Below are 144,179 nucleotides of genomic sequence, written 5' to 3'. Positions count from 1 at the left end.
TGGCCAAATAGAGAGAGAAGGCACAAGTCAAACAGGACTCCCGGAGACCAGACCCTCACAAAAACCCCTGCCACTGTGCAGGGAACACTGCTCACTCTTGGGGGCGGCAGGCACTCTGCTGGGCCCAGCTGCTGCAGGCTGTGCAAGGAGTGGTTTAGTAGAAATACATACAAAAAAGAAGGAGCAATGAATCCTGTCTAGGGGTTTCAAATCTTTCATTTAAAGGTAAATTTTAATCTTTGTTGTAGGTATAATGAGAGAACATAAAGAAATTAAATTATTTCATATAGTGAGTCAGTGGAAGAACTAGGAAGAGAAACCAGGACTCTCGACACCAGCCTCTCATTTCATTGTTGGCTGTGTTGCTAGTGTTTTTCACAAGATTCATCAAATTATTTTCATTCCGGAAATCCTGTAGTCTTATGAGATAGTACAGTGAGCTCTCTCTATCTCATTAAGTTTCAAGTAAAACTGAAGTCACTTTAGCTTTTTAGGAAAAAAAAAAATGTTCCAAACAATTAAATATTTGTTAGACTTCAACTTTTTCAAGAGAAAGAAAATTTTCATCTTCTCACTTTAGCTACTCCAATGGCAAAATAAATAAATTAATTAATTAATAAATAAATTAATTAATTAAAAAGAAAAAAGAAAAAGACAACAGAAATCAACTTTAAGAATCAATCTATCCAGAGCAGCCTCAGTTCATGTACTTAGAAAATCTTTTTTTTTTAAACATTGGCTATTTAGAAATGATTTGTCTCTTAAAGAACTTTTTGATAATAAAATATTTTGAAGAAAAATATAGCTAAATGTCTTCAACAGTTATACTTCATTAAAAGGATATAGTGAGCACACTTTAACATTTCTTGATGTCCAGGGCTAGTAGGTAATGATGAATGATTGCACTCGGCTAAATACTCTATACTGCAATTTTACAATTGTTCAGGTTCATTGGGCTATTTGTCTTTGCTATAAATGACCCCAGACTGCTTTGCTATTTTACATTTGATATCTGATTTTTGTAATTTTTCTCATCGTTTACATGCCATTGGGCTAAGTACTCCCTGTTCTAACTCTTTTCAGTGAGCTCTTTTTTGTTACTTCTAGTTTCCAGCATTTAATCTATTTTGGATTTGTAAAAGCAAATAAACCATGCCTGTTGAGTTCATGTTGTCAAGTAAGTACAAATACCATTTGATTGGGAAATGGAGAGGTTCTGCTATGAGTAATAAGCATGAATGTCTATCTTGTAGTCAGAGGTCTTTGTTTAAATTCTTAGGGGATATTTTAAATTATTCCTGGGTTTCCCAGAAATATTTTCAGTAATTAACATTGTGGAATGGTTGAACCTTAGATACATGAGGTATTATCATGCTATATTTTTATTGGAATCATAGAATTTAAAAATGTCAACCCAGCCCTGACTAGTGTGGCTCAGTGGGTTGGGCATTCTCTTGCAAACCAAAAGGTTGCCAGTTTGATTCCTGGTCAGGGCACATGCCTGGGATGCTGGTCAGGTCCCCAGTTAGGGATGTGCGAGAGGCAAACAATTGATGTTTCTCTCTCACACTGCTATTTCTCTCCCTCTCTTACTCCTTCCCTTCCCCTTTTTAAAAATAAATAAGTAAAATCTTTTTAAAAACTAAAAATAAAAATGACATCCCAGCCCTTTGTTTTGGCTGGGTTCTGAATTAGGATTTGGAGTTTTAAACCTAGTCCCTCTTTTATGTAATCATTTAATAAAACCAAAATCATTTTACTGCCTCACATAGCATGTGGAATACATATTTAAAGTTACAAAAATAATTCAATGACCTACTGTTTGGCAGTGTTCTTATTCAATGGAAAGTCCTCTGATTCAACTGCTTCTACAGAGCCCTGGCTGGTGTGGCTTGGTGGACTGAGCACCAGCCGGCCAACCAAAGAGTCGCTAGTTCAATTCTCAGTCAGTGCGCATGCCTGGGTTGTGGGCTGGGTCCCCAGTTGGGGACATGTAAGGAGCTACTGATCGATGTTATCTCTCATACATTGATGTTTCTCTCCCTCTCTTTCTCCCTCCCTTCCCCTCTCTCTAAAAGTAAATAAATAAAATCTTAAAAAAAAATGGCTTGTACTGAAATGCATTTTGAGTGCATTTAACAGTGAGATTATAATTTTGAGATATTATAAGAAATGGCCTCACAAAACCCATCATATTCACTGTACAGATGTTTGACAGACACTTATAACACAGCATCTTCCTGAGGGGAAGTTCCTTTTAGGTATCACATGTAGGACTCTGAGCCTGTCTGAATACCTGATTCTTCTTATCTGGTGGATGCAGTGATTCATGGCATTTTCGCCCTTGCACTGAATGGCAGAAAGCTCAAGGCCCAGGTAGTTGTAATTGCACAGGACCTCATGGCATACATGCATTTTTAAGTTTTAAATTCACCCCTGATTTCATTGTAATTCCTACACTAACTTTTCTCTTTAAAAAAATTTTTTAAATGTTTATTTATTTTTAGAGACAGAGAGGAATGGAAAGAGAAAGAGAGGGAGAGAAACATCAATATGTGAGCGAATCATCGATTGGTTGCCTCTTGCATTGCCTCTCACACTGGCGACCTGGCCTGCAACCCAGGCCTGTGCACGGACTGGGAATCGAATCTCGACCTTTCGGTTCACAGGCTGATGGTTAATCCACTGAGCCACACCAGCCAGGGCTAGTTTTCCTTTTCTTATTTTCTCTTAGCCCTTATTTTCTCATTTACTTTTTAATATTACTGTATTTGAATAAGAGAATATACTTTTTGAAAATACTATCTCCATTGGATATGATCTTGAAATCATATGGATTTTAATATGGAATATGAAATAATTTAATGTGGAATATGAAATAATTTAATATGAAATAAAATGGATTTTATTTAACATCAAACATTTGAGACCTATCCCAAATCACCTACATAATATTAGAGCAGTACCTGGTGGTCTCTACAGGTAAGTATTTAATGCTATTTCGTTCTAAAGAACTTGGTTTTCTGCTCTATTTATTGGTAATGTCAAAATTTAATATGTGAGAATCACATGGGCTGCTGGTTCCAAACACTGCTGGTGACTTTGTAGGTCAGGTGGGGCCTAGGGATCTGCATGTTAAGCTCCCAGATGAGTAGAATCTAAGGTAGGGGGTTCATGGAGCCCCCTGAGAAGCAGTACTGATGTCTATGACAGTTCAAATAACCCCACACATCCCTCCAGACAAATCACTCATTCATTATATAAAAAATGTCCCTGAGACAGCAGTACAGATGTAAATTCCCAAATCTTAGACCGATATTTTGGAAAGGTAAACCTCTCTCTAACCTTTCCCATTTAAATTTTCTTAGGACTTCTACTTCAATATTAAGTGCATCAACCCTACCAACAGGCTATATGGGGTACAATCAAATTACTTCAAAAAAGACTAGAAGATGCGCTCTTTCAAACAGGCATCGCATTTCAGTTATCTTTGTATCTTCACAACCTAATGCCAGGAGTGATACTCGTGATGGGTGTTCCCTCGCTGCAGCATTGGGGCAGCGTCCTTGAGCCCCCTACCAATTTAAAGTGTTTTTCCTTTAAATTGCTGGATTGGGGGAGGTCCAGGGGCCTAGTGAGAAACTGCCAGGGTGCCCAAGGTATTAAGGGGCTTGAGGGGTGGTTACCAACTGATAGAAAAGTATTTCAGTACTTTAAGACCCAGTATGGCCACACTAGCACATGCCAACTAAACAGAAGTCCTTCCTAGACACACTATAAACGTCTTCATATTTTGAACTAAAATAGGGGAGGGGCAGTAGACCATCGCAGCCAACTCCTCAGGGATCCCCGTCACTGGAACTGAGCAGGGAGGGTCTCAGGACCCTCCAGGAACCATGGTGAGAGCTCCCTCTCCTCCCAGCCAAGAGAGTCCATTTATCTCACCTAGTACAGACCTCACATAGGGTAGATGCTCACTGCTGGAACAAGGAACAAATGGGCCCAGTGTCCCAAACTGCTTATTACTTATGTTCTTATTAAATTAGGCCGAACCTGGAACCAGACCTCTGCCACTTTCCCTCCAGCCTCTGCCCATGAATCAACGCATCTGCACTGTGTCCTGTCATGTCCCTCCTGTGGCCAAAATGTGAAAAGAGTTCTGTATCCTTTTCCTTTGAGCAAATTTCAAAGCTGAGGCACTGGACTAAATCATGAGTCCCTGGGCCTCTGCCTGGAACATTCGCTCATTACCTGTGCAGTCCTATGCTTAAACCCGTAGAAAGAGCACCCCCTCCTTATATGACCTCTGGTCTTGAAGGAAATACTCAAGATAACAGCTCAGAGCACCCTCTTGGCACTGCAGTAAATGCAAACATAGGTCGAAGGATGCAATCGGAGCGCCCAGGAGAAGAACAGGAACAGCCCCCTTCCTTCGTTTAACCCCTGTCTCAGCACTAAGTCAAGTTACCGTCCTGGACACTGGGACCAGATGGCAACAAGATAGACACGTCCTTCTGGAGGCTACAGTCACGTGGGAATGAGACACCTGACAAATGACCACACAGTCATTTGTGGTAACAGGGATGGGCGGTGGCTGCTGTGAAAGTGGACAAGTGGACGGGGTGCCAGACAGTGGCAGGGGATGGGTGGCGGTGCAGAGCTGGGCAGGTTCGGCCCCCTGTGAATAGTGATGTTCGAGCTAAATCTGATGGAGGGCAGGAAGAACATACTGGCAAAGACACAGGGTGGCTCCTTTGGGCCTGGAAACTGGTCCAGGTTTGAGCTCATTTTGTCCGAGGCCGTGGGATTCTCCCGGGCCCACTGAGGGTCCAGCATCTCTTCTGTGACAGCCTTGGGCCTCTGAACCAGCCTCCAGAAATGCCCATCTCGATCTTACACATGATTTGCACTTATTCCCTTAGCAGAGCTTTTCACTAACTTAGGTACTTTTGAAAAGACAGCAAACAAGCCACTATAAAAACCTGTAAATGTTTTTGATGTTCCTCTTCCAGAATCTGAATTTTAAATTTATATAATTCATTTGCTTCTTCAAGTGCTTTCTCCACTGCTTGTTTTTGACGTTCATCAGCCTTTGAGAGAAAGAATCCATTTATTTAGTACTATATCAGGTTTTGATGTTTACTGAAAATTAGAAACCACCACAGGGCCTCTGATTCCTTGCTCTGTTCTCATCTCAAACTTCCCCTAGCAAACTGGCTGCCTCGGCCAGGCGCCCTATCACGTCCCCACCCCTGGCCAACACCGCTGTTTCAGCAGTTGTTAGAGAGACCTGTACTGGAGACAGCAGGGATTCCTTTTTAATTTGTCCATGTATTTCTTGCTTAATTTGGCTATCAAAGCAATGTGTGCTCATTACAGAAAATCTGAAAAATACAGAGAAGTAAAAAGATACACAAAGCTAGAAATTACTGAGAAGGGAGGCTGAGTACTACCACCCCAGATCCTGTATCAGGTCTTCAGAAAGAGTTCATGATTTTTTTGGAGAGACTACCCAGAACACTATATTACCTATATTCAAACTGTAGATCACTCACAACAGCATTCTCTTGTATTAGGGTATATAATTAATGATTCACGATCGATGTAAATTTTATTGTCAATAAAGATAGATGACTGCTAAGGTTTTTATATATATTACCCGTTGTACAGGAGTATTTTGGACTTTCACAGTTTGATACCAAGCTTTTGCTGGCACTAATGCTGGACACTTCCAACACTCTCTACTACGATGACTATTTTATTAAGAAAACAAGAAATAACACTCTAGGCACTGTAGCTTGTCCTGCTCTCAAAGAGCATTGGTTCTCTTTAGGTAGTCATCTATATTATTTTATCTATGACTGGAAGAAGTAGGGGCTAGATGATTGAGATTTTGCTTCAGTTAAGGATCTGGGAACTGACTGTGAGCCCCACACACTCAAATGGCCCCCGCAGCCCTCAGAAGTAACACGGACAAGGTATCAAGGACTTTAGAGGAAGGGGAACGAGGAGGAAGGTAAAAAGGAGGGTAACTGTAATAAAGCATTTGGAAAAAACAGGTACATGTTACACACTGCGCAGGTGGATGGTCTACAAATTAGATATTAAGGAACAATACACAATTATCAACAAGGATGCCTTTATTTAAAGTTTTAATCCAATGAGAATAAAGGGAGCAAGTCATCCACACATAGGGGCAATTAGAAGGAATGAAGCTCCTGATGATGCCTGTTTCTTACTAAGCACGTACCATGTGCAGGCACATTGTTTTATTTAACTCTCTCTACCACCTTGTAGAGTGGGCATTATTGCACTTCTTTTACTTTTGAAGAAGCCAAGACTACAGAGCTGAAGAGCTTGCCCAAGGTCCTAAAGGTAGCCAGGATTCAGCGTCAGTTCTGCCTGACTATATTGTTTCACACAAATCCAAAAAAAGTGCAAAGACTGTAAGGGTACATTTAGGTTGATTTGCAACTTTTTACCTGAGCCCACACATTAGCCTCTGCTTTTGCAATTCGTTCTTTGAGTACAGCCTCTTGAAATCGTTCTTCTTTATTCAAAATATCTGCCCCGATATCTGTGTATTTGAAGAGAAATAATGACAAGTTTCCACAGATGTTTCTTGGCTTCCCTTTTTACTATGATCTAGGTATTTATTAGTCATCTAAGGTATGGATAGATCCTTTAGGAGACATTAGTCTTTTCTTTAAAGGTACTGATGAAAGGAGTGTGTTGCTTCCTAATTGACTCAGAGGGAATGCACAGCACTCTTAGGCCTGGATAGTCAGTGATGTGACACCTGGCCACACGGCGGGCGACTGGGGAGGACAGTAGTGGAAAGGAGCACATTTTTGACTCCTGAAGTAGAATAGTTAGTGACTATTCAGGATGATCCAGCTCTGCTCTCCCTGCTCCTCTCTGGGTGTTGGTGTTACCTCCACCCAGTAAACGGCAGCAGAATGCCTTCTTACGGCGCATGCCTTCCTTAGTGTGCAGTTTTTCTTGGGTTTAGCTGCTTTGGTTGTGGAGTTGGGGGAAGTAGTTTAACACTTCTCCGTCAATTACCTAATTTAATTTCCAAATAATAATATTCCCATAATAACACCCTCTCTACCCAAACAAGGAAATAAAAGCCTAGAGCGGCTAGAGGACCACACCGTATCAGCTAGCTAGGGACAGGGTTGGAGCTGGAGCCATGCCCCGAGCTCACTGAGCTGGCACAGGGGTCTCTTCGTCCTCTCCTATCAAAATGTGTTGGGTTGCCAGAGGTGACCTATGACCTGTATGGGGATGATGAGTCCTGTGAGTGTTGAAATCACACAGTGATCTTTTCTTTCCAATCCAAACTACTATAGTTTATCCTTTAGTCCCTTCATTTCTCAGATCTAAAATTTGTTGAATTACTAACTTTTCATGTGATTAGGTCTTGATGATCAACTTCCTAAAATCACAAAGCATACCTCACTACTGCAGTGTCTCTCTCATCATGCCTAGCTCGGCAACAAGCACAGATAAGACACTGCAAACTCATGTGTTTGTCTGCCCAGCATCTCCTGTCTCCCTCAGATAACAGGACCCATTTCTCCCAAGAATTGCCCTCTCTCGCTTCAGGACAGCTACATGATAAATTTCATAAAACTATATATCAAGGTCGGGGATGGGGAGTGAATGTAAGGCCTGTACCTGAGTTAATTGTATTTCTAATACCAATTTCCTTGTTTTGACAATGGACTAGTCTAGTTCTGTGAGATATCAATAAGAGAATCTGAACAAGGGTACATGGGAACTCTGTTCTATTTTTAAAACTTCTGAGTCTTTAACTATTTCCAAATAAAAAGCTATTAAAATATGTTAAAAAAAATAAAAATGACATATGCTGAGGCTTGATTCTGAAGGTTCTAATTTAGCAGGTCTATGTTGGATTAGTATGAAATCCGATGAGTCTGTATTTGGATATTTGCAGTAAAAAAAGTTTTTTAAAAGCTCTGCGTTACCCCGCAGGCTTGAGGACTGCTGCTCTCTGCGGCACTCATTAGCATTCATATAGACATTGTGACATGCCTTTGAGTTTACTTATAAAGAACAGAGAATATTGACTCTTTTGACTTAAAATAGTCCATGACAAATACAGGTCATTGAATATAAAAGATTAATTTCTAACTAGTTAATTTGTCCACTTAATGTTTGGATTCAGATATCCTGGAAGGTATAAGGAATCAATCAATAAAGGCTTATCTAAGAATGGATATCCACTGTCCTGGATGTAAAAAGTCAAATCATTTTAGGGATTATAGTTAATAAGTCATATTAGACATTTACTGTAGTTAAAACCAGTTTTGTGGTTGATATTTTTAGAGGATGATTCCAATTTTATCTCCCCCTTCATTTTAGTTCTTTTGAAACACCCTCCATTCTCTAGCTTTTTTATTTGCAAAGCTCAGGAGTGAAATTAAATCACCGCTAGTTTACCAAGTTAAAGGAAGAGAAGATCAGAGGAGCATTTGAGAGTCCTTAGGAAAATATTACTAAGGCTCAACGTCAGACTGAAAATTCTAATGAGCACAAGAAAAGGAAACCTGTTACAATTTAATTTGCTTGTTACAGGTGTGTATGTAATAAATATTCTCATGTTATCTGTATCTACTTTTATGTCTCTAGCTACTAATATAGGTTATAGTTTCTTTTACCCATTTGCTAAGGTCGTAGGGGTATATTTCCTCTCCTGTGAGTATGGAAGGTGCCCAAGGACAAAAAGAGCTCTTACTTACTATTATGGCCAGGCTTTTCAAGAGGCACAAATTCAGAGTGGGGCAAAAGTGGTTTTACAGTTGTTTGTACAATAATTAATACATAATAATACAAGAATAAACTGTTTCATGTACTCACAACTGTAAACCTACTTTTGCTCCACCCAGTATTTCTTTAAAGCCTCATAATAAACCTGCAATATTTATTAACATCCCTATTTACATGCAGGTTTACAGACGGAGAGGCCAAGTGTCCTGTTCAAAGTACACAAAGGGTAAGTGGAGAAGCTGGATTTCAACCCATATTCTCATGACCGACAGACACCCCTGTCAGTCAAGCAGCTTTGATCAGGAAAGCTGATAGAAGTCTCTATAACAGGAAGAAACACATACAATGCTATGAAACATTACAACAAAGGAAAATAGTAAAGTCACTTACCCAGTATATCCTTGTGAGTGTAAAAGCGTGTCTTAAATGGCTTGTACTGATGGATCCGTTTGAAGGTTTCCCCTAAAGGGGCTGGTGGAATAACTTTATTACAAACAGCACAGCAAACGAAGTTTGTGTAACTTGAATTTCTGATCATAATTAAATTTAAGACGTCTTTTACTATGTACAGTTAAAATACTCTTAGGAGCATAAAAAGTAGTTTTGGGAAAAGCTAGATGTTTAAGAAAGCTGGTAGAGAGGTCAAAGTTTTAGGACAATGCTAGAGGCTGGTAAGGATTAAGTGATTCACCATGACTAGGTAGTGGTTATGTGCCTAATGTTAAAGAATGTTACTGAAAGCCTCTGCCATGTAAGCTATGGGCACTGGGGGAAGATTTAAGCAGTTGCTCCCTCCTAGACACTAACATTAAATTGTTAACTTACTTAGCAACTGTTGCTAGGTAAGACAAGCTTTGCTCATAAAAGCAACTAGAAATGACAAAAGTATAGCATGGTACAGCCTTTCAGTATTAGTTTCTTATTGCTGTTGTAACAAATTACCACATATTTAGTGGTTTAAAACAACACATATTTATTCTCTTGTGGTTCTGGAGATCAGGAGTCCAAAATAAGTTTTGTGGACCTAAAATTAGGGTGTCAGCAGGGCTATAGGGCTGAATATTTCCTTGTCTTTTCCAGCTTCTATAGATTACCCACATTCCTTGGCTTAAGGCCTCTCGTCCTATAGCCTTTTCTCCCCCTGCTTGAACGTTGACATTGCTTCTTCCTCTTCCTGCCTCCCACTTGAGGCTCTGTGATTACAGCAGGCCTACTCATATAATAAAGGATAATCTCCACCTCTCAAAATTCTTAACTTAACCCTATCTGCGGAGTCCCTGCAGGAAAATGGGAGCATTATTCCGCCCACGAGACTTCCTTTTAAATGGTTTACTTAAGAGTTGAATCATTTTAGGGCAGCAAAGGTTATCTATCAATGTGGTTTCGATGCCATCGCAGTAAAACTGGGAAATATCAGAGTATTCTAAAGAAAAAAAATTACTTTTATTAAATCAGCACTCAAAATTACTAAGCCTGGGTTTTAAAGTCACGTAGTTAAATAATTTGTTGTCCTTGTTTACAATGGAAAGCCCTGCTTGCAGAGAACCCCGCCTGGTACCTGATAGAGTGGAACAGACTCGTCACCCTATAAAAGATAAGGCTATAAACCAATAAATAATTTCAATGCTTGCTTCAGGAAAGTCTTGAAAACCCATTTGTCAACGGCGTACTCCTCTTGGGAAATTGCTCCTCTAACAGAAGAGATTAATTCTCTGGGCAAAAAGGTCATTTGCTGCTTATTAACAGGTATCTTACCAAGACCTGGTTCAAGCCTAACCTGTTACTGAATTTTGCCCAGCCTCTGCCAGATTCCCACATTAAAAGACCTTCTTTTAACTACTTGGACCCACACTCCAAAATGCTGTCAATATCTTGCCCTGACCATCCCTTTCTTGGACACAGCTGACTTTGGCAAAGTGGCATTTTTCCTTAGAGAATGAATGAAAACATCAACACAGAGCCAGGTGGCCTTTGACAGTCTACACACAGGCTGTGCTATAACTTGTAACCACCCTGTAAAAAGGATCACAGGTATGTCCTTATTTCTAAAATTCAATGTGATTTTTCCCCTGTACTATTTTTCTTTCATAGTCATGTGCCTCAACGAATCTACCGTTATCCCGGTTTATTCATATAGACGGCACATGGCTTAAGGCTGGACTCTGTACAGTTCCTGCTACCCTCCTGTGCTGCAATAATCTCTCTTTTTTTAAATTCTCACCCGAGGATATGTTTACTGATCTTAGAAAGAGCGGAAGCAGATATGGAGGGAGAAGGGGGGAAAGAAGGAGGGAGTTGAGGGGGAGGGAGAGAGAGATCAATGTGAGGGAGAAACGTCAATCAGTTGCCTCTTGTATGTGCTCCAAGTGGGGACTGAACCTGCAACTTGGGTATGTGCCCTGACCGGTAATCGAACCCATAACCTTTTGATGTACAGAATGATGCTCTGGCTAACTGAGCCACCCAGCCAGGGCTGTGATAATCTTTTTTTTTTTTTTTTTGGTGATAATCTCTTGATAGTTCACCTAATATCTCCCCCACCAAATATCAACTCATTTTGTTGAATACTAGAAGAATTATAAAAGACAACAATGTGACACTAAATGTTAAAACTGAAAAAGAATTCAAGTTCATTAACCAAAGTCCACAGGGAAACCAAAACCAAAAGATAATACTTTAAATTAAAAGACATTTTATATCACCCAAGTGCATTTTCAACTATGTACTATGTAGAGAGACAAAGCAAGAAATATTTAGGGCTCAGTAATAAAGATTTAATTTACTTGTATATAGGTAACTCAATTAGCTAAGCTCCTTAATATTTACAAATCAGACATAATTGCATTTTCATGTATCTTTGCAAAATTACAATAACGTTCTAGAAAGTAAAAACTTACATTATGATGATAAACTCTGTGCAGTTATTATTACGTGGTAATAATAAATGAAACAAAATTTCAGAGATGAGATTTATTACTGAGCCCTAATTACAATGATTCAGAGATTGGGGTAAATATCTAGAAATAAAACAGGTCCAGAACCCTTGTCAGAAAGACTTAAATTATGTAAGGTAAACCCAGGACAGTAAGGAGACTTTCTTATCTATTGAGTAGTTCTACCTTTTAAATAACTGTAAGAACATTTGGTCTTGTGTTTATTATATCACTGTGGCATTAATTTACAAAAACTAAAATAGATTAACAGCTATAGTCAAATAAAAACACCATACCTCAGTATAACGTACTTTTTCTTTTTAAAGAAATACTCCAATTACATTGGATTATTCTCTCATTTAATCTTGGTCTTAGTAGATGAGTGTGAGTATCTTTTCAATTAAAATAAAATTGTGGATGAAAAATAGCTGAAATGGAAAATGGAAAACTAAAATATATGAACCATATGTGACTCTATAAACTATTTGTCTTTAACATTGACGGCAGGTTTTACAATAATTTACAGTAATTTTTTTTTCTTCACAAATATAGGTTCTATGCCCAGGTAAAAAATAAATATTTCTCCTTTGCAAATCAAAACAACTGAACCCTCACAACAATGGCAAATGCACAATTCACCTTAAAATATTAAAAATACCATGCGATTTAACAACATTGGGTACGTTTATTACATAGAATTAACAAAAATAACTTTCACTGTCATGGCACTTGTACAAGAGACCTTAATTTAAAAAAATACATTGAGAAACTTTCTGTGGAAAGAGAATGAGATAATGGCTGCAGCTCTGAAAATGCAAAGTTTACTACAGTGGTTTGGTTGCAACTGCACAAGAAACATGATACTGTGTATTCATAAAGTCTATCATTTAATGGTTCCAGAGCCCTTAACATAGCTCAATCCATAGTAACCAGCACTGTTAATCCCATTTAGATGTTTTCCTCCTCATATAGCTGTGTCCCTCACTATCAATAGCTTCATAGAGTTCCATTTTATTCTCCTGTGTTGCATGTAGATAACCAATATAAGCCACGCATAGCGAAAGGGTTATCAATCCGAAAGCCATTACAGGTTTGTTCTGTCAAAAGAAAAAAAAAATTACAAAACCTCATTAAGTAAGACTAATAATTTGAGGAGACCGAAATACCTGTTGCATTTTCCTCTTGACAAACTAATTCTTGATTACCCCACGAGCGTTCATATGATATTTTCAACTATAATTTATCTAGTTCTTTATTTATTAACTCCTGATTATTTAGAGATTCTAGAAGACTCTTGCATCTCCTCTCCAGTCTTTCTTCTCTCTGCAGCCTGGACACTCCACCTGCAGGAAGGAGACAGCTGGCAAAGGGGCAGAGGAGACAGGCGGTGTGGAAAGTGGTCCGGTGCTCAGGTTTTCAGTGTTATTTGTGTAACGTGGAGAAGTTGCTTGACTTCATTAAATTAGCTGATTTTATTAGGAAGTGAGGAATAAAGTATACACGCCCTTTTTCTCCCCTGAGTTCATGAAAAACTGGCAAAAAGTCTTTTATGTCACATGTAAGGTACAGCAAAAATAGCAATATATACACTCTTCTCTGGGAACCTATTCTATCACTTCAAGAAATTTAGTGCCTGGAACAGATATGATGCTGTTATAATAACCTTGGTTTTCTTGCTGGAAAATCCAAGACCTTGAAAGGCAAAGCAATTAGCTTTGAATTAAAAAAAAAAAAGTTTTTAAATGTAGGAAAGATGTTCACAACTCCATAGAAGTGTTTATCTTTATGACTGTAACTCAGACCCTCCTTTTTGAGTGTTCACACTCAGCTGATGGGCCTTTCTTAGGTCAGTGTGAGTGCAGAGTTGCAATAAAAGTTTCATAATAATACCTCATCAAACATTAAAAATTTCCTTCTAACTAATACAACTATAAAAATTTTAAATAGGAATTTGAGAAGTTGATCCATGAAAGTACAACCATTTTCCATTAAAGCTTAAATGCCCTTAAAATAATTTGTTTTACATGTGTATTTAGTGAAACAGCATTTAAGATTTTCCTTCCACCTGCATTTATTCAGAGATCTTAATAGTCAACATAAAATTTCCATGACAAAATTAAATGTCATAGGAAAAGAAGAACTTTCTGATAGCCTACTTAAATTAAACGTAAAGTCTTATCCTGTGTATATTTCTTACAGGTTTAATGAAGAGCTCTGGATTCACAGCTCGAAATAAAGTTGTCGTCTGGACCCCTCTGAGCCCTGGGTTTCGATAGTCTTTCTCTTTGGGTGGTTCATTTTTAAAGGCTGGAGGCTCAGGTGCTGAAGACATCTTGACTAATGATGATTTATTACCTAAAAATAAAATAAGAGATTTTTTTCCTTCGTGATTGTTTTTTTGATAATGCTCTTTTAAAAAACTAATTTTTTCTTAATTCCAGTCTAGGACATTTATAAATTTAGGGATCACCTACTACACTATACAGGGTGGGGCAAAAGTAGCTTTACAGTTGTTTGTATGGAAAACAATATAATAATTAATAAGAATAAACTGTTTTTTATGTACTCACAACAAAGAGGATTTTTCATACCTGTCTATAAAAAAAGAATTAAACTAAGCTACCTTTACTTCATCTGTCCCTCCCTGGTAAAAAGTTCTGTACTTTTTTCTCTTCTCCAGCCTATTGTGAAGGAAATATATGATGGGAAAAGGAGGCAGCAGAGATGAAGGACCTGCCTCTCTGCATAACTCCACGAGGGGCATTCATACCTCAGAATGTGAGAGAGAACGGCGCCGGCACTGGAATTAACACACAATTTGCAAGCCTGTACAAGACGGTCCATTACAGTCAGGACTGATTGTTTCTGAATGATTTTTTTCTCCTTCAGTAAAATTCTTGTTTATAGGGATGATCCGGAATGTATTTCACAACTGACATTAAACAATTCACTGGCATTAAATTGTCATGACTATCTCCATTATAGTGTACATGAAAACTGGATGATGACACAAAATATGAGTTACTTTGGGGAAAAATTTAATCTTTAGATATTCATTTTTGAAATGAGCATCTCAGTTGAAGATGTATCAAAATAAAATTATCAGAATCATAGACTGTTAGTGAGGAGAAACCTTAGTAATAACCAAAGTCTTTCTTTTAAAAGATGTAGGGAATTATAAAATGGACAAAATATTTTAATCAGATATAAATATGCTTGCTATTTTAGTTTCACATACCACACTATCTTATTATTTAAGAAAATAACTTGAAGCCTGGGGCAGAGAACCTTAAAAATAATTTAAATTAGAATAAACAAATTTGGGATAGAATCCGAGGACTTGATACCTTGAGCAGAATCTAGCATATCCTTAAATTCCAACTTGGCTATTTATAAACTGTATGTTTGAGTAAGTGACAAGCTCTCTGGACCTCAGTTTCCACCTTAATAAAAGGGCTAATATTATCTATTGCACAGAATTACTGTGTGGATTAAATGAGAAAACATTTCTAAAAGAATATGTTCAATAAATGGTAGCTATTGTTATGCTCACCATCTGGACCAACCCCCTTTTTTAAACAAAGAGAAACCTAGACCCAAAGAGAGTGTGCCTTTGGCAATGGGAGAGTGAGGGAATCCTGGTCTCTTAACCTCCTGCCCACCCTATTCCACCACTTCTCCCCACCTTACTCCTAAATCTGCATTTACAAGTTATTTCAAGATTTAAGAAACATAAACTTGTAATCACTTAAACTTTAAAAATGGATTCTGTATTGTTTTTAATGTAAAAAATACTAGTAAGAAGTATCTTCCCATCTCTTGAATTTACTGTACTTGAAGTAAGGAGGTTATGACAATGGCTGCTGCGGATGATCTGCGGGCTGTACACATTATTTGGGTCGCCTCCCCTCCCATACTGTGGTTACCTACACGCCGCTGGCTAGGACTCAAAAGACAGATGCATTCCAAGCCTCAGAAGGAGAAACTGCATTCGGTTGAGATCCTGACATTGCCTTGCAGGGGAAACACAGGACTTCCAAGTTACAAAGAGAGGAATCACAAGTGAAGACAATCACAATATCACTTTCCTTAAACTGTTTGGTGAGCTAGGACACCAAGAAACTGTCCAGGTAATTAGAGGATTCCTAAATAAAGCGAAGGTGTCCAAGGACGGGTCACTGACCGGAGTGCCAGCCTCCTGGTGTGAGAGGCAGGCAATGGGCCCTGGGTGTCAGAGACGTCCGAGGCTTGGCTCGGGGCGCCCCCAGAGTGGCGAGGATTCGGGGTGCTGCCGTGTCACATGTGCCCTGGAGTGAGGCCCGCAAAGGCCCCGAAGGTCAAGAACGAGCTCGCCGTAGACACACCGACCAGACCTCCCCACCCCGTAACTCCCACCACTCACCTGCCGAAGGGTCACCTCCTCTCCGCCTGCGGGAAAGAGGGTCCTAACGCGCCCGCGGGCTCTGCGCCACAGCGGCCCCTACCGCCCGGAGGCTGAGGCTCAGGGACGCGGGGGCTGGAGGGACGGAGCTCCGGCCACCTTCTGGGAACCTCGTGCTGGCCTCAGTGGATTGGTCGACTGGAGTTTGCAAGGGCCGTTTTTTGGTTTCTTAATTTTTTACCTTTAGTTTCCAGCCTCCCAGGTTCAATAATGTTCCAATTTTGTGTGTGTTTGTGTAAGTAAAAGAAGACACCATCTAGAATTACATTATTAATGGAAGGTGAAAGCATTGTGATTTGGGAAAGAAGGCTTAAATCCGGTCTCCTCCTACCCCCATTTTTGGGGCACAGTCACTTAACTGTACAGTTAATACTCTGCCATTCTAGTAGTGCCTTGACATGACAAGATGAAAGCTATGTGTGTAGCTATGGTTGTCATAAGAATAGATATGGCTCTCGGTTTGCAAATACTTTCCTGAGTGAAGTTTGTTGGGATATAAATTATATTAAAGCAAACAGAATAGAATAAACAGGTGCCCAGATCTGGGTATCGACTTATGTAAAGCTTTGGCAAATGGATCTTGGATTTAAAAGTTGTTCTCTCGAGCCAAATTATGTTTGATTTGAGATTTTATTTTTTTATAAATTCATTAATAATCTGGTATTACTAGGCAATCTTCTGACAAAATAAATTGAACTTGAATTAAAAACCTGTTTGTGACATGAAAAATGGCTATTATCCAAAAGTCAGGGTCATTTTTCAGAGTTAACATTTTGAACTTTGATGAAGTCCAAATTATCCATTTTTCTTTATTCTTTGGCTTGTGTTTTTGGTACCAATTCTAAAAAGTCTTTGCCTGGCCCTAGTTTGTGAAGCGTTTCTCCTATGTTCTCTTCTAAAAATGTTATAGTAATATGTTTTACATTTAGCTGTATAATACATTTGAATCAATTTTTTAATAAAGTGTGAGATTTAAGTTTGAGGCTTAATTTTTTTTGTCCAATTGCTGACCATTCATATACTTGTTTTTGCAAAAATAATTATTCATTTGCTTGTTTGGGTTTTCTAACTTGTTCTTACTGAGTTGCATGAGTTCTAAAAAAATATTGGATATGAGTCTCTTTTCAGATGTAGTGCAGATATCTTCTCCCAACCTGTGATTGCTTTTTCGCTCTCTTAATCATATCTTCTGATGAGTAACAGTTCTTAACTTTAATGAAATTAAATTACCAATTCCTTAAAAAATTGAAATTCACTTTCCTAATCCTTATGATTAATTCTCTTTGTATCATGTTAAGAAATCTTTTTCTGCATCAGGGTCATGAAAATATTCTCATCTGTCATCTTCTAGAATCCAAGAATCTTTATTTCTCTTTCCTATTTAGGTCTGTAATCCTTCTAGAGGTATATTTTGTGTAATGTGTGAATTAGGAATTAAGATTCTTTTTTTCCCCATATGGATTTCCAATTGACTATTGAAAAGACCATGCTTCCCCGCACTGTACTGCAGCACCACCACTGTAAAGAACTAAGGACTGTGTACGTGTAGGTTTGCCTCTGGCCTTCTAGGACATTGGCCTATGTAATTGTGAGAGCTGGTCACGTAGGCTCTGTGAGGCTGTCATCTCTTGGTCTGGTGCTGGAGCTTGCGGTCCAAGGCTGGCAGCCAGGAAGGGAAGATCTTGAAGTGGGCTGGAACTCACAGCCATGGGTTGGAAACCCAGAAGAGGAGGCTGAAACCTTTGTTCTTGTTGTCTCTAACCCTGGTGACAGGGGTATCCTGCCAAAGCTCTCAGTTGTAGAGTTAAACACACACCTGACCCAGGAGTCAGGGAAGATGAAGAAGGATGCTGGAGAAGGTAGAGCGATTGCACGTCCAGCTGCTACTTCCCAACCCCTCAGTGCAGCAGCATATCAGCAAAATCTGTTACAGTAGCTGCTGCTTCCCTTTTACCTTCCAAATCTCCCAAGTACCTCCCTTGTTGCCCAACCTAATCAGGAACATATAGGAAAGGAAATTCTAGGAAATGTAGTTCAGCCTAGACAAATGAACACTTTCCATGAAGTTACTTATTATGTCTTTCTTTTCTTTGAGAAAAAGGAAATGGAGCTGTGTTTCTTATAAGATTATTTTCACTGGGTATAGAATTTTACTTTTTCACTTTTTTTTTTTTAGCACTTCCATGTCATTTTATTTTTTTCTGGAGTCTACTGTTAATGTTAATTAATCAGCAACAGTCTTATTTTGTTCTTTGAAAGTAATGCATCTTTTCATCTGGTTGCTCTCATTATGGTGCTCTCTCTGTCTTTGGGTTTCAGTAGTCTGACTATGATGCATCTAAGTATTTTTATTTATATTTAATCCGGCTTGGGATTCATAAAGCTTCTTGGATTTGTCTTCATAACTTTCATATGATTTAGGAGATTCTTTAGCCAAATATTATTTCTTTCAATTTTCTCTCACCTCTCTTTTGGGTGTTCATATTCATATTCATATATTTGTATATTAAAACTTTTTTGTGTTCCAAATGTCTAATTTTTTTTCCATATTTTTCATCCTGTTTTCTCTCTGCACTTCAATCTGGATATTTTTTCCTAACTTCTTTTCCACATTGCTAAATCTCTTTTTAGCTAATGTGAGATAATAAAAAAGGCTGTCTGCAAATCCTGTTATCTCTTTAAATGATGATAGCTTTGTTAAATTTTCTGTAGAGAATAAACAAAATAATCCAATTATTTCTCTAGCATAGCTGTTCAAAATTTTCTTTATTATTAATAATTTAGAATAATTTTTTCTGATTACTTTCTGGTTATTGCATATAAATTGGAGATTATTGTTAATTCAGGGGAAGCCTCCATTAAATTTCTCCATATTTGGAAGAATTATCCAGACTCAAATATCCTTGATACATGAAACCTCATTTCTCCTCTATAATCCACATCCCTCTGGTGTTGGGATTCCTTGGACACATACAGATTGCAATGAAGCCTCAAATCTCTGCATCTTTGATTAAGGCAATGAGCAAGTGGGCACAGAGGGCAATAAGATAATTCTTGGAATCAGAATACCTTGCAATAACTTAACTCTAAACAAAAATGAAGGTAACCACACAAATATATCTCACTAAACCAAAACTAAACCTGGAACGACTTTCCCTTAGCTAGATCCTCAAAATGCCCATGGCCACTCCAACTCTATCCAACAGGAGGCGAAGTGCAATGAAGGAGAAATTGCAGTAGAGAGAGACAGCAGTCTCAATTGGTTATCTTCTCAGTTAAAATATCTTATATTTGCAAACTTTATAGAAAAAAATAACAGTGAGAACACACTGCTGGGCCCCCTCCTCCATGGTCTCGGAGAGGGGCTGTGCAGGTGGCGGGCCTTGACGTTTAAGCTTCATTAACTTTAGGGTAAATCTGCCTTTTGTTTAAATGTTAAAGACCCTCCAAAGAGTTAGCTCATCTGGGATAATCAGACCAAGAAAGGAGAGCTCAGTCCTTGCCCTTTATATAAATTCACGGATACGGTCTTGGAAAGATTCAGCACCACATCAAACCGTGTCCTATAACAGTCCCATTTCGGTAGGACTTTCTGAAGGGAGGGGTAAGAGAGCAATAATTGTTAACCAAATTCCTCCTCTCTCTCCAAATATTCAGTCAAATGTACTGTTCCCAGCTCTCCTGTTCTCACTCTCACTATTCTCAGGGGACAAAAAGTGGCGAGGGCGTTCTGAAATACATTATCCTACAAAACGCCAAAATGAATAAAACCTTACCTACCTCCACTCCCCATTCCCCCCAAAACCCACTGAAATCGTTTTTAAAAAGAAAGGCCATTACACATGCTGGATTTATGCCTCAGCTTTTGCAGCAGGCTAAAACGCTGCACAGGCCTCAAGATTCAGAGTATGGCCAGAAGATTGGCTATGAGTGCTATAATCTTAAGTCAATGTGCAGCCATATATGCAAGCTGTGTGCAGTTAACTGTGTTTATTATACCACAAAGAGCAAAATGTAAACATACCTGGCTATTAAAACGTCAAAAAATGGTTGGCTGTTTTATGTCCGTGTTTACTTTGTGGGACAGCATCTGCTGAGCTGTTAGGGCAAGATGCAGGGTGGTGCAATCCACAGGCAGTAAGCCCTGAGAGGGATCTGAGATGTGTGCTTCTCATGTGGGACACAAAAAAGATACCTGAGGTACTATTTAAATGTTTTTGTTAATTTGTTTGTTTTTTAGTTCAGTCAAGGACTGGAAGAAGCATTTTACCTAATTATTTCATCATCTATAATTATCTATGTAGGTAAGAACATTTTTGCCCATCTATCCAATTGGAATAAGCACTGACCTGAAGAAATAATGCTTCGACTTTTAACATGTTGGGATCCCTTTACAAAGGGGAATCTCAAATTGCTTTATCAAATGTTATTCATTACTTTTCCAATCTTAAATTGAACTACCATTTATCAAGTGCCTTTAATATGGCAGAAACAGTTACCCAATACTTTGGCATTACTGCCAGTTAATCAGAGCTATCCCTAAGCACATAATGAAGCTACAGTTGCAGGAAGTTTCTTCCAACCACCCTGGAGTGCAAGATCCTTGCTTCATGTATGTATTTATGTTTTATAATATTAATCTCCAGGTTACCTTGACAGACGCAGATTTTCTATATGAAATGGGATTTTGTTGCCTATACTTTTGTCTCCATCTGAAATTTATTCTCTTTCAGGGGGAGCGTGCAAGTCACTAAATTAAGAACTGATTATCAGACAAAAGTTGATGGAGAAGATTTAAATGTGTTATTTATTCTCCAAAATCTGCATTAACATCATACACAGACAAAACCATATTATTTTAAAACAAATTCAAATAAGGGGAGAGAGATTAAAAAAACCCTAGGCTTATCTGTCACAAATATGACTGTTACACGATATATACTGTGACCATACAAATTGTATCTAAATGTTTTCTGATACTGTGCATTCATTTCTTGAGTAAAGGGGCACAAAATTTTCATGAGGAAAACATGGCCTTTTATTTGTTGACTCCAACAGCAAAAATTCATTGGAGCTAGAGGCACAAGGATCTGTCTACTTCAAGCCTGGTCAATCCCTGAAAGGTTTGAGAAAGTGGAAGCTAAACTGATTCTAGGGAATATGTAAGTTCTTCCTTTTTTTGATTCTAGGTAATATGTACGTTTCTTTTTCTTAGGGAAACAAGGTATCAAACATTCCTTAGCCATGGAAAAGGCTTGGAAAAGTTGATGCTTTGAGCACAGATATTGAAAATGTGAGCCTTTTCAATGACCTGGAAGGAGACATGGTATCTGGATGGGGCCAGGAGTTGTTGCTCTGCTGACAGCCCTCTGTGGTTAGGACGCACTTTGTCACACCACTGGGTCCAGAAAGGGCTGATTTAAATAATGGTTAGGAGCAAACTGGGTACTGGGGGTCAAATATAAGACAACAAAAGGAAACTAGCCCTTGAGTGGTGAACATGCAACAGAGTACACAGGTATACACCTGAAATTTATATGTCATTAACCAATGTTACCTCAATGAACTTAATTTTTAAAAAGTGGTTAACATTAATGAGACAGTGCTTAAATTTTTATTTACTAGTGTTGAAAACTCATTTTATTTTTTAAAAAATATTTTGTTTATTTTTAGACAGAGGGGAAGGGAGGAGGAGAGAGGGAGAGAAACATCAATGTGTGGTTGCCTCTTGTGCACCCCTGCTATGTTGGGGGGTGGTGCCTGGCCCGTAACCCATATATGTGCCCTGACCAGGAACTGAACCAGCAACCCTTTGGTTCACAGGCCAGTACTCAATCCACTGAGCCATACCAGCCAGGGTTTTTGTTTGTTTGTTTTGGTTTTGGGTTTTTTAAAATTTCTTTATAAAGAGAAGGGAAGGGAAACAGAGGAGAGAAACATCAATGTGTGGTTGCCCCTCGAGTGCCCCCTACTGGGGACCTGCCCGCAACCCAGGCATGTGCCCTGATTGGGAATTGAACCGGTGACCTTTTGGATCACAGGCCAGCGCTCAATCCACTGAGCCACACAAGCCAGGTCATGACAACTCATTTTAGATATAGAAATTGTATCAGAGCGTGACCTCTCCTACATCCCTCAGATATTATGTACCCCTGGAGCATTTTTGCTTAATCCCTTCTGTCTCAGTCAGAAGATGGATGAATCACCTCTGCCACCAGAATAAGAGAAAATGTCTCAAGGCACAGAGTTTGTCATCCCATTCTTACCAGGATGTGAAACCTCAGAAGCACTTGATGTTACAAACATCAATATTATAAAAGAATATTTATTGTGCTCCTGAAGTTGTTCTAGATGCCACAAATCTCCTGCAAGCACCTGGTGTAACTGGAAACAGCTGTTATGAGGAGATGGGTTCTTCCTTCTTCATGTAGGTATCTTGTGTTCACAAGTTGTACTGAAAAGCAAATGTGTCCATCACAAACGGTAATTTTTTTTTATTGTTTTTGAATTCTATGAATATCTCCCTCATTTTTGGTGCCATTTGTTTTGACAGAAAATCTCACAACCCAAGGCCAGTGCCACTTCAATAGACAAAGGCAATGGCAGCTACCACTTAGTGAGCAGTTATACTGAGGTAGAAAATGCCTCTCCCATTTTGCAGACAAGGAAATGAAGACTAAAAGGACACAGCATCTTGGGCAAGGACATGTAAAGTGAAAAACAGGTCCAGGATTCCAACCTTGGTTTGTCTGAATTCAGAGTCTATAGGATCTCTACTACTGAAAAAAAAATCTAGAAATAAAATTAACATGAAATTCTGATAAGTAACTCCACTGAACCTTTCTTCTCCAGGATAAACATCTCCAGTTGCTCCAATCCTTTTTATGATGTTTAGAGACCCTCCCTCTATCCTGGTCACTGTCTTCTAGACCTATATCAGCTTGTCAAAGGCCCAGAACAAAGCACAGTGCTCCAACTGTAACTAAGCTGAGCAGAAAAGACCCCTGACCTCCGTTAGAAGAGGCATTATGCTGAAAAGCAACACAGGCTAGCTTCACAGCACAGTGCCATATGCACAATGGTCCCCAGTGCACGGTAGCGCTACTACTTCATCGCTGCAGCCAGCTCTGACGGTAACTTGTTGAACCTTAGTCATGTCCTTCTCATATGGCATCTGCATTCAACTCAACTCTGTGATCTTTTTTAACAGAGTGATCACCAAGACAGGTACTCCTGCAGCGCCCACCCTTGTGCAGTTTATCCAGGGGCACACGCTGGACATTTGAAGGCTCTGGCTTATACTGCCTTCGTCTGCTCTGGGCTCTGCCTCTTGCTGACATTCTACAGAGCCACATTCTCACACTGAAAAGAAATCTATCAAGATCCAAATCTTAAAGGAGCAGAGGAGAACAGGGTTCACAGTATTGGCTCCAATCTTTGTCCAGTTCTGTTTTCTCTTATTTCTGCCCATCCTTAGCTTTCTGTCTTCAAGAGGGTGTTATTTTTACTACCACATAGCACCGTTTTGTTTTGGGGTTTTTTTGCATTCTTAATTACATTTGTTTCGTCCAAACAACAACAAAAAAAGGAAAAGAATTAAACCTTTTTATCAAAAGCATAGAAATAATCGTGAATGTAATTGAGAAGATGTAGGGTTCAGCAGAGGTACTTTGTCCAGAACACACCTGCCTTTTCTTAAAGACCCAACCCATATCCTGCCTCTTCGATAGAGCCCTTCCTGATCACCCTGCCCCAGGCAACTTTTCTCTCCTCTAGTGTCTGTGCCAGATGCTGCAACACTCTTGAGGTCAGGAACAGTTGTCTAGAAACTTATGCCTCTGCCTCACTGGATCATTGAATACCACCTTTGTTTGCATTATTGCTAACATTATTGGAAAGCCTGGCCCTCGAAATCTTAGTGCTCTGGGATTCATTAAAGCCACCTTGAAGGTCGCCCTAACAACAAAGCACCTCAGTACAACTGTTCCTGGTGGAAAGTGTCTCAGTACAAACAGATAATGTTTTAAGACCATGGATAAAGTTTGGTAAGGGCTAATTGTAAACAAAGGAATGGAAGCGGAAAGAGATGATCAATTGCAGAGACAAGGCTTTGGGATCTTATCATGATAATAACCCTTTAGAAACTGGGTCACTATTCTGGGACCCTGGGATGTCTGTAAAAACACACCAGGAAAGTACAGGGGTCGGGGGCGGGGGGGGCGGGGAAGAGGAGGTTTACTTTACCGGCTATGGAGAAGTTTCATCCAGTAATAAAATTCATGTAAATTGATGATTTTTCAAAATAAATTGCATTCTTCTTTGAATTTTGGATTGAATATGTGAGTCCATGGAATAATTTTAGAGGGCATGGATGTTAAAAGTGTGAGAGACCCTGCACTGGAACTCACAGGCTCTGCGGAGGTGGCTGTCACAGTGCGAAGGAAAGAGCGCTGAGGCGGGGCCTCCGTCCGCGCTTCTCTTCTGCTTTCTGCGCTGGCGCCGGGGTTTGAGGCAGGCTGCTCGCTGTAGTTCTGTTTTCTCATCTTTATGATAAAGGCATTACATTCTGTGACATCTAATATATTTCCAACTGCAAAATTCTGTTTCTAAGATATTCTTAGCGAGACATAATTTCATTTTCATTTCTATGTATCTTTAATTTTAGGTTAACTCATGCCTAGAAGTGGGTCCATAAAAAGATAAAGTAGAAGAACTTTTTCTCTCAATCTCTCCCTCTCTCTGTTATGTACATAGAAAATGTTATCAATGCTTCCTGGGGTTGGGAGAGTGATTTTTATGATGCCTTTTTACCTCTTGGATTTGTAATAGAATATATGAAGTACAGTTAAAATAAGCTCATCAAACATACACTGAATTAAATTGTTTTTTGCCTACTGGTTTTTTGTGGGTTTTTTTTGGTAGATAGACTTTAATAAATAACCTTGGAAAATCATTTAAAGAGATGAAACACTCTCATTGTTCTAGCTTCTTTGTAATGATGACGAGGATTTATTAAAATGGATGTTCAATGAATTGTATGTGAGTGGCTTTGAATTTGTTTTCCAGGTTCAGTTCTCTTGTTATGTATATTGTAAACAGCAGAGACACAAGAATTCTCATCTAGGTTAAGAGCAAAAGCAAATGATCAGGTTACACCTGTTTGGCTTACACTACCTTGGAAACCACTGGACTCCATTTTCTTCAGTCTAAAGCACTAATTCCCTCTCAGGCAAATAATTTATTAAAATCAACTCATGATTTTTTTTTTTAATCGAGTGAGCAACCAACTGGATCTCTTCTTAATCTCCACATTTGTGTCAAGAGGTAAGCTTATTTTTCTTATGATAGGATTTATTTAATAGAAAAACGGCATTTCTTGGAATTGGGTAGTCATTACTTCTTTCTAAAAATTTCGGTGAGAGAAGTAATCTTAATTCAAACCTGGACATACTGCTGTTCAGTTTTGCGCCGCATCACAGATGTCCTTTCCGGATAAGCTGCCTCTGAGTAATGTTGCTCATTTACAATGTGTCGTTGACTTGAGGCGTTTGGAGGCTAAGGCCAAGTTAGAATGCCCGGCCTTAGCACAGGGGGAGCTGACGTGAATGAGAGGGACGATGGGGGTGAAGAGGAACAGCACGGAGGTTTTCAGTGGTCCTTTCTGTGTGACGTGAGGACAACCTTTGCACTGTTCCTAAGAGGTGAGCCTCTAAACATGACAATGCCTTTATTTGTACAGGAAATTAAAATACCAGGCAAGTGGGGTATGTGTACATGTTTTGGCCTGTACAGGTATATTCTACTCAGCATTGCTCATGGAAACCTCAGAGTTGGCAATTTACATTTTTAGCATACTGTTATTTACACACATAAAACTTAAAATTAGGTGTAAAATAATTTTACATCTCTAGCTAATCCTTAGACTTATGGAGCTTAGGCAACTATATTTACAAAAGAAAAATCAAACATCACACAACCAATAAAATTTACAGTCATTAAAATGTAGTGGACAAAAATATGTTGCTTTGCTGAAATTAAATCACTGCTTATTGAGAGAGCAAGACACTGACTGCAGAAGCCCAGGTTCTTTGAGTTGGTCCTGCCTGGCCCACCGTGGGCTGGGCAATGGCTTGTTCCTCCACCACTTGTCTCCACTCAAAGGGCTTGCGATTTCATTTACTCTGCACTCTCAGTGTGGCTGCATTTGGCTCTCTCTTGAGCACAATCAGTCACATGTTGTTTCTCATCAACCCAGATAATTAAGTTCTGCAACTTGGTCCTAATATGATTGTATTTATTTTTTAAAAAAGATTTTAGTTACTTATTTTTAGAGTGAGGAAAGGAGGGAGAAAGAGAGGGAGAGAAACATCAATGTGTGGTTGCCAATTGCGCACCCGCTACTGGGGGACCTGGCCCTCAACCCAGGCAGGTGCCCTGACTGGGAATTCAATCCACAACCCTTTGTTTTGCAGGTCGGCACTCAGTCCACTGAGCCACACCAGCCAGGGCTCCAATGTGATTTTAAATATGATGTAACTATCAGCCAACATTTTCCACAAAGGGAGAGATAGTAAATATTTTATGCTTTGAAGACTATCTGTACTATCTCTGTCGCAACTACTCAACTCTGTTATTTTAGCATAAAAGAAGCCGTAGACAATAAGAAACAAATGGGCACAGCTGTTTCCCCAACAAAAACCTTTATTTACAAAACAGGTGGTGAACGGAATTTGGCCTGAAGGCTGTGCAGTTTTCCAAATTCATTTGAGATTTTTAATAAAGTTATTAAATGGTTGAATCAGCATTGATGTCAGTAATGAAAATTGCTGCTGAAAGTTCAACATTTGAATTATTTGAGCAAATAAGAATGAATGGACATTTCCTGTCAATGTTAATGTTAGATATGACAGCCAAGTGATATGAAAGTTACTTTACCTTCTCATTTTTTCAGCTGAATCTTAAGAGATTCGCTACTAAGACCACACTAAGGTGTGGTCAATGGGAAGAGTAAAGGGCCTTGAAAGCTATATGAACAATTTATTCTATAGCAAAGACCACAGAAGTTAAGGCTGTATACTTCACCAGAGATTCATATTTGCTATTTTTTAGGTTAAAAGTAGCTAATAAATATTTACTAAACAGCTACTTTATGTTAAGCACTTTGGAGGACACAGAACACGTACAAAATATGGTCTTCAACTCCATGGTCTTCGACCCAAGTGGGTGTTGGTGAATTGGGTGGCACATTTATACTAGAATATTATTCATTGTTTATCTGATATACAAATTTAACTGCATATCCTACATAACTGCATAACTACATTTTTATTAGCTCCATCTCGGAACACTAGTCCCTACTCTCAGAAACACATAGTCTACACAGATATTGATCATATAAGTAAGTATGTGATTGTAAGTTTAAGTGGCACGAAGGAAAAAAAGGCCAATATTGTAAACAAAGAAGACCAAGTTTCTATTAGTAAGGTCAGGGAAGGCCTCTCTGATTCAGGTGAAGGAACAAGAACATCACAGGTGGCAGGAACAAAGTAGAGGTAGGGTCTGAAGGAGGAGTGAAAGAAAAGGAGCATGTGTGGAATTCAGTGCACCCTGGACATGTGCTCAGTGAGGTTGGACAGACAGGCAAGGACACCTCTATGCAGGGCTTTGTCATCCAGGGAAGTATTTGGCCTTTTACTTTCTATCTTAAATGCAATGGGAAGCCCTGCTGGGGTTTTAAGCAGAGAAATGAGACAATGCAACCTCCATTTTAAATGTTAATCTCTTTATGGGATGGAGAATGAGTTGGAAGAGGACAAGAGTGAGAAAAGGGGAGACAGATAAGAAGCTGTTATGATGCGCCAGATGGTAGATGAGGGTGGCTCGGATTAGTGTGGTGGCAGCGCAGATGAAAAACAGTGAGAAGTTTTGGGATATATGTTTTGAAGGTAGAGACTTTGGACTTGAATATAGATTGGACATGGGGCTTGAGACAGAGAGAAGGTGAAGAACAACTTTTGTTTCTGGTTTCCACACAGGCATGCAGGGTGGTGTGGCGTACTGGGGTGGGGGCATTGGAGGAGGAGCAGTGATTTAGGGGGAGGTGGAAAATGGAGTAAGTAATGGCAGGACTTCAGTTTTGGACACTTGATGTTTATGAGATGACATCCTACAGATGGGAAGGAGGCAGCTGGAGCTCAGAGATGCGAGGTTTGGACTGGAAATATAAAATTTGGGGAGTCATTGACATGCACATAGAGACAAAAAAGATTGAAAATGGTTCAGCACATGATTTTCCTACATGGTAGCCTTCCAGAAATATATTAATAGGCTTGATTTGTAAACTTTTATTCTATAAACAGTCTTGTTTGACGGTTACAAAAACATACATGCATAAAAGAGTGGTAACTGATTTCTTAGTGTTTTGTTTTTATTAAGTTTATTTTCTTCAGATCTATTTTGTATGTTCTTTTCATAAAAAAAATTATGGGCAACACAGAAAATCATGAAAAAATAAATCACATACAATCTTTTTTATTGCTAAGCATTATTAATATTTTATTATTCCTCCTTTTGTTCCTATTTTTGTTTCCTATATAAACAGTTCTCCATAAATGCTCGGATTATTTGAAGTACTATTGGTCCCTTAAATTCTAAAAAGGCTTCCTTCCACCCACTTTTTGGGGGAAATTTTTGGTAAAAATATATATAAAATATATATTGGTAAAAATATAAGATAAAATTTAGCATTTTAATCATTTTCTATTCATGTAAATGAATTACCACTATTTCTAAAACTTTTTCAACCTTAAACAGAAACTCTTTAACTATTAAACAATAGCTCCCCATTTTTTCTTCCTTCCAGTCCCTCCCTGAGAATGTCTATTTTCTACCTCCATGAATTTTCTAGATACTTCATATGTGGAATCACACAATATTTATCCGTCTTCTTTATTTCACTTACATAATGCCTTCAAAGTTCATCCTTGCTGTAGCATGTGGCAGAACTTGCTTCATTTTTCTGACTGAATACTTTAGTTTATCCATTCATCTGTTGATGTAACTTGATTATTTCCACCTTTTGGCTATTGAAAATAGTGCTGTAATGAACACTGGCATACAAATATCTCTTTGAGTCCCTGTTTCTAATTTTGGGGGGGGGGTTGTATATCCAAAAGAGGAATTGCTGGGCCATATGTTAATTTCATGTTTAGCTTTTTGAGGAAATGCCAAACCTTTTCACAGCGGGTACACCATTTTACATTCCCACTAGCTTCGTGCAAGTGTTCCAATTTCTCCAACATCCTGGTCAACACTTGTTGGTTTACTTTTTAAAACATATCCTAGTAAGTGTGAAGTGGTATTTCATTGTAGTTTTGATTTGCAGTTCCCTAATGACTAATGATGTTGAGGTCTTTCCACATGTGGGTCAGCCATTTGTACATTATCTTTGGAGAGATGTTCATTCAAGATTGTGCCCATTTTTTGAGCTGCCTTTTGATGTTTTGATGAATATATATATATATATATATATATATATATATATATATTCCTAAATCAGTTATGTGTATATATATTCTGAATATTACCCTTACCAGATATATGACTTACAAATATTTCTTCTCATTTTGTAGGTTGCTAGTTTTACTTTCCTGATAATGTTCTGTGATGAACAAAAGTCTTTACTTTTGATGAAGTCCAATTTATTATTCTCTTTTGTTGCTCATGTTTTTGGTGTCATATCTATGAATCCATTACCAAATCCAAGGTCACAAAGATTTATCGCTATTTGTTCTTTTAAAAGTTTTATGGTATTAGCTCTTATTGATTCATTTTGAGTTAATTTTTTTTAATAATATGAGGTAGAAATCCAACTTTATTCCTTTGCATGTGTAAATCTTGCTGTCCCAGCACCTTTTTCTCATTTCCACCTTTAATTTAGATCAAATGTTTGGCAGAATTTTTCAGCTTCCCAAAAGTATTCCTGTTATTGAAAGTATTGAATATTTACCTTCTACAAGTATTGACTTATGAAATTTTCCAGATGGAATTCCTGTTCAGTTAACTGCTATTTCTTAAGAGAAAGGAGAAAAATAATAGAATTGCTTCATTAGAATTAGTAAGTGGATACTCTTTAAAAATTGGGAGTAAACCTTGGAGATTTAATAAAAGGAATAAATTAAAGATCCTTATTAAAATAAGGTGACAACCCAAATTATTAACATATAAAAAAGTTTAGCAATGGCTGGTGTGGCTCAGTGGTTTGAGCACCGGCCTGCCAACTGAATGGTTACCCGTTCGATTCATGGTCAGAGCACATGCCTGGGGTGCGGGCCAGGTCCCCAGCTGGGGTGTGTGAGAGGCAACTAATTGCAGTTTCTCTCACACATCAATGTTTCTCTCCCTCTCTTTCTTCCTCCCTTCCCATGTCTAAAATTAAATAAAATCTTTAAAATATATATATATATGTATAAATTTAGCTAATGACTTCACTGCTTTCAAATGCTTAAAGGGCTATTAAATGTAGATTCCTATTTTCCACCTTCACAGGAACAATGCTAGAGAAAAAAAAATATATATATTTAACTTGCAATTAGGCTTTTCTTTGAAATCAAGAAGAGGTTTTCATGACAAATAAGAAAAATAATAATAATACTTACTGAGCACCTACCATATGTCAGACTCTGTTCTGAGCTCCATGAGATAGGTACTGTTATCACAGATAAACTTGGACCTGAACCCAAGTTCAACACTGTGACCACCCTCATCCACTATGCTAAACCAGCTCTGTTAGAAGTGAATTAACCTTAGAACACGCCCTGCCCTGAGAAAGGCCATTGCGTCTCTATCAGCAGAGAATTCAAAATAGATTGCACATTTATCAGTCAAATGAGATTCATAATCCTGACACACTGGATGGCATCAGTTTTTGGATTCTGTTCAAATACCCACCCCCCACCCCCACTTTTTTAAACTGCTTTTCTTTTAGTAAAACAGCCTGTATCTACTTTACCTTTCTCCTTTCTCTAAAATGCCCAACAGAGTACTTTAAAGTGTTTTGTAACATTACATAAATATCACTTTAGTAATATGAACAAGTGCCCAATGACACATGTCATAGGGAAACATAATACCTTTTATTCTTTTTAATCTTTGGGGCTTTGCTTTAATAATTCACAGAGACATTAACCTTTCAGGTGGATTTGAAAATCCTTTTTATTTAATACAATTCTGTTTGTGTTCTGAAACCAAGGACATTGAAGTATTTATTTTCTATTGAATAGAGAGCAGTGTGTACATGTATCTTTGTTTTCTCTAAAAATAGCTCTTAACCTTCATACATCTCCTCAGGGCTGTACTGTGTGGGCTTGAGAAGTAATGTGATGAGCTCCAACAGGTGTCCTGTTATAACAATATCCCAGTTTTCTTAACCCCCTTGTTCCCCTCACAGCCATTTCCATGATACTCTTTTGGCTGAGTCTATGAAGAAGGTAAGATGTAATTACTTCTGTAATAGGAAACAGGACCTGAAATGGCAAGGTTTGCACCTGAGACATCACAAAGTATATTAATGGCAGACTCGGAGCTCCAACCCACATCTTCTGCTTAAGCAGTTTTCTTTCAGCTGGAGAGATTTCCCCTTATTTCTCCAGGGTACATTTGAAAATGTCTAGAGTCATTGTTGGTTGTCACAAACAGGAGTGGGAGGTGATGATACAAGTGTCTATCTGGTAGTGGCTAGAGATCTGCTAAACACCCTACAATGCACAGGACAGCGGCAACAAAGAATTACCCAGCCCTAAGTGTCAATGGTGCCACTGTCAAGAAATTCTATTTTAAAATAGTGGAATTAGCCTTGGCTGGTGTGGGTCAGTGGATTGAGTGCTGGCCTTGAACCAAAGGGTTGCTGGTTCAATTCTGTCTGGGCACAGGCCTGGGTTGTGGGCCAGGTTCCCGGAAGTGGGCACACGAGAGGCAACCACATTGATGTTTCCTCTTCCCTCTTTCTCCTTCCCTTCCCCACTCCCTAAAAAGAAATAAAATCTTTAAAAAAAATAGTGGAATTCTTTGTGAGGTATGTGATTGTCTGGTCACTGTGTTGTATACCTGTGCAATAATATTGAAGGTGGATTGTGGTTAAAAAAAAAAGTCGCACAGCAGTCTGTCATTTCTACCTAGCCTTCATTTCTTCCTTCCCTGGGGTCGGACTTACATCATGGTCTGATGGTTTTCCAAGCTTCTCCTGGCTTCCTCCCTGCTTTCTTTCACAGGCATTTTTCCCTAAAAAATTTCTCGTACCTTTAACCAAAAATAAAATAATGGAACTTGGATTTGAACCTTGCTCAAAAACACTAAACAGAGAGTGCAAAGCACATACTGAGCCCAACAAACAAAAACCAGGGCCAAGCCCATGAAGTTCAGTTATAAACAAGACAGAACAGAGACTGCCAGGAAGACAATGTCATTGAAATGAAACAGAAGGTTCCCCAGCTTTTTATCGGCTTTTATAGGGGAAAAAAGCAAAAGATATGAGGAAAGTATGAGAGAATTAAGCAGCATTGAGTATGTACTAGGATAAGGGAAGAGATGTTGAGAGTGAAAATAGAAGCGGGAGGCCTGTAATAAAGATTTCAGCAGTGACTTGGAGATAAGTTTAAGAGATAATTAGGAAGAATCAGAAGAACTTGGTGAGCAATTATAGAAGGGCCATGAGAGGAGTCCAGAATGAATATGAGTTTTCTGACTTGGGTGCTTGGGTGTCGGTGATGACACTCAACTACGTAAGGAAATCAAAGGGAAGGGAAAATGGACAGAACAAGAATGGGACGTAGAGCTGAAACCATCATTCTGGGGCAAGAGGAGACTGACCTCTCCCTCTAAACTTGGTAAAAAAGGTAACGTGGGCATGGATGTAAGTAGATCTGGAGGGATGAAGGAGTATGAGTTTGAGAAAGTTTATATTGTAGAACCTCACTTTTCACTACCAAATCGTAGGCAAGCTCAGCTGCTAGCATGGGACACAGAACATGGAAGGAGGTGGGGTCAGTGAATAACCTGAAGGATTGGGGAGGAACATTGACCAATTAGAGAAAGTGAGTAGAGACTACGGCTTTAGGAAGCTGGCATGTGAGGGATACCTCAAGGTATCAGCGTAACCTTGAGATTTACAACCAATTCTTTCTAGATAAGCCATAGAACCCATTCATCCTTTCAGGGACTCAATAAACTAAAGGGTTTTGTTTGAAAGTGGGCAGTGTGTGGGGGATGACCACCAAATTCCCAATTAAACTGGGCATGAGATAAATTACATCTGTGGACTAGCTGTAGCATTCTCCTCGTATGAAAGCAAGCATGTCCAATGGGATTCTTAAAGAGCTGTTATCACCCAGACTTGTAATAATGCAGAAATTTGAGTGTATCTCTCAGAACCCCATAATCAAGTAAGGCAGTAGACACACATGATCAATGGAATAGAAATAGATGAATCATGATGAAATTGTTTTCTTTTGCAGAATCTTGCTTTGAGACTAAGCCATGAGTTGGATGTTCCTCAGAGACCTCCTAAGTGGCGTGAATAAATATTCAACTGGGATTGGGCGGATTTGGCTGGCTGTTGTGCTCATCTTCCGTTTGCTGGTCTACATGGTGGCAGCAGAATATGTATGGAAAGATGAGAAGGAAGAGTTTGAATGCAACATTAGGCACCCCGGTTGTGAAAATATGTGTTTTGACTACTACTTCCCCATTTCCCAGGTCAGACTTTGGGCCTTACAGCTGATCATGGTCTCCATGCCTTCGCTTCTGGTTGCTCTACAGGTAGCCTTTCGTGAGGGCAGAGCAAAAAGGCACAGAAAGAAACTAGATGTTAGCCTGGGAACAATGGGCCTGTGGTACACCTACCTTACCAGCCTCATTGTTAAAATTGGTTTTGAAATTGGCTTCCTGGTTTTATTTTACAAGCTGTATGACGGCTTCAGTGTGCCTCACCTTGTGAAGTGTGAGCTGAAGCCTTGTCCCAACACTACAGACTGCTTCACGTCCAAACCCACCGAGAAAACCATCTTCATCCTCTTCATGGTGATTATCTCCTGCCTGTCCATTGTGTTGAATTTCATTGAAGTGAGCTTTTTGGTTCTCAAGTGCCTTATGGAGTGCTCTCTCCAAAAATACAAGACTCAAGTCGTCAGTGTGTGAGCGCCCCGACCTTAGATTGGTTGAAGGTGGTGAGACAGGGGCCCCTGCACTCCAGATTCGCCATTTGGCCTCTGCCATGAGCACACCCCAGCCAAGAGAAACAAAGCTTCCTTGCGACACACAAGAATGTTAACCTGCATCCCTTCTAAGCCAAAACTTACTAGGCTGGGTTGGAAGACCGAGGGTGTCAGCCTTAATGTAATTTGGGAGGAACTTAAAAAAACTTTCAGGATGTGCTCAGTCATGTACACCAGAGGTCTCATTGTTTTATTGCAGGGTTCATGTGGGTACATGAACTGTGTGTGAATAGTTGATTGCAAATTAGTCTGAAGAAATCCAACTAACAGCATCCTTCTAAGTGCTTAGATCTGTCAAGTGGGAAACATAAAAAGTGACATTTCTGACAAATGTGATGGCCTCCCAGCTGCAACTGAGGTACTGACAATCTTTCCAGAGTGGCAGCCAAGGCTCCACTCACTCAGCGCTACCCAATCTTTGCAGAGACAGACTCTGGTGAGGGTGGGGTGGCAGCTAATCAGGGGCACACAGAACTGTATCCAGTGAGAAGGCCGAGTCCGGGGAAAAGACCACAGAGTCCATGACTCTGCAGTTCATGTGTCATGTGTCCTGGGATGTAAGTGGGTGGGGAAGAGGGAAAAAAGAGCCATCATTTAGTGGCCTCCAAGTTAAATACACATATTATTGGTGGATATCCCACTTAAGCCTGAACTAACAGACATCTGACAAGATCACCCTAGAGCCATGATAGAAGGCAGGTTCTACAGATTTTTATCTGTAGGGGAGTGAGGGAGGACCCAGAGAAAGAACATGCCCATTTAACACTTTTCTTTAACCATAGAACTTTAAAACACTTTGTAAACTTCCATATTATTGGACCATTTTGTAATCAGGAATTCATGTTTCATACAATATGCCAAAGCTTCCTTCAATTTACTAGTGTATCTCCCCTCCCTCTAGAGTATATAACTGTGTACTGTACTGTTACTTTCTTTTTTTAAAAAAATTTCTTTAGATTTAATATTCTAACCTATGTACACTTCTCTAGAGTAAAAATGTGGTAGTTCTGCAGTGTCATTTGGCTGTTATTGATAGCTTTACTTGGCTGCACTGAGTATCATGCTTCTGTGAAAGAAACTTGTTCTGACAAGTTTAGAACAGGATTTGCAATCCTGCTTGGTGAAGATAGCTCAGAAATCATTTTTAAACAAAAACTCAGGGCATAAAAGTGTAATTTTAACTAAAACCAATGATGTCATGTGTTCCATGGCCTGTCCTCTTTAGCGCGTCTCACTCCAACTCATGCATAATGGTCATTTGTGTTATGTAGTCTGCAGATCGTGTCACCAACAGTTCTCATAATCTGTCCTAAAGACTGTGTTCCTTGACCACAGGGAGGAAGGTGAACTGTAACTTTTTCCCTTCCTTCAGCGGGCTGGATCACTGCTAGACTCAGAAGCTTACATCTGCACACTTTACCATTTTACATGAAAACACCTTGCCTTCACAAACGCAGGTGACCATTGAAGGGCTTAAAGGAATGTAATGCACCATATATCCTGTTTGAAACCAAAGTTAATTAGTTGTGGATGTTAACCAAATAGGTCAACATTCCTGTCTACTTAGAGGTGAAGTATCAGATCCGTCTCCTCTCTGGAGATTTAATTTTCCATTAAGAAGGAAAAGAAAAAATGTTGTTCAGGGAAAATATATGTAATTTGTTCATTTTTTAATCTTGAACTTTTTCTCAGAAATTGATGCCTCCCATCAGAGTATATACACACAGAATGACATAGAAATGGTGATGAACCTACTTGTGTACACAGAATAATAGAAAGTTGAAGCAGTGGACTCTAGATTCCTATCTTTCAGTAAAAAAGTCACTGTGCAGCATTTTGGGTCCAGAGGAGAAAAATATTAAGCAATACAATTTCCATGTTTTTGCTATAAAAATGTCTTTCACTAATCATTGATCCCATTACTGAAAGGCATATTAATCATTAGGTCAGCGGGTGCTTTCATTTTTAAAGCATGTATTTCAAAGGAAAGTAACTGCAGTAACCTGAGACTTGACTTTCTGTGAAAGGTGAGCAAATGTGAAAAACCAATCGTTTTAGAGAAGGTTGCCCCTAATTACATTAATTTGATGATGACATTACTACTGATTGTGGCTAAGGTCAAATATCTTGTCTCATTCATCTCTTTGTATCCTTGTATCCCCACAACTTATTGTTTCAGTACTTAGTTCCACCTTTCTTGGAAAAAAAACTTGTGCCCCTCTTGCCTCGTTCATCTTTTGTGTATTAATTTCTCTTCACCTAATAGAATTCTGATTTTGTTGGGGCAGCAATGGGCACAGCTAAAAAGCACATTTCTGAGTCCCCTTTGCATGTTCACGTAATAGTGTAACTACCTTCATATCGAAGCCACCAGATTGATTCATGCTTTGAGAAATGCATGAATCTTTTCACTCCTCCATTCCTTCTGGCCCAAGACCACAGCTACAGCTGCAGTGAACATCTACCAGGAAGGGATTTTGAGGATGAAGATAGACCTTATGGATGACGCAGCAGAAAGCCCCTGGGGCACTGATGCTATTATGAAATTGTATCAGCCCTGAACCACTGAGCTCCATGGTTTTGTTTCGGTTGTTACTTTAGAGAAAAGTTAATTCTAACATGATATAAGTCATTTCCTTGTTAGTCTTTTACTTGTAGCCAAAAACAGTTCCTGACTACATTCATGTTAGTGATTTGTAAGACACAGAAGGCATATCTACTAGAGACAAAAGAAATGACCAGGCTGTTGGAGGACAGAAACAAAACAATGATTAAAAATCTCAGTAGAATTTTGTTCAGATCAAGTCTGGCAAAATGGAACAAGTCATCATTCTACATCGATTTAAAATCAACATAAGACTAGGATTATTAGTTCATGACATAAAACCTTTGAGTTTTAGTTATCCATCATCATAACATGAACAAAATATGAAACTGATAAAAAAAATAATTTAATCCCGTGTTAGTGGACACTTTTGTGTAGACCATAAAGAATGATTCTCACAACGCTTGAAACACAAATAGCTTTCTGTTCTCCAGGTTTCAGACCTAAAACCAATGGCTGAAAAGTCAAAGAGATGATAATTCTTACCTAATATAGAAATGGCCTATGAAACTGAACTGCTCCACAATAAAGTAATTGCTCAATAAAGTACTGAGATCCCTAACACTGAAAGAGATAATCAAGGATACTCTTAGCTGACAGAGGAAAGGGGGTGGGGGAACTGTATGAAAGGTGAAGAGATTAATTAAAGACCATACATATATGCATAACGCAGACACAGACTAGTGTGGTGATGGCCAGAGGGAAGGGGGGTCAGGGCAGGCTGGAGGGGGGCAAAGGGAGAGGAAATGGGGATGTCCCTGACAGTATAAACAATAAAAGGAAAAAATAAAAGAATATTCCTGGAATATATGGGAGGCAGAGCTAGAAGACCTCCAAATTTCCTTTTAACTCTTCAAGGACCTATGGTTTTCACACCTAGAACATATATTGGGTAATAGCAAAATGACACTTTGTATTGGCTATATCACTATATAAAACTGATACCACAGAAAGACCTCTGATTAATAGAGAACCACCTTTAGAAAAAGAAAGTTCATGTACAATAAGCAACAAGACATCTCATTACAACGAACAATTAGGGAAGATCCACAGAACTGGTTATAGTAGGATTTATCTTAAAATTATGACATTATAGTAATACGTAAGGTACTTATTTTGTATGACTTCATTCTCCTTTTCTACACCTTAAGAAATTCTAATTTCATTTCAAGGCTCGGATCAAATGTTTCTACTAGAGAGCAAACTTTTGATGTAAAATAGGCATAAATAATACCTATCTCATTGGTTTGTTGGAGATTAAATGAGATGATCCATGCAAAGCACTGGCATATATAAAGGTTATTTAAAAATGTTGGCTACTGCCCTGGCTGGGCTGGTTAGAGCTCAGTTGGTTGGAGCGTCATCTTGATACACCAAGGTTGCGGGTTTCATCCCCGGTCGCGGATCATACAATTGTCAACCAATGAATGCACAAATAAGTGGAACAACAAATCAGTGTTTCTCTCTCCCTCTCACTCTCTAAAATCAATAAATAAGACAAAAAGAGATATCACATAGTTAAAAAATGTTAGATTTGTAATTCATAATACATGGCTTCATTGTATCACTTATCCCTGTATTGTTTGCTTATACATTTGTATCCCCCTCTAAATTATGAGCACCTTGAATACAGGGAAGAGCCACATCGTTATCATACCTTCAGGGCTCAGCCCACAATAGTTGTTCAGTAACAGTGTATTCATATTCTTACAGCAAAACTATGCTGTACTAACTACAAAGTCATAGTATTCTGAAATTGGAAAAAAATCTTTAACATACTTTCAAATCAGAAGACTACAACTCAGGATGATAAAATGACTTTTTTTAAAAATTCCAAACCTAATCTTCCAGAGATTTCCTATACAAAATTGTTTCAAAGATCTTTGGAATACTGGTATCATGTAACAAATAACTGTGCTACACCTATTTTTTTTTTCTTTAACCTTATTAGACAATTAACTATTAGCTGATTTTGTTGGGGGTGGCAATACGTCCAGCTAAAAATAACCAAGTGTCTTTTGCATGTAGAGGTAGCAGTGTGATTACCTTCTTGTCAAGACAAGATTTTTGACTGGTGCTTTGGAAAAAGCTGAAAGTGTGTGTAAGTCATACAAAGTGGCTCTAGGCTGTTTCCATTATAAACAGTTGTTCAGTCATCCTAACCATGTATCACAGTCATCTCCCAACTTTTAAAACTGTACTTCAGTAACCATTCAGGTAGATTACAAGTATTCATAAATATAAATGACCACCACATATCAACCCACACCCACTGTAAATAAAGTAATTTCTCATTCAATTTCCAGACCTTAGCTATACACGTATTTTTAGTGCTAAGCTTGCCATCTTGTGGCCTTACTCCGGTGCAGCTCATTGTCTGAGCACAACGTATGTGAAGGCCTATGAAACTGATGAGCTTTACACACACTCACACATCCACTTTTACACTTATATTATATGCAGCATGTGAGTTAATGGCATCTCCAATTTCACTCCCAGACCAACTGTCTTCCAACAGAGGCTGACAAACTGTAAGACAGACAGTTGCTGGCTAGCTACAAGTGAATGACCTTTTTATCCTTTATTTTTTGCTTTAAAAATAAGCTCTGTGAGACAAGTGCTCAAAAAACCATCGGAATATTTAATAAAATATTCATACATGCTTCCTGAAAAGGAGTGTACTTTTCTGATGAAGCCCATGTAAACACAGCCTCTTATAAAGATGGGAAAGCAAGGTAATAACAGGACTGAAATGTGGATTTTACTAAGTCCAAATGGTGACATGATCTTTCTCCCCACTCTGGCAATGTTATGTGCTCTGGAACAACGTCTGCTTACTCTGCGGGAGGTAGACACGCACACAATATTGCGGCTATATTCAAGCAGTATTCTGAAGATTGTTAACCCAAGAACACATGGATTTCTTAAGATGAGTCAGGTATATAAATAAAAGCTCTGTGATAATAAACTTCAATGCCAGCTATTTCTGATTGCGAATGAACGAGCTGACATGTAAGGAGCTCAAAACAGTGTCTGACACATAATTATTTATTAAACGTTATATTGTCCTTACTAGAGAAAACCAGAATTCCGTCTTGGGCTTCCCAAGCCTCCCTTCCAGGATCTGGGAGCTTAAACCTTTTGTAACTGCTGCTCCACTGAGCTCCGAATTTTGAAGGCTTTGCTGGGTCATGTCTGCTCTTCATTTCAATGTTGTACTTATGAGAAAAGCTGGCTAAAATGTTATAGCTTAGTGAAATGGAAAAAAGGATATAAAAACCCCACATAACCAGGCATTCCAGCCTATAGTTTTAAAATAAAAATTTCAGATTTTCTGTCATTGTAGAGCTAGAGGAAGTGAGAGAGAAAATATACAGTGAAAAGGTCAAGGGTTACACACAAACATGACTTTGTGCTGGAAAGGCCCACACCATTATCAAGCAGAACGTTCTGGATATTTCACTGTGGCAAAGCAGCTGTTTGTTGCCTTTCATACTTCCAGCTCATCTACTTTGGCTGGGAGCTGGTGTGGAATCAAGATTTTATTGGAACAAGCTTGAATTGCTTCAGTTTCTAATTTTACACTGATAAACTACATTCCAAAAAAAACTTTGACATCAAAATGTCTTTATGACACGAAATGTGATAGAACTTAGAATTTCACCCTAGTTACTGAAATAAGTATATTGCACTGCTTCTCATATTTGCAATGGAAACTATATAATCCTGACACCCCCCACTCTAATCCTTCTGCTTTGAAATGGCAATACCTTCAACCAGCAGGGCAGCAAAGGGACTTTTTGTAGGTTTGGTGGTGCCAACCCAGTTTCTTCACATCAGTAATTATCTATAAAACGGGGTCCTTAATTTTCCTGTTCTCATGGTGCGTAGTTTGAGAATTACATTTTAAATTGCAACATCCACTGCCATCATGAGATTATAAAATTTCCTTTGAGGGCATATATACTTCAGTGAAAACTTTGTAGTTCTCCAGTTTTAAGTAGCCTTAAGCAGATTTAGTAAATACACCAAGGTTGGTTTTAAAATGTTGAAGTTACATGTGATGAGTTTATCTAGCTAAGTAGGTTTTTTTGGGTTAGAGGTAGCAAACAAAAACTATTAAATTACTTAGTTGTTTGAACATTTGGATTGTTTCAACTGCAAGTGTACTGGAAGTAAGTGACTGATTCCTGGTACATGCCATCCCCTTTTCTGTCCTTAGTGTCTAGGTGTTGGTTAACACCTTAAGCACTTCCATAAAAGGGGCTACTCTGGCTTGGCAGAGGGTGAGGGGCACTCATTTTAAGAGGACTCATAGGTACCCATTTCCAATGAATTTCCTGGTGTGATCTGTTCCTGAATAGTTTAAACCCATCTGCGTCCTCAAAAGCCTAATGAGCTCCTGAATGCCTCACTTTTATACAGGAACTTGGCACACAAGGGCTATTGTTATCATGGATGCCCCATTCTTTCCCAACTTACTTGGGGAAATCGGGGCATTTAGGGGACCCAGGTGTGGTAGCACTAAAGCCTGTTTATGTGCATCTTCCTATGAACATTCTTTGGCCTGCTCACAGCTGTTTGGGGGAACACAAGAACATGGTAGCTAAGATGGCAGCAAACCAACCTGTGACTATAGGTTTCAATGATAGTGCTCCCACTATAACCAACTAGAGTACGTAGAGAGCTGGTCAGAATTCATTCACTCTCTCCACAATTGCTTCTCAGTTCCGTTGCCCTTAGCTTCTTTGCTTTAGGAGCACACAACTGCCATGAATATTTGTAGTAGTGAGCCCTTTGTTCTTCTGTGCTCCTTCCTTCATCAACAGACATCTCTTTCATGGCTCCAGTAGTTCACATTTTTTCCCCTTTGAAATCAAATTTAATTAAACTGTTAACAAAAAGTATAGATGTGGGTCTTAAAAGTCATCTATAAATTATCTCCTAATACTGTTTTTTAATTACCTGGGGAGAATTTTCTTCAGTAACCAGTATAATTTTTACAGCATCATTCCAGCTAAAGGCAATGAGCCCCCGACACCTCACTCGGCTGCCGAGGCTCTCCGAATCAAGGCGTGCACAAGTGCTCGTTCGGTTGCCTGGTTCTAGCTCTCAGCTGTCACATACCTTTCCCCATCTTACACAATTTCCTCAGCTTAAAACGTAGGTAAGAGTACTTAAGTCTTAGGGTTGGTTTAAGACTATATAGACACATGAGAAACTCTTAGCACAGTGCCTATCACATAGTAGTGATAGCCAGCAAATATTAAATGTTACTATCATTTGCATATTTGATACATGGGACCTAGGCCAGGGAAAGCTAGATAGAGCAGATTTCTGTTAGACTGTAGCTCTGGGGTTGAAAAGCATTCAAAGCTGATCTTTCCTCTTGGCCACTAAAAATGACCTTCTAATACCTGTAATTACATTCTATTCTAATCTCTTTCCAATTTAATTTGTGTAAACCTTCCAATCCTGCTCATTATGCTCCTTAAAAGGGTTCCCGTTGCTGTCCCACAAATTTATATTCTGCAGCTTTATCTGAACTTAACCTGTTGCCGCCCAAGCCTTTCAGGCCAAGCAATACACTTGAAGCTTTCCCAAATTCCGTACCTGTGCCACACAGCCTGCAGGCACTCTTACATTTGGTCTTCTTCACCCAAGTTCTATTGAACCCATCTTCTGTGTACAGCCCTATAAATTAAGACAAAAGTTCTTTCTCAACTCCAACCACCTCCATTTACACTCTAATTCAACAATCCACGTCTATGGTTATTTCCAGACACCACAAATTGCATTACTCCTAAAATCTTAAATTTCAATGCCTTAGTCTTTCATACCTATTTCTTGGCCCTATTCCCATTATACCCTCCTTTTGACACCAGAAGACGGGCAGTCCCTTGGTCACTCCCTCTTCTTGTTGGCTTTGTTTCCTAATCCTAACCAGACTCAATTCACTGATCTATGGCCCATACCAGGAGTATCCAAGCTCTTCCTCCTCCATTCAAGCTGAGGAACACAACTGGATGCTGTATAATCATGCGGTGCCACAAGATTATGCTCTCACATGTCAACTCTACCTTGACTACTTATCAGTAATTCCTGTGTATCTCCTACTTAGCTCCCTCTCCCATTCATCTCATGCCTTCACTACTTACAGTCTGATTTCCTACTCTTCCAAGGCTTGCTGTTGGGTAGGATTTTTTTTTTTTTTTTTTTTTAAATTTCATCACAAGGAGCTTAACATTTCAAGTTTGTAACAGACTTCGTCTGAGAGAAATGTCCCTATTTTGTAATGCTCAAACTTCCACCTACCTATGTTCTTGGGGCCGGGTTCTACCTACCAGTCTACTTAAACTTTGAGTTCTTTAATGGGTACCTACCTGTCTAGAGACCACAAACATTCAAGACTAGTCTTAAAAGCCTCCAAATAAGGCCAGGTACTAAACAAATTTCCTTTTCTTTAGAGCAGGACACTTAAATAATTCATTGCCTTCACTTCCCTGGTTAGCTCATTCACCATTCAATTGAACATAATTGGACAATAAACATTATTTAACATCCACTAAAACTTCTTGAAAGTGGCCAAAAATGGTTAATTCTACTAGCCTTTTTGTTCTTAGCCTTACCTCATCTCCCAGGGGCATCTTCATTATTCTTTTCCAGCTTCCATACACTCCATACCTGTACCTTTCCTCTCACCTAACTCTTCCTTCCCAAGTCCTCTTTGCTAATTTTCCCCCTGCCCACTAAGTGCCGGTGTTCCCTGGGGTTCTCTTCTTGCAATCTATATTTCCATACATGCTTGCTTCTTCTTTCAATTCCAGCAAATATATTAAGCTTTTACTATACCTCAGATCCTGGGCTAAATGCTCATGGGATAGAAGACAGAATGCTTGTCCTCAAGCGGTTTAAACGCCAGAACCGTAGCTTCAGACCCCTATAAAGAAACTGATTACCATACCTGTCTGCCTTGATGACCTACAAGTACCTCAAACTGAACATTAACCTTTACTTCACCCCGTTCCTTCTGTACTACCTTGGTAAACAGCATCACCATTTGCAATTATCAAAACTTTATTCCATAATATGCTATTTTTCTCACCTTACCTCCTACCAAGTCCTTCTCAATGGCACTTGAATATGATGTCTAAAATTTTAAAAATTAGTTGTGATACCCCCCAGAATCTATCTTCTCTCCTTCACAACCCAATTATTTCAAAAATAGGTGTTTACACTTGCTCGCTACACTCCCTAAAACTGGCTTCCATTCAACATAACTGCAAAGGTCACTGATCACTTTCCTACCACTAAATCCAAAGGATGCTTTACAATCCTTATTTTGTTTCAGCAGAATGTGACAGAACTCAAAACACTTCCTTAAAATATTTCCTCCCCCCTTCTTCTAATGTACTTTAAAAGTTACCTGAGTGCTTCCTTTGTGTTTTTGAACCCCCACTGGAATGCACCCTCACCACGGTGAGTTTTTAAATTCCAAATGTTAAGAATCTCATTCTTTTGCTTAGAATTCAAATGTGAACTCTAGATCTAAAATAATGTGACCTGGCCCTTGCTTAGGTACCTTTCCTTGTTCACATTAAATTCTTTACCAGCTTTTAGCCATTTCCTCAAAAGCTATTCCTATCAGAGCTTACCTTGCCCGGAAGTTTCCTCTGCCTTCCCAGCCTCTCCTTCTTCAGCGAAATCATTGCTTTCCTTCACCAGACTACAGAGCATCATAGTCTCAACTCATTACATATTCTTATAATACTCATATTGATTGTGTAGACTGAGCTCCAAGAATCAGAATGTTTACTTCATCTCCCATGTACGTATTAAATGAATTTTTAAAACTGGTAAGTACTTATGTATCCAAGGTACTGGACTAGGTGCTTGGCAAAGAATGGTAGGTGACCTAACCAGAAAGGACTTTGCCCTTGTGCAAACTATAGTTCAATAATTGGGGGAGGGGTGGGGTAAAAAAAATAAAGGAGGATAAAAAGGCAATTATACTTGTGATAAATGCTATCAAGTTCAATTCAGTGCTGTAATGTAATGATGGAGTAATCAGTCATGGAGCTAGAAGCTTAAGACCTGAAAAATGGGTAAGAAAATGGCACTCCTAAGTAGAAAAGAGCAGCTAGTACAAGGGCCTGAGAAGTGAAAGAGCTGGGCTAGTTTGAGGAAGTCAAAGAAACCAATACGGCTAGAACACAATGGACAAGTGAGAGGAACAGAGTATGCTTAGAAAGGCAGGAATCAGAGTAAAAAAACCAAAGAACCGTATTTTATTCAAAGGCAGTGTGAGCGTAATAAATGAGTTCCTAAGCCCTGCAACTTCAGCCACAAAGATTAAAAAGGAATCAACCTAGCTGCCTGATGGGAAGTATTCTGGAATAAAGCTTGTAAGGAGAATGCTACAGTGGTCCTGACAACAAATAACAGATTTGGATGAGACATGAAGAGAATTGAAAGGGCTCTTTTTACTTAGGATGTACACATAATTATAATTGTGACCAAACATAGGTAAGTGCAGTGATTACTATGACATTAAAGAACCTAGCTTGAGAAACTTGGGCAATGATTTCAATTATCCAGATAAAGAATATTGAGAGAGAAAACAGACTGAAGGCAGGGTGGGAACAAAGTAACGATTTGGATGTGGTATGTTCACCTGTAAGACAGTTGTGTACAAGCGTGATCTATGAAAAGTCTGTAACACCAATGTCGAAAGACTAAATCATCTAAAGTAAGTGTACAGACATACATAATGAGCCAAAGGTCAGGAAGGGGGAGAGTAGTAGAGTTGGAGTCGGTGATGAAGCATCCAGAAAGTGTAGTGAGAAAACTGAGAAAATGTGAAGAAAACCAAGAGACTATTTCAAAGAGTAAGTCATCAACCCCACTTAATGCTCCTCAGGCAGTGAGTGAAGGCACAAAAAGAACCAGCAGATATGGCACCATGGTGATCCTGACAAAGAGCAATTTCAGGAGAGCTGTAGGGGCATATAAAGTGATAGTAAATCAGAGAAGAAATGGGGTGTCTGAGTAGGCAACTTAGATTAGCTATGATGGGAACCAAATAAAAGGCAGCCTACCCTCCCTTTCAAGAGTAGTAGCTACTAGGGCATATTTTTAAGTTGTTGGAAAGGATCTAGTAAAAGACAGCTGATGAAACAAGAAAAGTTCAGTTCTGAGGTGAAAGGGGATGGGATCCAGACCCCTTGAGGAGGGGGCTGGCTTGTAGTAAGACAGTGTGGATACAGACGGATTTGTAAACTTGGTGGTGGAAAAGTTGATAAAATTTCTATCAAATTTCTGTATTTCCTCCACTAAATGTGATTTAAAGATATTCAGATGAAGGGAGTATTGACTGGTAAGAGTATATAAATATATCTTTTAAGTTTGTGGTAGTTACAATAAAACCACAGAAAAATTGTCATGCAGTTCTTAGATAAACCTGCTTGGTGCAAACTATTTTCTCCCTTTCAACTGTTCGAGTAGATTTTGAGTTTTTCTAGATCATTACAGACAGTAGCATGCTCTCTGGGTATTAGCAAAGGAGTGTGTATAAAAGTCCTCCTGTCTGAGGACAGGAGTACGCTAACAGTGGTCAAGCAGCAGGATTAACTGATTAGTTGTGATAAGGTAGTATTTTTTTTAGTGGATATATCTCTAAAGGAGAGCTGAAAAAAAGTTGTGATCAAAGAAAGAGGATCTTGAATCCAAGAGTTGAGTAAGAGGTTTTGAGTACAAGATAGGGCTCCTATTTTTATGCAAAGGAGATCCTTGACACAAGAGGTACCTTGATTGACGAAGGTCATTGGGAAGCATCATTTTGTTCACTGAATAGTACTGTGTTACATGGCAAAGACAATAATCAAGTACATATAAAAATTAAAAACATTTCTAGAGAATGTGCGTGTGAAATTTTATTGTAAAGCTATCTGGGTATCTCTCTGATGAGGTGACATTTAAGCTGAGAATTGATGGATAACGAGTCAGCCATACAAGTACAGGAATAAGCATTCCAGACAGAGGAGACAATATGAGTCAAAGCCTTCAGATGGGGGAAGATGCTTGGGGTTGTGTTCAGAGAGGAAACACTGGGAAAATGGGAAGGAGGTACAAGTGTTTGGAGAGAGAAGCAGGGGCTTTAAGGTTAGATTTTAATCAAAGTGCACTTAGTTGAAATTCAGTAAATATTTAAATGCAGGATGATATTCATAACACTGACAATCAATACATTCAATCAACTGGAAAGAATAAACTGACCAGTCAGAATCACCATTTTGTAAACAGGTAATGCAGACACATTGATGTACTCCTGCTGATTATCAATCCTGGTTGAGTAAATGCCATTTTAGATCATTTCCCCAAAGTGTGTCCCTTAGACCACTAATTTAGAGTCCTGGCTGCTCTGGCTCAGTGGATTGAACACCAGCCTGTAAACCAACGGTTTGCCAGTTTGATTCCCCAGTGCACGGCACATGCCTGGGTTGCAGGCCAAGTCCCTGGTAGGGGGTGCGTGGTTTTTCTCTTCCTTTCTTCCTCCCTTCCCCTCTCTAAAAAGTCTTTTTTAAAAAAAAGAACACTAACTAGAAGGTATTTATCAAAATATTAAAAAACTGACATAGACCTTACCTTCCAACCCTCTGATGTCTCACTACAATAAACTTTGCAAAAGGCTGCCTTACTGCTCTGCTTTTTAATGCCTCTCAGATCCATTAGTTTCTTTCTCAAGTCCATTAACATTCTTCTGGCTCCCATTATTTTTTGAGTGGACTATTTCAAGTCTCTCTGCTTTTAATCTCCAATTTACCCAATTTATTCTCTTTACAGAGCTAATTATCTTTCTAAAGTTGGTAACTGAACAGATTGTTCAACTTAAATGCATTAAGTAACTACTTTTAAAAAAAGGACAAAGACAAATAGGGCACACACAAGAACCTTAATCATATGGCCTCTTCAGCTTTTCCAACTGCCGTTCCACACGGACCACTTGCAATACCACAAATGCACTATGTTCCCTCATACCTCCATGCCTAGAATTAACTTTTCCCCCTCTGACCATCTGATGCCTATTCCTTCTTCTGTCAAGACGAATCTTATCTATAAGACTTTTAGAACTGCTAATTTTCCCCCACCCCCAAAACAGAATTTCTCCTTTGATGTCTCTAGCTATACTCTTCATGTACTTTTATCTTACAGATACAGCAACTGTATTTGCTAACCTAATAACCAGACTTGGCTTGTTAAAATTCTACCTCTGTCCAACTTTTTATAATAATTTAACAAAGCTGAACCTAACCCTGCTGAAAATTCCTCAAACTGTTGTATTTCATGTAACAATGATTTTAAATAAGTAACGCGTTCTGATCTGCAAGATTCAAATTCTGGGAGGTTTAGAAGAGGGAAGAAACACAAATTTTTAATGATGAAGTCTCAGGCAAATTTAGGCTGGAGGAAAAATGTGTCAAGACAAATGACTGAGAAAAAGTATACCATGAAAAATATATAATTTATGATTCTTTTTTTAATACTTAGGCATTACATTCCATATCAAATTTTACCAACATGCTATTCTATAAATTCATTTATTTTATACCATAATTTGATTTCTCTGTTCCATGCTAAAAAGCCCACTCTTCCAATAATAACTTTTAGCATACAGAACCCGAATATAAAAATTTTAACTCAATGTTGGCAAACTCTTTTCCCTAACATATAGGAGAACAATTACAAAAATGTCTAGTGGTCAATTTTATGTTAAATGAGCAAAAGAAAAGCCCCAATACATTGGCATTTTCACTTAACAGTGGTTCATCACTAAATTCATCAGAAATAAACCTACTTGCTACTGCACTATATAGGCCAGTTTTACCAAATGCCTATCTTTAAGAGCTAGATCAACTTTGAAGAAAACTGTACGAAAACGTAAGTTGTTAACAAAAGTTTAATATTAAAATTACTCAAAGTTAAGTTATTGTTAATTTAGGAAAAAAACATGTATTTATCACCCATAAGAACTTTTATTTTAATAAATAACAATGGACTTACCAAAGGATAGGGATTTTAATGCATATTGGTAATAAACCTTAAGGAGGTAAAACCAACTATTCAATATAACCAATTAGGCCCTAAAAATAAAACTATAACACTTGCTTATTTATTCAGAGTACCAGCAATTTCAGTTAATGTTAAGTGCTTCATTTTTCCTGCAAATCTGATGTCGCACAGGGAATAAACACATTTTCATATCACCACAATCTCATCAATATCTTAGGCTAATAATATTGTGAATGCAACTGGTTTATAACAAACACAAAGTAAAAAATCAATTCTTCTATTTATGGCAAACAGAAACAAAAGTCAATTTGAAAGGATGTTTTCTTTTGTTTCCAGTACTGATTTTACTTGGACTTCGAATGAAGGTCATAAACTCTCCGGAAATAACTTCTATCTCTGGCTGTGAATCCACAGTATAAATATGGTGAATAAAGCTAAACTATAAGAGCTAACTATATAATGAATAACCAAAATAATCAACTATAACAACTAATACTGCTCTGGAAGACCAATCTAATGAAAAAAGTATCATTAGATATGGTGGGAAAATACAGACAAATCTGTACAATCTAACATCTATAAACAGTAAAATCAAAAAATCCAACTTCCTTATAGAAAGTGTTTCATCTATGTAATTATAAATGTTAAGGACTCTTGCATTTTATAAACACAAGATGGGCTCACTTTGATGATACCAATTTTAAGGTTTATAAAAATGTTTAAAAAAATTTTTCCACAAAAGTTTATACAGTTTAAAGCTATACACCAATCTATAAATCTCAGAATATGGGGGGGAAAAAAAAACCTTTATAAGATCACATGTATAAAACAAGAAATGAAATGTGATTTTATTTAAGGCAATACTGGGCTACTTCACAAATCACCACCTCAAATATTTACACTGCTCCACACTACTAGTTTCTATCACATTCACAAAGGTTTTTTTTTTTTTTAATACCAAATGTTTATAATCTTTGATGTAAATTCTTTATTCACATTTCCATTATATTTCAGGAACTTCTATTATGTATACTGAATTAGAAGCACTGGGGGAAAAACTATAGCTATAGGAAACTGCTAAAGAATCTGCTTTAATTTCACATGAATACCACCCCAAAATCCCGGATGGTAAATTTACAAAGCAGAGCAAGGTGTTGCTAAAATGTTCCTACTTCGTGAAAAGCAATTTTGGGATCTTGTAAATAAATGCTTTATGTAAAAATCAATGAACTATGGCAGAGTTTCTAGTTTTTGTTCAAAAATTCTTAATTTAAAACAATAAAAGTTTTAAAAACTTGATTACTTAGTTAAAAATTAAAATTCCAAATATAAATGTGTCATTTAATAGTTTAGACTTACATACTGCTGGTGGCAGCAAATGATTTACAATAATAAATATATACAAAAAAGATATCTACAAACAGAGTACTGTTATACATGAGCAGTGACCTGGTGAAACATATCAATCACACAGATAATTCATTTTAGTTCATAAAAAGGGCAATTGGTTGATAAAAATTTGAGGTTTAGCTCAATATTTACATTAACTGAAGTTCTGATTCTGTTCTTCAAGTCCCATAGGGATAAAAAGAAGTTTTACATGACAAAATGCCATGGTTTTTTTTTTTTTTCTTTTTCTTTTTTGGCCAAGTTAATTCATGTCAACAAAAAAATAACAAAAAGTTTCACAATTCTAGCATGCTTGATGACTTTCTATTTAAAATAAAATTGTAAATGATGTATTTATAGTACATTAATTATCAGTACTGTCCTCTCCCTGTGGCTTTACCCACACTGATTTCTTTTGCAACAGACACATCTGGATCATTTGAATGTACTTCAAGTTTTTTCAGACTGACGGTAGGTTTCATTTCCTGAAGCTGCTTTAAGACAAGCTCAGTGCAATCTTTCAGAGTCTTGTCTAAAACAATTTTTACATTGTCACTACACTGAAGCTGTGATGGATTGGCAAACTGTACAAAGGTTTCACTTTCTTTGTAAGAACATACATGATTTCCACTATTCACAGCAGTTTTGTCAGTATTTTTTCTTGAATTTGAATGGGATCCTTTTTTATTTCCACTATTTGGATGGTCTTTGTCAGTATTTTTCTTCTGCTTCACTGCAGACTCCTCAAGAAACTTCAGAAATGATACTTCAAATCCCATTGGTTTAAATGAGCTCCAGTCGAAAGATGCAGGATGCTCCTCAGTGGTTTGAATTGCAACAGCAGTTTCTTCTTCTTTATGCACATTACTTAACTCAACTGCTGGTGCTGGTTCAGCTTTTTCAACTTTCCTCTTTTTATTTTGGGAGACATTTTTTTCTTTATTAACTCTCTTCAAATTACTTGCTTTCTGTTTTTCTGACTGGCAGGGGTTATTTTCCTGAAGATCATTACTTACATTTGAAGAGGTTTGAGCTTGGGTCTCCACACTTGTGTTGTCTTCATTTATTAATTTTGTAATAAATAACTCTGTTAGCTCATCCATTTCATCTTTTTCATTTTTTACAACTTCCTTCTGTGGAACTGGGGTTGTTCCTGAGTTATCATTGCTTTCTGATACACATATGTCAGATTCTTTCACATCATTCTTATCAATTTCTTGCTGAGAAGTTTCCTTTAATTGTGAGTTGCAACACCGTTTGAAAACAATAAGAAGATTGCGGTGTTGTGATGTAAATGCCTTAGATAATTTATGGCATTTATAATGTCTAATTATATTGCTTTCACTTGTAACAACTGATGTACATCCCTTTATCATACATGGATACTGGGTTACAAATCTGCTTGTGCATTCAGATAAGGCATCATTTCTAGCCTTTATAGAATAGACATGCTTTCCACGTTTTAGAGAATAAGGCTTATTTTCTTCAATTTGTACAATCTTTGCATTCTTGTTTTCTAAATTATTTTTTTTCTTTCGTTTGGTCTTAGGCATTTTGGTTCCTTCCTTTCCAGATCTGTGTTTTGTCCCCCGATGTTTAGACTTCGTCTTTTCTTGGTTTGCTTTGCTTGATATATTTTCCTGACCAGGTGTTAATCTTCTTGGACGAATCAAATGAGCTTTATGTTTGTCATTATGCTTATTAAAAATGTGTCGAAGGAGATTAGACCGAGTGGCGTAAATACGGTCACAGCCTTCACAGTCACACTTATATATGCCATCTTCTTCAGTTTTACTTCCCCTTATCCCAATTCCATGGTCGGCCTCAAGATGTACAACATAGTTCAAATATGTGGTAAAGGAAGATTTACACTCTAACTGGTCACATGAAAATTTCCCGACATCCACAGAAGCAGTCATACTTTCAATTTCCTCAGGAGTCATTTCATGAAGTTTCATATAGTGTTGTATTAGGCCAGTAATTGCTTGGAAAATTCGAGAACAGTCACTCACCTGACATCGAAATTCTTTCACAGTTTGTTTAGTTTCAACTTCTTCACTTTCTTTACCAGCTTCGCTTTCCTCTTCAACCTCTGCAGAAAATGCAGGTAGATCTGATTTGTGTACAGCCTGGTAATGCAGAATTAAGTTTTGCTGTATTGTAAAGGCAGCAAAGCAACCCTGATGAACACATCGATAAGGTCTGTAAGGACTATATCTTGTTGGGAACTCAGGGGACTGGGAAATTGGCTTCTTACGTTTTTTCTCCTCCTTTTCTTTTTTATGTCTCCTAATTTTTCGTCCTTTGGTTTGTATGTTTGTAAGAGAATTTGTATTACATTGTTCTGAAATAACAGTAATCACTTGTGAAGAACTTTCTGTTTTTTCAGGACTTTTTTTTCCTACAAGTTGTTTTTCTGGAATCACTTCTATATTACTGAAGGCATTTTCCTTCACTGCCCCCAATTCCATAGCAGACTGGAGTTCCCTTTTATTTTCCTCTGTCATAACTAGCTGTCTTTTCACTTGTGTTATTCGTGGGGCTGACAAATTTTCACTCTGAGATTTCCTTCCATAAGGCCTTTTTATTTTTAACTTTACCATTTCCTCTGTTGTAAAATGATGTACCAATTGACAGTGTGCCCGAAGATTAGAATTTCTTGTAAATGTTTTTGTACATGTAGGTACTACACATTTAAACGGAGCAAATTTCAACTGATTCTTCTTAATTTCAAGAATCATCTCCGGAGTGTACTGATGAATTTTACCATAGTGCTTAAACAGAGCATCCTTTGTCATAGCACTGTAATTACAGCCTTGGTTTTGACACACAAAGGGTTTATTAACTTTGTCACTAAACTGAATATTATTTAGCATTTCAGAAACTGGCGGAACAACTGTAACATTTGGAGTTGATTTAACAGGAGTAGGAGTCAGTGTCACTGATGTATTTATTAGTACACACTGGGGTGCTGGAGTGGATAGGTCATTTTCTAATTTTAATTTCTGTAAGCCTTCTAAAATTTCCTGCATTTGATCCTCTTTATTTAATACTTCAGACTGAGGAACATTACTTTTTGCCGGCATGACACCCATGAGGGAGGAAAACTGAGGAGTATCAGGTAATTTGTTATTTTGTGCAGTGTTTACAGAAGGAAGTTGAATGGTATAATTTATTTGAGCATTCTGTGATGTTTCACCAACACCCTGAGATCCATTTTTTACCTCAAGTATTTGAGAATTCATAGCACTTTTAATAATTTCAAGAGTCTTTTCAAAGTTTTGCATAACACTGTCTTCAGAAATCTGCAAGTCAGAATTTATTGAAGTTGTGCATGAATTCAAAGCCATCATTTGGGAATCACCATTTTCAGTTTTTAATGGTAAAGGAGTTAACACTGTATGAGACTCGACACTGGTTTTAAAGGTTTCTTTCACATCAGTCATAAATAACTGATTGTCAACATTATTTAATTTCTGTGTTAGATTTTCCACCAAACCCTGAGGCTCACAATTTGGAATTACGCTTGTCTGAAGGTTAGTTGTTGGTATTTCAATACTCTTTGCTATAAGTCCCATTGCTGTTAACTCACTTGTTACCAAGTTTTGGGAAGCGTTAGGCGCAATTAGTGGAGGAGTAACTTTCTTTCTTCTCTTAGAAGCACTGTTTCCCTTTTTATTCAAATGACTAGACCTTGTGTTCTGAGGACCACTTATAACTGAAACACGTGAACTGTTACTGGTAAAATTTTGTGATGGCCCACTAGAATTAGGGAATGTACTAGAGCACAAACCATTTTCAACAGTTTTCAGTAATAAGTCATTTGTTGGAAAAACAGGCAAACTGCTGCATTCCTCAATGGAGGGAGTTTTGGAGTTTGACGGTCTGTTCTGGTTTGTCAGCAGGGGGTTTGTGTGGCATACAGTCTGCAAGAGGGGTGGTGGTGCTGTTGGATTTGGTATCACTGTCGCATTTACTTGTGCTGCATCTGAAACACAACCTGCTGCAACATGAGAAAGCATTTCGGCACCTTCAAATGTACTGGGAATGCCAGCAGTTTCCAAAGCCTGTTTAATAATTTCACTTCCTTCTTGACTAACATTTGTATTAAAGTTAGTCACACCAGTCCTAGGAAATGTATTTGGTAAAAATGTTGGTGAACGATTTTCAGCAGCAAGAAGTTGCAGGAAAGATGGATCTTTAAAACATGCTTCTGGATTGAAGGTAGACTGTTGTGGCTGCTGCATATTTACTGCATTTGTGGAGAGAATCATGCTGGCAAGAAGAGAAGGTTGTCCATTACTTTGTAGAAGTTCTTGAGCAATTTCTGCTCCATCCAGTGGTTTACAGTAAGATCGCTTAGATAAGTGTCCACCCAGAGATCTGGGATTGGTAAAAGCCCTGTAACACCTGCTACAGATAAACTTCCCATCTCTGATAATTGCAGGCCACTTAGCCCTTTTGTTGTGCTTCGGTTTTCTTTCTTTCCCATTTGGGCCCCGCCCACGGTCTTTTTTAACTTTTTCAGGCACAGACTGTTGGGCACTGGTGCTACTGAAGTCATTTGCAACATTTACTTGTGAGGGAAAAACTGCATTTTCACCGTTGCCTCCTTTTAGAAAGGAAGAATTAGTGTTTCCCTCAATCTGTGAGGAAAAATGATTTGTATTATTTTCCAGTTGGGAAAAAACAGAATTAGTTCCACTATCTGCTGGTGAAGGGAAGAGAGACATTGAACTACTTTCTGCAGGTAAAGGGAGGAAAGGATCTGAGCCACTGTCAATATTCAAAGGCAAAACTGTTTTGGTTAGATCTTCCATTTGTGCTGGCAAGGTAGTATTAGACAAATTTTCCATCTGGGAACATAACATACCACCACCTTGTTCATTTTTATCCTGAGAAGGTATATTTGGATTTATGACACTTTCCACTGACGGTAACAGTGGAGTTGACACACTGGCTATATGAGCTGGGAAAATGGAAGATGAGACGTCCTGCAACTGATCTGAACAAGTAGGATTCCCATTGGCTTTGGTCTGTGGTATAAAAAATGCATTATTAGAGCTGCTCACCTGTGATGGCAAAAAATAAACAAACTTTCCATTATTTGGTGCATTTAAGTTGTTAGATTTCTGACCTTTTTTACTTTTGCACTGCATTTTAAATGCAGCATACTGGTCAGGGTGTGCTGTCTTCATGTGTTTCCCAATACTCTGTGAAGAATTATAGGTTCGAGTACATCCCTCAACCTGGCAACTGAACTTCTGAACTGGCGCTTTTGGAGGCACTGATGGAGTTCCTAAAGAACTGCTTAGGTTGGGCTGTGGTGGAACAAACGTGATACTTTCTAATGTCTTTAGAGGTAAATTACAAAGACTGGACGATGTTTTAACATTACCTCCACATTCAAACTTAGATGTTGGTAAACTGTTTTGAAATCCTGCCTGATTTTGCACAGAAAAGGTCATCAAGTTGTTCACTTGTTTTTCTAAGTTTTGTGGGGAAAGCTCATCTATTTTGAGGGTTTCTGAATTTACTAAAGAATTCTGAGTAATTTGGGCTTCATTAAAGCAATCTTGTTCTTTTCTCTCCTGGAAACCTGGATGACACAAATCATTACAAGTATCTTCAACTACCGTACGTAAGTTTGTGACCAGTGATTCACCAGTGTCGCCCACAGTTGAGTTTTCTTGCTTTCCAAAGTTATCCCCAATGCCCTGATTGAGGGACACCTTAATGGACACAGCTACTTCACTGGCCTGTAGCAGAGTAGTAGCAGCAAGGTTTTCCAAACCATCTGACACTGGTTCATCAGGGCGCCTGAGCTCGGAAGCAGGAATCTGGTCTTGTTTGGCCACAGGCAATTCTGCCTTGCTTTTATCCCAAGTATCGCTTCTGCCTGCTGATAAAATACTGTCGGTGTTATTTTCTGAAGGAAGCGTAGACCTTTCTTTCTCAGTGCTCCCTTCTGCATTCTGATTCACTTTGGAAGGCTGAACTGAAGCTCCAGGTGAATTAAGTTGGCCTTCTGGAAGCAGTGGTTTTTCAGGAGTACTGTGATCATCCAGATGCTTTTCTAGCTCACTTTGAGAACGATACACTTTACCACAACCTGTGAACTTACAAGTGTAGGTATTATAATGCTGTGCTTCATGATCATAGAGTAAGTAAGCTTCTGAAAAAATTCTGCCGCATTTAGGAAACATACACTTTGCTCTAAAGACTTGATGTTCCTTTCGGTGGGTCAAGAGCTCTGCATAACTATTAAAACCGGCTTTACATTTCATCTGTATACAGATATATGGTTTACTGCCACAGTGCATTTGTAAGTGATCATTGAGATGAGTAACACTTACAAAATGCCGCCTACAGTACTGGCAAATAACCTTTTTGCTTTGCATTTCAAGAAAGCGCTTGGCATCTTCACTATCCTTATGCCCCTTTACATGAGCAATTAGATTTTTAAAGTACTTAAAGCCCTTTTTACAAAAAGTTACAGGGCAATTAAATTCATTGACAGGTACAGGTTTCTGGGCCGGGATCACTTCTGGCTCGTAAGACTTATCTTTGTCATCATTTTCATCATCTGAACCATCGTTGTCATTAAATACTATGAAGTCTGTTGAATAGAGACTATTCTTTTTTATAGGCCGCTGCTCCTGCTTGGCCACAGCATTAGCCTTCTGATTTTCATTGGTAGTTGTGATCTTAGGAGGCCTTCCCAATCTTCTTAATGGTTTCATAGCTGCTAGTCTCTCTTTACTAGATTGTTTAACATGCAGTGTGACATGAGGGACAAAAGTTTCTTTAGAATTGAAGTTCTTTGCACATATGGGACAGCTGTAAATCCCGTCTTTGTAATGTTTCTGAGCATGTCGTACTATTCTATGACCAAGGAATTCTTTGTCACATAGCACACAATACTGCATGTATGCTTGCCAGTTCCGAAACCTAGCAGATATAAACCCTCTCTCTCTTAATTGTTTTATCTCTTTCTTCTTCTGCTTTTCATCACAAAGGCCAGAATTAGCACCAATTCCACCAGAAAGCCCATTCATCGAAGTTTCTTTAATCTCTTCCTGGTAATCTACTACCTTCTCATAAACTTCACTGTCATTTAGTTCATCAATTGAAGACACAATGGATGCTTCTTCCCCCATTAATGCAAGACACTGGCGTTTTAAGGTTTTCCAATCCCAGAATTCTGGATCAAAGGGCCACTGAGTTTTTAATACAAGTAAGAGCTCACAGCGTAGAGAATTTGGTATTGGAAGATTTTCTTCATCATATTTCTGGTCTGGCTGGTTATACAACATTTCCACAGCATAATATGCATCTACTGTAGGCTCAATAAGAAATTCACTGAGTTGACAAGCACGTTTAACTTCCAGATCATCAGGTAACAAGCATGAAATGGTCTTGCAAATAGATATTTTCACTTCGGTATTTTCTGTAGGTTCCAAGCGAAGAGCTTTTACGCATAGTTCTATACAGGTAGCAAGTCCAGCCCCTTCAGTCTGTGAAAAAGCAAACAGAAAATGTTAACTTAATCTACACTAATCAACAGAGATTTTTTAATTTAGTAATTTAAAACTGAAATTTGCTTTTCTCAAATTCTGCAACAGGCAATACATGAAGAGATGCTCCTGTACAGCACTATGGCTCAGCCTGGGGTAAGGGTGGTGGTTGTGGTGGTGGTGCTGTGTGTGTAAAAAGAGCTGCACACAACTGCAGAAAAGCGTACGCATCGGCAGCCAAGATTATCTAATAGCTAGGCAAACTGGGAAGTTAACTTCTCTGATCTTTCATATCCCACTTATAAGAGGTCAAAACAGCACAAACTTTGTAAAATTGAGGGTATAATTTAGTATAATGTCTGGCACATAGTAAGTGATTAATAAATGCCATTAACTTTATCACACATCTAATTTCCTAAATTTCCATTTGTAATCCTTCTGAAACAAAACTCTTTTAACTCAATTACAATACTGAGAATGTTCACGTATTTCCTGAGTAGTGAAAGGAGATTTCCACTTTTAACAGAATAAAGTTATTTGCTCTTTAAGAGCGTAGATGCTATCACAAAACTGAATGCCAAATTACCTACCTCAGGCCAGCTTAAGAAATTAGGAGAAGGTGGAAACATAAACATTTTTCCTTTTGAATTAGCATCTTGAGCTGTTTTTATAAGATAGCAGTAATGAATGTAAGAGTCCTCTGAAAGATACATGTAATGAAGATAAAATGGGTTTTAAAACACTAAAAGGGAACATAAATATAAGAAAAATAAGTCAGCCAAAAGATGTGGCCATATTTATGAGAATGAAATATGGTATAAGATCAAAAGGAAAACAATGAAAATAAGTCCAAAAAGCTAATAGGGTCTGCATTTTCATAGATTAAGAGGGAAGGAGGCTGGGATACTGAATGGGACTTCTTTTCGGGGGAGGGGAAAAAAGGGCATGAAGAACAACAAGAAAATCAAGGGAAAAAAATGGATAAAACACGACGATATGAAACTTATTTTTTAAAGTGAGAGTGAAGAAAGGACAATTGGGAAAGAGGGGGAACCATATGACAGCCTCTAGCTTTCACATAAACTTTTATCGTTTTTATACTATTTTGGGATAGATCTGAGCCAAAAAACTTTGAGTAAAAACATCTGCACCTCTGTTACGTGCAGTAGGGGCTACGAATATGAATATCAAGTCCTTTCTCCTGAGATGATAAAAACTGATTAAAAAGGGAAAACCTACTTACTGCTTAGAATGAAACAAATTACTTTCATAGAATAACACAACTGAGATTTCTATTTGAATACAGTCTGCTCCTGGACTCAAAGAGTTCATTTCAACTCATTAAGGGCAAATAGCTTTGAATAAATTTGCTTTAAAAACATCTTTATGTTGTAAATTTGAGACCTTAACAAATAACACCAACAGACAATAAACTGAAATTTTTATTCTTCAGAGTTTTCCACTTTCTGTGTGTAATTAAAAATTAAGTTTATAAGTAATATTCAAATCATCAAATGGTTATAAAAGTGTTTTTAAAGTTGTGTTCGAAATCACAATTTTCCATAAACACATGTGATTAAACAATTAGTCCATAAAACCTATTTAACTACTAACCTTACTAGATAAAAGTATTGACAGCCACCGGCTTAAGTTTTTGAGCCACAGGAAGAGAAAGTGAAGTGGTATTAATTCAAAGGAGAAAGAGACAAATCCCCCTTTCTGGTACTAGTATAGCACCAGGAAAGCTTCTAAAAACTGCAAGGTTTTACCTTTGGTATCCCTTCCTTTTCTGTCCCTTTCCTTTGGCTGCCTAGTATCCTTGACCTAAAGCTACCCAAGGCTTCCACGATACTACTAGTTCCCCATGCGCATCCCATTAGCCCTTCCCTAGCAATCCACAGCATTGTGCCTTATCCTGCTTTAAAATTTTTAAGCCATTACTCATGTATTTCAGAATTAAGTACAACTAAGTATGGAATACAGAAGGGCCTTCACAACTAACCCATCTCTCATCTCATCTAGCTTCATCTTTTTACCTTCCCCCCTATCCAAAATAGCCTATATTTGCAGGCAAACTGAGGTAACTGTAGTTTCGCAAATATGCCATTCTCTTATGTGTCTTGATACTAACTTGTGATATAGTAAGAAATATACATTTTGGTTTGCACCCACAGTTCTGAAAATCCAGCTATTCCTGCTTTTATCTGTTTTTTTTATATGCTTTACTTTTGAACCCAAAGTCTCTATAAAAGCAATACTCAACAGAACAGATGATGGAAACGTTCTTTATCTGTGCTTTTCAATATGGTAGTCATTAGCTACATGGAACTACTGCTCACCTAAAATATGGCTACGGTGACTGAAGAAAGGAATTTTTATTTTATTTTATTTAAATAGCTACCATAATGTGTAGTTTTTGATCAAGATTTGTTCCCTTCTCCAGACATTGTGTCCTTCTGAGAAGGGTGTAAGGTTGAAGGAGAAGAGTCACTTTTACCTAATCTTCTATAGTCTTCTGATTAAGAAATGAAATCCAAGTGGTTAAAGTTACTAGGTGGTCAATAGCAAGCCAAGATTTACACTCCTGATTTTCAGTTTCAACTTTCTTCTATTTTATCATGCTGCTCTTAACTTAAATAAAAAATAGTGGCACAATTTACATTTATAAACTGCAAGGTGATTTCCTAAGAAATTGGTTCTAAGTTTATTTTTTACCTGAAGCACTACAATATATAAAATAAAAAATCAGGGTGAGTTAACAAGGATGAAAGACAAAACAGGACAGCAGAAAAAAATCACTCTTGTTCTTTACTCCTTAAAATGAAATTATTTCAGAAGGAAAAATATGAAGATAGACTTCTGGTCAAAATGGAGGCATAGGCTGACACACTTTGCCTTCTTGCACTACCACAAGCACAACGAACCTCAAAACCAACAAACCCCCCGCCCTGAAACTGCCAGAAAATAAATTTGTATGAAGTCTGACAACCAAAGGTGTTCAGAAGAAACTCATCCAGACGGGTTGGAGGGAGAAGACACAGTATAGGCGGAGAAGGGGTAGTGGTCTAACAGGTGAACTTACATTCAAGAGGGGTGAATAAAAATCAGGAGGGATATTTTGGGAACCAGCGATCCCGGACCAGACTGCGCAGCCAGGGTTCCAGCGCCCAAGAAGATAAAGCCTCACAACTTACGGAAGTATAAACAAGTGGGGGTTGGGGCGATGCAAGAAACAGCTTCTGTTTAAAGGGCCCACAGAGTCCTAGAATGTATACAAATCCACCCACTCTGGGAACTGTCGTCACTGCAGCAGCTAGAAAGGGGCCAGTTGCATATGTGAAGTAGACGAAGTGAGTGGAAACAGGGCGAGGCCTGGGCAAGCCCTCAGAAACCAGTCTGTCGCACTGCCCCCTTACCTCCCCCTCCCCCACATGCAGTGCCACAAAGCGGTGAAACCAACTGCCCTGCCCTGGTGAATACCTAAGGCTCTGCCCCTTACAACTTAACATGTGTGCTAAGAGAGGGAGTCAAAACAGCTCTACCTAATACACAGAAACAAACACAGGGAGGCTGTCAAGTTGTGGAGACAAAGAAACAGATAAGGCCCAAATGAAAGAACAGAACAAAACCCCAGAAAAAGAACTAAACGAAATGGAGATACACAACTTATCAGATGCAGAGTTCAACACTGGTGATAAGGATGCTCAGAGAACTCATTGAGTACAGCAAAAACATAAAGGGAAGAAATAAAGGCTACACTAATTAAACAAACTAAGCAAACTAGAACAGGAACAGAATCACAGAAATGGAGGTCACGTGGAGGGTTATCAGCTGGGAGGAGGAAGGGGGAGAATCAAGGGAAAGGTACAGGGATTAAACATAATTGGTAGGTACAAAATAGACAGGAAGATCCTAAGAATAGTATAGGAAATGGAGAAGCCAAAGAACTTATGTGCACAACCCACAGACAGGAACTAAGGGTAGAATTGTGGGAGGGAAGTGGGGTACCACGTGGAGGTGGGCCAAGCGGGAAAACCTGGGACAACTGTAATAGCATAATAAAATATACTAAAAAAAAACTGAAGATACGTGTAAGATTTACTGACTACAGATTTTAAAAGGTACTTTAAAAAGAAGATAGGAGATTGTTTTTGGTCTCTCCTTTCAAAAAAAAAAAAAATGGTACACATTAATTTAAAAAGACTTCTTATCAGGCCGCATCCCAGTTTTTAAGGATTCCTATAAACTATTTGGCATTCCAGGCTATGCAGCAGTAACACATTTGGAAAGTGTCCTCTGTGAGCATTTAAACTGGAAACTGACTGCATTTCTAAGAGAAAATAAGTTAATTTTGGATTCTGATTTAGTTAATAAATAAATTCAAACACATATTCAAACTCTGATTACTGCTGTTTTCTTCAGTTGTGTCTAATCTGTTCAATCCATGAGTGTTTTTATTTCAATGACCTTTTTTTTTTTTTTTTTTTTTTTTAGTTCTTTTGACTCTTAAAATCTGCTTGGTCATTTTGATGGTATCTTTCTTTCTCATGCTTTCTTATTTTTTGTCATTAAATTTATGTATGCTACAGATTTATCCATAGTTGTATTTATGGTAAAGTATTAAGCAAATAATTCTACTATTCTGTGTACTGAAATTCACTCATGTCAGATTGTTTCATATGTTTTATAAATCTTGATAATTACTTGTCTTTAAATGTATGTAGTTCATAGTTTTTATCCTTGCATGTTTAACTCCATTGGTATTTCTGCTAAAATTCCCTCAGCAGACTGTTTCATGTTTTGTAAATCTTGATCATAAACTCATCATAAGCATGACTTTATCTGAGAATCCTGTGGTGAGGTTTATCCAGTTCTGCCAGGAACCCTAGGTATAACCAGTCCAGATTCACTTTTTACCCTTCCCTCTTAAACATTACTTACTTGGCATGGGGATTCCTAAACTACACAGGTAGGGTAAGTTTGGACCCCAAATCTGTGTGCGGGAAGACCAATGGTTATACCTTCTTAAAGGAAATACTTTTGTCCTGACTCGCCCCAGCTGGACATGCACAAAGTTCCCTATCATTCACATGTGTTAAAGAGTAGTATTTTTCTAATCTACTTTTCAAAGAAATTTATAGTACTTCACAGGTTGGAGGAGGAAGGACAGGAGGCACAGAACTCAGCTCTAACTCTCCAGCTTTAGACAGCTCAAGATCTTATCTCCTATCCCCATATAGCTATCTCCTATCTCTGTGTAAATATTAAAACTCAAGCCCCTTACTGAAAATAGTTACATATCCTCTACCTGGCAAGGAGAGATCTAGCATCAGCTCAAGCTGTCTGTTCCAGTTATTAGGTTCCTCTTCATTTTTGGTCTGGGGATTTCCCCTAATATTCTTGCAATTTCAGCTGCTATACATTTTTTAAAAAGTTTGTTTTACTTTTAGGTATTTCTGGGTGTTCTATAGAAGGATTTTTAGATAATGGAATCTGCCAGGTGGCTGGCAAAGGAAGATAACTCTATATTTCTTCACAATCTCTAAATTTCTATAGAGGCAAATTATCAAAATAGTGTGATACCAGGAACAAAGTCCTTGACTCTCATTTGCACTTTTAGATTTCTCTGCATCACATAACTTAAAGGACTTTAAAAAAAAATTGATGTTCAAAGCACTAAGTAAAAAAAAAAAATCACTGGAAAAGGTGCCCAAATAATAGTTTTTTAATAAAGGTAACTTACATATTTTAAATTAAGAGAAGATATCTTGATTATTCTTACCTCTGAATTAATAACTTTAATCAGGAAGAAAATGTGATATACTGTCTTGGTTAACAAAGAAAGTTGACGACATCTTTCTAGGTACACGTGTACAGATGGTTCTACTCTCTGCTGTAATTTACTCCAAAAGAGAGTGAGTTCCCTACAAGAATAAAAATAAAAAATAAGTTGGAGTAGTAACAAACATGGATTATGTCAGTGCAGTTATTACACTGGAAATTAAAACTGGTTTTACATTTCAATTCTACATGTGTAATTAAAAGATTAAAAGCAAAAAATATATATCTTGATTTTCCAGAGACTAAATAAAATCGTATATATTGGCTTGGCCAAAAAGTTCATTCTATTTTTTAAGTAAAAATGAAAGACATTTTTCATTTCCACCAATAACTTTATTAAACAACATATTCACAATTTTGTTCCACTACCTTCTGCCATCTTTTAGGCAACTTCATAATTTCATCTTCCCAAAATTTTTAACTTTTTGAGCAAAGAACTGTTCCAGGTACCTTTGGCAGTCTTCCAGGGAAATGAAATTTTTCCCATTAAGATAATTTTGTAAAGACCAAAATAAATGCAAATGCAAAGGTGCAGCGTCTGGTGAATACGGCGGATGAACCAGAACTTCCCAACCAAGCTGTAACAGCTTTTCCCTGGTCATCAAAGAAACATGTGGTCTTGCATTATCCTGATGGAAGACTATGCATTTTCTGTTGACTAATTCCAGATGCTTTACATTGAGTGCTGCTTTGAGTTGGTCTAATTGGGAGCAGTACTTGTTGGAATCAATTGTTTGGTGTTCTGGACAAAGCTCATAATGAGGGATTCCCTTCCAATCCCACCATATACTCAATATCACCTCCCTTGGATGAAGACTGGCCTTTGGTGTGGTTAGTGATGGTTCATTTCGCATGTTGCATGACCTCTTCTATTCCGCATTATTGTAAAGTATCCACTTTTCATCACCTGGCATAATTTGTTTTAAAAATGGAACATTTTCATTACATTTAAGTAGAGACTCACATGAGGAGATACAGTTAAGGAAGGTTTTTGGTTTGTTTTTTTTTTTTTGCTTAACTTATGTGGAACCGAAACATAAAAGTGAGTTATACAACCAAACTGTTGCAAATGATTTTCAATGCTTGATTTGGATATTTTGAGTATGTTGGCTATCTCCTGTGTGGTATAATGTTGACTGTTCTCAGATAATGTCTCAATTTGATTGCTATCAACTTCGACTGGTGTACCCCAACTGTGGAGCATCATCCAGTGAGAAATCTCCAGCACAAAACTTTGCAAACCACTTTTGACAAGTTCGATCAGTCACAGCATCTTCTCTATACACTGCACAAATCTTTTTTTATGCATTTCAGTTGCATTTTTACTTTTCTTGAAATAATAAAGCATAATATGCTGAAAATGTTGATTATTTTCTTCCACCTTCAATATTATTGAAAATGGCTACACAAAAATTCATCAATTTTGATAATTTTTTTAAGTGCACACTGATATGACAGCTGTTAAAATACAATCTAACAAAATTGTTTCAAATGAAGTAAAGACATCTAAGCACTACTAGAGACATCTTATGGAAAAAAACAAACTTTTTGGCCAACCCAATACCTGTCCTCAGTAAATAGTTATTTATTCTCCCTTCAGAATCTTTCTACCTGCCTTTTATATTAATTCTCTCTATATTGCATATATAATTTTTCCTTCATAACAAAACTCAACTGCTCAGAAAACCTTTATAATTATGCACATTTCTATTCTCTGATTACATAACCATTTATTCAGGTTGCCTGTTCTGTACTCATTTGTATGCCACGTATCACTTGGTCAATATCCTTAAATGTCAGAATACTGTAAACTAAATTTCCTATTTTGTTTCCATATACCAAAACAACAATGAAGATTAGTAATGCTGTTGACTGACCAGATAAACGGTCAGTTTTAGCTAACACTAACTTAAAAAGTTGATCTTAAAGTTTGAGTTAACATCAACATCTCTGTTAGTTGTATGTCCACAAAGGCATATATATAATAGGCTCTGCCCACTTGGAAATGCACCATATAAATAAATGTGCATTGAAGAAGTTAGTGAAGTAGAATGATCTCTCACAGAAAGAAAATGACTGTATCTCCATACACAAATGACTAACAGCTAGTTACACAGAGTTAAATGTGTATAATATGCAGAGGAAAGAAATACATTCAATCATAGGCTGCATGTATTTTGCAAGTATAGGCTGTCTGAAAAAGTTTTTATTGTGGCATTAGACAAAACAAACCTTTCTTTCTTCTTCCAACACCGAAAAATTTCCTGATCAATAATGAGTATTACTGATATATTAAGGAGTTGTATGGTCCTTAATACAAAAAGTTCTTGGAGTTTTAATAGGAACTACTTGATAATAGGTTTAAATACCTGAAAATAGGCTTTTTGTCTTGTTAAGACTTAAAAAGATTAAAAAAAATATGTTCTCAAGCTATCTGAATTCTCACAACCTATTTTGTATTCTTATTTAACAAACTCTTCTTTACAAGAGAAGATTAACTCACCAAGCACAGTACATTTCTCCTTGTTGGAGCTGACGTGACAAAAATGCAGTACATAAAACAAGAGCACTTTTTTCATCGCCCTCAGATTCTAAGTTACAGATCATTTCTAGTGCATCTTTGCAATCAACTTCTGAAATCTACAGAAAAAGGATATAGAAATATGCCATAAAATGGTTTTATGTTAAAATATATAGTAATATACTTGAAAATTTTCATTAGATAAGATTACAGATCATTTCACCAGGAGAAAAAGATCTGATTAACTCAAGCTCTATCAATTCATAATTTTTTATTACTACATTGCAGTTTTTAAAGAAATAATCTTTCTTCAAGCCAAAGAACCAACTATTTTCAAGAACTTTACAGGCATTTGTTTATATATAAATAACTAATGCTAATTATAAGCACCCTCTACCCATTAAATCATGTCTATGATACTAAAAAAACCCCCCAAAATGTTGCAGTATCTCTATTTTTTCCCCTTTACCCAATAATTTAAAAAGCATTAGAATTAGCAGAAAGACAGAAAAGTCTACTGGATATATACTAATAAACATATTGTCTATTCTTCTGAGGGGGAAAAAGTAAAATATGAAACATTTTATATACATATAACACTTTGAAATTAAGCTCACCTCAGTTTTCTATAAATCTCCAGTATTTTTCTTTTCATATAAAATCGTTCCATCTCAAAGCTTGTCAACAGTCATGCATGCAAAGATATAACCTAGATGATGGCAACTTGCTTCATTTAATTATGCACTTACATCTATTGCTTCTTAAAAAATTAAAATTTACTACCTCATTACAATGATTTACTACATAAAGCAAACATAATTTACCTATGATTTCTACAAGCATTTGCTCTAAGATAAGATTAACAAATAGCATACAATCATAAATCACTGGTGTTCTACAGAGTGGAAAAATTAATCCCAACATGGAACAGACATATAGCAAAAATAATTGAAAACTAATTCAGATCATTAGCACTTAGGTACCACAGTGGTAACCATGTCCCCCTCCTTATTGATCTTTTATCTCTCCCCATCAATTTTTGATTACATGTTATGTGTGTAAAATGTAATGTGTCATGATTTAACAAGTGTCTAACTTAAGATGTGGATAATCTTGGGGTTGATCTTTGATAATGAAGACAAGGTTGCATGGGGATAGATTCAGAGATTCCATTTCATACATTTAATTGGGCTAGAAAACACTAAGACAAGGAAAAAACCAACTCTTAGTCTGCGTTTAACTGTAGTAATTTCTTAAAGTATGAAGTTTATGGCAGGGTTAAGACTGAACTAAGTCTTAGAACTTGTTGCTCTTTCCACTTCTCTTATGCCTGCCTCTTTCTTACAAACTTTACAAAGTTACCCCATTAAAACAAATAAACAAAAAAAAAAGGGTTGAATATATAAGTATTTTCAAGTACCTACAATATAAATGCACTGTCAGACATTATATGTATTACACTTAATCACAACTTTTTCACTAGGTTGGTATTATCATAAACATTTTATAAATAATGAATGTGAGGCTTAAAAATATTTTGTCATCTGCCCAAGTTACACTGGTTGGTTAAGTGATAGAAACACACACAATTTATGTCAGACATCAAAGACCTACTCTCCATTTTATCAGTGTCTTTTATTAAAAGCTGTGTCACCTTAAACTATTAACCTTGGCACTACCATGCTGACAAGTAAGAGGAAGTCAATCCATGTGTTGTTTTTTATTTCTTCATAGGATGATGATAATAATAATAATAATAATAATAGCAGGTATTATTCATATACTAGTGTCAGGTGCTTCAGAAATAGCATTGCTAATAAGCACAATAGCTTGCCTGGTAGATACTACTACTTCTTTTTAGAAATTAGGTTCAGAGAGGTAAAGTTACTTGATCAAAGTCACATGCTTAATTAGTGGCAGAGTCAAGATTTCAACTCAGGTATTGCTTCAAAGTCTGTGTACCTGCCAGAATTTAATGGGGTTATATTGGGGCCCTTGATTACTTCACATTGATTTTTACATGTTCAGGTTTAATAAAAATTCTTTGTCTTGAAAGTCTGATTTCTTTAGATTCTGATTATTTCTTTTTGTTCTTCTAAAACCTACACCATTCTTGCTGAATGCTCAAATGATGCAAAATATGTACAATGGGTATAACAAAAAATTATTTTCCCACTATTTTGTACACTAGCTTACACTTAAAAATTTAAAATATATTTGTATTTAAGATAGCCTCTATGTAATTATTCACATATATACTATATACGGCTGAAACATTTGTTATTTTCAATAATACAGAAAACCTCCCTTTTTATAAGTATGCTAAGAAAATTTTTATTGTGCACTTGATAGCCTTTGTTAAATCCCTGGTTTGCTACTAGATGGCCCTCTTGAAAAAATGCGACACTAAAGACAATGGCAGGGAAAATGAAACCACATTTAAACTAATGAATGGCTGAATCAAAATTATGGAAGTGAAATACAGGTCAAATATAGACATCAATGACCAAGGATTACTTTTAAAATCCAAGGGAGCATAACTTAGGGATCACCAATATATTACCTATATAGAGACTATATATATTACAGGTAACTTACTCTGTATTGTTTTGGAATGTGAGCAAAAATTTAAATACCAGATAATTTAGAACTCTGAATAAAATACTTAAAGCTAAGTAGATTGATTTGTTTGTTAAAGACATACTACACTCAGTCCTTTTGTATAGCAAAAAAAATCATTGTCTTTGTCATAGACAACAGTCTGGCTTATTTCTAATCTTGGTCCAAGCCTACCATCTTCCTTTGCACTTTCTATCAAGAAAAATGACACAATCAGCATTATAATTACAACCTCTAACTTCATATGGGCATTCAGCTTTTTGCCTGAGACTATCTTCCCTCTGGACTCTGATCACAATCTCTGTCTACTTAGATAATCATGCACACTCTACTAACTGCCCTCTGCCTGGCATCTCAACACTTACATTTACACATCCTTAAGCCTGTCCCACAGTCCCTTTGTTCTCCTCTCTCTACTGTTCTGAGGTTGAAGCATAATTATATTAGAGACACAAGACACTTGTATACATTATATTCTCACACAGTACTGTCTAATGTGTTACAGTCTTATCTAAATATATATCCTTTAAATACATATTCCCTGTTTTTTGATCAACATTTAATTCTCCTACAACTGTCTCCAATGTCATTTTGGAATTATGAGTCATCCAAAATGCAAAATTCCCATTTGGACCATGATTCTACTCTCAGAATTCTGTAATATAAAACATAAAAATACATGAATACCATGCTTTACATCAAGCCAGAGTGGAAAAAAAAAGCCAATCGTGTCTCATACAGAAAATAAAGTTTTAAATTAAATATGCAAATATAAAATGCATATAATTAGAGGTATAGATAGCTATCTAGTTTTCATGAGAAACATCTTTTATGTACATGTGTATACATGTATATGTGTGTGTACACACACACACACAAATATATTAAGTATTCCAAGGGATAAGTCATATAAAGACTATAGAGTTACTTAAATTAGCCAGTTAAAAAGATCAGTAAGTATCTAAGTATCTTAAAGTCAGATAAAACTACATTATAGCCCAAATGCTTACAAATATAAACATCCTACTAAATAAATTGTTAAGTTACCACTGTCTTTCCCATAATTTAGCCAAAGCAGTTAAAAGATCCAAATTATTTAAAACACTAGATAAAAATATTTTACATGTATTTCTGAAAGTAGTTTAGAATCACTATCCAAGAGTAAACCAAAAAGTTTAAAAATGGCAACAATGGTTCCTCACTATCTAAGAGAAAGGGAAGTTTCTTCACTTTTAAAAATAATTACTAACAAAAGAAAACATACTCACCTCTTCGATTAACTTTTCATTTGGTGATGATGTACAAAGACAGACAAGGTAAGTTTGCTTAAAACTACCTTTTGTACCAATCTCTGGATGGTCAGAACACAGCTTTGCTAGAGCAGTTGCTTGACTTAACTGATTTGTTTTGATTAGATGTTTAATTCTCATATCCAACAAGATGGGACCCTCAAAAGCTAAAAATTCATTCACTTTAAAAAACAAGACATAATAGATTATTAACATTTGGTAATAATTCATATACAACAATATACTTACAAAGAATATTATTTTAAAAGCACAGGAACTAAGCCCCTCCCCCATTTTGCAGTTATTTATTACAGTTAGGCTGTCACAAAATACTTAACCTTATAAACAAGAGTATATAGCTACCTTTAAATTTTGCATTAAATATTCCTGCTCTTGAGAGTACCATTTAGAATGAGGTAAATTAACTTCTTGATGATAAAAATAATTTCACATTAAATTATGTTATTAAAATCATACTATTTCCTCCCCACCTTCAGCATTTATTCTTGAATACCAGGGGTTACCATCCCTAGAAATTTGCAGTGATAGGGCCTTACATACTTATAAAGACAATCACGAATGAATGTTTGGATGCTCTATAAGTGAGATTCAACTAAAATTGTTTTTCAATACTAATAAAGTATCTTGACTTAATGGGTGTTTTAGAACACATTAAAATATATAAAAAAACAAAAGGGTGGGAGGAGCCTGCTGAACATTCTGTGGATTTGTACTGTTATTTTTAATTAAATCAATAAAGCTCAACATTTGCTTAAGTACCACTTAGGCATAATCAATTTCCATTCTGTTCTAAGCTTTTAATTTCATAGTGTTTGTCTAATCCACTGAAAGAATTTAATTTTTTTCTCTTTGTGAAGAAGAATTTGAATTTTAAGAAGCACAAATTTAAAGGTTTCCCTAAAGATTTCTTTAGGAGTATGAAAATCAAGTGAAAAATTTACTTCATGATGGCTAGCCTGAAACTTTTGTAAGGCTTTTAATAATAAAATTTTAAATGTCCTTTAAGTAAAACACTTTCAATATTTATGAACAGTCTGGAAGATATGTCTAGTGTGTGTAATTTGCACGCTAGGAGATGAAGAATGAAAGATGCTTTCCCCCTCCTTTAAATATTCTTTGCTACCCTCTAGTGTCTACAAGATAGTATGATCAGTGCTTCTCAATATAAAACCATGAGCATATAAACAATTTAACACAGGATCCCAATTTCATACTTTTCTTAAAATCTCAACCTCTGTACTTAAAATTCTTTATTCTTCCATTAAATTAAACCAGAAGTATAAAGACTGAAAACAGGTATAGTTTATAAATGCACAACTTTCTGGTGCCTCTGACTATGTCTTATTGTACATATATATACAGGGCATTACTTTCTTTAATCATCACATTTCTATTAGGTCAATTACACTGCAAATATTTTTCACAATTCAGTTCACTGTCAAAGGAAAATGAGTAAAGATTTTAAATGAAAACTTTAAGAAAAGTAAAGTTATTCTGGCTATAAATAAGTCAAAGACTTGAAATAACAACTTTAAATTCCTAATACAATAATTCTCTCAAAAGGAAGCTCTTGGTGTGGTGAACACACAATACAGTGTAGAAATGATGTGTTGTAGAATTGTGCACTTGAAATCTGCACAATTTTGTTAACCACTGTCACCTCAATAAGTTCAGTAAAAAGGAAAAAAAAAGGAAACTCTAATGATACAAAGTTGGGAATTATTTCAAATACTCCCACAAAAACTCAAACAAACTCAGAAGATCATGCGAAGAAATTATTCACAGGTAGCATTCAAAAGAATTCAAAAGTATTCAAAGAAACTGATGACAATCTTAAGAGGAGAATCTTAGCCCCTAAATCTCAAAAAGCAATATGTAAGTTAGAATGACAAACTGTGCAAAGTAAGTGCTGTGCTAACTTGATATACAGAAGAATGTACGTTAGTAAGATAAATTTCAAAAGCATAGCTGGGTGTATATATTTTTAAACATGGGAAACCACTGCCATACTTAGGGCAAAACTGATTTCAAGGAAATATGAAGTATTAGAGCAGAAGGAATTTTAATGATCATTTTGTCCTGCTCCATCATTTGGCAGATGAGTAAACTGAGGCTCACAGAAAGCAAGTGACTTCCTAGGTTCATCAAGCCAGTTAGTGACAGAACCAGGACGACAATAATGCAATCTCCTGCTTCAGTGGTAAGATGGGGAAAAAAAATTCTTATCTGACTACTATGTCTACAGAATAGAATGACACTTTATAACAGTAAAGAGTTGTGGAGCAGCATTAGCTTTTAAAGGAAAAAAAAATATTCTGAAGCTCATGATTCAAACGGATCAAAGTAGATGACACTCTAATACTCAACTGAGAACCTACTGAAAACTCCCTTGTCCCCTCCCTCATGCCCTCTGTCCATTTCTCTTTCAGTGCTTTCCTTTTTAGTCCATTCTCCTGTATCTTTCTCTACTTCTCTCCAATCCAGGACACTTTTTTTCCTTATAGAGTTATATAAAGCACATCAAAGACTACCTCTTTTAGAGCTTGCCAGACTTACAAAAAAAGTTCCATGATTTTTATTCTTCAGTATCTAGTCACATCAAATTTTACTCCCTACCCTGCCTTTCCCATTCCTATCCCAGAAAAAAAAAAATCTTGAATTTTACTTGTGTGTAGCCTTTTAATCTATTTTCTATATATTTATGGACTTGAACAGAAGAGCAGAATTTACTACACTTGAGCTTTTCAAGAGAGCTGATAACATAAAATGGCAATACAAACAAATGATACAGCCAGTTTAAGAAACCATGGCCTTCTTCCCATAAAATGACACTTACATAATAGTATAAAAGAAAATATTAGTTCCTACATTAAAGATCATTAAATATATTACAATGAATTGAATTTTTATGAGAAATCATTACATTATATTAATTTAACATGTACTATGTGCCAAAAGTTACATTAGGTCCTGGGCTGCCCCCAAGAGGAGTCAACTTATTTATAGTATTTCAATGCCCAGATTCACAATTTCCTTTGCAGCATCTCTTAACTAGCTCTTTAACAAGCACCTCAAACTCTGCATACCAAAATCTCTATACCACACTTGTGTGTTATCTCATTCCCCTTAGTTGTGCTCAAGTCAGAAATGAGTTGACCTTAAAAATGCTCTCCTGCCTCCTCCTCACCCATACATCCAACCCACCATCTAACTCGTCACTTCTCTTAAGTACACAATCCCATTCACTTTTCTCCATCTCTGCTTCTACCATTTGCCCTCTCCTCCCAACCCAAATTAATCAGACCACTTCATAGCACTTTACTAGTGTGCTGCAACCACTCATATCTCTCTATCATATCTCCACTAGGACCCAGGGTGTTTTACATCCAAATTGGAAAGGGAGAAGTAAAATAATATCTGATTGCAGATGACATGATATTCTATGTAGACAACTCTAAAGATTACACACACACACACAAAATAAACTATTAGAACTAATAAATTTAGCAAAGTTGCTGAACACAAAAAGCAAAACAAAAATAAGTTCTTTTTTTATACACTCTCAATGAAAAATCTGAAAAGAAAATTAAGAAAAAAATATCATTTACAATAGCAACAGAAAGAATAAAATACTTAGGAATAAACCTAACCAAAAAGATGAAAGACTTATACACTAGATTCTACAAAAATATTGCTAAAATAAATTAAAGAAGATACAATACATGGAAAGATCCCAAGTTCATGGATTAAAAGACGATGTTAAAATGTACAAGTACCTAACGCAATCTACAGAGCCAATATAATCCCTACCAAAATTATAATGGCATTTTTTGCAGTTAGAAAAATTTATCCTACTATTATAATCTTAAGGGACCTCAAACCAAAACAATGTTGAACAACAAATTGGAGGTCTCACACTTACAGTAATCAAAATAGTGTGGTACTGGCATAAAGACAGACATACAGACAATGCAATAAAACAGAAAGCTCAGAAATAAACTCTCACATATATATATGGTCAAATGATGTTGAACAAGGGTGCTAAGACCATTCAATGAAAAAAAAAAAAAGGACAGTCTTCAGCAAACAGTGCTGGAAAACTGGAAATCCACATGTAAAATAATAAAGCTGTATTCTTAATAAAAAATTCATTCAAAATGACTAAAAAACCTAAATGTATGACCCAAAAAGTATAAAGCTCCTAGAAGAAAACAAAAGGGAAGAGCTTTAAGACACTGGACTTGACACGATTTATTAGCTATAACATTACAGTACAGGCAACAAAAACAAATGGGACATTGTATTTAACTTTTGTGCATCAAAGGACAGAATTAACAGAGTAAAAAGGCAATGTATAGGAGAAAATATTTACAAATTATGTATCTGATAAGGGGTTAATATCTAGAATATATAAGAACTCCTATAATTCAACAAAAAATCAAATCCCATTAAAAAGTGAGTGAAGGACTTAAATAGATATTTCTCCAAAGATGATATACAACTGATCAATAAACATACAAAAAGATTCAACATCACTAAACATCAGAGAAATGCAAATCAAAACCATAATGAGGCATCAATCCTCACCCATCAAAATGGCTACCATCAAAAAAACAAAAAAACAAAAACTAAACTGTTTGTGAAGATATGGAGAAATTGAAACCTTTGGGCATTACTGATGGGAATGTAAAATGGCACAACCTCTATGAAGCATCTGGAAGTTCCAAAAAATTAAAAATAGAATTACCAAATGGTCCAGCTATCTCACTTCTGGGTATGTATCCGAAGGAAATAAAAGGTGATCTTGAAGAGATATTTGCATGCAGTTCATAGCAGCATGCTCATAATAGCCAAGAGGTGGAAGTAATTGAAATGTCTATCAACAAAGGCATGAATAAACAAAATGTGGTATACACATACAATGGAATATTATTCACCCTTAAAAAGAAGGAAATCCTGTCACATGCTACAACATGGATGATCCTTGAGGGTATTTGGGTAAGTGAAATAAGGCAGTCACAAAAAAAGTAAATACGGTAGGACTCCACTTACATGATGTATCTAAAGTAGGCAAAGTCAATAAAACAAAAAACAAAAACAACCCCCCCAAAACAAAAACAAAAAACAAGGAAGCTGGTTAACCAGGAGCTAGAAGTGAGGCATGGGGGAAAAGATAGTTGTTTTGTTATACAGTGTAATTTCCGCAATATAAAAAAGTTCTGGAGATCTACTTCACACCAATATGAAGGTACTTAACACCACTGAACTGTACACTTAAAAATGATTAAATGGTACACTGACTGCTGTTTTTCACCACAGTAAAAGAATGGATCAAGAAAATGAATTCGGCATTGTTAGTTTCGTTAAAAAAAAAAAAATCCAAATTTGGAAATTTAATAAAAACAACTTCAAGCTCTAGATCAGTGTTTTTTAACCCCAGCTGTACAATTATCTTGAAAATCTAAAATGTGCCAATTCCTGTGGCTCATATGCAGAGACTCTAACGTAACTGGCTCAAGGCAGGCTTCCAGAAGTAGTACAGGAATGTCTACAATGTCTCAGGTGACTCATGCACAGCCAGAATTGAGACAAGTGCTCTATGCAAATGTATTTCATGGTCAAAATTGCCAATCAGAGATAGTCTTAACCTTTATCCATCTCTCACCTTTTCATGAGGGAACACATCAGCATTTATAAGAAATAAAAGTTTCACATAAAGATTCCAGAATTTCTTAAATCATGTTTCTTGCTTTTTTATTAAGCCTGAAAGTTTATGGTTGTAACTGATTATGGTAAACTTCATGATCATAAATGATTTTTTGACATGACTGATATAAATCTTTAAAGATTAAATATTTCATGTCCTAGATCTACCTCGTTAGTATAAGACACTAAAATTTTTGTGTGAAATAACATATAATTATTAGTAATTAAGTTCTGATATACTTTGATATCTACATAAATTATAAAATACACTCATTAAAACAAAAAATATATATTTTAGAATGTTTCAAGAAGCCAATGAGTGTGTCTTTTAAAATTATTTTTAGTAAAAATGAAAATTTTGGGGTCACTGTGTTTATAGTTATTTTTATAACAGAACATAATGTTAACAATACACAAAATAAATACAAATATGTCATCAGCTTGAAACAGGATAGAGAACACTTTTATAAGCTTATTGCAGTTAAGTTCTATCAGCTTAATTCTACCCAGTCATTGATCCTCAAGGTCTCAGGATTCTACACAAGTAAAAGGCAATCTAATTTAGTAGCAATCTTTTAGCCCCGGCTGGTGTGGCTCAGTGGACTGAGTGCCAGCCTGTGAGCCAAGAGGTTGTTACTTGATTCCCAGTCAGGGCACATGCCTAGGTTGTGGGCCAGGTCCCCAGTAGGGGGTGTGCAAGAGGCAACCACGCATTGATGTTCTCTCCCTCACGTTCACCCTCCCCCTCTCCCTAAGATTAAATAAAATCTTTAAAAAAATTTACTAGCAATTAAAAAAAAAATCTAAAATGGTCAATTTACTTATTTTTTTATAACAAGACATGGATGGTTAAGAGCAAAGAAAAGAGAAACAAAGCAAAATAAAATTTTTTAAAAAGACAAGAAGGTAGGAAAACTATTGCTAAAGGTAGTTAATATATAGTCCATAAAATGCTCTTTTAGTGACTTTGTGTAAGAAATGTCCTAGCACAAAAAACACTGTCAAAAGATTTAAGTCTAGGACTCAAGGTCACCCTTTTTGGAATTCTCTATATAGACAGGTAAAGATAAAAACACCCCCCTCCCCGACAAACATACTGAAAGAACTAGAGATTTATATCTGAAAGTAAATGCAGCTGTGCGTGCAAAATCAAATCTGGCCTTGCCCTATTTACCTGAAAAGTGTAAGTTATTGCTTGTTCCATCCTCCTATTTCCTCCCCCTTTAAGATATTATTACATCTTATGTATTCTAATATCTGGTAAACCAGGCAGCAATTTTTCCATGTTTACTTTAAAATACCAAGTTTATTACTGAAATGAAGACATTTTCTCATAGAACTCTGAAGGATTTATAAGCACTATGAAAAGCTTAAGCTTTAGAAATGTCCTTTTTGAAAACCAAGGGGTGGAGAGGGAAGGACAGGGGGTGGAGGGGTGGGGGCGGAGATAGAGAGAGAGAGAGAGAGAGAGAGAGAGAGAGGGAGGGAGGGAGGGAGGGAGGGAAGGGTGGAAAGAAAACTGCAGCTCTTTGAGATTCAAGAAAGGACAGGCAAGTGATAAAAATATAATTTATGCAACTGCAAATTATCCCAGTACAGAAGGAGAAAGGAGGGCCTGATCAGGTAGCTCAGTTGGTTAGAGCTGCTTCTGATACACCAAGGTTGTGGGTTCAATTCCCTGATCGGGGCACATAAATCAACCAACCAATGAATGCATAAATAAATGGAACAACAACAAATCAAGTTTTCTCTCTCTCTGCCTTTCTCTCTCAAACCAATAAATAAAATTTTTCAAAAAAGTAGGAAGAAAGGGGCAAACAAATTCAGTGTGACTGTGACAGGGAGCTCTCTCAGAATTTAGATTTTCAAATGATGACATGTAGAAAAGAAGGAAGAGCAGGCTCAGGTCCAATGATACACCATGAATATGCAAATATTATTAAAGCTAAGACCCAAGAAGAACTCTAGCTCACCAAAAATGTTGAGAACAATGAAACTGGTGAAGGTGAATAACTTCTTGAGGGGGGAAAAAATGGCCTGCTCCTGGAGTCTATATATTATATATGACAAAGAAAAGAAAAATTTCTCTATTCTTGTCATGGTTCTATTAAGCTTTATACTGAAAAGGGTAGAACAATGGAGCAAACAAAAACAAATGGGAAATAGTAATTTTCAAAATGGGGCTGAAGGTACATTTGCGAAACTGAAAAGGGAACAGATATAATCCTTAGGAGCTCAAAATTATACTAAAAATGTGATTTGTGATTGTTCAGAAAAAGAAGTGTGACTATGAAGAGTCAAGACAGAGTTACTAAACATAAATTACGTTACACTTCTCATAAAAGTTATCTCAAAATGTATTACAGACCCAAATGTAAAATGCAAAACTATACAACTTTTAGGGGGAAAATCCACATGACCTTAACTTTGGTAATAAATTTTTAAATAAAATGCCAAAAAACATAATCCATCAAAAAAATAAAAATAAAAAAGTACACCAGACTTCATTAACATTTAAAACTTCTGCTCTGTTAAAGACATTAATAAAAAGGAGAAACCGGAGTAAAGAGAACATTTGTGAAGCTCCTATCTGATAAAGTACATGTATCCAAACATACAAAGAACTGCTAAAACTTAACAATAAGAAAATGAACAACCCAATTTAAAAGTAAAAAAATAAACAATATGTTTCATGATAGATATAATGGCAAATATGGGTATGAAAAGATGTTCAATATCATTTGTCATTACAGAAATGCAAATTAAAACAATGTGCTATCACTACACACCTATTAGAATGGTTAAAACTCTAAAAATAGACATTATTAACTGCCAGTGAGGGTCTACAGTTACAGGAACTCTCATTCATTGCTGATGAGAGTGAACAAAGGTATAGCACTTTTGATGAGAATTTGGCAGTTTCTTAGAAAACAAGAAAGTCTTACCATATAATCTAGCAATGTACTCCTCCTAGGTATTCACCCAACTGATATGAAAACTTATGTTCATAGAAAAATTTGCATGCAACTATTTACAGATGCTTAGTTCATAAACATCAAAAACTGATAATAAACAAGATGTCCTTTATTAGGTAAACTGATAAACTGTGGTACATTCATACAATGGAATGAGCTATTAGGCCAAAGACATAGATGAATGTTAAATGTATATTGCTAAGTGAAATAAAGTAGACCGAAAAGGCTGTAATTATGACAATCTTGAAAAGGGAAAAGATGGTAAACAGGTCAGGAGCTCTCTGTCTGGTACTCAGGAGAGGGTTGAGTAGGGGAAGCAGTTTTTTTAAGGGCAGTCAACTATTCTGTATGATACTCTAATGGTGGCTACATGACACATGTGTTTGTCAAAACCCACAGAACTCTACAGCACAGAGGAAATCTTAAGGCATGGAGAGTTTTAAAATTTTACTTAAAAGGTTTGGGAAGCCCGGGATGGAGTGCAAAATATGGTAAAAAGAATCTAATTGTATTACAAATGTTATGAAAGAACTTCACCAAAAGAGGTGGGGAAATAAGGTGTTTACAGTTTACTTAGAACTTTGGGTAAGTGGAGTCTATAAGAATAATGGCAAGAGGAAGTGTACATAGCCCTGTACTCTAATTGATAAACATGTTTTCCACAGGGGTACAGATTCTCAATTCTGAAATCATCAAACTCGTATACTAGGACTGATGAAGTGTATATATGGTCAATGGTAGGAAGAACCACTTGGGAAAGACTGCATACTGTATGATTCCACTTTTATGACATTTTATCGAAGTGAAGGTTATAGATAAGCAAGAGGAGGATGCCAGAATTATCAGTGTGGTATGGATTAGAATTAGAGACATCATATAGCTGGTTACACACAGAAATGTTTATAGGTATCTGTGTATACACAGATTAGTATACCAACAAATATTTTTGCCCTTCCATAGACAGGTCCTAGAAGCAGTATCATCCTAGTAGCAATGAGCACATCCAGGTACCAGGTCTTGGTTTCTAATACTATTCTCAATAAAAGGAACCAGGGCTCCTTGGAGAAATAGCTAATTTTAGGACTGGGAAAGGAAATATGCAAGGTAAGCCTGAAGCATCTTGTGGTGCCAGAAAGCAAGGAAGTATGCAAACAAACAATATAACTCACAATGATGGGGCTATGTCAAAGGGACAAGAAGTTAACTCAAGGGTTCCCAATGGTCAAAGCAGGAACAATTTGAGCAACAAAATAAAGTAGTATTGCATTATGACCAAAGTATAAAACTAGTATCCAATGAGTCTACACTGGTATAAATGACTAAATAAATATATGAGGAAGAAAAGACAAATCTCCTGTGTAAAATTCCAAATTATCTATGCAGATACTGCTCCCTCAAGGAAGTAGAGTTTAATTCTCCACCTTCTAAGTATGGGTTGCATATACTAACCTCTTTCCAAAGAGGACAGTATGGAAGAGGGGAAAAAGAGTAACTTTAGAGTGGAGAAACCTGACACACTACCTCAGCTAGGAGAGCAAGGTTAATGTTAACAGTCAAAATAATGTGGACAGTATGCATCCTTGATATAATGCAGTGACAATGCCACTTTACCTCTGTGAGCTTCCTCCCCGAAACCCACAAGCCCAGTTCTAATCATGAGAGCAACATCATACAAATCCCAATTGAGGGACAGTCTACAAAATACCTGACCAGAATTCCTCAAAACTGTCAAGGTCATCAAAAACAACGAAAATCTGAAAAACTCTCACAGCCAAGAGGAGCCTAAGGAGACATGATGACTAAATGTAATGTGGAATCCTGGATGGGATCCTGGAACAGAAAAGGGACATTAGGTAAAAACTAAGAAAATTGAATCAAAGTATGGACTTTAATAATACAGTATCAATAATGATTTATTAATTGTGACATGTATCATAATAATCCAAGATAATAGTAGGGAAACTGGTTGTGAAAACTCTTCATAGTTTTTCTATAAATCTCAAATAAAAAGTTCATTTAAAATATAACAACTTAGGGCAGACTAATCTTAATATTAAACAGTTTAACTTAAAAGAACTTTAGACAAATATTACAGTTTTTCATCAAATCTTTATAGACAGAAAGGAGAATTATGGGCCGGGCACAAGAAAAAAATGGGTGTGTTTGATGAAGCAATAATAATCAAAAGGCGTTGCTTGAAGGACTAGGACGTATACTAGGACTGATGAAGCAATAATAATCAAAAGGCGTTGCTTGAAGGACTAAAGGCAACTGGGAAGATTTCTGTAAGTATCCCAAGGGCTAGGTTTCTGGACATGATCTTTTCATAATTACTATCAAGGACCTAGATGCTAGCAGAATGTACACTAACAAGTCAAACCTTGAAAAACAAAATGAAGAATTAAAAGAATTTTGACAAGTTAAAGAGACAGAATAAATCTTATTAAAGAGTAAAATTAAACAGAGAAAAAAGTAATACCTTATGTGCCAAAAGACAAAGTGCAAAAATATAAATAATTTAATAGTAGCATTAAAAAATATTTTATGTGTGCAGTTTTAGTGAACTCACTGAGTTGTGAGAAAGAAATGGCTACCCAAAAAGACAATGCCATCTTAAGTCATACTAATTTAAGTATAAATTGTTAGGATGAAGGGGAGAGAGTATCAATGTCCTTAAAGCTGGCCAGCTCATATTTAAGGTACACATTAAGTTCTGAGATTTACACATTAAAGAGAACCACCACCAACAAAATGCACTAAAAAATCAGGTATCATGATTGTAGACTTAAAAGCATACCACACCAGGATGGCTTTTAGTCTACAGAAGAAAAGATGACTAAGCATTGACATGATGGCAATCTTTAAATATCTTGATTGATATGGCAAAAAAATGGATTTATACTGTTTGGTATGGCTTTAGGGATAACTCTAGATCGAAAAGATGTAAACTCTAAGAATACAGTTTACACAGTATTTTCCAACAGAGGATAAGAATGGAATGACCTACATAGTTAGTGTTCTCTAGAAGTGTGCAAGTAAAGGCCGACAATTGAATAAAAATTAAATGACCATTCTGTGCCTTTCCAATCCCGAGATTATGACTAAAGAAAGGCACAGGCAGTTAGTATGAGCCTAAAAAGTTCCTGTGATGTCAAAATCATCTACGTGAATTATGTTGGTTTAGCTATTAGTTACCTTAATTCTAGGAGGCTCACATCTTAGAGTGAAACCAGTATTTTAAATTTTGAGTCCTGCCCACCCTCAATCCCCCCAAATCAAAGAGCATTTCTTGTTTAACTGGGTTTTAGTAAGTCCAAACTTAGTCAAACCAAAACCAAGCAACAATGGAAACAATTTGGGATTAAATGGATTACCTACCATTGAAATACTACATCAACTCTTAAAGGCTTCATTATAAACAACCTAATGAGCAATGATTATTAAGGTGTACTCATTGTTCTCTGAACTCTAGCTCTTTTCTTCAAACTTGCTGTAGGTTAGATTACATTAAACCAAGCGGCTGAATATATAATATAAAAAGCTAAAAGTTCCCCATCCTTCTGAACCATCAAATTTGAAAATGTAAATTAATTAGTATGTATGTGTAAAATGTTAATTCCTACAACTGTTCAGAGGAGAAAATGAATATACACTTCTAGTTTGTGTGATTATACATAAAATGACTCCCATCAAAGAAGCATCCTAAATAACAGAGAACCAAATAAAGATTATGCCTGCAAAAATCTCTTAAACATATTGTGTATCTCTGGTTGCTTCATGAGCTGTACTAATGTCTGGCTACCTACAATCCATTTGCTATTGCAGAAACTCCTCTTGGTTGCATAGTCCAAATTATTCCCTTGGTTCTGTCAGGTGAAGACCAAGAAATAAAGCAGCACAGAGATGGGCAGACATTTGTTAACAGAAACAATGTTAAACAAGTTAGGAAATTGAGTACACTTTCTTCTAAAATAAATTTTAAATCTCTATTTAGGTAAATGTCTCATTTTTCTACTTTAGCATAATGTGTGAGTTTGGCAAAAACCCTGTTCAGAAACTGAAAACAGAAAAAAGAAGTTTACTCTTTATTTAACCTAGATGCAATTTTATTTTTATTAGGCTAAGGTGTAACAGGGCATATTACAAAGAGAGAGAGGTTGAAGAGCTGATTTCAATTCCTGGCTCTGCCTCACATCACTGGCAATGTGATGAAGAAAAGGTAAGTAATCTTTCTGAGCCTCTGTTTTCTTATATGTGTAATAGGAAAATTAAAGAGTCTATCTTTTTCATAGGATCATTGTGATAGTTAATGAAACCATGCATATAAAAACATATTTCCAACTGTTTGAACTAAACGATGTTATTTGACATTATTACTATATTACATACAATAGTTTTAAAAGCTGAGAAAATTAGAAAGTATAATTTTATTATAGAAATAAAAACATAATGATATTAATATAATGGAAACAAAACTGATATGCCAAAGGTAAAAAACATCGAAGATTCTCAACTTTTAAATGTACTTATTATTTTAAATAATGAATGTCTACTCTCCATTTCTCTACTGTCTTGAAAACATTAGCTACTTTGTGGACATCCACAAAGGAAGGGGGCACTAAAAATAAACTTCTTGTGTGAAAATTAAGAAAACAGATAACACTGCTAAGATCAATCAGGAAAACATAGAGAAATGGTAAGAAGGGAGGTCAGGTAGGAACACCCAGCTTGAAGAAAAGTTTGGAGATTAGCTGGGAAAACTTTTAGTAAATATCAAAGTATCAGGAGAGTTCATAAGTAATAAACTTTATACTTCATTCTCAGAGCATTCAAAATTTGCTATCACACTGCAAAATACTTAAGAGTTTGCCATCAATCAACAGGAAAAACAATAATAAACAATGGAAGCAGCTTATTTAATTCTCTAATTAAATCTTGGAAAATGTTAGAATGAAAGCTGGGCACTTTCCAAAATAATCTCAAGGAAAGGACCAAAGATGACAACTGTGCTCTTCATTATGATATATATAGTTTTTCAGCTCTAAACACTGTTACACATATTAGTATTTAGCCATCTACTTCCAATAGGTTACCAGCCAGTTTGACTAGAACTGAACTCATACAATAACAACAAAGAAGAATAAAATAAGACTGAGCAATAAGCTCCTGGAGAAAGAGTACTAATCTTAGACACAGAAGACTTGAGAGTTCTAACATTCATTTCTTTTTTTATTTTGAAGAAAATCATTTAACTACCCTATTTCTACATCTCCATCTGTCAAGTAAGTTAGTTATCAAATATAAGCCAGATCGCCACCTGTTAGGATGTTGCAGAGAGAATTCCTCTGTTAAAAAGATGTTGGGGAAAAAATATAGTTTCTCTGTAATGCTAAGATTGTAAAGTCCTATAAATACATCCTTCCCCCAAAATAAATAAAGAAATAAATAAAATGACAGGTCTCAAGCACCTCTGATAAAAATTTAATCAAATGGTCCTTGTTTGGGATATTTTGAGATGAACCATATCAAAACAATTTTAAGTACTTATTTTTTCTGGTCAAATGATTGTTTTTTCTTCTCTCTCTCTTTCTCTCTCTCTCTCTCTCTAGAAAATTTACCTTTATCCTTATCCAAGGGTTCCTGGGAAAGAATAGTGCACAGTACCGGGTTTTTCCACACCCCAGTCTCTTGAGCTAGAGTAGCTAAAAAATGCAATTCACAGCTGCCATTCTCCATCAGCTTTTCATGAGCTACCTATAAATATTAAATAAACATCCAAAGAATTACAACAGATTTTTAAAAGCAAGCTTATCAGGCTTTAAATATAATACTAAACTTTTGAAAAATAAGACTTATCTTAAAAATTTCATGTCATATTACAAAGTGCTAAATTCCTTTGCTTCTGAATTTTAAAGTCAAATCTCAAGGATAAGCATTTTATCAATTATAAATTTTTAAATAAATACAATGTATTTTTATAAGTCCATATTATTCTCCCCCAAAATCTAAACCAAGAGCAAAGCTATTTCCCAAGGAAACTATCAAAATATCCATAGCATAAAAGACCTTACTCATTTTACATCCTGTGTTAGTAAAAAAATTTTCCCAAAAACTTCTGCTATTAATAAATGACAGACCTGCGTCAAGGCCTACGTGACCACTTACACATAAGAGACTTATGAAAAGAAAACAATTAAATGCGTGATTTTTTCATTTACTCGCTACTCAGCCTTGGCAAAATCCTATTAAAGCTGACACAAACCTTGCTTATTAGTTTTTTTGAAATGTTCATGTAATTTCCATATTCTTCAGCCCAAAAAAGATCAATAGTTTTTATTCAATTCAGAAAATGTTTACTGAGAATTTCTATGGGCAAAGTACTAAGGAAGTACTGGCGGAAGAGAACAACTAGTTCCTGTGTTTATGGGGCTTATCCTCTCATCGGGTAAAGAAATATTTAAACAATTTATGCACATGCAAAATGAAACAAATGCTGTTAAGCAGGTTTTATATAAAATAACCCTGAGGAAGCTCCAAAATAAGAGTAGTGTCATGGAAACTCTTAAAACTGCATGCTATGTTTATACAAAACATCTTCTCCTTAATACCATAAAAACTTTCCCACTGCAACGATTTTAAGTGCTTTAAGAAATTTTCTTTGAGCAACTGCTGAAAACTACCACAGAGGGATTTAAAGAGTTATTTCCTTCTCATGAACTCATATAAAAGTATTAGCTACTGCTACTGTTTCAAAAAGTAAAGTTTAAAAGTTTATCTTATGCTGACCAAAAATAAATTAAGTAAGTAGCTTGAGGGATTCGGTATTATATTGGTATATGAACAACTTATTTAATTCTGTGGCAAGAGTGTCTGAATTATTTACTTAAAAATAAACAGGCTGGGAAAAAACCCAAGACACAACGTACTGATATGCTGAAGTAGAAATTGCATGATCAAAAAGTTAGCTGCAATGTGACAAGACAAGACATTTTTATTTCAACAATTTTTAAGGACCTGTTATGTGTAAGGCATAATAGAATCCTATGGTGTTAAGATATGAATCCTACTTTCAAGAATTTTGCACTTGATATAGATTTTAATGTTTATATTAAATAGCAAAATTGACTTCTTTATAGTTTATTTCACATGCTTCTAAAATTTTAGACTAACCCTGCTTACTATAGTTCCTACAGAAAAACATAAGGCCAAAGGATATTTTGAGAACTCTTGCTAGAGAAAAAGACAACTATACTTTTTTAACTTAGCTAGCAGGAACACTCTTTTTAACCAATTAATCAAAATTTTCTTGATTCTATAGTATACCCAGCACAATCTAGTGCTTGAAACAAAATTTAATGTGCTTGAAAATGCTCCAAAACAACTAGGCAACAATTGTGTAATACTTCATATATGTAGAATAAAATAATTAAATAAAAGAGACAAAGCATGTGTTTTCAGCTCTAGGAAAAAAAGCATGTGCTTTGAAATAAAAGAACCTGGGTTCAAATAACTACTCTTGATATTAGCTGTGTAAGTACATGCAGATAAATATTTTAGAGTATGAGCCTCAGTTTCCTCACCTTTAAAATGAGAAAAACATAACTACCCCCCCAGGGTTTTCATAAGAATTAAATGAGATATGTTAAAAATTCTCATAAAGCATATTGCAGATTTTCAACATTAGCTAAACTGTTTCTAAATACAAATGAGAACATTTTTCTTTTATGTTCCCTTACTGCTCTGACAAAGTTTTCTAATTATCTGATCTTAAAGAACAGTGTATTATTCGATCAAACTAAACATATTCATTTAAGAAACATTTGGGCATCTACTATATATGCAAGATACTAGTGTCAATAATAACAGCAATTAATGTTTGTTGCTAATTAGATGTTTTAAAGTTTAACCCAATAATTTATTAGTAAAGAAAACTGACCTAAAATGTACCTATATTAAAACCAATAGGTAAATATTCTCACCTGCACCAGTGTCTGAAATTGTTCCCACTGTTTATCTGATAAATCAACAGGCAGGCACAATAAAAGCTCAACACAGCTTCTAAAAAACAAAAAGTTGATAAGGATACAAATAATTATTAAAATTTGAAGTAAAATAAAATGAGTAATTCTAGTATCATTAGACTTCCCATAACTAATCTATTTAAAATTAAAATATTATTAGAGCTGAGATATAAAGTTAAAACAAAAAAGCTAAATCTAATTTTTTATTTACTCAAAGGTCTACTCACAATGCCAAGCGTTCCAGAACCAATGCTACATTTTCACATTCAGAGGTAAGATAAGGTCGGGCTTTAACATAACTTTGGATAGCCACTGTGTATACCTCCAATAAAGGTAAGGGGTCTTCTGAAGTTTTCCATTTCTCTGCATATTCAAGGAGTGTCTGTTTTGGAAGGAATAATAAAAGGTATTCAATATAAATCCAAATACACATTGGACTAATCAACTGTTTTTCTTTCCTACATGAAAAATTTTAAAAGTAACATTTTTTATTTATAGAAACAAAAATCAGTTTATACTGATTAAAAGTCAAAGTCATAAAGTCACAGTACTGTTTCTAGCAGCTCTCTATAGGGGGAAAAATAGTGTTAGTTTGTCCTACAATATAGCATCATCTTAGGAAAGCTGGTTTTAAATAGTGTAGGCATTATCTCCTCCCTACCTTGGTCAAAATGCTACCTTTCACTAAAAGTTTCTAAAATTTAAGTTATTTTAAATGCAAGGCCCCTGGGCAAATAATACTGGGCCAAAAATGCAGTGAAGAATTTCAAAGAACATGTGTTTTCTATTTTTTATATAAGGAGCATAAAATTCAACACATAACAATGAATGAGTCACATATGGTCAGAAGACATATAATTTTTCACTTAATAAAAAATTATAGTGCATAACATATTAGTCTTAAAAAATATTTTATTTTTATCTTTTTTAGAGATTTTATTTATTTTGAGAGAGAGAGGAAAGGATGGAGAAAGAGAGGGAGAGAACATCAATGTGTGGTCACCTCTCGTGCGCCTCCTACTGGGGGCCTGGACCACAACCCAGGCATGTGCCCTGACTGGGAATCGAACCAGCAACCCTTTGGTTTGCAGGCCTGCACTCATCCACTGACCCATACCAGCCAGGTCCATATTACTTTGTTTTATAACAAGTTTTATAATTAAAAAAAAAAAAAAAAAAAAAAGAAAATCTAAAGACCATCATATGTAATCAATATTAAAGACTGATTATAAGGTCATATGATTTTTGTAGTAAAGTGCTAGTAACACTCCTCATTCCTTAATGAAGTATATATTTTAAATTTCCCGTATCAGAACCACTAGAAAGGAAAAAATCCTGTTTATCCTACAAAACAGAGATGGAAGAAACTGGCTTCATTAGTTAAACACCCACATGTTAAGACTGTAACTACTAAAATCTTGACTTACTAAAAACTATCTTAAAGGTTCCACAATTATGCTAAATGAAGTAGGACACTAATTACATGTTTTTAAAAATAATTTAAAACACTGACACAATTGATCCTCTTCACGTTTCAAGGTTTAAGACTTGTCTCATTACATGTGAAAATTCAGATGTCATTTTCTGGGGGGAAAAGGTGTATCTTGAAGGAAAACTCCATGAAGGCTTGTATACTCGAGCAACTTAAAAAAAATAGTGTAGGTAGGTAGGTAGGATGGAAGAAAAAACAGTAGGAAGGAAGGGAAGAGGAAATGATTTATATTTTACCACCAAATACTCAAAAGAAAACACTGCCTTGTCCTCTCTATCTACTAACCTCTAGCAGAAGCAGAAGTAGAAGAAGTAGAAAATAAGGGAGGGAGGGAAGGAGGAAGGACTAACAGAAAAGGTAATCTGGGAAATTAAAGAGCAACATAGTAAGTTGCTCTTTAATGAGAGCAACTCATTTTCTGAGTAATCAAATATTCATAGACCCTGAACCCCCGCCCCTTCCAAGCTGGAGTGTTCAGATGACCTTAAGACCTCACATTTGTAACTGGCATCTAAGGTTAGGGACACTGTGTGGGACTGAACCCTTTAACTGCGGAATCTGACATTAAACTCTGGCTAATGCCAGAATTTGGACTGAATTGTAGGACATTTATTTGGTGTTGGAGTGTTACAGAACTGGTGTTGGAAAAGACACCACATATTTGATGTCAGCAACAACAAAAAATTCTCTCAACAGGACTTAAAGAACAAGACAGCCACAGACTGTGGAACTCTGGTAGCCTCGAACAGGCTGCCTAGGGCCAGGCTGGGACACCATTTGATGCCAAAGTGGGCAGATCCAGAAAGAGAAGAGAGCGAAGAATCAAGATGGAGGAGGAGTGAGTGGAAGTCATACTGACCTCCTAGGATCAATATGGAATTACAACTAAATTGTGGAGAAATCACCTGGAACAAACAACTGAACAACAATGAGAGATGAGCCTTATTGGACAGACAGAAGAATCAGCTTTAGCGCAACCTAACTGGCACTTACGCTGGTCTCTGGCAAAAGCAGGGGCAGAGCAGGCTAGAGACACCTGAGGAAAGACTGGGGAAGGGGGCTTTGGGTAGAGAACGGAGAGAGTAGATGACAGGATCCCAATGCTGACTCATCCCTCATGCAGCAGTAGCCATCGTGCTTAGGCAGACCACTCCCCTGAGTGGCAACAATGTGTGAGGACACAACAAGCCCCGCCCCCAGGAGGAATTCAGCCCTGGCCCAGTACTGCTAAAGCCTGACTGCTGAGAATAGAGTGGCAGCCACAGACAGTAGATCCCTGGCTAAAGGGGGTGCACAGTGGTTTAGAGACACTTGAGGAGAGACTGGAGAGTGAGGTTTTGGAGAGAGAACCGAGAGTAGCCAGCAGGATCCTGGTGCTTACTCCTCTCCCACGTGGCAGCAGCCACCTGGCTAGGCAGACTAATCTCTTGAGCGGCACAAGCATGAGAGGACCCAATAACTCTGTCCCACCCTGTGGTATCTAAGCCTGAATGCTGAGTGCAGAGTGACTAAATAACAGCTGAAGGAGACAGCCACAGACAGTAGGTTCCAGGAAGTCCCAAACACACTGCCTAAGGTCAGACAGGGTCAACCGCTGACATCATCAGAGGCAGATCTAGAAAGATAAAACAGCACAGAAGTTCACACTACAAAGTCAGGAAATCAAAACACATCAATTTAAGAAGCAGAAACAAAAAAGAAGAGTCTCACAAATAATGGGAAGACAAAGAAACACCCCCCCCCCCCCCCCCCCGTTGAAGGGAAAGGAGGACTCTCCAGAAAGAGAACTAAATGAATAGAGGCAAGTAAACTATCAAATATTGAGTTCCAAACAACGTTTCTAAGGAAGCTCAATGAAACTCAGTGAGCTCAGAGAGAATTACAAAAAACTACAGGGAAACTACGAGGCACTTACTGCAAACTATATCAGCATGAAAAAGGACATAGGAACTATCAATAAGAAACAAGAGGAAATGCAGACTACAACTGAAGAACACAGTAGAAGGAATCAAAAGCAGGCTCGATGAAGCCAAGGATCGAATCAGCAAGCTGGAGGATAAGGTAGAAAAAAGCTCCCAGAAAGAGCAAGAAAATAAAAAATGACTCAAAGAGATTGAGGAGGCATTTAGGGAAATGCAGGACAACCTGAAACGTAGTAATATCCATATAATATGGGTACCAGAAGGAGAAGAAGAGAAGGAAGGGATAGAGAACCTGTTTGAAAAAGTAATGACGGAAAACTTCCCTAATTTGAAGACAGAAAAAACCACACAGGTCCAGGAAGCACAGAAGGTCCCATTCAAGAGGAACCCAATGAGGCCCACTGCAAGACACATCATCATTAAAATGGCAAATATCAAAGACAAACAGAGAATCTCAAAGGAAGCAAGAGAGAAAGAGGTAGTACATAACATATACAGGAGCCCCTGATAAGGCTAGCAGCTGACTTCTCAACAGAAACACTACAAGCCAGAAGAGAATGGCAAGAAATATTCTAAGCCATGAAAAGCAAAGGCCTGTAACCACGACTGCTCAACCTACCCAGCAAGGCTCTCAATTAAAATGGAAGGTGAAATAAGGAGTTTCCCAGACAAAAGAAGGCTAAAAGAATACACCTTTGCAAGATACGCTAAAGGGTCTGCTTTAAGAAGATGAAGAAAAGGAGTCTATGAATACCCAGCTCCTTTCACAGCTGCCAATACTTTATATCACCAATATTTTTTAATACGTATTAATCTGATTGTGACAATGTGTTATTTTAATTGTTCTATTATTATCTGTTGAAACTAAACCTGTTTCTGTATATTTCTTGCCTATTTCTATTATTTTTAAAAAGCTTTAAATGACTTCTTGGTATTCTTTATCCATTTTTATATTAAAGGTTTGTAGAATATTTTTCTCCTAAAAAAAAGACAAACCACAAACAAACTTTTAACCCTTTTTTTGATGTGTGGCAAATACTTTCCTATTCTTTTACTTGTCCTTTAATTTTTTTATCTGTATATTGCTATATAGTCTTAAATGTTTAATATAGTCATATTGTCAATATTTTACTTTATAGCTCCTGGTTTGAATATTTTACTTCTGGGTAAGAAAAATACTTTGTATTTTCTCCTAAGGCTCCTTTGATTTTACATATTGACTCACCTGAATATTTCCTATATAACGTGTGAAACAGGGCTCTATATTTGTTTTATTTCAAGGAATAGTGGTCCATGCACCTTATTTGTTGAATAAGCCTTATTTTTCCCATGGATTTGAAATATCAGTTTGATCTCATATATTACATTGTTAGACATACATGCATTTGTTTCTAGAATGCTTATTTTATTTCCCTGATCTACTTGATTATTTCCATGCTGGTGTCACGTTGTTTTAATTGCTGAGACTTTATAATAGATTTAAATTTTTTAATATTTTACTATGGATTCTGACACTTAGAAAAATAAATAAAATCAATCTACATTTTAAAAAAGAAAGAAAGAAGGACCTCCTACCTTTTGCAACAACATGGATGGAGCTGGAGGATATTATGTTAAGTGAAATAAGCCAGTCGGTGAAAGACGAATACCACATGATCTCACCTAAAAGTGGAATCTATTCAACAAAATAAACTAACGAACAAAATAAACCACAGGCATGGAAACATGGAGCAGACTATAAGTGACCAGAGGGGATAGGGAAGGAGGACAATGGTGGAAAGAAGGGGAAGGGACTAGACAAAGAACACATATGAATGACCCATGGACATGGACAGAGTAGGAACTGACTGTGGGATGGGTGGAGGAGAGCAAAGGGGGAAAAACCTGAGACAACTGTAATAGAATAAATATGATGTAAAAGAGAAAAAAACAGGACTTAGAAAAATCTAAACAAAAGTTAACCAAATGAACAGAAAAATGTGCACTCTGGGATTCTTTTGTGATTATACTCAGAATAAAACTGAGTATGATGTTCTGTGTTTAAAAAATGTGACATGGGCAAATGTTGGCATGGTTGGTTTTAATATTTTCCTTAGGCACTTGATGATGATGTGTCAGAGGAAGACATCACTTATATCTTCAAAGATTTCAGAATTAGCATCAACCAAGCATACAATTCTTACTTTAGTTTCCATCCATTTTCCTACACAAAGTTATTAAATAACATTTTCATTTTCTGGAAAAACAACTTTAAACATCTAGGGAACTTCATGCCTGGCAAATGCTCTCAATCCAAGATGGATTAAAATGAACACCCAGGTTTTCCCTATTAGTTACCTTGTAGTAATAAATCAATTTCCATAATACAGGGCAGAGCAAAAGTAGGGTTACAGGTGTATGGAAATACAATAATAAATAAATAATATGCAAGAATAAACTGTTTCACATGCTCACAAGTATAAACCTACTTTTGCTCCCCCACTGCCAGAGTTTTAAATTTTCTGGAAAAGAAAATACATCAAACAGATTTCCCAACAGCTTTAAAATTGTAAGTTTCTTCCATTTATTTCCTGAACCTCAGAAAAACTAAAAAAATCATATGTAACTACATATATCTTACATTTTACCCGAGTTCTACATTTCTTGATACATCTAGCTCTGCCTAGGGTACTCAAAGATTACTTCTTTGAGGGATGTAATTGAGTTCTACTGTCCTCGGATGAGCGTTTTTAATCTTAATTCTAATATGTAATCAAAGACAAGTTCTTATGGGTATAACAGAGACTGGAAAGCACCTTAAAAATGATCTCCTTTCACTTATTTTATAGATAAATAAAGAAGAGAAAGCAGTTTCTGGTGCAAAGGAGACCTTTGTGGTGGTTATTGAATAGTCTGGGAATAATATAACTAGGGAGAGGGAAGAAGAAAAGGATGACAGCAGAGTATTAGAGATGGTACCCCCCCCCCAAACTGATGACATGCTAATAAGTTAAAAAGTTGGGTTAAAAAAGAAAATATGTATCTGTATAAAGCTATTAGTTGATATTCATAGCCATTAAGTATATTGATGGTAGAGCTTCCCTAGTTTCTCAAGACACTAAGGTCACTGTGAAATTGGAAGCATCTCCAACATGACTGATAATAAATTATGGTTTCTTCAATTAAAAGAGTTCCTTATTTGTACCTACAACCTTATCCCACAATGATTAGATTCATTCTTTTCACAGAATTACAATGATCATTTAATTTTTTACAGAGGAGTAATTAAAGGGTCCAGTAACCTGCACAATATTAATATAATTGGTAATTAACAAAGCCAGGCAGCTTCTCTCTCTCTGAAACATTCTGTCCACCACAAATACTAATTGTGGTAATGTAACAGAACTATTCAACATAAAGCTGTGGAATTACTTTATAATTACAAAGCGCCTTTTACCTATATCGCTTCAATTATTCCTCATAATTCTATGAGGTTAAATAATATTTATCCAATTTGCCAGCCAGAACAGAATTAAATAATTTGACTTCATTATCTCTTAAGATTATTTTAGCTAAAAGAAAGAAAATCCAACCCAAAGTAGCATAAACAGTAACAATGTTTACCACATTAATAGGAAATTAAAAGGAAAAGCCAGTTACAGGATTGGTTACTCCAGCTCAACAATGTCTTTAAGAACCCACCTATGTCTTCGCTCTGCCATTGTCAGGTTATGTCCCCACCCAACCCCCAGGTCTCAAGAGAGTAAAACAGGCTTCTTACCCAGACTCAGCAATAACCAGAAAAAAGATGAAACCATCTCTTCATGTGTATCTCTACTCGGAACAAGGAAACTTTTCCCAGAAACCCCCAATCCAATTCCCATTAGTATATGTCTCATTAGGTCTCAATGGCCAGAACTGCATCACATACCTATATCCAAAGACACACAGCCATAACAGAATTCCATGGCTAATTTTTACATCAATCAGATCCCATTCCCCAAAATTAAAGATAGGGCCTGCTTCTCTGAAGCACAAAGCCATGTAGAAGAAGGAAAATGTGTGAATAAAATCAGGCTTTTATTAGGGAAGTAGGGGAGGAAACGAAGTCTCACACTGGCTCTCTCACCAATGGTTTTTTATTGCCATGTGCCCTTATGAATGAATAAGTTAATGTGTGTTTATGTATGCTTATATTTACATACACGTATAACGATAAAACTCATTGTGATCCAGTTTGGGGGATGGTACAGATAATAAGAGATACAGAAACCCAAATCTTCCTATAAGGCACCATATTGCTTCCATTAATGAATAAATCATAAACTAAATATGGTAAGAAAATTTAAAACTGTGTTATATGGAGAACGACTGATAAACTAAGGATGCTTAATATGGATAACAAATAATACTTACTGAATATTTCCCAGGTGATAGGCACTATTCTGAGAGTTTTACATGTATTACCTATTAGTAATTAGGTAAATTATAGTAACATGCTTCTTTTAAAAATGGACATATTAAGGCATAAAGAGGTTAAAGTAACAAACCCCAAGATCACAGAGCTAGTTAAGAGGCAGAGAGAAGATTCAAACCCTAGTAGTTTGACTTCAAAGTTTAAATTCTTAACTACTATGCTCTACATTTCTGGACAAATGGAAATTTGATTCAAAGTCAAAATCACAAACCTGAAAACTTGTCACATAAGAGAAGAGTGAGTCTTATTCTGTGTGGTCTCAAAGGACAAACTAGGGCCTCTAGGTTCAAGTTCGCTGAAGATACATTTCTGCTTCCGGTGAGGCAGAAACATCAGAGTTAACCAAAAATAGAACAGGTTAGCCTCCTGGAACAGAAGGTCCTAGCACTGAAGTCACTCAAGCAGAATCAAGATGACAATGAGTTCAGGAATCTATAAAGAAGTCACATTTTGGAGACATATTCCATCATACAAAAGAAACTAGTGTGTAATGTGTACATAAGGGATGGGGAGCTCATACAGGTTTTGACTGATGTATACGTTGCTGAAGAATTTTAGTTTTCTAATATTTAAAAATAGTAAGTTTTGGTAAAACTTAGATTTCTGGTTTTTCCTTTTTAAAATTTCTGGAAAATTAGGCAATCCATATTCCAGCATGGAAACAAATGGCTAGAGCTGAGTGATGAATGGAGTGGTAGATGAGCAAAGCTCCCTGACTGAGAGCAGGCACGGCTCTTTGGTGGCTAAAAGCCTCACCTAGCTGCCTTCCTCTTTAAGGTATCAACTGGACCCCTAACAAGGTATTTGTGGTGACAGCCTCTATTCTATAGTGTGTATAATGAGCAAGTCTGAAATAGGAGAAAAAAATACGAACACATGAAAGGTTAAAGGATAATGCTCAATGACATCGCTAACACAGTGTTTCTCAACCTCTTCTTCACTATCATCCCCTCCTAAGGAGCCTTTTGACTTTTTTTCCCTAACTGTCCCCATCCATAGTGAAATTTAATAATACAGATGTACTGTAGTATATCTGTTTATGGGCCATAAACTGTTGTAATATCTAAGTTGTTTTTCTCCCTAAGAGCCAATTTTTTGCCCCTTTGGGAAAGAAAATGCACTTTTTAACATTTGGCTTTTGGGTTGATTTCTCATTGCTTAAACCACTAGAACATACATACCCTAGGGCAAAAGACAGTATAGATTAACGTCCAGCAGCTTCCTTTAGTTCCTCTAAGGAATATTAGGAGAGAAAACAAAAGAGGAAAAAACCAAAGGGGTATAAAATTTAATGGACGTAAGGATTAATTATATTAGTGTCCTATGTAAAGATAAAAATAGTGGAGTACTGAATAGGTTTACACTGTTATGCTTGTTTCAGTTCCAATTTATATCTAGGATTCTCTAGAAGCTCTCAGAAGTTTTGGTCTCATGACTCTTTATTCTCTTAAAAATTACTAAAAATATCAAAGAGTTTCATCTATATGGATTACAACCATTGATATCAACCATATTAGAAATGATTGGAATTAAATTATATTCCAATCACATTAGAAATGAATGGAATTAAAATAACAATAAACCCATCACATGTTACTTTAAGGTATTTTTAATGAAAATAAACATTTCAAAAAAAATTAGAAGAGTGACACTGTTTTACATTTTTCTGATCTCTTCAATGTTGACTTAGTAGAAAACAGCAGGAGTCAGATCTACTTCTGCATTTAATCTGTTCCTATATCACACATCATATAACCTCTGGAACAGTCCACTGCACACAAGTTAAAGAAGGTAAATATCTTACAGATTTGACCTTTTGGACTCCCAAAACTCCTGGTGAATATGTAATACCCTTCAAAATTTCAAAGGTACTAAAATTTATTTTAAGGTTCTTGTGGAAAAATTAGACACATACATTTTGCACCCTGCTTTCTCCAAACTTCACTAAAACAGTAATTTAAAAAAAAAATGCCATAAACTAGACTAAGAAAATAGTAATGGAGAAAAAAAACAATTTTAAACACTGGAAAGTATATGATGATTGGCACTCCAAGTAGGCTTTTAAATAAAGACACTAACTCTGCAGAAATCACCAAAGGACTCCAAAACTGTGAGGACTGGGTGCCAGTGGAAATGAGATAAAGGTGGGGATAAGAATGAGGATTGGCCATGGCTAGTGTGGCTTAGTGGGTTGAGTGCCAGCCTGCACACCAAAGGGTTCCCGGTTCAATTCCCAGTCAGGGCACATGCCTGAGTGGCGGGACAGGTCCCCAGTTGGGGGCGTGCAAGAGACAAACCATTGATGTTTCTTTCCCTTTCTCCCTCCCTTCTCCTCTCTCTAAAAATAAACAAATTAAAAAAAAATAAAATCAGGATTGGCTGAAAGTCTATTTAAGCAGTTAAGCCTCCCTGATTCCCCCATCCCCCTTCACAGTGATAACCTTGGTGACCTAAGGTAGCCACTACTCCTCTCTATCCCCAGAAGTTTATTCTGAAGTTAGAAACAAAACAAAACTAAACTAGACTAAACTAAACAGGTGTCTATACATAACTGAGGGAAGGTATCTTACTTTTAACAAGGCATTAAATCAGCTTTACATACTGACTGTATAGAGCAGGGGTCCCCAACCTCCAGGCCTGTCAGGAATTGGTCGCACGGCAAGAAGTGAACTTGAATGTAATGTGCTAGAATCATCCTGAATCGCTCCCGCCCCCAGGTGGAAAAATTGTCTTCCATGAAACCTGTCCCTGGTGCCAAAAAAGCTAGGTACCGTAGGTATAGAGATAGCTTTCTTCTCAAGTCCTTTTCCCCAAATCATGGCCAGAACCTCCAGAGGCCCAAGCTGGGTCCTTCTCTGGGAACTCAAAAGACTCAAAAGATTCTGACACAAGGCTTTCCCCAGAAAAAAATCCAGCTAAGTCCCCCTTTTGTGAAGACTATAATACATGGGCTTGCACCCCTTAATCAGTTTTCAGTAAGTATACCTTACTGAAATGTGGAAAGCTACGGACTGCTAGACATCTGAGGAAAGCATCTTACAGGTGAGAGATCAAAACTAACAAGGGGAGGACAGGGGAGGGCAGAGCAGACCTGGACACCTCAAGTTAGAAAGTAGGATGATAAACTGAAGAAGTTCCCCCCAAAAATAAAGTACAAGGGATAGGAGAGAAAAAAATAAGAAAATTTAGAGTATAGTGCTAGAGGTCCCATAATTAGCAGGAATTCCAGTAAGTCTGAACAGTGGAATGGTGGGGAGACATCAAAGAACTAATTCAAGTTATTTCCTAGAACCTAAGGAGATAAATTTTAAGATTAAAAGACCCAGTGAGTGTCCAGCACGATTACTGAAAGCAGACCCTATATATCAAAGCACTTTTTCATAAAATTTCAGAGCTCCAATACAATGATGATCAAAGTAAGGTTGTAAGAAGTGGAGAAGAGCCAACTTCTCAACAGCAACACTGGAGGTCAAAGGAACATGAAGCAATGCACTGAAAGCTGAGGAGCAATTATTTCCATCCAACTACCATGTAGGTACTGAAACATGAAAGTTCTCAAAAATTTGTCCTTTTAGGTACGTTTTTTTAAAGGATGCTACTGAAGGGGAAATTTCACCAAAATGAGGGGATAAGCCAGGAAAGGAATGAAAAAGGGAATCTAACATGAGAGGGGTGATAAAAGATTCCCCCTGAAAAAAGCTGTGTACTGAGCTTGAAGAGTAACTACAGCCTATCAGCTGGCTCTAGGAGAAATTTCTTTAAGGTGAACTTGAAAGACTACTTAATGTACCTGAAAAAACTGAGAGGAAATTTATACAACTGAGTTTGGACTGAATTAGTGATGTATTTAAAAACTCAGCTAGGAAGATCATTTAAGTCTACAGAAACCTGCACTCAACAATTAAAGAGAATGCACATTCTTTACAAAAACATATAAAACACTTAAAAATTGACCACAAACTAGACCAAATAGACATCAGACATTTCACATTCTTTAAACATAATGTAATAAAGTTAGAAACTATTAATAAAAAACACCCCTATAAAGAAAACTACAAACTGAAAAAACTTTTAAAGTACTTCCAAATCATGGGTGGAAGAAATCGTAATAGGAATCATAGAATACTTAGATTTGAACTACAGTGAAAACACAACAAAACTGGTAAGATTTGATTTACAGCAAACTTAAGGAGGGAAATTTGTAGATGCAAATGTTATACTCTAAATTCTCCTAGGCTTAAACATACATATACACAGGAATTTGTTCCAACACAGTATGAGCAAAACATGAAATTTCACTTGCTTATGTATGATTTTTTCAATGAGAAATATTAGGTAAAAGCAGAAAACTGTATCCAGCTGAACTGAACTGTGTACAAATATGCAAAATATACACAACTCAAACATGTATCAGTTACCTCAGTTCACCAGGTGTGTTGTGCCACACCCATCCATATGTACTGTTACAACTTTCTGTCCACTTCAAAGAACTCTCCACCACCTCACAATAACTCACAAGCTGCATTCCTTCTGACAACCACTTCCGCTGGCAAACTTCGTATCTCTTTCAAGGTAAGATACATTTACTTTAGCATTAACACATTCCTTAACAACTAAATAGGTTAAAATGGGACTACTGTTTTTCACAAGGTTCTATGTGTATTGATATATATGACCGATGAAGTTTCTAAGTATTGCGCCTCTAACCCCATCTTTTCCATAAGCCCTGTGATTTTTTATTGCGCAATTCTGCACAGCAGGATGACTGCTACAAATACATATGTTGTGATAAAGCAAAACTGGCTGCATTAGGGGAAAAAAGTCAGAGAATTTTAAGACTAATAAAATTGTATATATATTGTAATTAGATAATATTGTGCCTATATTAAATTTCCTGAGTGTGATGATTATGTCTTTGGCCTTAGGAAATAAATGCAAAGGGGCAATGCCATGACCTGCTAACTCTAAAAGGACTGAGAAAAAAATACAGAAAAGACTTAAAGCAAGAAACAAGGCAAATATAGCAAAAAGTTAACAACTGGTGATTATTGTGAAAGGTAATGGGTATTCACTGTACTAGTCTAGTAACTCTTCTTTAATAAAAAGTTTAGAAAAGCAAAATATAGGCGATATAGGTAAGTCTGGTAGATTAAAATCTTCATTCCTCCGTATATCCAAGACTTTTCACACAACCACGGAGTACTTCTCATAATGGTAGAGAGTATTTTCTTACTCCATGTGACTTGTTTTGACAAAAAGAGTAGGGCAGAAGTGATGGTAGGCCAGTTATGTAAGGATCTTGATCCCTCTTATCAAAAAGAGAAGATATATCCAGAGTAGCCTGCTGTCCCAGGAGAGTGAGAAGTAGATGTCATCCCAGTTGCTTCAGTTGAGGCCAACCTGCATCAGTTAACACCCAGCCAACCTCAAACCTGTGCCTGACTCCAGTCAAGACCAACAGATACCTAGCCAAATGTCCCCTGACCCTGAGGTAAGTGAGCAATACATACTTACTTTACATGTCATGAGGGTTTTTGTGGTTATTTTGTAGAATTCTGTAAGAACTGAGTTAAGCAGTCAACTCGAGTTAGAGTAGGGAACAGAATGAACTTAAAGTACAAAACTTTTAAAGTAGTGAATTTGAAAAATTTTTAAAAACAGGAAAGAAACATACAATGGTGAAGATCAACAAAACCAAACATAAGTCATTAAAAAGGCTTAAAAAAGCCTTTGACTAAATTATCTAAGAATGAAAGAGAAGGCACAAATAAAAAGAATTAGAAATGAAAAAGGGACCACTATAGAAACTATATGGACTTTCTTCAAGTTACAAGATATTATGCTAAATAACCTAGTTCTTTATTTGAAATAGCATTGTCTTTTTTTTTTTTTACTACTCACTTGCTTTTTCACAAATGTTTATAATCTGAATGTAATGGTTACTGTTTTAGAAAAAAATTACTAAAACTATCTCAAGAAGAAATAGAAAAAAAAACTTTTACCTGCTAAAGAAACCGAATCCAATTTTTAAAAAATCACCTGATAGTTTTTTACAGAAAAAGCCAGGAAACAGTCCTGTAGGAAACAGATCATCACTTTATTGCAAAACCTTTGGGAGAAAAAAAAAAAGGAAAAAAAAAGGAGGGAGGAAAAGTTTCCCCAATTCATATTTGAGGCGACTATAAACTTGAGCACTGGGTATATGTGGCATCAGAAAGAAAAACCACAGGCCAATATCACTTATAAATAGTGATTTTAAAATTCTAAGTACTACCAAACCAAATCCTGCAATAAAATTTTAAAATGTTAAAAAAATATTCTGAGCCCTGGCTAGGACGGCTCAGTGGACTGGGCACTGGCCTGCGAACTGAAAGGTCGCCAGTTCTATTCCTGGTCAGAGCACATGCTTGGGTTGTGGGCTAGGTCCCCAGTGGGGGGGCGTGTGAGAGGCAGCCACGCACTGGTGTTTCTCTCCCTCTCTTTCTCTCCCTCCCTTCCCCTCTCTAAAAGAAAAACCTTTAATAATAATAAAAAAAAAATTCTGAGATAACATGAAGTTATAGAAAAGTTGAAAATACAGAAGTACAGAGAAAATTTTTTCCTGAACCACTTGGGAGTTAGTTGTCAACCTTATGCCCCACTGCCTTCAAATATTTTAGTATGTATTTCCTACAAACAAGCACCTCCTACATAACCAGATTATGACCAAGAGAATCAGAAAGTACATATTGATATAGCACTACTATTTAATCCTCAGCACCATTCAAGTGCACCAATTATCCCAATAATGTCTTTTATAGAAAAGGATACAATTCAAAACCATGCACTGTATTTACTTGTCATGTCTCTTCAGTCTCTTAAATTCTAAATTAAAGACTCTTTAGGACCCTGGCATTATCAAAGATTATATAGGCCAGTTATTTTGTAGAATGTCTCTCAGTTTGGGTTTAGTATTGTCTCATGATTGTATTAGTGTTATGTATTTTGACAGGAATACCATAGAAGTGATGGTGATTTCTTCTATTGTATCCCATCAAGTGGTGCATTTCAATTTGTCCCATTATGAAGGATGCTCATTTTGGTCACTTGATTAAAATTAAGGTCTGCTCTCCTCACTCTGCCTGAGTGCTAACTCAGCATGCTGGCTGGCTGTCTCTCTAGGTAGTCCACCCTTCTCCCTCTGCTTAGGCTCTGACATCCTGTTCCAGGCTGCCCCTCTGCAAAAAGCCACCCTCACCTTGCTCTGCCTCAGAAGCCCCATACCAGCCTACTCCCGGACATCCTCCATGGTGCCCTAACATCTCATTGGGCTCTAAAGCTCACCCCCCACAGCCACCTCCCAATAGAGCCCTGATTACCCTAACTGGGCTCTGACTCCTGCCCCCTAGAGCTGCTGTTCTGTGGGGATACCCTCTTTGTCCAATCTGGGCTCTGACACTCACTCTGGGCCAATGCAGCACCCCAGCTCCCACCCTCAGATACCTACTTTGCTCTACCCTACATAATGGATTAAGGACTGAATTATTCAGGAAGGAAAGAGGAAGGGCTGTGGTGTGTTTTTAAAATGTATTTTGGCCCCAATAGGATTTATTCTACCAATATGAGAATAATTTAAAATTAGAAAAATCTGTTTACTAATTTACCACTGTAACAGACTTAGGGTTTGAAACTATGTAATTACCCAAAAAAGGACATAATAAAATGCAACCCATTCAAGATAGGGGGAAAAAAAGCTTTTGTAACAATAAACGGAAGAAAAACTCCTTAACTTGACAGGATACTCAGCAAAAACCCAAAGCAAACCACACTTAGGGGTGAAATGCTAAAAGCATTTCCCTGTAAAGTGAGAAACAAAATAAAAATGGCTGCTATCATTGCTTTTATTTGACACTGTAGGGCTAATCAGCACAATTAGAAAAAGAAATGAAGTAATAAAGGCTGGAAAGGAAAAAATTAAAATGCCATTGCAGACAATGCATACAGAAGCTGTCCAACAGGATTCAGTATAGTTGCAGAAAAAAAAACAATTCTATTCACAAACAAGTAGAAAACATAGTTGTTTAACAGATATTACTCACAATAACTAAATACATGAAGTGCCTAACAATAAATTGAACAAAATATTTTTAACATCTTTTCAGGAAAAATTAGGAAAATTCATTTGAAGACATAAAAGGTCTGCGTAGATGGAAATACTACATGCACGGATGTTGGAAGACAAAATTTGGACTACACAATCCAAATTTAATCTCTAAAGTCAAAGCAATGCCAATGAAATTCCCCATAGGACTTTCCATATAACTTAATTCTGTAAAAATATATATTTACTTATACATACATATATACATATAAAACCACTTTGAAATAGAGCTGGAGCTCTTTTCCAGGTGTAACCATGGAGGGTGCGGCAGAAGAGAAGGAGGTTCCTGCTGTGTGAGAAGCCCTTAAGAAAAAGCAAAGGAATTCCACAGAGCTGAAGATCAAGAGCCCGAGAAAGAAGTTTGTATAAAAGATGCTCTGGAAGGCAAGAGGGAAGCTTTATCTATGAAAAACCTAAGCACTACCACAAGGAATACAGGCAGATGTATAGAACTGAGATTCGAAAGGTTAGGATGGCAAGAAAAGCAGGCAACTTCTGTGTACCCATGGAACCCCAATTGGCATTTGGCATTAGGATTGCACAGTGGCGTGAGCCCAAAGGTCCAAAAGGTGCTGCAGCCTCTTCACCTCCGCCAGATCTTCAGTGGCACCTTCATTAAACTCAACGAGGCTTCAATTAACAAGCTGAGGGCCGTGGAACCATATATTGCATGAGGGTACCCAAATCTGAAGTCAGTAAATGAACTGATCTACAAGCGTGGTTATAGCAAAATCAACAAAAAACAAATTGCCCTGACAGGTAATGCACTGACTGCTCGATCTCTTGGTAAATATGGCATCATGTGCAATGGAGGATCTGCTTCATGAGATCTAAACTTGCAGAAAACACTTCAAAAAAGCAAACAACTTCCTGGAGCTCTTCAAATTATCTTCTCCAAGAGGTGGAATGAAGAAAAAGACCACCCATTTTGTCGAAGGTAGAGATGCTGGTAACAGGGAAGACTGGATCAACAGCTTTACTTGAAGGATGAACTAAGGTATCTACCATGGTACCTACTAAGGTATCTACTATTTTTGTAATCTGGTCAGTTAGTAAACAGTAACTGCTTTTCAAGTGAAAAAAGAAAAAAAAAATTTTTTTTAAATAAAATAGAGCTGGAGCTGCCATCCCAGAGGAACTGCCTTCCATGCCTCACGCCTCAAAGCTTTGGAATGTTAATGCAGGGCAAAATAACTCTGGACTGGGCCTGAAGCGGCACTGTGTCCCAAAGAACTGTTTGCAAGGATAACAAGAAAGCAGATATTATACTACCAGACTGGAAATTAAAAACAGTGTTTAAAACTGGCATCACTGCCCTGGCCAGGTGGTTGAGCATCATCCTGTACACCAGAGTTTCAGGTTCAATCCCTGGTCAGGGTACACAAGGAGAGTGCAGGTCTGATCCCCAGTCAGGGCACATGCAAGAGGCAACTGATCAATATTTCTTTCTCTCTCTCCCCACCCCACCCCCACCCCATCTCTCTTTCACTCTCTCTCTAAAAATCTTATAAGCATGTCCTTGGGTGAGGATTTAAAAAAAAAAGGCATCACTGTTAGTTTATTGCACCAGTAGAAATGCCTTCCTCCTACTGATGTCATTGTTCCCCTATGCTTCCTTAGAAATACCACTTGCCTTTGTCTCCTCATCAGAACACTATTTGAGTTTCTGCCTGAATCAAGTCAGTGCTTTCCAGATAGCTGTTCTTTTTGATCTCAAATAAATGCTTGTTGCCTCTCACTTTGTATTTTTATTTTATATTAAAAATTGTAAAATACATACTGATATCAAACCAGTTTTGAAGAGCCAGGTGGGAATATCTGCACTAATCATATACCAACACTTATCCTAAAAAAATAAAAATTAAGAGAAGGTAATAGTATAGGTATAGGTGATAGACGAGAACTAGAGAGACCTCTAAAATCGAACAAGATATATGTGACAGCTTGATATACAAGGGAGGACCCCTCCTCCCCGCCCAAAACAGAATTATCTTCTGGAGGTAGGTCCCTTGTAGTACAGGCTAACCCCACTAGGTGAGTGTTCTAGGAACCCATCTGTATCAGTGCACCAGCTAGTGGTGTTGAGAGAAGCTGCCTTTGGCTTTGATAATCTTTTTTGAAGACTCAACAAGTTTGTTACCCACTTTATGATGGGTGAGTTACAAGCACACCTGCCCACACTGTGTTGAGTGTTCAGCAGTTTTTGACCAAAAATGGCATGACCCTCTGCCCCACCCTCCCTATTCAACCAATCTCACCCTTAGCAACTTTTGTTGTTTCCCCCAGATGAAAAAAAGTCCTCAAAGGGAAACGTTTAGCCAAAGTGGAAGAGGTGAAACAAAAGACTAAAAAGCATCAAAATCAACTGAGTTCAAATACTGCTTTGAGCAGTGGGAAAAAGCATCTCCACAGGTGTATTGCATCAAATGGAGAGGCCTTCGAAGGTGACTGAAGTTTAAACATGTTAAAAATAACTGCACAATTTTTTATAAATAAATTCTGCTTTTTGGGGGGTCCCCCCTCATATAACACATGCTATCAGAAATGCCTGAGCAAAGTACAGACTATTCCATAAATAATGCTGAAACAACCAGCTATATTTTACTTCCACATTGTTCTGGTCCAGAGACTTACTTCCCTACACCTTAATGTACACTGTCCTTAGCAAATGGCCCACTGCTGTGGTTATTTCTGTAGGACCTAAACATTTTCAAAGAAAATCAATTATGAATTTGATAAAATTGACACTCCCATACATGCATTCTAGGGTGTGAAATAATCATTCAGAATGTGAACTTCTGACAGCTTAAAAACCTACCGTATTTTGTCATGTACAATGTGCTCCCATGTTTTCAGCCCAAACTTTCAAGAAAAAAAATTTCGTTAAAAATTTTTAATTCATTTATATTTAGATACTCGTTTTTTGTATTATAAAGGAATTTTAGCATTTATTTTTGAACATATGGTACAAGGCATTTTTTTGTAACAAATAATTACAAAACACAAGAACAGATACAAAGCATTTCAGGTACTACCCATGTACAACATGTCTCCCTATTTTTCTCTCAAAAATTTGGGCAAAAAATGTGCATTATATACAGCAAAATACGGTAAATAATCTCCAATATGGATGCTATAAACACCCATTTTCACTCTGGCTGGTGTGGCTCAGTTGGTTGGGAGTCATCCCGCCAACTGAAATGTCGTAGGTTTAAGTCCCTGTCAGGGCACATGCCTGGGTTGTGGGTTCGGTTCCCAGTTGGGGTGCATGTAAGAGGCAACCACTTGATGTTTCTCTCTCATATCAATGTCTCTTTTCCTTTCTTCCTCCTTCCCTTCCTCTCTCTCTGAAATCAAAGAAAAAAAATTAAAACACCCATTTTGCAGAGTTTCTCAAGCTCCAAGGCCTACTTTCTTTGTAGCATTTTGGTGGCATGAACATCATGACCCCAAAGTTTCCTATTCCCAACTCTAACATGGTGTGGTTCATTAATTTCTCTAATTCTTGTAGAGTATATCCTTTGCTACAAGCAAAGCAGGGTTTTCAAAAGCAACCAAAATTTGTCTCTTGCATTGAGTGTCTCAAACTTGGACTAATATGAACAAGTTTGACACTAACCTGTCCATAATTCCCACAGGTGACTCTCATTTCCTAAGAAATATGATGCAATGGAAGTAGATATCAAAAAAAAAAAAAAAAAAAAAAAGGCCCTGTGCTTAATTTAGGGAATGTTTCTGGATTCCATCCATTATTTTAATTCTCACAAGGCTAAACTGTTTCTCTATGTAGAACACTCTAAAACTGACATTTCTGACTTCAGTTCAGTCTCCATAATATTTCTAACTTTGTACTTACATTCCAAAAATGATGACAGCATGTCTAGTTGATGTGTACCATTATATCATGACTCCAACAGTCAAGCAGTCACAGTGTAGGTAAATACATGGCTCAACAGTGTGATGATTTCATTCCTTCCATCATACACTATATGGCAGATCTGAAATCCTAGAGCGGAAACCCTCTACCCAGAATGTAATCCTAATATCTCCAGGGACCTATGAGCCCAGTGAGTATGTGTACATTAATCATATTCAAAGAAGCAGAAGTCAAACTGCCATAAATAATAATAGCATGAGTTTCAATCTCAACTTATTAGGGCCCAGCCAGAAAGAGTACCGTAGTGTACTGGCTGTGTCCATCATGAGCCAATTGCCACATATGTAACACCTCTACTGCTATGGATTGAGTATGTTTAAATATTTACCCCCAGGGTTGATGACATTAGAGGAGACAGGGCCTTTGGGTGGTGATTAGGTGTTAAGGGTAGAGTCCTCTTGAATGGGATGACTGTCCTTATACAAGATGCCCAAGAAAGATGCATTTGCCTCTTCCACAAAATAAGGCACAGTGAGAAGGCACTATGAACCAGGAAGTAGGTTCTCACCAGATGCTGAATCTGCTGCTGCCTTGATCTTAGACTCTCCAACCTCCAGAACCATGTGGGGAATGACTTTCTGCTATTAATAGGCCAAACAGCTTATGATGTTTTTGTTATAGCAGGCCAAACCAACTAATATGTACACCTACTTCAGAACATGAAATACAATGGCAGAAAGCCCAGCTTAAAAGGTGTTCAATTCCCTTCATTTCTATAATCTATAACTACTATCCTGGGTGGTAATAAATTACTTCCCTTTTCTAGGAAAAATGTAAATCAATATTGGCTGAACTGAGGGATTGCGATCCATCCTCAACATAACAAATGGTACTGGGACAACTGGATATCCACATACATAAAAATGAAATGACATACTTAACATCAAACAAAAAATTTAACTCACAACAGACCATACTTAAATGAAGAGCTAAACCTATAAAACTTCTAGAAGAAAACATTCAGAGGAAATTTAGTGATGCTGAGTTAGGGAAAGAGTTCTTAATATAACATGGTAAGTATGATCTATACAAAGAAACAGTTCACAAACTGGATGTCATCAAAATTTAAAAATTTTGCACATCAAAAAACTCCACTAACAAATCGAAAAGACACAAATTCAGTAAAGCTGCATGATGCAAAATCAACATACAAAAACCAGTTGCATTTCTGTACATGAACAACAAACTATATGAAATTAAGAAAACAATCAAATGTATAATAGGAAAAAAATACCAAATTAAAAAATGGGCAATAGAACTGGATAGACATTTTTCCAAAGACGATATACGACTGGCCAACAGGTTTATGAGAAGGTGCTCAACATCACTAATCATCAGAGAAATATAAATTAAAAAAAAATACAATGAGATACCACCTCACACCTGTTAGGATGGCTATTATCAAAAAGACAAGAGGTGAGTGTTCGTGTGAAGAAAAGGAACCCCATGTACACTGTTGCTGGGAATGTCCACTGATACAGCCATTATGGAAAACAGTCTGGAGGTTTCTCAAAAAATTAAAAATGGAACCACTGTATGATCCAGCAATCCCACTTCGGAATATATATTACAAGGAAACAAAATCAGTATCTTGAAGAGATACCTGTACTCCCACATTCCTTGCAGCATTATTCACAATAGCCAAGATATGGGAACAACATAACTGTCCACTGATAAATGAATAAGGAAAATATGGTGTATATACAAAATAGAGTATTAATCAGTAATCAAAGAATCAAATCCTATTTGCTACAGTACGGGTGAACCTGGAGGATATTACACTAAGTGAAATAAGACAAACACAGAAAGACAAATAAAAAAACTATGATCTCACTCATATATGTAATCTTAAAAAGAAAAAAGTCAAACTCACAGAAACAGAGTAGAATGGTGGTTGCCAGGACTGGCGGTTGGGGGAAATGAGGAGATGTTCGCCAGAAAGAACGAACTTTCAGTTTTAAGAGTAACAGGTTCTGGGGAGTCTAACGTACAGCATGTTGTTACTAGACAAAATATTGTACTATAGATTTCAAATTTACTGGAAGAATAAATCTTTAGTGTCCTGAGACACATACACAATACATGCAACAAAATGAGAATCATGTGAGGTGGTGGATGTAATTAGCTTCATTCTAATTTTATAACGTCTGTGAAATAATCATCTTGTATACCTTAAATATACAGTTTTATTTATCAAATTTATTTCAATAAAGCTGGATAAACAGCATTTCTGATTTAAAAAAAGAAAATGAAAAGACAAGGCATAGTTTGGGAGAAAACATTTGCAAATGATGTGTATGGTAAAGGACTTGTATCCAAAATACACAAAGAGCTATTAACACTCTATAACAAAAAGACAAATAATCCTCTCTCAAAATTAGCGAATGTTTTAAGTAGACAGTTCTCCAAATGGCTAAAAAGCACATGAAGAAATGTTCAATGACATTAGTCAAATGCAAATTAAACCACATGAAACCAATACACACCCACTAGAAAGGCTATAATTTAAAAATACCAAGTTTTGGTGAATATACAGAAAAACTAGAACCCTCATGAATTGGTAGAAGGAATGTATAATGGTACATACAGCCACTTTGGAAAAATAATCTGGCAGTTTCTTAAAAAGTTAAACATAAATTCACTATCAAAAACAGCAATCAACTCTGAGCAATGCACCCAAAACAAATATAAACATGTTGACAAAAAGAGAGGAAGATGAATGTTCATAGAACACTAACTGGGAACAAATCAAATGGTATGTGTGGATAAATAAAAGGTAATATATCCATATGGCTAAATATTATTCAACAATAAAATAATAATAAAGAATGAAATACTTCACAGATTTTATCCGACTCAGTGAGAACATTCGTATGTTTTGCTGTGTGTTTATGGGATGCAACCTGAAGTCACTATGAAAGTATTCTGCTGTAACATATAGTGAACGTACCATATTACTTAAAGCTATTAACTTCTGAATTCTTAAATCACACCTGCCTCGATGGTTTCAGATAAGGACTGTGGAATTTACAGAGAATAACTTTACTAAGCCCATGGAACACATTTAAGTATTTTATGTTTTACAGTAACCTTTATAAACCAAAATCCATTTCCCAACTACAAATATATTGTTGTTCCAATATTTAAAAAATGGCTGAACATGAAGCACACAGTTAATATGTAGTCATGACCTGGATGATTTAAATTTTATGATTTAAAGTTTAAGCAAATAAGTGTTGTTTCAGACATAGATCCCTGGATGTCTGAATTTCCTACTGATTTAACTCATGAAATTTCTAGAAACAATTTGAAACTATATGAAAAACTCCAGAAAAAGAGCTCAACAAAATGAAGATAAGCAATTTGTCAGATGCAAAGTTCAAAACACTGGTTATAAGAAAAACATCAATATACTATATTAAAAATTATTTAAAATATTAGCATTCAGAATCATTTTTTTATTCATTGATTTTGAGAAGGGAGAGAGAAACAATGATTTGCTGTTCCACTTATTTATGCATTCATTCATTGATTCTTGTATGTACCTGACCTAGGATAGAACCCACAACCTCGGTGTACTGGGACCACACTCTAACCAAATGAGCTATCTGGCCAGGGCCAGATTATTCCACCCAGCCCCCTCTCCCCGCCCCAGAAACATTAACTACAACTCAGAGGTAGTTGATATAAAGGATTTAAAAATACTCCTAAAATAGAAATTACCTGAAAACCACTTCAACTATAGAACCCTCATAACCCGGAATCAGAATTGTAAAACAAAAGCTTCCCAATTTCTCCATCACAAAGCATATGTCTATGAAAAAGAAATATCAAAGCTCGCCAGTTGTCATGGATATTAAAAAAATAAAGATTAAAAGCAGCAAGGAGACATCATTTCAACACTCAAAATATTAAAAAGTATATAAAACTTTTAAAACAACCAGTATTGTAGAATGTTTACCAGTAGTCTTTTAGAGGTTAATGTGGCAATACAAACATTTTATCATGGACATGCCACTGAACCAAAACTTCTGGATCCACAAAAACAATCCTAACCAAATACTGCCACATACATGCAAAGATAATGAGAAAGCTTAACTACAAGAGGAGGGTATACTCAGATCACACAAAGGGGGCATCTTGAGTACCCAGCTTGGGTGATAGGAGAGGCTGTGCCACTGGACCCTATAGGACACCTACTACATTAGGCCACACTACCAAGACATGGAGTCAAAGCAGCTCTACCTAATACATAGAAACAAACACAGGGAAGATGCCGAAGCATGGCCCTAATGAAAGAACTGATCAAAACTCCAGAAAAAGAGCTCAACAAAATGAAGATAAGCAATTTGTCAGATGCAAAGTTCAAAACACTGGTTATAAGGATGCTCAAGGAACTTAATGAGAACCTGAGCAGTACAAAAAAGACAGTCAGAAACAAGGAATACACTAATTGAAACAGAGAACAATTTACAGGGAAATAACAGTATAATGGATGAAGCCAAGAAATCAAATCAGTGACCTGGAACATAAGGAACCAAAAACCAACCACACAAAACAAGAAAAAAGAATTAAGAAAAAAAATTAGGATAGTATACACAACCTCTGGGACAACATCAAGAGGTCCAACATTCACATTACAGGGGTGCCAGAAGAAAAGAGCAAGAAATTGGAAATCTATCTAAAAAAACAGTGAAAGAAAACTTCCCTAATTTGGTGAAGGAAATAGACATGCAAGTCCAGGAAGCACAGAGTCCCAATTATGATGGATACAAAGAGGCCCACTCCAAGACACATCATTATTAAAAGGACAAAAGTTAGAGACCCTTAAAAGCAGCAAGAGAAAAAAGAAATTAGTTACCAGATGGTTGGCAGATGAGAGGGGGAGGGGTAAAGAGGTGAGGGAAGTAAGAGATACAAATAGGTAGGAGAAGAGCCATGGTTACAGAATAGCCATGGGGATGTAAAGTACAGTATAGGAAATGGAGCAGCCAGAGAGCTTATACGCATGACCCATGGACATGAACAATGTTGGAGGGATTGCCTGAAGGAGTAGGGGGTGCCGGGTAGAGGGGGGCAGAGGGGAAAAAAATCAGGACAACTGTAATAGCATAATTAATAAAATATAATTAAAAAAATAAAAAAATATAGTTTTGAAGTTATTGCTATGGAATGATGACCAGACTATATTATCAGCTGAAAAAAATGCAGAGTACAGAATTCTATGTATTATATGATCCTACTATTGTATGACCATATAAATGAATTATATTTATGTGAATCCAAGATGAGTATCTACAATGAAACTCAATTTTGTAACTAGTTACCTCTGGAGAGAAGAGTGGAAGAGGATGGAGAGGGTAATACCTTTGTATTGTTTGGATTTTTAAAAAGCAAAAATGTTATTTTTGTAACAAAAAAAGTAAAAAAATGGAAAGAGTATTAATACTATGCACTTTGAGTTAAGAAAAACTATTTACACAATATTTTAACTATTAGCTTAGAGGATACTTCTACAGTCTAGAAATCTGTGTTAAAATTGGCTTTCCAAAGATGCTAATGACTGAATTATATTTCTATGGATATATTAATACCACCCCACCCCAACCAATGACTCAAACTCTCCAGGCAGATTATATACTAGAGTTCGATTTTTGGAAATGGAGTTTATATCACAAAAAAATTAAGAGCTCACCCCCTGCCCCCTCCTCCACCCCATCTGTCTTCCACAAAACCCCTCCATGGTGCCCAAAAGGTTGGGGACTGCTGTCATATACCACGTAGTATAAGCGGTCCCTGTCTCCCTTCTTGTACAATCCAGAGAAATAATCCAGAGAAATATTTTTATCAACTATTTTGTAAATTCAAGTTGTTGCTTTTTTTTTTTTTTAGTAGCTCAAGAAACTTTTAGAAGGTGAAAATTTCACCTCATCCCATTTTTAAAATCCAAATGCTTTTGTCCTGGTCTGGGGTTCAGTTTGGGTGTCCTTCACAAAGTGAAATCCTTGGTTCACACCCCAGTGAGCACATGCCTAGGTTGTGGGTTTGGTCCCTGGAATGGGCACATAAAAGAGGCAACTGACCAATGTTTCTCTCTCACATCAGTGTTCTCCTATCTCTCCCTCCATTCCCCTCTCTCTCTAAAAATAAATAAATAAAACCTTTAAAAAATAAAAATTCTAAAAAAAGTGTAAATGCTTAAAAGAAAAAGGAAATCACTTACTGGATGTTTAGTTGTTGGTGTAACCAGAAAACAGTGGAATACTGAATATGAAGGCTTTGATTGTTATGGGTGTTAGCTCAACATTCCATAGATGGGGGTAGTTTTTATATCCCATAATACAAAGCATACTGAATAGCCATATGGAGTCAGTCATGCATTTAGTATGTCTTGAACATTTTAAATTACTTCTGTTCCCATGTTTCTGACAGCACTGTTTCCTAAAGAAAATTACTCCTTGATTTTGCTTCTCCTGTCAGAATTTTGTGCTAACATCCTTGGTGTGGTATCTAGTTCTCCTAGTAACTTTGTTAACATGTCCTGAAAGACTGAAAATTTGATTATGTAGTATATATTATATTAAATTATGAATTGGTAGGTTTTTGATATAACAGTGTATCAATATTTAAAGATCTTGGTACTTGATATTTTGTTAAAAAAATCTGCCTCCAAATTTTAAGCTGGCAAGTCACTAGAATAACTATTTAGAAAAGAACCACAACTAATGACATTTTACGTTTTTGGTCTGCAGGTTAATAAGTGTGTATAAATTGAAATGTCTGTGTGGTTATCCTCAGGACAACCAATAAAATCTCAATTATGAAATAACTTTTTGAAATTATTTCACACACACACAAATCTGTCAGTTTCCAGGATAAATTAAGCAAAGCATATACTTCTACAGAAGTACAAAAGACCAGGAAAATGATGAGGTGATTTTGCCAATGAGGATCTTTACCTTAAAGTCCTCTCTAAAGAGGGAGCCAAAACAGTCCCCCCCCTTACCACAACAGTCATTTGTAAACACATCCCTCTTTACAGGGGTATTCAGAAGACTACAATTTCCAGTGATGCAAATGAAGGAGGAAATAACACAGATCATGGTGTTATTATAAAGAACCAAAACTCACTCTGGGGGAGGAGCTGTTTTTCATACTGTTTCTGGCAAACTATAGACTGCTCAAAATATCCAGAAGTAAATTCCCCAGACATGTTTTATTTGGCTCGCATGGTGTTTTTAGGTCCTCCCTCCCCCCAAGACATTTTGAATTAGTTGCCAATATTTCAAAATTGGAATATTACACATAAGAACCTGGGTTTCTAGTTTTCTCTTGAAAAATCAGAAGATCGGGCAACACTGCACTAGTTAAATCCCATCCGACAAAGCAGTAATAAGCACATAGGTAGCAACTGGGTGCATCAGGATGGGAGCTTTGAAGTTCTTCACTGCTGTTTTCCTACCCAAGTCACTTTGTTACTTTACATTCCTGGGGTTTACAGGCATTTAATGTCGTCAAAGCTTGCATAGGCAAACAAGTAGTGAAAGTAGTTTTAATCCAGGAGAACCAAACTATATTAAGTTATCAGTAAATATCAAAGACTTATCCACAGAACAGGTTCATCCAATAACCCTTCAACTAAAGACCTGGCTGTGGATATGTGTATTTTTCAGTATTAAGTGGCCAGGCCTTGAAATCCAGAGATTTAGTCAAGTGAGATATTGGACAAAATGATTTTAAGCAGTTCGTGGATATTTATAATGACTGGTCTGGACCCATAATGAACAGTACTTTTTATGTATTTAAGACACAGAGGCCTGACAGCTGGTTTTATTTTCATAAATAATCGACTTGCCCTCTCCCCCCAAATTTTGGATTATTTTTTATTAAGATTAGAAATTCAACACAAGGTCAGCCATTTTTTTTAAAAAGTAATTTAATCACTTGCCTAATAACCAAAGACCACAGTGATGATGGCACAAGTGGAATTCTGAATTTACAAAACTACACATACCAAAGGCTCCAGTCTTACTCTACTCTCACCCAGTGAGACCTTGTTGCTAATGTAATGGGAGTAGCTAGGAGACAGTTCAAATTTTCAGATAAACCATGAGTTCAGAAGTACAGGAACAACTCTTTAAAAAAGACTGGACTCAGCAGCAAGAGGGTGGCTTGTCTTTTTAGAGACCTTTCTGTTCCAAATTATCCTTCCTCAAATAACCTATATTTCCCCATTTTTATTATCAACTTGAAATCTTATCTACTTATGACACATTCACACATTATCATAAATTAGTCGATATTCCTTAAGAGCTAGCTGAATTCTCCTATACTGATGAAACAGGTGGTTTGAGTGAGGATGCAAAGTGGGGCTCACAGAACTATGGGACCTGGGGAAAGAAGAGGGAATAAAAAGGCAGTGATAAGTAATGCCCACTCCTCCCCACCCACCCCCTTACCCCCCTGCCACACACAACTATTATCTCTGAATTGGACAGTAAGCTTTGCCTAATACTTAGAAAAACGGTAGAAACCCCTTCTTTCCTGCATGGCATCCTATTCCTAGAATAAAAAAATAACATTAAAGCATACACTGTGAATGAAAAAAGACTTCTGTGATTAGCCTGCGAATTTTACTTCCATTAGTAACACAGAAAAGTGTGCTTGAAGTTCTAAAAGAATACAAATAGAACACCAACAAAATAAAAATTATTACTGTGTTAAACTGCCATACCGCATCAACTAAAGGGACCTTAAAAGCAAAACACGTTTTAGTAAGCTATAATATATATAATATACTTAAATGTCATATTACCTTTTCTTGCATCAGCCAGCCTGCAAGAAAAAAATGTATGACAGCAAAATATAAATATTTTCCTCCCTACTATTTTTACTGTTGTAAAGAATTCCATTTTCCTTTAAGATGATTAATGATTATATTCAGTTCACTGTAATTATAGTCTTTCTCTAGTACACCACATCCTTATTAAATCTCACATATCAAAGACTTGAATAAAGTACCATTTTTACCATTGCAAGGGGGAAAAAAATCCTACTTGTAACGTTATTGAAAAACTTTTTTCCCCCCTGTATATGTAGTAATTATAATCTCAGTTTAAAAATACAATTGGCCCCTCAACAGAAAACATCATTTGATTTAAAAAATTTGTTTTAAATATTGGGGTGGTCAGAAAGTTTTAGTTTTCCGTACGATGGCTCTAGTAGTGCTTAGTTGTCTTTAATTTTATTCTAAACAATTTAGATTGTGTTTCAACAGCTGTCATATCAACATGCATTTTTTAAAAAACTTATCAAAATTGGTGAATTTTTGTGCAGCTATTTTAATACTGAGGATGGAAGAAGAGACACAACATTTTCAGTGTATTAAACTTTATTATTTCAAGAAAGGTAAAGACACAACTGAAACGCAAAAAAAAAGATTTCTGCAGTGTATGGAAAAGATGCTGTGACTGATCGAATGTGTCAAAAGTGGTTTGTTAAGTTTCTTGGTACTACTGACATTTTGGTCAAATAATTCTTTGCTGTGGGGGTTATCTTATGCATTGGAAAATGTTCAGCAGCACCTCTGGCCTCTACCGACTAGAAGCCAACAGTGGTAGACAGCCGACATACTCAAAATATCCAATCAGTAAAAATATTGGTGAAAGTAAAAAACACCTTTAATTTTATGGAAAAAAACCTAACTGGACTTCTTGGCCAACACAATACTAACTGGATAAGTATTCCTGTGGGAAGACTATCACCTACAGAGCCACGGCCATCAGTATTATCTTCAACAATATCTCTATCCAAAGTTGCCACAAGTAATGAAGCTCAAGCAGTGAGACCCTGAGATAGGATATCCCTCAAATAAGATACTGGTGCCTGTGCCCCAGCTGATGTGGCTCAGTGGATTCAGTGCCAGGCTACCAGCCAAACAGTCACCGGTTTGGTTCCCAGTCAGGACACATGTTGCAGGCACCACCTTCAGGTGGGGGTGTGCAAGAGGCTACACTGATGTATCTCTCCTTCTCTCCTCTCCTCCCCTCCCCTTCTCTCTAAAAAGATTCCAGTGCCCTACTGTTTCTTTTTTTATTAAATAATAAAATTTAGCCCTGGCTGGTGTGGCTCAGTGGACTGAGCACTGGACTGCGAAGCAAAGGGTCGCTGGTTGGATTCTCAATCTAGGGCACATGCCTGGGTTGCGGGTCAGGTACCCAGGAAGGGGTGCGTGAGAGGCAACTACACATTGATGTTTCTCTCCCTCCCTCCTCCTCTATGAAAATAAATAAAATCTTTTTAAAAAATTTTAAAAATAAAATTTATTCAGTACAATATGCAGATTCATTACTTTTGTACCAGTGTAAAGCCTACTAGATATAGGAAATTAAACAAATTTTGCTATTGAATCAATAATCTAATAATTTACTATTACTTTTTCTTCCTTCAATTTCTTGAAACATTATCATCATCCACTTTAAATAGAGCATGGCACAGCTTCAAAGAAAAAGCTAGAACAAGGGTGCGCAAACACCAAAGAAATCAGAAATCCATTCATCAGTGAATTGAGAAAAGGTCCTGGGAATGAGGTAGTACTAGAAAAACTGTGTACTAAATAGAAATGTAACATATGAAGGGAATCTGAAAATTAACAAAGCTAGTGATTTCATTTTTTTTAATTATAGAGAATTTTTACTTTTTCTTAGTATACTTCCTTATATTTCCTTATATTTCTTTTATATTCCTGCAACCATCAGGCCCAAATAGTTTTATAGGTAACTTATAAACTCAAAGAATCTGTAGTTGGTTCCTAAGAAATTATTGTAAATTACATGGGCTGAATTGCATTAAAAAAAAACCCAACAAACTTATCTCCTAGCTACCTAAAACCAAAACTGTTACAAACTAAAATTGAAATAAACAAACACAATTATTGTTGAAGAATTCATCAATATCAATGACATCAAAGTAAATATTAAAAACCAAACATTGAATACTTTAATAAAGCAATTTTCAACCTTTTTCATCTCATGGCACATATAAATTAATTACTAAAATTCTGCAGAGCACCATAAAATACATTATATGTTTGACTACATGACCAAAAAAAAAAAAGAAAACAGAAACAAAAAAACAGGTATTTTGATTCATGCATACCAGAGAGCTAGTGTTCTGTTGACCACTGTTATTTTTTTTAAAGATTTTAATTTTTATTTTTAGAGAGAGGGGAAGGGAGGGAGAAAAAGAGCAAGAGAAACATCAATGTGTGGTTGCCTCTCATGCGCCCCCTACTGAAGACCTGACCCACAACCCAGGCTTGTGCCCTGACTGGGAATCGAACCAGTGGCCCTTTGCTTCGCAGTCCAGTGCTCAATCCACTGAGCCACACCAGCCAGGGCCATTCCTATTTTGTTCTTTATTTGACAATCTAAGGAAAAAGAGGTCAGTGCCCCTGACGAAACAGTCAGGTACTAAACATTTTAAAAGTTCTTGTGCACAACAGTTGAAAATTGCTGCTTTAATATATTAATGACATTAATTTATATGATTGGGTGAAAGTCAAAATCCTTACTCACAGGCTGACCAGGACAGAAGCAAATGCAATCAGAATGATACCTGCCAGGATACCCTTACTGGCTATAGGTCTAGAAACAGTGAAAAGTGACTAGGATGGTCCTTAGGAAAATTATCATTCCTCTCGTCAAGGCAACTACCTCCGAGGAGGTCACTCATTACAGGTTCCTCAGAAAAGATGAACCTCCTTAGGGAGGATTAAGCTTAACCTGCTACTAACAAAGCTAGTGATTTTAAATATCCACAAGAAAACTCAAATATGAAAATTATAAACAGAATCAAATCTAGATATCTACAGATAAGCAATTTAACAAGTCAACATTACTAATAAATTAGTCATATTAGCACTTCAGTGTCTTCTTGCCTCACCAGCCCCACATCCTCTGGAGTATGGGTTTGCTTTTACTCTGGGGAAATTTTAAAAAGATAATTCACATGATTATAATTTGCTAATTTATTAAACAGGAAATGACTGGGTAGAAACTTTTTGAGCTACCAAATATGCTACTAACATAATAGGATTGAAAAGTTCTCACCTGATACTTCCTGATCATTTAGAGTAACATGATACATATTTAATTATGAAAACACACACAATTATTCCATTCTCTCATCTCAACAATTTTTGGGACCAGTAACTTTTAAGGACCACTCCTCCACAATTATAATCCCACTAGAATGAATAAATGAATTTATAACCATTTTTTTAAATACCAAAGCTAGTTTCCACGGACTAGAGGCAGCCCAAATGTACCATGTGTATGAGAGGGAAAGTACTGGTACAAATCTACAGTTTTTATCCATTAGTATGTAACACATCTCATTTTAGCCCCATGGCATCAAATAGGGTCCAAAAAGAAATGGCACCACACAATAATTTGATCAGGAAAAATCCTATGCATCTGCATAGGAAAGGCCAGGGGGAAACAATCATCTGTGACACCAGAGACATGCATGAGGAGATGTTGGGAGAACTTGAGACAAGGTGGTCCCTGAATCGGGGCTGTGAGCTCACAGAATCTGTCCACTCTGTACTCACCTGGGGCAGAAGTCCACTGGATGGCCCGATACGGTGCCATTTGCAAGCATACAGTGGGAGCAAGAAACAAAACAGAAACCTCTACCTTGGGTAAAGTTTTCTGGCGTCTTCTACTGACAAAGCTTTCTGCAATGAAAAAAAATGCCTAAAGGGTAAAGCTCCAACATCGCAGAACAAGTAACAAAGTTGATTGAGAGTTGGGTGGGAATCTGATAACTGCTGCACTCATACTCAGGGATCTTTATAACAAGCACAGCATGACAGAAATAATAAACTGCAAATACGTATTACTTTAAATTTGACAAAAAGCATCAAAAAAATCTGATTGGATGTCTTCTGTCACTACTCCAGTACACTCTGAAAATGAGGAAAATAACTAAGGCAGTTATTTAATAATACGAGGGGTAACCCAGAAACACCCAGAATTTATTTATAAAAAGTTGTGTATTTACTCTTACACGTTTAAACTTCAGTAATCTTCAAAGTACTCTCCATGTGATGCAATACACCTATTGAGATGCTTTTTCCCACTGCTCACAACAATTTTTGAACTCGTTGATTTTGATGCCTTTTAGTGCTTCTGTTGACTTTTGTTTCACCTCAGCGAAACGCTTCCTTTTGAGCGCTTTTTTCATCCAAGGAAACAAACAAAAAAAAAAAGTTGCTGGGGTGAGATCGAGTGAATAGGGAGGGGGAATAGGGGTCATGATTTTTTCTGGTCAAAAACTGCTGAACACTCAGTGCAGTGTGGGCAGGTGCTGTACACTTTTAAGTCATCCATCATGAAATGAGCAAATGCGTTGTCTTAAAAAGAAAATTCACTGAAACTGAACGCAGCCTCTCACACCACCACCAACTGGTTCACTGATACAGATGGGTTCCTAGAACATTCCTCTAGCTGGGAAGCATGTACTACAAGGGGCCCACCTTCCAGAAGACAATTCCAGGTTTTTTGGGGGGGGGGGGTCTTCCTCATACAGCTCAGAAACTTCAGGCCCTCACAGCACTATGAATGTTGGTTTCTAAAGAGAGTATACAATGAAGTACAGAGGGGGAAAAACATGTCTTTTTCTATTAAATTTATATAAAATAAACTTTATTATTTAATAAACAGACTCAAATAACTTTAAGTTGAAATTATATACATGTGCATGAATATGTGTGTACATATACAATTTATAATTAAACATTCCCATATTGAGGTTTAAAATTCAAATGTTCATTAACAGGATACCCACTTAAAAGCAGTTTAAAGACCACTAATGTAGACAATGGACTTACTTTTCCCCGTGGATTTTAGGTATTTCTTTGTACCTACAGCGGCCAAACACTTAACAAATACAGATTTTTAAACTAACCCAGTAAAATAAAGAATTGTACTTAGTTATATTTGGAGATTAGAAATAGATTTTTTCAACAAGTTGTTCTGGTGGTAGTTCATAAAAATGTATTGCTCACCCTTAAAAGGCCCACATATTACTCAAAAAATTCAAAACTAATTCTCACTACTGCTAAACAAAGAACCCTAATGAACACATTCTTTAGTAAGGCTATTACTCAAACCACTACAATGCTCATATTCACTGTTCTGCTTTCTGAAGTTTAGTTTCAAATAATTAAAATTTATTATGGTAAACATTCTCTGTCCCCTATAAAACAAATTTCAACCACCAGCAACCTATGAATTCCTTCCAAAAAGAAAAAGCAATGCTTTGGGGAAGTTTGGGGTTTTTTTTTGCTTTTGTTTTAAATTAAATCCTATTTATTTGACTTGGGTACATTATTTTACTGCTCTGTGCCTCAGCAGTCTACATATAATTAGGGACAGTAACTATTAAAGAGAGTTGTTGAAGATTAAATGATGTTCTCTCTCCCCCTCTCTCATATACTTATGATTGCTTTATAAGAACTATACATATTTTATCAACCTGAATCCTTGCCTGTACTGAACATAGGTACCCAATGTCAGAACTGATATGAAACAAGAATGGTCGGCAAGAAATCTAATTTCAGTTAAGTAATGGCCTCTTGATGAGCATAAAATTCACTCCTCCCTCCAACAATTAAAAACCACCTATTCAAGGAAAAAAGGGGAGACAATCATTCAACAACATTTAATTACTTATGATTCAGTAAAATAAGGCATGGCTCCTTTTAAGAAGCTCCAATTTGATGGGAAGGGATAAGGAGACAAACACAATCACAATACAGAGAAACTATGATAACAGCCAGAAAACACACAAAGGCCAATAAAAATGGGTGAGGAATATGCCATTAAATTCATTTAGGACTGTAGGAAAGCCTCATGAAAAATGTAGTAAGTAATACCTAATAATCTTACCAAAGATTGAGGAAAAGAAATGTGCAGAAATGGGGTTGACAACACAAGGAAACTCTAAAGGAGAAAGCTAAAGCCAAAGCAAAGGTGTGGGAGGATATGTAAACTGTATTGTAAGAACAGGCTGTAAAGGCCAAAGGCTACAAAGAAAGTAAGAGACATGGCTGCCAATTAGCCGTGCTGGCCCACTGGGAGTCCCTGACGTAAGAATACCAGTGGGCTTAAATTGTATTCTTCATGGAATAGCATTTTATGTGGCGCTTACTTATGTGATGGACACCATGCTGATCTCTCCTTTAATCCCCACAACCCTATGAAATAGGTATTATCATTCAATAGGTTAAGAAATTGAGCCCAAAGCTAGGAAATGGTAGCAATGGGATTTCAGCTCAGGGCGTCCAACCCAAAATCTGAACTCTTTAATCTGCACTGCCTTTTACAGTCTTTAAGGACAGAATATAATATCCATTCTTTGAAAAGATAACTGATAATCTTAGTGACAATACAGAAGATAGATGGGAGGAGATAAGACAGAAAAGTACCTTCATTTAAAAAAAAAGTTCTTGTTCAATTTTCTTATTTAAAGAAACTAAATGGCCATTGATAACATATCAGATACAACCAGAAAAGGATACAGTGAACACTGCATGAATAAAATTGACAGAACTTGGCAACTGGGTTATGGAGATGAAAGAAGGGGGAGATAAAATAGATCAAGATTTCAAAACCTAATCCTCGAGGAGGTGGGGTTGTCACCACCACCAACAGGCTTTCTTTTTGGTGGAGGGTGGGGGAGTGAAAAGAAGAGTGGATGAGTTCAATTTCAGACATGTTTACTTAGAAGTACCTACAGAACATGGCATGGAAGAGTTTCACAAATGGTTACAAGTAGGAGCCAAGGGCTAAGAAAAGTGGTAACATTTAAAACAATGGACACCTGGAAATCCCATCCAGAGTGAGTAACAGGGATGCTGTAAGAGTGGATGACTGCTGAAGATTAGCATGTAAAGCATGGATTATCAATCAGGTCATTATGAGCCACTTGAGGGAGCCCTGTGTCAGATGTCATAACGAGGTGGTGAAAACTGTTGATGTTCACTAGTGAAGAATGAAAAGAAGAGAACACTGCAGAAATCTCTCTCGCACAGAGTGAAATTTTTAATTTAGCCCCCTTAAATATATTAATACTAGCTAATAATTACTGTGTGTTTCCAGCAGGCAAAAGAGTTGGTGAAGACATGAGATAATAGAAAATATACAATGGTCTCTGCCCCTGGTTTCTGACCCAGAGCCCCTTAAGCCCTTTTAATTTCCTAAGTGGTAAGACCACTAGAAGCATCTTTTGTTCTAATATTTGTCTTTGACTCCATCCCTGACATAGGACTTCTAAAACCCTTGTAAATTCCTAAGTGATAAGAGCACTTGTGTTCTCTTGAGGGCCTTCCAGGCGAGCTAGTTACCAGAAGACCAAGTCCATTATTAAAAGTTTGGAAGTTTGTGCCCCACCCCCGACCCTCCAGAGAAGGAGGAAGGGCTAGAAATGGAGTTAATAATTAGTCATGCCTCCATAAAAATACCAACAGTGGGGTTCACAGGAGGATGAACACATGCATATGGATGCTGTACCCCCAACTCCACAGATATGGAAGCTCCTGCCCTTGGTACTCTCCCAAACCTTGACCTATGTATCTCTTTATCCAGTTGTTCATATGTATTCTTTTTCACATTCTTTAATAAGCTCGTAAACATAAGCACAGTATATCTATCCCCAGGTTCTGTGATCCATTTTGGCAAATTAAACTGAGGAGGAGACTGGTCAGAAGCACGCGTGATAACCTGAGCTTGTGACTGGTCTCTGAAGTGAGGGGTGGGGAGGAGCAGTCATATGGGACTGAGCCTTTAATCTGTAAGATCTGCCTGACACTTCGGATGACAATTAAATTATAGGTCATCCAGCTGGTGTCAGAAACTTGCTTGTTGTTGCAGGAAAAAGCCCTCATACATTGCCTGACCAGAAGTGATTTGTGAGTTATAAAGGAAACGTGCAGGGGAAAAAAATTACAGTAGCAAAGAACTGCTTTCCCTTTAAAGATGACAACTAAGGAGCAGTCGCAAAGGCAGTATCAGGGGAACAGCGTAAATAAATGGAGGGAAGATGAAATTAAGATGGGATCACAAACATTTTTAAACATCCACAGGGTCTGAATTGGTAGCAACTTCTTCCTGTAGCCATGAGTCCAACATTGCCAGGTCTTCTGATTTTCCAAGAGAGGCCAAACATCCTCATTTCAACATGAAAACATGATTTTTTAAAATGCTGACAAATATTCTTAAAAACGGTATGCAGGCACATGAAGTAGTCAGAGCTGCTGGACTGCCACTCAGGTCTACAGTTAATAAAGTATTATAGCTATGCCAAGCAAGTGACCTTTAAAAGAACATTTTCCTAAGTGTGGTGAGAGACAGAATTCAAACTGCAAGGAAGGGTAAGAAATGGAAGCAGTAAATATAGTACCTTTCCAAAAAGTCTGACAATAATGATTAGAAAACAAGAATTAAAGAAAATCTCTTTCAGAAATCTCGTAAGTGGAGAGAAGGGATTAGAGAAAAGGGAGAAATCTGAAGATGACCAAAGCAAAAGTCAGTCTCTCTCTCTCGTCTACAGGCTAAAAGACAGGAGTGATGGATGGAAAGAAAACTGATGAAGACAGAGGAAAGTGGATAGGTTTTCTGAGGGAGTGAAGTATCAAGTGCACAGATAAAAAGATCCACTTTCCAGAGAACAACCACTCCTTTGGAAATCCAAGGAAGAAAATGAAAGATTCAGAGAAAATATAAGATGACGATGATTTGGGGGAACGTATATGCCTAGGTCTTCTTAATAAATTTTTAAAAAGAATTAAGTATTAGCACTGGGTATGTCTGTGTAACTGTTTGTGCCTTAAGCTTCATTAGCACTTACCTGTATTTTGCCATGTATAATGTGCACTTTTCTGCCCGAATTAGAGGGGAAAATAAGGATGCACATTATACACGGGATCATTGTACCTGTGTATAATGTGTGCAAAACCATGGATGCACATTATACATGGCAAAATATGGTAGTATTTATTGTTCCTTTCATAAGGTACAATTTCTCCATTCATACTACATGCACGTCAAGTGCTATGCTTCCAGAGAAATAAACTAATTTTAAAACATAGATACAATAAAATTAGTTATTTAATGTCTTAGTATGCAAGACAAGAATAAGCAGCACAATTAAACTTCTTTCAAAATTAAATAAAACACATGAAAGTCTTCAGGGATGGTTTTATTATGTCTCAAAACAAACACATTTCATTATCTTGGGAGAGTACAGAGTAGGAAGCAGCAGTGTGAGGAAAAGTAAGAAAAACCCCCGTTTAAAAAGAAAACGTCAGAAAAGTATACTTGAACTCCCTTTGCATCCTCTAGCAATGATGCTGTTATGTTCTAGATTAAGACTTGTCAAGCTATTCTGCAGAGGTAACTTTTCCATTGTATACATCGAGCTATCAAGTAAGATTTTGGGGGGAAAGGCAGTTCCTCTAATTTTTTGAAGTTTGAAAACTACTACCTAGATGACAAGAAACTAGAGTATATTAATGTTCTTTTATGAGGGAAAATTTCAGATCTAGCCCTCTTAAATATACGAATAGCTAACATTTACTGGGTGCTGCCAGCCTCATAATATGCAAAATGTCCAGCACTTCGTGGTATTTGATCCCCGCTCCCCCGCCACGACCTCAAGAATCTCTTGTATAGATGTTGTTTTACTTAATGAAAAAAATCTACTCTCTAAATTCTTTCATATATACTTTGACAGCTCATTAGATTCTGTGAATTAAAGGCCTAGAATTCTAAGGACACTTTTAATTTTAACAAAGTTGTCTCTTTTGACCCATGGCATGTACTTTTAACTTTTTCTTGTTTCTTTATCCTGAACTGGAGATGATGTAGACCCTGACTGTTGTTGTAAGAATTGATCAAAGACACAGTTATTTAGAATGACTGTTGTAATATAAAGTGACATTTTCATTTGCACTTGAGACTACTGTAGAAACATATTTGATGTTTTATATATATAATAATGGCCTAGTATAATTTTAGAGCATTAATAACTGTAATTTAAGTCATCTACTGTTATTACTTTGAAAAATAACTAACTTATTTACCAACTTGTTTGAAGCCTACATTTTAGAAAAAGCAGGATTAGATTTCATTATAAAATATCTTTTTGTTTGGGGGTGGAGGGCAGATTACCTGTTGTGCACAAATGTGTCAGATTATTGGCTTTACAGTTGAAAACTGTTCTTTTTCCAAATCTTTATTTATATTAGATTTTGTGCACCTTTTTAGATTTTATTTACTCATTTTTAGAAAGTGGGAAAGGAGGGAGAGAAACATCAATGTGCGAGAGAAACATCGATCCTTTGCCTCTTGCATGCCCCAACCGGGGACCTGGCCTGCAACCCAGGCATGGAACCAGTAACCTTTCTGTTTGCAGAATGATACCCAACCCACTGAGCCACACCAGTCAGGGCTTGTGCACATCTTTTAATTATTTTCCTAGAATACACATCCTTTTTCCAAAATTTTAAACCTAGGATTTGAGAGTCTGGGAATAAGAGAAGCTAGTACTACATAGAAACTAAAAGTATACATTTTGAACTATGATTTTAATTCCAAGTATGTTACTTTCTGGGGACATCAGGCTTGGCTTTGTGCCTGTGTCTTTATCCATCAATTGGAGGTATTAATATTATCTCCCTTAAAAGTGTTATTAAGGAATAATATTTTCACTGGGCTCAAACTTAAATGTGTATTTTATCCTATGCATCAGTATTTCTCAAATTGGATTCCTTGGACAGAATACTGGTTTCTAGCATTTAATATAAGAAATTTAAAACTGTATTTTAACTTTTTCTAAGTAAAATGTAAGAATGCTCTGAATCAACTAGTCTAGAAGGCCACCTCGTAACTTAGAACTGCCTGCCTCTGTGCTTACTACTAAATTGAACCTAGTAATCCCCCTTAAAAGTAGTATTTTCCAAATTGTTGGTAAGGATGATAAATCAAGGTGCACTTTGCAACTCTCAAGTGCCAAAAGAGAAACAATGAATGAAGAGGCTCTCCAGGAAAATAACACATAGTTAAAAGCTACATGGGGTATATGACAAATACATTAATGAAAAGCAAACTTTCCATTTTATAAATTAAGCTACTCATATGTTGATTGTTACTGTTTTTTTAAATCCTCACCAGAGGACTTTTTTTTTTCATTGCTTTTAGAGAGAGGGGGGGGGGGGAGAAAAAGAGAAAGAGACTGAGGGACAGAGACAGAGAAACACATCCACATCGATGTGAGAGAGAAGGATCAATCAGTTGGCTTCTCACATGCACCCGAACCAGGAACTGAATCAGCAACCTGGGTATGTGCACTATCTGAGAATTGAACCTGCAACCTTTTGGTCCATGGGGCAATGGACACTCTCACCAACTGAGCCACAATGACCAGTGCTTAACTGGCTAATTTTAAGAACTAGATTTATGTGTGGGAGTTGTGAAAAATAAGATGATTTCTCAACTTTGACAGAATCTCAAGGAAAATAAGCACAGCGGAAGTTTCGTATAGTATTAAAAATCCCTGGCTTTGCAGGTAAGGCATATAAAATACTGTGAAGAGCAACTGCAGAATACCTCTTCTCTTCCCCCAATTTAATTTAGGACCAAAAAGCGCTAAGGAGAGGCAAGCAATAATTTGGTAAAATTTTCCTTTGCTAAAATTGGTAGAAAAGTGAAACTTACCATCTCCAGCATGCAATCATACTAATTATGAACACTTTAAAAATTATTTCCCCTGAGCGTTACCTAAACTTTTAAAATTTAAATGACTTATTACTCCCTTAATACCTAAAGTAATTATCACTAATTAACAAGTAAGCCATCTTTTCTTCTGATTTCAAGTGTCCTACAAATTAACTTAAGATATCCAATAATAATCAAAAGAATAGTTTTTTAGGAAAAGTGGTCAAGCATTTTCAAAATTCTTGACACTAAAAGCTAAACAAAACATGCAGATAAAGAGAGGAAACAACATGTATCAAATAGATGAAACAAAAACATACAAAGAAATATTTTAACTACAAAATTTAAGTACTCAGTGGCTCTCCTAATAGTTTCAATTTTTGTTTCTTATACCAATAAGGCACTAAGAAGAAAAGTTAGTAAAGGTACTAAAGTCTAGCTCAAATTCTACTTCTTCAGTGAAGCCTTCTGGTATCTCAGCCTGATGTGCTTACTTCTCACATTGAACTCTTTATTGAAATTACTATACACAAAATTAACTTATTCCTCTAAATAGTTTCCAATAATTAACTGAATAATTAAGACACAAGCACAGACTAGAATTATACCATTTGAAACAGAAAGTCATGGGCAGCTATGGAATAACCCCAATGACACTTTCTTTCTTGGGGTGAAAAAACAAGATGCAATGTAGAGTATGTCCTCATCTTGAATTTTTTTTAAAGAGCAACTATTTCTGGAAATATACATAAAAAAACTACTAGAGGGACTATCTTTGTGGAAGGTGACTGGAGGTCTAGGGTGGGAAGGAGATCAAGTTTTTGTTGTATTCCCTTTCTTGGTCTTTGAATTTTTAAAAACCATTTGAATGAACTACATTTTCAATTTTAAAAACTGAGAACAGAAAATAAAGCAAATCTGTTATTTAATGATACACTATCTTTTGACTTCAACTGTCATCCTGAAATGGTATTTAAATTTTACCTTATTAGTTTATAAGGTCTGTCCAGAAAGTATGCAGCCATGTACTATGAAAAAGATATTCTGAAGATGATACGAGATACAAGAAACACTACACAGGACAACGATGTCTCAGTCCCCTTCGAAGTAGGCACTTTGGGACCTCCCACTGTTCTCCCAGCATCTCTTCCACTGTTCAAAACACTCTGCAAAATCCTTTATTGGAATCACCGTCACTTGCCCTGTCGTATTTTCCTGAATCTCACTGACGGTCTGAAACCTTCCCTTTCACAGGTGATTTTAGTTTTGGGAAAAGCCAGAAATTGCAGGATGCTAAATCTGGGCTGCAGGGGGACTGAGTCCCCTTGGTCATTTTATGTTTCAACAAAAAACTGCACCAGAGGTGATGCATTGTCCTGATGAAGGTGCCACAGTCACTAGTTGCCCACAGCTTCAGCCTTCTGAATCATCCAAACAGTTTCCGTGGAGGAATGTTCAAGCTTAACGCAAAATCTGATGTATATATGCTGCTCCACTTGCTCAGTCACTTTGAATGTGATGGCCACACAGTACACCTGCTCACTCAACGGGTCTACCATCCCCACTGACTTGTAAAGTGAAGTCTCTGTTCACGCATGCACATTCCAGTCCACTCTCCTTGGCTGCCAGGCTACATCAATATCGTGCAAACCATTGTGCAAACCTTGTTAATGTTAACAATGGCTGGACTTTTTCCGGACAGACCTCATACATCCTACTGACTTCCCCTGTATCTTTCATCCCTTGCAAAAACCTAAACTTAGTCCCTGCATTAAACGCTTTCTTAAAAGTACAGCATTAAATTATATCAAAAGGTCAAATCTCTGTTTAAGTCAGGACAATTAAGTACGTTGAATCTGCTCCTCTCTTTAACCTAGTAAAAGTAAGTTGTTTTAGTGATTGTTTAAATAATTGCTTGTAATTTCTGCTAAGGAAGTATTAATTTTCTTGATTTTGCAAGCTTAGTGTGAATTTAAATATAGTTGAATAGCACTAACCTGGACCTGTTCCAGATTAACTACATTTCTTAATATAACTATATTATCTTAACATGAAAAGAACATAATGATTTTTTAAAATCCTAATACATTTTTTTCATTCTGTTCAATGTTTCTCAAAAGGGCACTGTCGGTATTTAGAGAGAGGGAGAGATTTTGATGGGGTAAAATTGTCTTGCTCACTCAAGAAAATTTAGCATCCATGGCCCACAGGCACTAAATGCCAGTATCACATCCCTAATCACTGCAATGACCAAACAACTGACCCCACTTATTTCCAAATACCCTCGAAGAGAGAAATGCAGGGAGAAAAAATACTAAGCCCAGTTAGTTGAAAAACACTGCTTATTAAACTAAGGTTTAAAAAGGGTGTGTGTGTGTATGTCACACACACGTATTTCCACAACTGCAATTCAACTTTTTAAAACAATGATCAGCCACCAGAAGATAAATGACCAGTTAAAGTTGTAACTCATATTAATCAACTAGTCATCCATCCCACTATATAATACTATCAATATCATGCCCCCCCCAAATATCCTTCTTCAACTATTATAATAGCTGAACTTTTAAAGTTAGTATCTGTTTTAAAATAATTTTAGGACAATTCTTCTTTTGGAATGCTTCTTTAAATTCCTCCAAAAAATAATACTCCATTATACTGTACCCATCTCAGAAATAAAAGATACAAATCACAGCTAATTATGATTATTTGTCTACCTTCCTCCAGAGAATATAGACTCCTGGAATCCAGGGACACCATGATCCTGGTCTCCTGGCCCATAATGTAGGTATTCAATAACAGTGTTGAATGAGTGAATGAATACTGGCCCAGTCTAATACAATAAATAGTCCAAGAACTTTTTCTATTTACCATAATCAATTTTTATATATAGTAATGATCCCAAAACAAATGCAAGGAATCACTGTAAGAAAACTAATTAGTCAACTACATTAGCCAGACTAAAGCTAGCCTCTAAAGATATAAGAAAATTTAAGATTTTTTAAAAAGATTTTGTTTATTTATTTTTAGAGAGGGGGAAAGAGAGGGAGAGAAACATTGATGGGTGGTTGGTTCTAACAAGCCCCCAACAGGGGACCTGGCCTAGAACCCAAGCATGTGCCTTTACTGGGAATCGAATCAGCAACCCATTGGTCCCCAAGCCAGCACACAATCCACTGAGCCACACTAGCCAGGACAAAATTTAAGATTTTTTTGACAGCCATTCCCAATATGCCCGTCTTATACAATCTTCCCCTCCTCCCCATGAAGCTTCAAGCAAATGTTGATGTAAATAAGTGGGACATGCTTCCAGGAAGCAATCCAATATAAAGGGCAAACAATACTGATAACACAAGAAAAACTTAATGTCTTTAACTGCTATTTTTATTTTCAGAATTTGAGAAATCTGTTATCCTGACTCATTCAAAAAGTAAGAAAATCAATAAACTAAAAAGTGTAAGCAACTTCTATACTTGTCGGTTTCCTTATAGTCTCCAGAAGCTCACCTTTTACCAAGATAAAAATTCAAAACATAAACTCACTTTAAAATAAATTGCAACCAGGATTACACATGTATGAACCATCAACAACACAAAACATTAATTCTGAAGCCCACCGAGTCTGACAAATGAGTATCCTTTCATCTTTGCCCTCTTGAAGTATTGTGAGTATCCCAGTTCTACAGTAAAAAGCTCAGGCAGAAAACGTTAAATGATAACCTCAGGGTCAGAAACCAAAACAATTTCTAGTACTGCTTTTAAATTGCTCCAAAAATTCTATAATTGTTAACTACTGTTTTGCTCAACTCATATCAAAAGGTTAAGTAATAATGGCTCAGATACATTTTTAAAGATACAATTGTTTCAAGTTACTCCCACTTGACAAGATCACTAACAGGTTACTTTTTAAAAAATTATACAAAATGTTCTAGAGGGGAATCAAACATCATTTAGATACATTCAGAACCTATAAATAATGGAGATCACTTTCAAATGCATTTAAATTATTGTGGGATTTTAGTGCAGGACTCTTTCATTATTTTTCCAATCCACAAACCCAGCATTTGTTTTATTAATGTTTCATGTAGCACTGGTCAATAAAAACAATTTATGCTGTAAGACTAACTTAAAACTAAAATAGGAAATTACTTTCATACCAATAAAAAAAAGAATGCTGTTTCATCCTTTTCAATATTTTTAAAGTGAAAACTCTATAATGTCGCATGCCCTCAAAAAACCCCAACTTGTATACGGTTCCATTTTCCCAGAACTATTAATCCTGCTTATAAATATTGCTGGCTAAGAGTATTTAGAATAATTAGCCTTAAACCCATCAATGGACATTGTTATCTGGGGGAAAAATAACAATCTTTCAGCATCGCGAGACTTTTAATACTTTTCACTGATTAAAAAAGCTGACCTAACTTATAAATGAAAGACTTCCTTTTATGGGTATCTTATTGAAGTTTATTTTCATATCTAAAATAAGTCTTTATATCTAAAAGACCAATTAAGAATGAGTGGGTAGTGTCAGGGTAGTGAAATATGAAAATTCCAACAATTCTTCGAAACTAGGATTCAAAAGAATGACAGGATCTCTAATTTTGCCATAGGTATTTATCAGACTCTGGTAACCCTAAGGGAACCTTCACATTGCCTATATATACATCCTCCTAGACAAGTCATCACTTATCTCACAAAGTTGCTTTGTTTTTTTGTTTTAAGATAATGAACCACTACCAAATAATTAGTGACAATAATGAACATACAGCAATGGAGAATTTTTTGTATGGTAGCAAGTATTCCTGATCTTATAAAAGAAAGATTTCAGAAGTTGGAGGCTAGGAATTAAGCGAAATGGAATCTTCTCTGAAATGCTAAAATGGTCCACCATTGTTCCACCTTAAATTCCGTATCTTTACAAAACAACTTTTTTATGCATTTACAGCTAACTCTAAAGGTGACCTGTATAAGTCGTGTCTTTTTCCTCAAGACAATCTAAGCAAAATCTTCACCATAACCACCAGCAGCATCCTTGAAATCTCAGACATAACTGGAAGTTTCGTAATCAAGTCCAAATGTAGACCCAAGAAGCTCCGATTTCTATCAAAATGTTACTAACGTTCTAAATCCTGGTTAGAATGCAATTACTGGAAAGCAGTGTCCTTGTGCAGGGAAGGGAAGGGAAGGTCTGAAGCGGACCTGAGCACGGGTCCACGAGAACATCAGTCCTCTCCGTTTCACCAGGAGGCCAAAACGGGAAAGATTCAAAGTAATGGGGGGGGGGGGGGGGGGGGGGCGGGGGGGAATGGAGGAAGGGTGGGACAGAGACAACCGTAGTACTCGAAGGGTGAAAGCAAAAGAGAAGTGGACTCTGGAAAAGCAGATCCACAGGGACGTTCGCGCCCAGGATACACATACAGAGACAGCTCCTATTTGGCAAAGAGAGCAACCTTTGCTATGGAAGTGGTGCATCAAGAAAGCAAAGACAGGAAGACACAACCTCCACGCCCCTCACCCCAACCTCTCGCCCAGCAAGAAGGGGTCGGCAGGGACTGCTTCTTGAACGTCAACAAAGGCCCCTTCAATCCCAAAGCGAAACTCGAACAACAAAGGCCTGCAGACAGCGAGGACCAAGCCGGGGGCGGGACGGATGAAAGCTGGAGGGAGGCAGAGGAATAAAACCAGAGGGGGCGGAGGCCCTTCGGAGTAGGAGACAGAAGCGCAGAGGCGGGGGGCGCGGTAATCCCCAGTGCACAATAAGAAGAGGAGGAAGACAGGGACCTGGCCTCCATTTGGCCCCTACCCTCTCCCTGGGGCGGAGAGGGCTCCGGTCCTCGCAGTCTACATCTCCTCGGCCTCGGGGACAGCACAGCCCGAGTTCGGGGAAGGAAAGGGGAGGGGGATTTTCCGCCCAGACCACAACTCCCTTCCCCCAGCCGGGAGCTGCGGACAACAGCAGCCACACAACGGCACCCACACAAAGGCGCCTTCCCCGCACTCCCCGCTCCCGCCCCGGCGGCGGCTACAATGACTCCAAGGCAGAAAGGACCACCACTCGGCCACCAGGCGCTCGCTCGCCCTCTTCTCCTTCTAGCTGGGGGGAAGGGGGAGGGGACCCCCAGGCACTCTCACCTGGCACAGCTGCTGACAGTATTCTGTGGCCGCTTCCACGGCCGGCACCTGGCTCTCCCGCAGCTGTCGCTCCAGTTCTTGGAGGCGCTCTCCCAGGCGCTGCAGTTCCGCGACGCAGCCGCCTCCTCCGCGACTCAACCTCTCCTGCTCGGCCTCTTCGTCCGCCATCTTCACACCCCGCTCCGTCGCGTACGCACCTGGGTCACGTGATAACACAATGCCACGTTCGGAGGGGTCACGTGCCGAGCGCGCTCGCACGCCGCCGAGCACGTACAAAGGGCCCGTTGGGGAGGATTGGGGGCGCGGTGGGGAGAATGGCGCGAGGGAGCTGGGGGGAGGCGAAGGGAAGGGGAAAGGAGGAGGGCGGGGTTGGGGCGGTGCGGAAAACCGCGGTTTACTTTCCCCGGGCGGGAAGTGGGCAGCAGCGGCCGAAAGGGGCGGGCCGGTTCAGGCTTGTTCTCGGTCACGTGGGCACCTCGACCGAGGGAAAATCCTGGGGAGGGCCTCCCCTGGAGAGCGTCCTGATCCCGGCGTGGCTTTTCCCACTCCCGGGAGTCTTCCACGGACACATGCCCCACTTCCTCAGGAGGACCGGTGTGGGTCGCTTGGGGTAGGGGCTGCATTTGCAGTTGGCCTGTAGGCAAGCCAGAGACAGGGGAAGAGAGACGATAAAATACCTACCCAAGGACCATAAGCGTGAGAACCAAAGCGAGAGTATGAATTGTCAAATTTGTCTGACTTCTCACCAGTCTGGGGAGGAGGGAATCTAGTGTCTGAGGTACCAGTTCTCGCTCCACTCTCCTCTTCAGCCCCAAGAACAACTCTCCCCTGGAAACACGATTTCTAGGAGGGGCAACAAAATAACAGTTGCGTCAGATCGGAATGAAGTTCAAATCCTCATCGGGAGAACGGAGCAAATGCATGAAAAGCATAGCTTGAAAAATTAGACTTGTAACAAGATGATTTTAAACCACGAAAAAATTTCTAGAGTAAGTGATAGCCAACTAATCTGTTTCACTGTGATTTAAGATTCTTTCTCTTACACACTACAGAAATCACCATCACAGAAAACACGTTGTATATGAAAGGACTTAAAAGAAAGTAGGTCAAAGGAAAAAAAAAAAAAAAAAGGAATAAGGACTCCATTAAAAATCACAACGGAGGAAGAGAAACTGACACTAAAATAAAAGAATAATATAATCCAGAATTATAAATTCAACAGCACTTTTTCCTGGTGCTGCAAATAGAGATAGCCTTCTGGACCATATTTTATTTACAACCTGGAAAGAATGAATACTTGGCACTTGATCGAAACAGCGGAAGAGGTACTACAAAAATTCAAGTAGTTAATCCTAAAGTTCAGAATAAAACAAATACTTTGTTAGTAAGCACAAAAGAAGAAAAGAGGCTTATCTTTCTTACAACTGAATGATCTGCAGAAATTCAGAAATAATGATAGTGAAGAGACACCTAGTCTTTTCATTGTCATATTCCAGGAGACGTATATTTTCCTAGTACAGGCATTTAAAATAAAAAGAATTCCTATTGTGTGCGGCATCCTTTTCAAGAGATTTCTAGTATTAATAGAAAGTGTTCTTGACAGTATGTTGTCCAGAATAAATGTTTTGTAATGCATCAGTGGTGGGATGTTTTTGAAGTGCCATTATGTAAGGTGAGTAGACACAAAATGAACCCTTTATGAAAACCAGTAACAGATAAAACAGTAAAACACTTGTACTGATACAAGTTAACAGGACAGGTTCCTCACACATTTTCTCATGGAAGAAGCTGTACATTCAAAGGGTAAAGCACAAAGATATAAAAGTTATCACTGAGCCCAGGCTGGTGTGGCTCAGTAGATTGAGCGCCCCCCCTGCAGACAGAAAGGTCGCCTGTGCGATTCCCAGTCAGGGCACATGCCTGGGTTGCAAGCCAGGTCCCCAGTTGGGGGCGCGTGAGAGGCAACTGATCGATGTGTGTCTCACACATTGGTGTTTCTCTCCCGATCTTTCTCCTCTCCTCCACTTTCTGAAAGCAGAATAAATAAGATCTTATTTTTTAAAAAAATGTCACCGAAAGCTGAAAAATCAACAATTAGGACAGCTGATGGATTTTCAATATTTGCAGCCCACCCAAATCAGTAAAATATTTTAGATATCCAAATCAGGTTTCTCCAATTTATGTTATCTTAGGATGCCAGCGAAAATATAAAGACTTAGAAATATGGGATTTACCAAATGTGCCAGTAAATCCAAGGACACATGAGGTATCAAAGGTTAGGAAAGCATATTTTCACTTCAAGCATAATGGCTTACACCACACCTAATTTACAAAAAGGAAAAAAAGAAAAGAAAAGAAAGGAAAATATATCCAAATGTTAATTTTTTAAAAGTAGCCTGGGATTATAGGTCATTCCCACCTCCTGCCCATGATAGTCCTAAAACGAAGGAGATTTGATTAGCAAATTGATTCTGAGCACTAATGTTGTCTTGCAAACGTTGCTCCACATAGGTGACTAAATCTTCCATTTTTGTTTGGTATCTTTAAGACCTATCTTCCTGTTCATTCATCTGTTTCAGAGTGTAGAAATATAAGGACTAAGAGTGAGTTGTAATTATTTAACAATTATTTATTGAGTACTTATGTGCAGACATTGCTTGGTGGGAAAATCAAAGGTGAATAAAAACTATCCCTTCCTTGAGGAAACAGTTTTGTAGAAGAGTGACCTGCAATGGCAATACATACAATACAGTGTATTATTAAGAAAATGCATGTAAATTAAATGAATGTATTCTAAGGCGCTAACTAAAATGTCCACCAAATCTCTTAGAAGTGCAAGTTTTTAATTAAATGAGAAGGATTGGATATACTATCCCTTGGCAGGCCGATCTTGTCTTGGAGAACTCAGAAAAATTGTTCTTACCCATAGAAAAGGCATATCAACAGGTACACCTGACTTATTGTACCTAAGTCCAAGCTGTCAGTTAATGGGAATCATTACACATATACTTACTGAGGCTGTCCTGAGGGAATTCGGAGGCCCATTCCATTGAGAAAGCAAGAATAAACTCCGGGGCCAAGAGACTGCGTTTCCGGGGAGCTCTGTGAGGCTAGCGCGGGTACCCATTTTGGACACAGTACGACTGCTAGGAACGTGATATAACCCTATCACTTCACTCTCAAGATACTTGATTTCAGAGTAAATCTGGGAGAGAGAAACAGACCTCTACTCCACCCCTGCTATCACTAAAGCTGGGAAGTCCCAGAGGAAACAAACGTCTCTGCATGCTGGCCGCGCGTGCCTCCTTGCCTCACGAGTTCCCTGGGCTGCACAGACCTGTACTCGCCGGTGCACATTTTTTCTCTAGAATTCTTGAAATAGCAGGGCCTACCTACGAGCAGGAATGTAGCTGGTTTGTACCTTTTAGCAGAGCCAGGGGCCGCATCAGGGATGCAGCCAGAGAGGCGTCTGCAGATGACAGATCTCTTAGGACTAAGGCCCCGCACGTCATCCCGACCCTGGGCCCGCAGAAAGCCCGCAGCCGGGGCCGGCCCCTGCACGCTGGGAGACAGTGCGAGCCCGGCGGGTGGCGGAGAGCTCTCGCCGGGAGTTGACGTTTATCCTTCTCCGGCTCCGTTCCCTGAGTGGGCCCTGGCGACCAGCAAGGTCCGCAGGGTTGTAGTCGGGCTAACGGCTGGCTCTGCTCTGCTTCGCTAACCCTGTCTGCGGATTCCCACCTGGCCGAGGCCAGACTGGGCTCCCCCGGCAGCCCCGGCGCTCGCTCGCCCGGCTCGAGTCATCGGTCCCCGGTCGCTGGCGCGCAGCAACCTCCGCCCCGGCATTTGCAGCCGTGGCTTTTCCACCCAAGGTTGCAAATCAAGCCCGCAGAGTGGCTGTGGCTCCTGGCCTGGCAGCAGCGGCCATCCGGGGCCTCCAAACCGAGAGATTCTAGAGCCTCTCCAGGAAGCAGCGGAGCGCCGGGCCTACGAAACCGATCCGCGGGGAGGCTGGAGTCCGTCCCCCGGAGGCCGGGACGCAGGTACTGCTGCTTGCAGCTCCCGGGCTCAATCTGCTTACTTCCCAAGGGCTGGGCGGCCTGCTCTACACAGGCCGCCTCCTACATCTCCAGAAGGACTGGAGCCTATCTGTGGCTCGATCCAGTTTAAAGTCCTCCTCAAAGTCTGGGAAGCAGTGCTGTGCTCACAGGCACAAAGAGGGAGCCCAGGTTAAAGCTCTAGTGGAATCGGTTAAGTACACCACACTTTTTCACGGAGCACGTTTTCCTTTACAGGAACAGCGAAGCGGAGTCTAATAAAATATTGAAAATATGAGGCAGGTGCTATACTACAGAATTGAAATTATTCCAAAGACACCAGAAACGTTGGACCCACATTTAAGAGGATTAACTTTAGTCCTTAATGTCTTCCCAGAAAGATAATAGAATATATATTTAAATGAGCGGGTAATTAAATGAGGAGGGATGTTTGAAGTGCCTATTTGGATTTTTTTTCTTTCCATATGTGGAAAAGCCAGTGTGAATGAGAAAGAGTAATAACATTTTAAAGGAAAATACTTTTAGTAAAGCCTCAATCACTCAAACTTATAATCAAGTGAAAATAATTGAGAAATGAAGCAAAATAAAATCTGGTAACCATAAATATGTTATATACTGTCTCTAGAAAATTCTTGAGTTGGTTCATAGCATCTCTCCAAAGAAACAAGGAAAGAAATGTAGAAAGTGCCTTTCTTTACTTATATTTATAAGTTTTAATCATTGTATCTCATTTACCTCCTTGAAAATCCATCCCAGCACATCACTTTTGTGGCATCTGATTTTTACAAATATAACTGTCAAGGTGTGGTGAACTTGGAAATGTAGAGGCCTCTTTTCACACTTTTGCACATTAACTTCTTTGGAGTTTTGCTGAGTTCAGTGATTCTTACAGATGTATTCTTCAATATAACAACAACAACAATAATAATTCAATTAATATCAATTTGAGTATTTAGTATTATATTCATTTACTGGACCAGGATCAGTCCCACCAAGCACTTAGCCTCTACCACGCTTTTACAAAAATGTTCTTACTCACCATTCTTCTTCCAACAGCCTCATCTTCTTGAGCTCCTCTCTCAGAGCTCCTCTGTGAAAACTTCGTTTGCTTGGATACAACAACAGAAGTCTGGATACAACATCTGTCACCAGAGTGGATTTGACTGATTTGGTCTGCTTTTGCTAAGTCCCGCTTTCTGTACAGAAATAACCGCTCTTTAAAACTCTGGTATCTTTGATTTACAACTTACTGTATTTTGATTTGGAATCAGTCATCTTGCCTCTTATCATAGTCTAGAGATAAGCCTTATTCATAAGCGTGTAAGCCCTTTGAGGGTAGAAACTGTGTCTTATAGCCCAGCCTTCCTTCTCTAATACCCTTTGACACATTGCAAAGTAATGATAAGTTAACTTTATAACATTAATATGAAATTTCATGATATATTGTGCTTGTCAGTAAATGCCCATTAAACTAAATTCAATTCAGTTTACATTTGGCAGTCATAAATATGTATTTATACCTATCCTCATTCTATAAAATACCCTAGATTAGCCCTGTCTGGTGTGGCTCAGTGGACTGAGCGCCGGCCTGGGAACCAAAGGGTCACCGGTTTGACTTCCAGTCAGGGCATATGCCTGGGGTGCGGGCCAGGTCCCCAGTAGGGGGCACATGAGAGGCAACCACACATTAATGTTTCTCTCCTCTTTCTCCCTCCCCCTCTGTATAAAAGTAAATCTAAACAAAATAAAAGAAGAAGAGTCCCTACTTTAAAAAAAATATCCTAGATTACATAGGGAGATCAGAGATGCTTTCCAAACTATAGGAGCTCATTTACAACTGTCTGTTAAACAGTTCGAGGATCTCTGTTTTATTAATAACATTGCCTATAATAAAAAGTTACAATAGTATAATAAAAACGAGAAAAGAGATATGCTCAGTTGTTTCACTGTAACAGGTGAATGGCAAAACGGTGGGCTCTAACTTTCTCAAACTTTCACAAATTTAACCTGTGCTTTAGGTCCAATTTAATTTCTAAAAATTAAAGACATTTAATTTTTAAATGTCTTTGCTCTTACATTTTGTCACAATATTTTTTAAAAATTTTCTTCTCAAGAGATTCTAAATCTCCAAGCCGAACATTTTCTTAACATGACTGAATCTTTTCTCAATTTTTTCACCCTGAGCCTACCCACTAATATCTAGTGCACTGCTTAATGTGGAACCTGCTACCTTCCTTGAAATCTAAGGAGAATATAAATGTTAAGATTATCCCTGACTTATTCCTCAGGATCTGAATTATCTTAGAGCAGAACCTCTTAAACTTTAGGTCACTTAGACAATTCCACTGAAAAGCAGGATATCAGGCCACATTTCTAGAAAGTCTGATTCAGAGAACTGGGCCCTGGAAACCTACATTTCTACCCATTGCCTCAGGTTGCCTCAGATCATACTGTTCCAGACCTGCGGTTGTCTAGTGCTGCTTTCCTTTCTTTTCCTCCAACTCATGGCCCTGCGCCATTTTTATAAAAAATGCCTGAACTCCTTTCTTCTTGCTCCACCCACCAGTGGGCATAAACTATTTTTTAAAAAAAGTTATAACCAATTCTTCATAATTTGTTCTATTCATCCTAATTATTCAAAGCTTTTGTTTAGTGAATCATTTGAATGTTTGGCACGTAAATGAGTTCTCAGTAAATGTGCATTTTTCAACCCTTTTCTCATGCCTTCTCTAGCAATGCTACTTGTTAAGCAGATAAACTTGGTTACTTCTTAACAGCCCTATCAGAAAATGTGTGCAGGGACAAGAAGAAGAGACTTCAAAACTTTTCCTGTATTTATCTGCCTTAGTAGAATGCATTTTTAAAAAATACATGTAAGGGTAAGTGGAGAGGAAAGAGAAACTCATTTAAAATTTGATCTGTGAATTCCATGGTTCCAACAGTTCCTGTAGTTGCTCATGGGTACCATTACTTTTAAAATTATAAGCATAATTCATATTTGGGAAAAATTTTCAAGAAGTAAAGAAACACATGAAATTTTAAAAAATTAAAATCTTACATTCCTAACCTCTAGTCCCATCCTGTCACTAAACTAAATAGGTTATTTATTCTTAAGAATTTTTCTTCTGTATATACAGATATTTGTGTGTATATCACCACTCCCCTTTCTTAAACAAATTGACTCATATCACTCACCTGTGTGGTTTTTCACTTTACTTTTTTCCTTAATAATTTATTTAGAAATGTGTCATATCAACATTATTGCTAATAGCTTCATGGTATTCCACAGTATAAATGAGGTAAATTGATTAATTAACTGATGAACAATTAGGTTATTTCCTTTTTTACTATAAAAATCCTGCAGTGACCTTCCTTGTTGAAGTATAAGATTATTTGAGCAAGTACATATCCATGAGATAAATTCCCCAGTGAGGAATTGTTGGCTCAAAACAATATGTGATTTTAATTCATTCAGATGTTGCCAAATTGCCTTTCTAAAATGTTAGACCAAGTTATAGTCTCATCAACAGTATAGAAAGGAGCCTGTTTTCCAGCAATTCTTAGTAGTACTATGTTTTGTCAATCTTTTAAAACAATTTTATAGTTTAAAAATTATATTTCATTTTGATGACCATTTTTTAAATTTGAGGTCATATTGAGCATCTTTTTACTTGTTTATTGTTATCAACTTCTGAAGGACATAATCAATTCAAATAGAAATTACTTAAATCAGTTGTTAACTCTGTATAACATTAATGTGAAATTTCATGATATACTGTGCTTGAAATTGACTATTAGATTTTAAAATATACCCTTAAGGGGATGATAACTTATTATTTTAAGTCAATAGAGGAATAATAAAATGGAGCTAATGTTTATTTATTATTTAATATTTCTGCCAATAGAACAGCTCTCTGGTATATTATTCTCCTTTTCAATTAGTGACAAAAGGTAAATGATGTGATTCCTAGAAGAGTTACTTATTTTAGGCATGAAATATTCAGTGAAGGAAGAAGACAACTTCCTTTACCTTTGCTTCAGGATACCCAAGTCTTGCTCTCATTTCTATTCCACTGTAGGATTTCCTTCTTTGGTGCTCTGCCCTATTTCAAGTGTAGAATTTAACAGAACACTTACAAATACTCAACTGTCTGCTGCTTTGGTGCATCATTTAGAAAGCAAGACTCATTTCTCACCAAGCACCGAGTGGCATAACACAGCAGGGGAGTAAAGCTGAAAGAAGAAACCATGAACAGTTTATGTTATCTTTCTGCTTCGATTTCCTGTCAACTGCATAAGACCAGGACTTAAAAATGAACCAAGAATGCTTCAAATGAACTTTCAGAATTAAAGTCAAAACATTACTTTTTAACTTCCAAATGATCAGTCTGTGTTGCTCCTCACATGATTATTAGAAACTGCTTTACACATTTTTGTTTGAGGTCAGGAGGCTGTAACTATGAAAACTAGTTTTATGACAAACTCAATCTTGTGGATTATCTTGCATCTTTCATATAATTGAGCTACTTATATTGGAAGCAAAAGATTATTTTTAAAAAGGTAACTGGTCATAATTACTTCCCTGTATGAGTTTTTTGCACTAAGACTTCAGTTACTCCAAATACTTTCCCGTCAAAGCACAGTGAAAGTAGAGCACCTGGTTTGGTAAAGAGGACTGCAGGTTCACACACGTGCCTTGCAGTGTGTAGTGTAGGACGGCCAGGAAATCTGCAATGAAGGCCTTTATGAATTGAAGCCCAAGCTCCTCACTTTCACCTTAGATCTCATGAAGCCATTTCATGCACAATTATTTTGGAAAAGAACTTCCTTGTGACACTGTTACGTTTGTACTTCGGGGGCACATCTTCTAAGATTCTTAAGAACCGAACTTCTGTCTTAGTTACTCAAGATATTCAGTGATTAATTATTTTGTTTGTTTTTGCTTCCAGTGATACAGTGTGGTTGTATTACATTGGGTCTTTGATCTCGCCAGAAACTCCTTCTGCCTGCTAAACATTTTCCTAAGTTTCTGTCATCAACTTTCTCATAACCTCTACTTTGACAATTTCATCTATCTTATGGCTTTAATTTTTATTTTTATGAATGTGAACTTTTCTGAGTTTCAGCTTCACACACCTACCTGCCTGCTGGACAGCTCCACTAGATGTTTTGCTGGCATGTCAATCCCCAATAGGCTCATTTAGGTCCCCTCCCACCCTTGCTCTCACCCAGGCTAAGTTTCCTCTGGCTTTCCTATATCTATGCAGGGCATTACTATTTTTCCACATTTTAGGTTCCAAACCTTGAGTTCAATTTTGACTCTTTGCTTTCCCTTTCCTTTGTTTTTGCCTTCAGCGACACAATGTGGTTATGCCAGTTACGCAGACGTACCAAAGAAGCCTTTGTATCACTTTTCTTCTCCATTCCCAGTGTCCCCAGTGGCTCTCCTAAATCTCTCTTAAGGAAAGATTTCTTAACTTGTCTTTTTACCTTCTCCCTCTTCTATTTTGTGCTAAGGCTTTCTAGCTAGAGCTGTGCTTCTAAAGGACAACTGTGGCTTTACGGCACTTAATCTAGAAAAGGCAAACCCCCAAATCTGGAGTGAGCTAAGTGTGGGGGATTGGTTAAACCACTTTATTTTTCACTCTCTATTTCCTTATCTGTATTGTGGGTAATAATAATTCCTGTTGTGTAGCTGTTGTGATTAAGTAAAAATATGCACATGGAATGCTTCTTCCTAGCATTTAATTAGCACTCATTAATTATTAACAGTTATTGTTGTCATGTCAATTTAACTGCTCAAAACTGTCAGTGGTAGAAATTAAATAAGATACAAATAAATGGGAGCACATACTGTTTTCATGGACAGGAAGAATTAACATCATTAAAGTGTCCATACTACCCAAAACAATCTTTAGATTAGAATAATCTTTATTCTAATCTTTCAAATTAAAGATTAGAATAGATTCAATGCAATTCTTATCAAGATTCCAATGACATAGTTCACAGAACTTGAACAAATATTTCAAAAATTTATATGGGAACCACAAAAGGCCCCGCATAGCAACAGCGATCCTAAGAAAGAAGAACAACATTGGAGGAATCATGTAATATCAAACTATACTGTAATATCAAGTAATCAAAACAGCATGGTACTGGCATAAAAACAGACACATGGATTAGTGGAACAGAATAGAGAGCCCAGAAATAAACCCACACCTTTACAGTCAATTAATATTCAACAGGAAGCA

General features: G+C 37.2%; 4 protein-coding genes and 1 pseudogene across 7 annotated transcripts in view; 2 read left to right on the top strand and 3 right to left on the bottom strand.

The window, feature by feature from the left end:
- The window catches only part of CUNH6orf163 (chromosome unknown C6orf163 homolog), a 17,640-nt gene extending 8,306 nt beyond the window's left edge, over positions 1 to 9,334 (bottom strand). The window contains exons 1-3 of the mRNA XM_054568634.1: positions 9,187 to 9,334; positions 6,483 to 6,577; positions 4,983 to 5,090 (exon numbers count right to left, since the gene is read on the bottom strand). Coding sequence (XP_054424609.1) covers positions 4,983 to 5,090; positions 6,483 to 6,577; positions 9,187 to 9,334 — 351 coding nt within the window. The remainder of the gene's footprint in view (positions 1 to 4,982; positions 5,091 to 6,482; positions 6,578 to 9,186) is intronic.
- A 1,955-nt stretch (positions 9,335 to 11,289) lies between these two features.
- Positions 11,290 to 16,170, bottom strand: SMIM8 (small integral membrane protein 8). 3 transcript variants are annotated; one of them, XM_054569687.1, is made up of 3 exons: positions 16,132 to 16,170; positions 13,927 to 14,084; positions 11,290 to 12,826 (listed from the first exon to the last, which is right to left on the bottom strand). In XM_054569687.1, exons 2-3 carry the CDS (start codon positions 14,059 to 14,061, stop codon positions 12,668 to 12,670), a joined length of 294 nt encoding a protein of 97 aa, XP_054425662.1. In that variant the 5' UTR covers positions 14,062 to 14,084; positions 16,132 to 16,170; the 3' UTR covers positions 11,290 to 12,667. The 3 variants fall into 3 exon arrangements, with proteins under 3 accessions (XP_054425662.1, XP_054425663.1, XP_054425660.1); XM_054569688.1 differs by lacking the exon at positions 16,132 to 16,170 and adding an exon at positions 15,913 to 16,055; XM_054569685.1 differs by lacking the exon at positions 16,132 to 16,170 and adding an exon at positions 14,500 to 14,717.
- Positions 16,171 to 33,702: 17,532 nt separating this feature from the next.
- Positions 33,703 to 34,368, top strand: GJB7 (gap junction protein beta 7). Its single transcript, XM_054568860.1, has one exon. It carries the CDS (start codon positions 33,703 to 33,705, stop codon positions 34,360 to 34,362), a length of 660 nt encoding a protein of 219 aa, XP_054424835.1. The 3' UTR covers positions 34,363 to 34,368.
- Positions 34,369 to 49,038: 14,670 nt separating this feature from the next.
- Positions 49,039 to 137,939, bottom strand: ZNF292 (zinc finger protein 292). 2 transcript variants are annotated; one of them, XM_054569683.1, is made up of 10 exons: positions 137,295 to 137,939; positions 134,620 to 134,716; positions 133,874 to 134,507; positions 87,240 to 87,394; positions 86,971 to 87,049; positions 84,610 to 84,745; positions 70,269 to 70,471; positions 66,364 to 66,500; positions 63,802 to 63,943; positions 49,039 to 58,019 (listed from the first exon to the last, which is right to left on the bottom strand). In XM_054569683.1, exons 3-10 carry the CDS (start codon positions 134,039 to 134,041, stop codon positions 50,874 to 50,876), a joined length of 8,166 nt encoding a protein of 2,721 aa, XP_054425658.1. In that variant the 5' UTR covers positions 134,042 to 134,507; positions 134,620 to 134,716; positions 137,295 to 137,939; the 3' UTR covers positions 49,039 to 50,873. The 2 variants fall into 2 exon arrangements, with proteins under 2 accessions (XP_054425658.1, XP_054425659.1); XM_054569684.1 differs by lacking the exons at positions 70,269 to 70,471; positions 84,610 to 84,745; positions 86,971 to 87,049; ... (2 more) ...; positions 134,620 to 134,716; positions 137,295 to 137,939 and adding an exon at positions 66,999 to 67,232.
- On the top strand, positions 103,278 to 104,006 carry LOC129067582 (60S ribosomal protein L7-like; annotated as a pseudogene).
- Positions 137,940 to 144,179: the final 6,240 nt, after the last annotated feature.

The sequence above is a fragment of the Pteronotus mesoamericanus genome, unplaced genomic scaffold (assembly GCF_021234165.1).
Source record: "Pteronotus mesoamericanus isolate MK-2021 breed Mesoamerican mustached bat unplaced genomic scaffold, CSHL_Meso_final contig_20, whole genome shotgun sequence".
Taxonomy (NCBI): domain Eukaryota; kingdom Metazoa; phylum Chordata; class Mammalia; order Chiroptera; family Mormoopidae; genus Pteronotus; species Pteronotus mesoamericanus.
This window is presented reverse-complemented; position numbering and strand designations above follow the sequence as displayed.

Coding starts and splice junctions, on each gene's coding strand:
- SMIM8 (XM_054569687.1), bottom strand. CDS start 14,061: ATGTCTTCAGCACCTGAGCCTCCAGCCTTTAAAAATGAACCACCCAAA. Junction 12,827..13,926: donor CAGAGCTCTTCATTAAACCT/GTAAGAAATATA, acceptor TTCTTTTGACAG/AACAAACCTGTAATGGCTTT.
- GJB7 (XM_054568860.1), top strand. CDS start 33,703: ATGAGTTGGATGTTCCTCAGAGACCTCCTAAGTGGCGTGAATAAATAT.
- ZNF292 (XM_054569683.1), bottom strand. CDS start 134,041: ATGGCGGACGAAGAGGCCGAGCAGGAGAGGTTGAGTCGCGGAGGAGGC. Junction 87,050..87,239: donor GTTCTGGAACGCTTGGCATT/GTGAGTAGACCT, acceptor TTTGTTTTTTAG/AAGCTGTGTTGAGCTTTTAT. Junction 63,944..66,363: donor GGAGAAATGTACTGTGCTTG/GTGAGTTAATCT, acceptor TTATTCTTGTAG/GGAACTCACTCTCTTTTGGA.